At 40.0% G+C, this 144,179-nt stretch overlaps 1 protein-coding gene, 1 long non-coding RNA gene and 1 pseudogene across 3 annotated transcripts; 2 read left to right on the forward strand and 1 right to left on the reverse strand.

Annotated features, from left to right (window-relative positions):
* Positions 1-11,840: 11,840 nt before the first annotated feature.
* AEBP2 (AE binding protein 2) lies at positions 11,841-86,088 on the reverse strand. 2 transcript variants are annotated; one of them, XM_066354902.1, is made up of 10 exons: positions 85,290-86,088; positions 84,948-85,049; positions 60,720-60,927; positions 49,044-49,151; positions 30,056-30,242; positions 26,396-26,520; positions 21,653-21,720; positions 16,412-16,525; positions 13,912-13,938; positions 11,841-13,397 (listed from the first exon to the last, which is right to left on the reverse strand). In XM_066354902.1, the coding sequence occupies exons 1-10, from the start codon at positions 85,964-85,966 to the stop codon at positions 13,352-13,354; spliced, it is 1,662 nt and encodes a 553-aa protein (XP_066210999.1). In that variant the 5' UTR covers positions 85,967-86,088; the 3' UTR covers positions 11,841-13,351. The 2 variants fall into 2 exon arrangements, with proteins under 2 accessions (XP_066210999.1, XP_066210991.1); XM_066354894.1 differs by lacking the exon at positions 84,948-85,049 and having other exon boundaries at positions 85,290-86,080.
* A 21,909-nt stretch (positions 86,089-107,997) lies between these two features.
* Positions 107,998-108,607, forward strand: LOC136389322 (non-histone chromosomal protein HMG-14-like; annotated as a pseudogene).
* Positions 108,608-134,019: 25,412 nt separating this feature from the next.
* LOC136389323 (uncharacterized) lies at positions 134,020-135,851 on the forward strand. The gene is made up of 2 exons (XR_010748296.1): positions 134,020-134,595; positions 134,699-135,851. It is a non-coding gene; the product is annotated as an uncharacterized lncRNA (long non-coding RNA).
* The last annotated feature ends 8,328 nt before the right edge of the window (positions 135,852-144,179 follow it).

Here is a 144,179-nt window from a genome sequence, read left to right on the forward strand (position 1 = left end):
TCCTGAACCAAGTGGCTTCACCAGTGAGTCTTACCAAACATTTAAAGAAGAATTAACACCTATCTTCTCAAACTATTCCAGAAAACTCAAGAGAAGGGAAGAATCCTAGCTCATTTAACGAGGCCAGCATTATCCTAATTCCAAAACCAAATAAAGATACTACAAGGGAAAGAAAATTATAGGCTAATAACCCTAGTGAACATAGATGCTAAAATTCTCAATAACATATTAGAAAATCGGATCTAGCAATACATTAAGAAGGTTATACATCATGATCAAGTGGGTTTTATTCAGGGTATGCAAGGTTGGCACAATATCTGAAAATCAATAAACAAAATGGCTAAAGATCACATAATCATATCAATAGATGCAGCAAAACCATTTGTTAAAATCCAGTACCCACTTATGTGAAAAACTCTCAGTAAAGTGGGAACAGAGGGAACATACTTCAACATAATAAAGGCCATATATGATAAGTCCACAGCCAACACCATACTCACTGGGCAAAAACTACAGGCGTTTCTCTTCAGATCAGGAACAAGACAATCCTGTTTGTTTTCACCACCTCTTCTTTAATATAGCACTGGAAGTCATAGTCACAACAATCAGGCAAGAAAAATAAATAAAAGGCATCCAAAGCCTGACTGGTAGCGGTGCAGTGGACAGTCGACCTGGGATGCTGAGGACCCACATTTGAAACCCCGAGGTCTCTGGCTTGAGTGCAGGCTCAACCAGCTTGAGCATGGGCTCACCAGCTTGAGCACAGGGTCACAGGCTTGACCATGGGATCAACAACATGATCCCATGGTCACTGGTTTGAGTCCAAAATCACTGGCTTAAAGCCCAAGGTCACTGGCTTGAGCAAAGGGTCACTGGCTCGGCTTGAGTCTCCTGATCAAGGCTCATAAGAGGAGAAATAAGTGAACAATTAAAGTGATGCAACTACAACCTGATCCTTCTCATCTCTCTCTTACAAAAAAAAAAAAAAAAAAGCCTGACCTGTGGTGGCGCAGTGGATAAAGCGTCGGCCTGGAAATGCTGAGGCCGCCGGTTCGAAACCCTGGGCTTGCCTGGTCAAGGCACATATGGGAGTTGATGCTTCCTGCTCCTCCCCCCCTTCTCTCTCTCCTCTCTCTCTCTCCCCCTCTCTCTCTCCTTTCTAAAATGAATTAAAAAAAAATTTTTTTTAAAAGCATCCAAATTGGAAAGGAAGCAAAACTGTCATTATTTGCAGATGACGATACTGTTTATAGAGAACCCTAACAATTCAACCCAAAAACTATTAGAACTGATAAATTCAGTCAAGTAGCAAGATACAAAATATCCAGGAATCAGTTGCATTATACACCAATAAATTATCAGAAAGGGAAACCAAGAAAACAATACCATTCACAGTTGCTTCAAAAAGAATCAAATACCTAGGAATAAATTTAACCAAGGATGTAAAAGACATGTACTCAGAAAATGAAAAGATACTGAAGAAACTCAAGAAGATACAAACATGTGGAAGTATATATGGTGTTCACGGACAGAAAGAACTAACATCATTAAAATTTCCATATTACCCAAAGCGATCTAAGTTCAACTCAATTCCTATCAAGATATCAATGGTATATTTCACAGAACTAGAACAAATATTCCAAAAATTTATATGGAACCACAAAAGACCTCAAATAGCCACAGCAATCTTGAGAAATAACAACAAAGTTGGAGGAATACCTGATATCAAGGTACACTGCTAGGCTATATAGTAACCAGAACAGCATGGTACTGGCATAAAAACAGACATATAGACCAATGAAACTAAACAGAGTGCCAAAAATCAACCCATGCCTATGTGGTCAATTAACACTTGACAAAGAAAGCAAAAACATACAATAGGGTATTCAAAAGGTGTTGGGAAAATCAGATACATACAAAAAAATACAGTTAGACCACTTTCTTACACTATACACAAGAATCAACTCAAAATGGATTAAAGACTTAAATATTAAGACACAAAACTAAAAAATCCTAGATGAAAACACAGGCAGTAAAATTTCAGACATTTCTTGTAGCAACACTTTTTCAGACATATCTCCTCGCACAAGGGAAATGAGAGAAAAGATAAACAAATAGGACTACATCAAACTAAAAAAGTTTTTTGATAGCAATGAAACCACCAACAAAATGAAAAGACAACCCACACAATGGGAGAACATATTCAACAATGATACATCTGATAAGGGATTAATATCCAAAATTTAAGAACTTACAAAACTCAACACCAAAAAAAATCCAATTAAAAAATGAGCAAAGGACCTAAATAAACATTTTTCTAAAGAGGATGTATAGATGGACAATAGACATATAAAAAGCTCAATGTCATTAATTACTAGAGAAATGCAAATTAAAACCACAATGAGGCCCTGGTCGGTTGGCTCAGCGGTAGAGCGTCGGCCTGGCGTGCAGGGGGACCCGGGTTCGATTCCCGGCCAGGGCACATAGGAGAAGCGCCCATTTGCTTCTCCACCCCCCCCTTCCTCTCTGTCTCTCTCTTCCCCTCCCGCAGCCAAGGCTCCATTGGAGCAAAGATGGCCCAGGTGCTGGGGATGGCTCCTTGGCCTCTGCCCCAAGCGCTAGAGTGGCTCTCGTTGCAGCAGAGCGACGCCCCGAAGTGGCACAGCATCGCCCCCTGGTGGGCAGAGCGTCACCCCTGGTGGGCATGCCGGGTGGATCCCAGTCAGGCGCATGTGGGAGTCTGTCTGACTGTCTCTCCCCGTTTCCAGCTTCAGAAAAAAAATACAAAAAAAAAAACACCAAAAAAAAAAAAAAACACTGAGCTATCACGTCATACCTGTCACAACAGCTATGATCAATAAATCAACAAAAAAGTGTCGGTGAGGGTGTAGAGAAAATGGAACTCTTGTGCATTGTTGATGGGAATGCAGATTGATACAGTCACTGTAGAAAGCAGTATGAAGTTATCTCAAAAAGTTAAAAATGGAACTTCCTTTTGACCCAGTGATCCCACTTCTGGGAATATATCCTAAACATACTGAAACACTAAGTTGAAAGAATATATTCACCCTTCTGTTCATTACAGTGTTACTTAAAATAGACAAGATCTGGAATCAGCCAAAGTTCTCATCAGCAGGTAAGTAAACTACAGTTATGAAGAGGATAGAAAAGCTGTGGTCTATTTACACAATGAAATACTATGAGGCCATAAAAACGAAGGCAATCTTACCTTTTGCGACAGCATGTATACATAGACCTGGAGATCATTCTTGATCATTCTACGTATAGTTATCTATTTCAGGGGATATTCCCTACGTTGCTAAATTCCTAAGTGATTTGCACAATTTCACAAAATAAGCCACAATGCTGAAGACAAAACAACAACAATAATTTTAGCTCTGTCCCATATTAATGAAGCTGCTTTTTACTATCATTCTGCTGAATCAAAGAGTGTGAGGAAACAACGGGAGGGGACGGTGGCGTTATCTCCCTTGTGTTGCTGATTTCATGGTTATGGGCATGTGTCAAAACTGTTCTAATTATACAATTAAAATAGATTAGTAGATATTTACTAAAATAAGGTGTTAAATTATGTACTTTTGTGACTATACACACTTGGAGAGCTTTTTACTACCCAAGAATAATCAGTAAAACTAAGAAACCTACATGATATTTCTTCCAAAGATGAGACCATATCCAGAGTAGGTTTAAAGAGATCATTAAGTGTAAAGATTAAGATTGTATTCTCCAAATCATGCACATGTCTCATTTTAACCTCATAAACTCTATTTGGTAAGCGATAATAATATGCTGTTTTACAAATAAAAAAAATTGACACTGGGAGTTTGAGTAAAATTTCCCCCAAACTAGTCAGTTTCCAGTTGAACTGAGAATCAGACTCAGGCAATTCATACACTTTACCTACTTTTCCACTTTAACTAAAATTTAAATAATAATACATAAGCATTGGCACAGTGCAAGGAAAAGATTATTCACACTGAGTAGTTTATGTTGGCACAACCTTTTTAGGAAAACATTTTGTCAATACCAAAACTTAGACACAACTCATACATACACTTTTAAATCAACTAATAGTCCCTTCTAGGAAACCATATTATAGAAAACTCCAAGTTTTCAAGGATTCTGTTTTATTAATTATATGACAAAAAAAATGTCAAGAATCTCAATGTCAACCAGTACGTATAGGTAAATGATTTATGGTCTTATCACAGGTGGCCATAAAAGAGAGTTAAGGCCTGACCTGTGGTGGCGCAGCGGATCAAGCATCGACCTGGAACGCTAAGGTCGCTGGTTCAAAACCCTGAGCTTGCCTGGTCAAGGCACATACAAGCAACTACTATGAGTTGATGCTTTCCACTTCCCCCACCCTACTTCTCTCTAAAACCAAGAAATAAAATCCTTAAAAGATTTATTTGAAATATATATTCATTTCAAGACCAGGAAAAGTGTGGCCAGTTGAAAGTGATGACTTTCCCTCTAAACCCTATTCTACACTATTAATTTATTCAGCAATTATAATTTTAATAAGCACTAAAATCTTTTTATTATTATTCTTTTTTCTTCTTTTCTTTTTTTTTGCATTTTTCTGAAGTTGGAAACAGGGAGGCAGTCAGACTCCCGCATGCGCCCGACCGGGATCCACCCGGCACACCCACCAGGGGGCGATGCTCTGCCCATCCGGGGCGTCGCTCTGTCTCAATCAGAGCCATTCTAGCGCCTGAGGCAGAGGCCACAGAGCCATCCTCAGCGCCCGGGCAAACTTTTGCTCCAATGGAGCCTTGGCTGCGGGAGGGGAAGAGACAGAGAGGAAGGAGAGGGGGAGGGATGGAGAAGCAGATGGGCACTTCTCCTGTGTGCCCTGGCCGGGTATCGAACCCAGGACTCCTGCACGCCAGGCCGACGCTCTGCCACTGAGCTAACTGGCCAGGGAAAGAACTAAAATCTTTTTGTAAACACTTGATTTCTGCCTGACCAGGCAGTGGCGCAGTGGACGGAGCGGCGGACTGGGATGTGGAGGACCCAGGTTCGAGACACCAAGGTCGCCAGCTTGAGCGTGGGCTCATCTGGTTTGAGCAAAGCTCACCAACTTGAACCCAAGGACACTGGCTCAAGCAAGGGGTCACTCAGTCTGCTGTAGCCATCCCCCACCCCCGGTCAAGGCACATATGAGAAAGCAATCAACTAACAACTAAGGTGCCGCAACAAGGAATTGATGCTTCTCAACTCTCTCCTTCCTTTCTGTCCCTCTCTCTGACTCTGTCACTGTGACTAAATAAATAAATAAATAAATAAAATTTTAAAAACCCACACACTTGATTTCTTATTATACTACCTACTGGCTAGAAAGACTCTACAAATACTGTTTAAGACAAATTCTGAATGAACTGCTATTATGAATTACATTTTTAAAGAAAAGTAGGTACTTTGGGGGGATTTAGGAGAGAATCTACAAAAAAGAAACAAGCTTACTTCTACAAAAAATAACATTTATTATATTATTTTCAAGGTATTATACAGGTACTAAAAAGATATGCAGGTAAAGAAGATTTATAGGCTTTCTTAATTTATAAAATTCAGACACATGTAAGCTGGAAATCTTCTGACCCACTCTTCTACAAGGCTCAGTGATGTTTATACTAACTTATTTGAACTGGGCTCAGCTATCAAGAGTAAAGGCTCACATTTTACAATTTGTTGTTATTACCTAACTACACACTCTCCCCAAAAACTTTACACCTTGCTAAAAGAAAAGGAAACCTAAGACATGTAATAATCTTAAGCAGGAACTATTGGGGATCAAAATATAAATTATTTTAATAGAAACATAAAAATTCTTGACACTTTTAAGTTTTTAAGATTTATAAAACAAGGCCCTGGCTGGTTGGCTCAGTGGTAGAGCGTCAGCCTGGCGTGCAGGAGTCCCGGGTTCGATTCCCAGCCAGGGCACACAGGAGAAGCGCCCATCTGCTTCTCCACCCCTCCCCCTCTCCTTCCTCTCTGTCTCTCTCTTCCCCTCCCACAGCCAAGGCTCCACTGGAGCAAAGTCGACCCGGGCGCTGAGGATGGCTCTGTGGCCTCTGCCTCAAGCGCGAGAATGGCTCTGGTTGTAACAGAGCGACGCCCCAGATGGGTGGAGCATCGCCCCCTGGTGGGCATGCCGGGTGGCTCCCATTAGGGCACATGCGGGAGTCTGTCTGACTGACTCCCCGTTTCCAACTTCAGAAAAATACAAAAAAAAAAAAAGTTTTATAAAACATAGTTTTTCTTTACCAGAAGCACATAAATATTGAAGAGAAAAAAGGTGTTCCGGGGAAAATGCTCAAGACAAAACAGATAAGGAAATAAATACTGGGCAATTCCTTCAAAATAGTGTTATTATTTTAAAATGTTATTCATATCATAAATACAATTGAGGTATTTTTTTTTGAGGCTCTACAGTAGATAAGCTTAAAGGCATTTTTTACCAAAGTATATAAACTCAAAATGCATTTTTTGTTTGTTTTTAAAGAGAAATAGGAAGGGAGAGAAAGAGATGAGAAGCATCAACTCATCATTGCAGCAATTTTCAGTTGTTCATTGTTTCTTATATGTGTGGGGGTCGGAGTTCCCCAGCCAAGCCAGCGACCATGGGACAGGATCATGTCAATGACCCAGAGCTCAAGCTGGTGAGCTGGCGCTCAAGCCAGACACTTGGGGGTTTCGAACTTGGGACCTCAAGAGACCCAGATCGATGCTCTACCCACTGTACTACCACCGGCCAGGACAAAATGGTTTCATTGCAACTAAGTATATAAAAATATAACATCAATAATACTTTCCACTAAGACTATTTAGACCGGTGTTTCCCAACATGGGGCCCACGCCCCACAGGGGGGCAATTCGATAGTTAAGGGGGGCAATTTGAAAATGGACTCAACACTAACTCTTTCACCCCGGGCCATTTAAATGCAATGCTAGATATCGGTGCCAAATTTAACAAAAAATGCAATTCTTAAATAATTGCAGTAAATAATTATTAAGTATAATTTCGTTTGACGAGACCAAAATATCAACTGGGTGATTGGCGTCGTCAAGTAAACTTCGTCCTGGGTTCACCGCGGAGCGTGCCATCTGCCGCAGGGAACCCTGGACGTTTTAAAAACTCGCTAAACAACGCAGTTATTCTCACCTAATTGGCCCATCGCAACTTCTGTAGTGTTTCACATCATTCAGTTGGTGTTAATTTGAAATAAGTGTCAGTCAGTCAGTCAAAACTGTTGTAAAAGCTCGTTGATTTAATAAATATACATATATATATTGTATAGATATAATTGGTAAGTATTTGATTTGATTATCAATATTAAACTCTTTATTAAGTACTTCTTGCATCGGGGCGAGAAAGCACTAATATTTTATAAATATTATTGGGGCTATCATAGTGCATGCACGACAATTTTAATTTTAGAAGCATAACTTTCCAGAAAATTTTGTCAAGTGGAAAAAATATAGATACCTTTTGATTTGTGGTGGTAGTGTAGTAAATGTTATATTTAAATAAATATGAATTTTAGTATACGTTTACTCTATGTCACATTGAATATATTTTAACACATATTTTAGTTTTTAATTGATCTTATTTTTATTTCTTATAGCCCATAGGAAAATGAGTGGTGCAAGCAAGAAAAAAACTCGTCAATATTCGGAGGAATATTTAAAATTTGGGTTCATACCCGCTGTTCACGATGAGCAGATTCCTTTTTGTCTTTTATGCCAGCAATGCTTGACCAACGAATCAATGAAACGAGGTAGTCTTGAGGCGCATTTGAAGGCGAAACATAGTGCTCATATTAATTCAGATTTGAGTTACTTTAAAACTTTAAAGAAAAATTTTGAAAAAAGAACTTTAAAGTCTCTATTTACTGCTCATACTTCAATAATCGTGTTCTTGAGGCTAGTTATCAAATTTCTTTATTCATCGCTAAAACTGGAGAAAATCACTATAGGAGAGAATTTAATAAAACCGTCAATATCAGCATTTCTTAAAACAGTTCTTGAAAAAGATGACAAAGATGTAAAAGCTATGCCACTCAGTGACAATACTGTTAGCAGAAGAATAGACGAAATGAGTGAGGATATTGAAAAACAACTTATTGAAAAGCTGAAAACAAGAAAATTCTCCTTGCAAGTGGATGAATCAACTTTGAGAGACAGTGAGGCAGTATTGATAACTTACGTAAGATATATTGATAAAGGACATTTTGCTGAAGAAATGTTGTTCTGTAAAAGATGAGAAAGCACCACTACCTCCAAAGATATATATAATAAGCTAAAAAACTACTTAGATGTCAATGATATACCAATGAAAAATATAACATCTTGTGCTGCAGATGGTGCTCCCAATATGATGGGCAAGAAAAATGGCTGCTTAAAATTGATGAAAGATGCGAATCTAGAAATGATTCTTGTGCATTGTGTTATTCATAGGGAAAACTTGGTAGCTAAAAACATCTCGCCTGTTCTGAATGAAGTATTACATACAGTAATAAAGTGTGTTAATGCTATTAAAGCTAGTGCCAAATGTGAGCGTCTTTTCAAGCTATTTTGTGAAGAACAAAATGAAGACCATGTGAGACTTTTACTTCATACTGAAGTCAGATGGCTATCTAAAGGAAACTGTTTGAAAATATTTATGGAACTGTTTGATACTCTTAGTGATTTTTTAAGCGACAAACCTGAAATGAAGTATCTGTTAATAGATGGTAAAGCATTTGTGAGTTATTTAGCCGATATCTTTGAAAAACTAAATATATTAAATAAGCAACTTCAAGGAACAAATAAAACTCTTGTCGATGCAAAAGCAAAGATATTTGGTTTCATTACCAATATTGAGTTATGTCAGAAACATATTAACAACAAAAACTTTAAACAGTTTCATTGGCTCCAAAAATGTGAAGTAACTGATACCGCTTTACTTGTTATTGTCAATCATTTCAATATTCTATCGGCTGATTTAAAAGAAAGATTTTCTGATTTAAAACAAACTGATTTCCCAACATGGATGATGCAGCCAATGTTAGTGGATTTGTCTGATATATCAAATATGCAGTATCAAGAAGAACTCGCAGAATTGCAAAATGATGAGTCAGTTAAAGCTTTATTTAATATCAAAGGAGCGATGGCATGGCTTTGTGAGGAAACAGAAATCAAATACCCAAATTCAACCAAATGTGCAAGAAAACTATTGCTACCGTTTCCATCTTCATTTTTAGCTGAATGTGGATTTAGTGCTGTAAATGATTTACTGGTAAAAAAAAGAAATCGGCTGGATATAACACAATGTGGAGACTTGAGATTAAAGCTAACCAAATTGGAACCTAATATAAAATCTCTGTGCAGCAAGCATCAAGCGCAAGGATCACACTAAATTAAAATAACAAATTAATATAGAAAAATCTGTATTAAAATTATTTGGAATTTAAATTTGTTTTTCATTATATGTTTTGAAATTTTACTTACTGTGTTTTGTTAACAATTTCATAGTGATTTCTTCCTAGAACCTATATCATTTATGTTTTTTAAGTGAACAAATCAATTTTTTAATGTTAAAAATTATGTATGTTACATGGGGGGGGGGCATAAAAATTTTAGAAAGGTTAAGGTGGGGCATGGCACAAAAAAGGTTGGGAAACACTGATTTAGACAAACTTAAGTATAGGTTCATATGAAAAGGTACCCAAAGTTATCATAAGGTGGTTTAACCCAGGTTGTTTCAATCCTACTAGTTTTTTATATGACCATAACTCTCCAAAATCTCTTACTATAACAAGTACTCACCTTTACTCATTCAACAAGTATTTCTGTGACTGGCTAGGGTAGAAACACTGAAAACAACTTTGTCGTGATTTTACAATATTAATATCCTCTCTCACACTCTGAAAGCAGTTTGGCAAAGTGGAAAGAATGCTGATCTAGAAAAAATATGGGTTGCAATTCCTGCTGTAACTACTTACTAGTCCTTTTTATTTTCAGAGTAACAAGTATTATATCATGCAGACCTGAGTCAGGGAATAAGTTGAACTACCTACTTTTTTTTTTAATTTTTAAAAGTTAAAAAGAGTACATCATTTCATTACATTTTAAAGGCTACCAAGGCTCATGACCATTAGAAATGACAAAAATAAATCCATAATTCTGTGGACATTATTTATATTAAAGTTATAGTGTTAGAATTGTAAGACATGCTCCACCATGTCAGATTCTTTTAAGAAATTTTCCAACAAAATTTTACCCTTTTAAGAAATTTTTTTCTACTTTTTAGAAAAATCTTTTTCATATTGAAATCCCCCAAAATGTATTTCTCTTAAAAATAAAATCCAAATATTCAAGTAATGTATAGAATTTAACTCTTTTTAATAAAGATTAAATATGATATCTTCTTGCTGGTGTGCAACCCTAAGCCTTGTTATACAAATAAATATATCAGTTTTTCAATATAAAAATTTGCTTCCATTTGCTTCCATCAGAACACTGCTGAGGTACTTTTTTTAAAAAGTTGTGACTACAGAAAGTCCCAACAAAAAGTTTTAAAGACTTCAACCATAATTTCCCATTTCTATATTTTATTCAAATATCTAACATTTTTGTTAACCATATAGTATTTAAAATTCAAATAGCAAACAATAAAAGATAATTTAAATAATTTTTGCAAATTCTATCCTTTTAAGAGTACTTGAATATTTAAAACATTTTATTAAAGTATGAAATGATGAAAAGTTTTATAGTCAAAGGTTTACTGATAGGTTTTCATTATTTTCAATGAGAATAAATCAAATTTTAAAATATGCATTGAGAGTTAATTACTCCCCATCTTTATCTCCTTTCATCTGAAACTCAGAAGTAATGTGTGCCCACTTTAGGGAAGATTTATTATATAAAAAGTTTATTTAAAAAAAAACTTTAAATTTGACAATATTTTCCACTTCCAAGATAAAGATGTACCTTGTGGTTTAAACATGACCTGGTTTACAAAATCGCATTTAGTCCTATTTAGTATAACAAATACAAAAACACAAATGGTGAAATATCAATAACTATTAGGAAATCCAATATAAAAGAGTAAAAACAAAAACCACTATAAGAAACAGCTTTCACTGAAATTTAACATACTTATTCACTGCCAATATCATTATATTAAAATGTAGGTTGTGTGGTTTAAGTTTATTTTTCCAAAAATTTTATCAACTGTAACAGGAATTGGAAAAGTCTCTCCTTAAAATGTCAGAGTTACTATTTTAGATTTGCAGGCCAAAAGGTCTCACTATATTCAACTCTGCCACTACAGGAAGAAAGCAGTCACAGGCAACACAATGAATGGGTATGCCCGTGGCTGCAATTTGTCCACTGCTGAATTAGATAATGGATTTTGAGTAAGAGGATTAATTGCATTTCAGTTACTATATATTGTTAATACATCAAATATGGAATTAGGAGGAACAATATAGATGGGTAGACATCACTCAATAAACGTTTATAAATTAAAAGATTCATACTCACTTGCCAATCTTGACAGTTGGTTAATGTTTATATAATACTCTTTTGTTTTAATTCCATATTTTTTAGTGTGTTAATAGTATCAGAATCAAAGTCAGATAAGGAGCAAAGTATCAGGAGTGATTGAGTATTCGAAGGCTAATCAATAACCATGAAATTTTGTTCTGACATCTATTTCTACACAATGAAAGAACTCATTTATTTGTTGTTCCCCTAAAGAAAATACTAGATGTGTATTTCAGATGTCGACTTAAAATTTAATTGAATTGTTACAATTTTGAAGCTAAATGTAGTTTGCTTTTGTTTTATTAGAAAAAATACTCAGGCAAGGTCTACAATCATCGGTCAATTAAGAATGACTTACAAGAACATGAGGCAATAAAATAAAAAATACAGGTACAAACTATATATTTGAAACACTCTATTTGGCAATTCTTTAACAACTCAAAATTTAAAAAGAACAAAGAAGATTGCAGATTACTTCGCAAATACAGAATAAAGCAATTAATGAAGTGCTTAGGCAAAGGAAAACAAAAAAGGGTTAAGAAAACACACTGCTTCTCTTTTCTTTTTAAAAATAAAATCACATTTGCTACAGATCATATGGATAATACCCTTATTAAACAACCGTTCCAGAATGTCTTATAGTAGCAGTGCTTTTATTTGCACTTCATTTAATTTTATACGACCCACTTCATGTATATAGCTCTTTACCCCACTGTTAATGAATAAAGTCTCCCATAGTTTTTATTTTTAAATATTTTTTAAAGTAATGAGAAAGGATTTATGTATCATGGAACTTTCCCATTTTAGAACCAAGGGCTTAATTCTATATTTTTGTCTATTCTTTCTTTAAAAAATTTAGTGTAAAAATTGCTGGTTTTTATATCACTGTAGTAAAGTGAAACTCCTCAAATCGGGAGTATTTTCTGCAGTTTGACTGCATATAACCACATACTTTACAATATGTCCTTCCAACAGTAAGGAAGGATTTCACGGTCACTGTCAGAAATGAGTGCCATAATTCTATTATGGGTATAGGTCCTCCCTCAAAGACTTTCTGGAAGGATGTTCAATGTGTTTTGTTCTTAAAGATATTAACAGTAGTATATAGTCCCTTAGTCTGCAAAAGACATTTATTGTTAAAAAAAAAGGTGCTTTATTAACAATTCCTCTGGCAGCACTAGTGAATTACAATATCCTTCAATATTATTTCTACCCATAATATATACATTAAACTTTCATGCCTCTAAAAAAAAATCTACAGTACATTTCATAATATAAAAATATATTACAAATCTGCTGAATTATTTACAAGCAATGTTCTATTATTTCTATGCAACATTTGTTTGATACAATACTAACAAGTTACACATATTTCCATTTCTGTAAGTTAAAAAAAATCCATATGGCTTCTTGCTTAACCAAGCAAGAAAGTGATTTTATTTTCCTTTTCAAAACCAACTTTGGTGCATAAAGAATTCACTTTGAAGATACTTAAAAAAAATACAATTTTTCTTACATTAAGAAAAAACTAATAAACCAAATGCTTTCCTCAGAAAAAAAAATTAGAGGATTATGTAGGTTAAAATGAAAAATATGAAGATTATTCAAATATTTGAAATAAAGGTTTTTCAAAAACCGTTAACAGATTAGTTATATAGGTAAATATTAACATACTGTACTCCATGAGCAAGCCCTAGTCCTGAAAAGGGAGCCATCAGACATACGGCAACACTCTTTAACAGAAATGTTCAGCCCTAATTCGAAAGACGAATATTTAGTTGATTGCAAATGTCGTTCACTGTTTGCTTAAATACAAACTGAACACTTTTCTTATCAGAGTTCTGCAAAAGAACACAAATGGCAACCAATCACATCTATTTATAATTGATAATTGTCATTGTCTAAATATTTCCTAATATGACTTGAAATTAAGAGACACTGTCAAGACAAATATCCTTACAGTGCTTTTGGTCTTTATAAGGGCACATGAAATAGTTTCTTTCCAATATAAACTATTGTAATCACTAAAGGGGGGAAAAAGCAGCTTAAAGCAGCAAGCATGCAAAACCTTTAAGAAGCTGTTCCACTAAGTTGCCAGAAGAGTGTTTGCTCAAGTCTCCCACAGTACCATTCCATAAAAGTGTGGATATACAGTAATATATTAATATATTCCACAGAAGATCCTACTTCATTCACAGAATGTTTACACTAAGCATAAATATTATTCTAAATATTGGATTAAAAAACAGGAAGGGGGTTGACTCTAATGTGCAACTTTTACTAAACCCATTGTCAGTGACTAAGACTGTAGGTGTCCCCGCTTGTTTGCTTTTTATGTATTTATTTATTTTTTACCTCTTCAACCTCTTCTGTGGCATTGTTCTAGAAAGAGAAAAGGAAATATTCTTTTATTCAACTGCATCAAAAACACATTAAGTACTTCAAAAGAGACATTTAAAATATTTATTAAATATAGGCTATGTGATATCATTAATCATCATTAAAATTTATTATCAAAGCATTCACATATAATGGATGCAAGTTTAGTTACATGGAATAGTTTAATTAATCCTTGTTAATGCAGCCTGCTAGTGTATTTCTAAAAAGGAATCTCAAATCTTACACATGCATTTTAACCAACTAGTACTTTAAAAACTAATGTTAAAAAAACTCAAATAAGTAGGTTCCTTTTTGGTCTTTTTAAGATATTTTTAGAAGGTTTGCCATGCTTTCATTTTGAGATGTGCATAAACTGCAAATTATTTCTCTTAAAACAAGGTAGAATAATTGCTTTTTCCCTTTTTACTTAATTTCACAAGTCTTCCCTATCAAAATCCAAAACATTGTTAAGACATTATATCACAGCAAATGTAGGAGCTTCTATTACTCTGCATCACTTTAGGGTAGACTAAATTCTAAATTCCAGAATAGTAGAAACATGAAAGTTTAGACTCAAAATTAAATGTCAAGATTTTTGGAAAGAGGAGTTATAGTTTAAAAAAATTACCTCCACAGAAGTACCTACATGTTTTAAGAATATCTTTACTACCCAAGAATGAAATCAGTAAGTGTACTGTAGAATTACACTGTGAGGACATGAAACTCCTCTGAAAGTTAGTCTTAATTTTAGTATATGTGCTAAAAGCAAGCACTAAAGTTAGTCTTAATCTTATAATTAAGATTCGTGCCCCCTTGTCAACCTCTCTGCCAAAGAGATGTTTACAACCATTTGTAATAGCAGGGCGGCTCCCTCAAAATAGCGCTCATTTTGAGTGCTAATTTTAATTACTCCCTCCAAAGAATAAGCAGAAATAACCCTAAATTAGGTTAGGTACCAGTAAGAGAGGGATAAACAGGGACAGACAGGAACGGAGAGAGATGAGAAGCATCAATCACCAGGTTTTTGTTGTGACACCTTAGTTCATTGATTTGCTTTCTCATACGTGCCTTGACCGTAAACCGAGTAACCCCTTGCTCAAACCAGCGACCTTGGGTCCAAAGCTGGTGAGCTTTGCTCAAACCAGATGAACCTGCGCTCAAGCAGGCGACCCTCGGGGTCTCAAACCTGGGTCCTCCGCATCCCAGCCCAATGCTCTGTCCACTGCACCACTGCCTGGTCAGGCTCAATTATTTCTTAAATAGTAACTTTTCTATATTTTGGGGAGTAAATTTTCCTCAGTCTTCTACATTAAGGCCATTTCATTGTTCTCTGTGCTAGTTAATTTCTTGATAACCTAGCTCATTCCACAAAAAAAAACCAAGATTTTATTGTACTTAGCACTTTCACCAAGAGTTTTTCTTTTAATTCGTTTTTTGGAGTAGGAAAAACTCAATAGTCTCAGTGTTTCCATATGACAAGGCCTATTATGTTAGAATTTCATCCTCAGAAGATACCTCAAATTAAAGAAATACTATTTATTGAATAACATTCCAAAAAGTTGAGTCATGGAATGAACAGAACTTTCCAAGTGTCAACTGGCTCAAAAATTGGTATTGGACAGTCTCTTTATGATAGCTAAAATTCACATTTGGGATTACCTATTATATCCTTTTATGCTTATCTAACCTATTCCTATTGTAAAATACGTATTAAGCTAAAATTACTTTCACCACTTCTGAAATTATCCCAGTGTACGTGATTTGGAAAGAGGCAGTATGGAGTTCAGTAACATACTACTGGTGTAACTTGGGCAAACTATTTAACCTCTTGCCTCAGTTTTCCAATCTAAAACCGAGACAGTAACACCTACTTCACAGGGCTGCTGTGAGGACAAGGTGTATGCAAAGCACCTAGCAAAATGACTCAGCACATAGTCAGAAATGCTGGTCTCTTCTCCCCCCCTTATACCTTCATAAGCACAGCACACTAAAACAAAGGTCAGATTAGAAAAGTATTAGAAATGCAAACACTCTGAGCTACCTCTTAAAGACAAACAGTAATATAGAAACTCCTTCTTTAAAAAATTTGGGAAGAGTTTAAGTTTAAAAAACAATCATTTATGGTATTTAGGGTACATGCAATACATTCCTGGGTCAACAAAAATATATTATAAAAAGCATTACATACTTAAAAGGTACTTATTTTGAAAGTACTATGTATATTACAATTAAGCTACTTAAGATAAATATGGAATTAAAGTGGCACATAATAAATGTTATCAAAATATTAACTTTCTCAATTCTATAATTTATAAATATCTGCGACATAATTGCCATATGAAAAGATCCAGAAAACAAGATTGTGCTTGGTACTGAATTCAGTGCCACAAATTAAATCTTAACTGTATACCCAATATTTAGAGAGATGAAAAGATTACAATTCAGAAAGTAAAACATCAAATCAAGAATAAATTACCTGTATATGTTTGGGTCCAAAAGCAGGGCAGTATCTTTGGGTAGCTTTGATAAATGAACTACTTTAGTTTTTAATTGATGTCGCTCACTTTCATTCACCCACACGTCAGGCAGACTATAAATTAAAAAACAAGTCATACATAAAGTAACATTAATTTTCAATTTACCCCTTTAATACCTTCACATTACCCAGCCTTTTTCTGCTACTTTGACAGGGCCACCTAGGTTAACAAGCCTCTCAGAAACCAAGGAAACTCAGCAATCTAGATAGTGGGACATGGAGAAATAGCAGGGTGGAATTTTGGGCACAAATTTGGGGATACATTAAGAATTTTTGGTGGAAAAGCCGTATCAAACTTAGAAACACATATTAGAACACACTGCCTGTCATTTCACTTGCTGAGTGAAATTCACACTTGAACTTGACTAGATGTAAATTTGACACCAAGTTTCTTCATGAACAAATTAAGAAGTACAAATCCCACCACTTTCAACTTTTTAAGAAATTTATATGTAATAAAAATTCTAAAACCAAAGAAATTTAATCCTATAAGAAAATTCAAATAAACGCATTTTGATATTGGGTAGATTTCCAGAATACTAAGAATATACAAGAATTAAAATATTTTTTAAAAGAAACTAGAAGATAAGCAAAAGTAGTTGTTTGTATGGAAAATAATGCAATAATTAATAAATAAAAATACAAGAATTATGTTTATTATACTACTGTAATCTACTCTTGCCCCACCCTATATGTTTATAATTTTAATATATAAGAATAGCTTTTACAAATCAGTATGAAAGAGGTGAACACTCATTAAGGGAAAAGGGACAGGGTACACAAAGCACACCAACCATCAATTTACCAAAGACACAGTTTAAAATGATCTTACTTGTAATAAAAATAAATAAAAAATATAATAACAGCCAGTGTTGGTAATAAACCAGATAAATAATGTAATAGATGGGATTAGAAATCAGTAAAAACTCAGAAGGACAAAGCATATCAAAAACTGCCACACTGCCTGACCAGGCGGGTGGTGCAGTGGATAGAGCATCGGACTGGGATGCAGAGGACCCAGGTTTGAGACCCCGAGGTCGCCAGCTTGAGCGCGGGCTCATCTGGTTTGAACAAAGCTCACCAGCTTGGACCCAAAGTCGCTGGCTTGAGCAAAGGGTTCCTCAGTCTGCTGAAGGCCCGTGGTCAAGGCACATACGAGAGAGCAATCAATGAACAACTAAGGCGTCACAACAAAAAACTAATGATTGATGCTTCTCATCTCTCGGTTCCTGTCTGTCTGTCCCTATCTATCCCCCCCCCCCAGTAAAAAAATAAAAATAAAAAAATAAAAAACTGCAACATTCAGCACAGTTTATATATTAACAGATTTTAATATCTCTTTTGTTAACAGTAGAAAACAATGGGTAAAGTCACTGTTCAGTTAACTTTTAAACAAATTTTACAGGGCCATTTAAAACTGTCTTGCACCAGTCAGAGGAAAAGAGTACTGTAATATTTCACTCATATTTGGAATATAATAAACAAAATAGAAACAGAATCACAGAGAACAGCCTGACAGCTAAATTTTACAGGGCCATTTAAAACTGTCTTACACCAGTCAGAGGAAAAAAAAGTACCGTAATATTTCACTCATATTTGGAATATAATAAACAAAATAGAAACAGGCTCACAGAGAACAGCCTAACAGCTGGGGGGAGGGGTTGAAGCACAGCTGGATGAAAATGGGAAGGGATTAAGCAAAAAGAAAAACAACTCATAGACCAGGGGTCCCCAAACTACAGGCCCGCGGGCCGCATGCGGCCCCGCACTTCCAGAAGGGGCACCTCTTTCATTGGTGGTCAGTGAGAGGAGCATAGTTTCCATTGAAATACTGGTCAGTTTGTTGATTTAAATTTACTTGTTCTTTATTTTAAATATTGTATTTGTTCCCGTTTTGTTTTTTTACTTTAAAATAAAAGATGTGCAGTGTGCATAGGGATTTATTCATAGTTTTTTTATAGTCCGGCCCTCCAGTGGTCTGAGGGACAGTGAACTGGCCCGCTGTGTAAAAAGTTTGGGGACCCCTGTCATAGACAAACAACAGCATGGTAATTACCAGAGAGGGGAATGGAGGGAGGTGGGGGAGGGCAGAAGAGGATGGGAGGGGGGATAAATGGTGATGGAGGAGACCTGACTTGGGGTGGTAAACACACAATACACTATACAGATGATGTATTACAGGACTGTACACCTAAAACCCATATAATTTTATTAACCAATGTTATCCCAATAAATCCAAATTTTAAAATATATATTAAAATTTTTATTTTAGGTCCTGGCTGGGTAAGCCCAGTTGGTTGAAGTGTCATCCCACTACAACCTTTTGTGGGTTCGATCCCCAGTCATGGCACAGACAAGAATCAACCAGTGAATGCATAAATAAGTGGAACAACAAATCCATGTTTCTCTTTCTCTCCCTGCCTCTCTCTCTTAAATCAAAAAATTAAAATAAATCTTTAATGCAAAAGTTTCTTTTTTAAAGTTCTTTAAGTAGGAGTGGAATTAGTAGAATGATAAATATATGCTTAAATAATTACATATATTTAAATAAAAAATTATTTTTAAAAATGTCTTGCCCTGCTCAAGTAGCTCAGTTAGTTCCAAGCATCATCCTGTACACCAAGGCTGCAGGTTCGATCCCCAGTCAGGGCACATACAAGAATCAAACCATGAATGAATAAATAAATACAGCAAATTGCTGTTTCTCTCTCTCAAATAAATTAAAATAATTAAAATTAAAAAATAAATAATTTTTAAAAGATGTCTTACATTAGTAGTATTTCCACAAAACCTGGAAGAGAGGGAGAAGAAAGTGGTGGAAAATATGTTCTACACTAATAGAAGTTTAATAGTCAAAGATTTTTAAAAGCTAAATTAATTTCTTTATATCAATATGCTAATGTACACTGTAAACTCCCAAGTCTATTTAAGAACTTTTATGGCATATCACATTCATCACCATCTTCTTAAACAGTTTGGGAAACAAAATTGTAAAAAATTATTTAATACTTAAAATAAATGCCATATATTGCTAATTTTTGAAAAATAAGTATACAGTCTGACCAGGCGGTGGCGCAGTGGATAGAGCGTCGGACTGGGATGTGGAAGACCCAGGTTCGAGACCCGGAGGTTGCCAGCTTGAGCGAGGGCTCATCTGGTTTGAGCAAAAGCTCACCAGCTTGAGCCCAAGGTCGCTGGCTCGAGCAAGGGGTTACTCGGTCTGTTGAAAGCCCACGGTCAAGGAATGTATGAGAAAGCAATCAATGAACAACAAAGGTGTTGCAATGCGCAATGAAAAACTAATGATTGATGTTTCTCATCTCTCCGTTCCTGTATGTCTGTCCCTGTCTATCCCTCTCTCTGACTCTGTCTCTGTAAAAAAAAAAAAGAAAAAAAAGAAAAAGAAGTATACACAATTTGAATCTAACTATTTTGAGGTAAGAAGTACTCTAAAAGAATACTAAAACTCAAAGGAGAATACAACAGTACAGAAAAGTTGGCCAATTATTTTTTCTATAAAAAATTGTGTGCTGAACAATATAACTTTTTTAAATAAATGACTCAAACAAAGAGACAATTAAGGCTACTTGCTTACTACTTGAGAGTCATTAAAAATGCTAAGAATAGGCCCTGGCCGGTTGGCTCAATGGTAGAGCGTCGGCCTGGCGTGCGGGAGTCCCGGGTTCGATTCCCGGCCAGGGCACACAGGAGAAGCGCCCATCTGCTTCTCCACCCCTCCCCCTCTCCTTCCTCTCTCTCTCTTCCCCTCCTGCAGCCAAGGCTCCATTGGAGCAAAGTCGGCCCCGGTGCTGAGGATGGCTCCTTGGCCTCTGCCTCAGGCGCTAGAATGGCTCTGATTGTGGCAGAGCGATGCCCCAGATGGGCAGAGCATCGCCTCCTGGTGGGCATGCTGGGTGGATCCCAGTCCAGCGCATGCGGGAGTCTGTCTGACTGCCTCCCTGTTTCCAACCTCAGAAAAATGCAAAAGGAAAAAACAAACAAACAAAAAAGTGCTAAGAATATGCCTGACCAGATGCTGCAGTGGATAGTGTCAACCTGGAGTGCTTAGGTCTCAAATCACTGGCTTATGTGCGAGATCACAGACATGAAGCCTAAAGGTCACTGGCCTGAAGCCCAAGGTTGCTGGCTTGAGCAAGGGGTCAGTGGTTCAGCCTCCCCCGCCCCTGCCCCCTCTCCCACATCAAGGCATATATGAGAAGCAATCAATAAAAAATTAAAGTGCCACAACTCAAGAGTTGATGCTTCTCATCTCTCTATTGCCTGCCTATCTGTCTCTTTCTCCCAGGCCTTTAAAAAAAAAATCCAAAGAATAATCACATTGCATTAAAACTTGCTGCAGCAACATTTATTTGTTTGTTTGTTTATTTTTGAGTGAGAGGAGGGGAGATATTGAGACAGACTCCCACATGCACCCAACCGGGATCCACCTGACAACTCCCTTCTGGGGCCAATGCTCAAATCAATAGAACTTTTTTTAGTGCCTGAGCCTGAAGCTCAGACTAACTGAGTTATTCTCAGCACACAGGGCCAAAGCTCAGACCAATAAGCCACTGGCTGCAGAAGAAAAAGAAGAAGAGAAGGGGGAGAGGAGGGAGAAATAAAAGGAAGAGGGAAGAAGAGATAAGCATATGGTTGCCTCTTTTGTGTCACCTGACCAGAAATTAAACCTAGGATGTCCATACGCTGGGTCAACAATCTATCCACTGAGTCAACTGGCCAGGGAACAGCTTTTATTAAAAAAAATAAAAAGCTAGTTTTAAAGCTTATATCTTGAGCCAGGTACTGTAAGAGCTTTCACAGGTTATATCTTTAATCCTGAGAACCTCAAAATATTTCATAGTTTAATTTCTATGTCTTTTATATTTGATCCAATAACATAAGTAATTTTGAGTAAAATATTTTAATAAAAGACATTAGTCTGCCTGGCCTATGATGGAAAAATGGATACAACATTGACCTGGGACACTGAGATTGCTGGTTTGAAATCCTGAGCTTGCCTAATCAAGGCACATTTGAGAAGCAATCAATGAACAACTAAAGTGAAGCAACTATGAGTTGATACATCTCGTTTCCCTCCACCTCCTCTTCTCTCTGTAAAATCAATAAATAAAATCTTTTTTAAAAAGTCTATTAATTATACATAGTATTCCAAATACTCACATGTCTTCAGGCATCCAATGAAGTAGAAGTTTTATCTTTCCAGAATCCTCTTTCCTCTTAGCTATTACCTAGTAATAAGAAAAAAATCATAAAAATAATTTGTAACACATTATTCTAATATCATTAAAAGGCATTTTTAATCTTAATGAAGAACTTTTAAGTGTTCATAACCTGGATCAGATTATTACCACCACAACATCTTGTTCTGTATTATAGCAATCTTACCTTTGATTATGTATTTTCAGAAAAGAAAGAGGAAAAAAAACCTGAAGGTTTGTATAGCATTCTCAGTTTGAAAATGCTACTGAGTCTTCAGCTTAGCCAGAATGCTAACCAGGTTAACTAGGAGTCCACACTGGCTGAAATATTTTTAAAGAACAAACAGTGAGAAAGGAATTCTGGGAAGGAAAGAGTCTGCAATTTACAACTACATTATTTTTTGTTTGCTTGGGTTTTCTTTGCTTATTGGTTTATTTGTTTTATTTTAAATGAAACATTAGCCAATCAGTGCTTAGGTTGAATTTTAAGGACTCTACCTAAGTTAAAAGGTGGATCAACCTGAACAATAACACTTAGAGAAGTTTAAGAAAAACAACATACTTGTCATTCATTACAAGTTCCTGAAAATTAAGGTAATGCTTAAATAAAAACAGATCAAAACGGTATTTTATAACTCTTCCAACTTCCATATTAACAAAATTACCACTTCAGTGCTTTTATAATGTAAATCACTATTTTTACAAAGTTTAAGGTCCAAACAACCACACAAAATTATGCTATATATAGTCATCCTCAAAACATATTAGTACTAAGTAACAACAGCACTCTATGCAAATATAAAACACTTTCTACATCCATTATTTAAAAACCTATAGTTAAGTACCCTAATTCTAGTTTTGAAAATGGAATTAATTTAAAAACCCAAAGCCAGATATGAAGATGCATATCTTCATAATACCTCTGCAAATAAATAAGATATGAAAACAATGCAAACCAACCAAGCACAGCCAGCCCATTGATGGTAACTAGGAATCTGCTGACCTCTTCTGGAGAAGTCTCGAAAGAAAATGTTTCAATTAAAGACAAATTAGGCAATCTGCACAGCATAGTACCTCACAAACAGGGGTGGGCAACAGCAGGTTTAGAGTTGTGAGCATGCAAAACATCGTTTATTCTTGTATTATTATTAATTATTGTTATTTTCCATAAGGATAACTGTAAACCTACTTTTGCCTCACCCTCTACATATTTTCTGCAAACTCTTTATCAGTATAATTATTTCCTATTAAAATTAATTTGATAACTAGGTAGTTTAATTTTGTAGTTAGTGTTAACAGAAGTGATTCTGTTTAACACATGCTGCCTCCATCAAAACCTTCACAGCCATGGAACTTCAGAAAACTTGCTCACCTCACTCCTTTCCTTTCTACTGTGTCCAACAAAGATCCCTCAGATGTCTCTTCCTTCCACTTTCCCCAGGAAAAAGCATTCTACAAATTACATTTCACCCTTTGTGACTTTCCTCAATCAAGGTTACCTCTGCTCCCCTAGTGTCAATCTTATTCCCGTGTCTTAATTTATAGTACTACAAACATAGCTTTCACGTTGTGAAGTCCTCTCAGATGTTTTCTACAGCTAGAAAACTTATTTTCATCATCAGAGACTATTCTGACTTTCAGTAAATTTTTAAATTTTCTTCCCGAGTCCTTAGATCATCACTACTGTTTTTAGTTTTTAGCTCCCTTCAATTCATTTCCTCCCATGGTAAACCTAATTAAGGGATTTATCACAAGTAACTGATCTAACAAAAACATATGCAAGTCAGGCCTTCAGTTTTTAAAATAAAACCTTCTTTATCACTGTCACCACTCACTACTCCTTAACATGTACAAATACATGCTCATTACTAGACCATTATTTCATCAGATTTATTGCTCATTAAATGTTGATGAGCCCCAAACCTCACTCCTTAAATTTCTTCTCTTTTCTACTTATACTAGTTCCTAGATGATCTTATCCAGTTTTATACATTTAAATCACATTAATATGCTGAGAACTTACAAATTTGACTCTATATCCACACTTACCCTCTGAGCTCAAACTCTTGCATCTATCTCCCTATGTGACACAGGCACTGTATGGCTCTACACAAAGTGCAGAAATAACAGCTCTTAATACAGCCCCTCCTTAACCCAATCTGCTCAACACCACAACTCTATTTTAAATAGCAACTCCATCCTTTTGGCCAGTTGCCCAGGCCAAATATCACTGAAGTCATCCTTTCTTCTCATTATCAAACCTGACACGTGATCCATCCATAATTCTTGTCAGAACTACTTTCAAGAGATACCCAGAATCTAACCTCTTTGGCATCTCCAATAGAGCCACTTCAGTCGCCTTTCACCTGAGATAATGAAAAGACTGATCCTCTTTTCCTTGCACTCTGACCTACAATCTGTTCTCACAACAGAGAAAACAAAAGTGAGCATAAAACCTACATGAGAGGAAAGAAATCAGTGAATTCTCTAGGGCAGGGGATGGAGGCAGAGATGAACTCAAGTTACAATAGACAAAAGTTGAGTAATGGAAATGTTCTGCATTTTTACAGTGGCAGTGGTGGTTTCATAGATGCGCAGAACTTGCAAAACTCACAGAATTGTATACTTTAAGTGGGTGCAGTTTATATTATGCCTCAATAAAAATTATTTTATAAAATCATATCAGGCCAAAAAAACAAGAAAGAAAACATATCGCATCAGGCCATGGCTGCTCAAACTCCTTCAATGGCTTCCCATCTCACCCAAAATAAAAGCCAAGGTCTTAGTCCAACAAGGTTCTCCCTAGTACCTCTTTGACTTAACTCTGGCTTTCTCAGTTTTTCAAAATACTTGGAAATATTCCTGTTTCAAGATTTTGTATTTTATTTTCTCACTGGCTATGATATCATTCCTCTAATAACTCAATGGCTCATACCCTCACTTTCTTTAAGATCTTACTAATTTACCTTGTTTATCACATTTCTTCCACTGGAGTGTGGATATGGTTTACTGTTTTGTTTTAATCTGTTTAGTTCACTCTTACATCAGTAATATGTGGCACACAGTAAGTGCTCAATATTTAAGTGAATTAAATAAATTAGTTCAGTTGCCACACTCTGGGCCGGGGGACCATTTCTTAGTGAACAATTATAGACCTACCAAAATATAAGCCTATGTTATTAAACTGCAAAGGACTTCCAACCAACCCTGCTAAGCAAGCTCCCAATCCTGCTGAATCCCAATAAATTCCCAGTGTACCTATTTTAATTTCATCTTCAAATCCTAATTTTCTTTCCACTCTTCCATTCTTATTTAGATAACTACACTTCTAATGTTCTTTAAAAGAACATAAGTATGGTATGTCTTTCCTTAAACCCAAACTCATATCTCTCATGTGTTTCAATCTCAGAAATATTTCCCTTTGTATCTAATCTTTTAATTTCTTGCCTTTAATTTGAGAATCAAAATCAAAATTGAAACAAAAAAAAACATTTTTTTTTTTTTTTAGTAAGACAGAGAGAGAGAGAGAGAGAAGACAGGGAGAGATGAGAAGCATCAACTCATAACTGTGTCACTTTAGTTGCTCACCGATTGCTTCTCATATGTGCCTTGATCGGGGCTCCAGCTGAGCCAGTGACCTTGGGCTCCAAGCCAGCAATCATGGGATAATGACAATGACCCTGCGCTCACGCTGGTGAGCCCATGCTCAAACTAGTGACCTCGGGGTTTCAAAACTGGGTGCTAAACATCCCAAGTCAACACTCTTACCTACTGCACCACCACCTTGGAAATATACATAGAAGAAAAGGTAAAAATGCCAAGAAAACCTCGCTATTATAAGAGATAAAAAAATACAGATTCAAACCAGTAGGGACACTGATATCAATATTTACCTTTTATATTTAAACTAACATGCATTTTAATTGAACTATAAAAATAGAACCTTTATTTAGTATGTTTTCTATTTCAACAGCCAAACTTAAACAATCTTTTTTTCCAGAGTTTCAAATCACTAAGAGTATGATCTAAGACTTACCTCTACTAACTCACCTTTACCAAACTACAGCAATTTAAAGCTGACTGAATAATAAAATGGATGAGATCACTCTCTATTAACTCCCAGTTAACCAAAAATATACTATGTATTGATATTTCAAGTTTGATACTTTTCTTTTTCTATGTTGAGAAATATAATGATTCAACTAATACAATGTGTGCATACTGTGTGTCAGGGAAAATTCTAGGAACTTGGGATACACTAGAACAAAAGTCCCTCCTTTGCAAAGCTTCAATTTGATGGCCATTACCTTATTTTCTGTTTAACACACACTTTAGATGTGTACATTGGGAGTGAGGGAGGACCTGCAGCACACAGGGATGTGAGCTAGAAGGAGTCTACACTATTCTAATTTTATAAAAAGACATCAACTATGCCTAGTGGCCCAAATGCCAACCTAATATTCCCAAATAGTTCAAAATAAAGGCTAAAATATTCAATGTAGTCATAAAAATGTCAAGTTGTGGGAAATATTTGCTTTATAAACAATAATATAAGTAAGTTTTAAAATAACTGATGAAGAAAAATGTTTTGCGTTTTATTGTTAAAATGTATTTTTTTGTATTTTTGAGCAATTTAGAAATATAAAAGTCAAAGTACACATTCTTGCAAACCTATATATTTGAAAATATAGAATAAAATACTTACAGTACTGTGAAAAACAACACTGTGCCCCTTTCCTAAACTTTCTATGTGAGCGGAGAGGTTAAAGCATATGGCTCGGTGTCGTATCGCATCCAGTGTCTGCGCATCGAAGAAGTCATGTGGGCGTGCTAAAATCAACACAAAATGTTTAAGGATATTTACATACACAGTAATTCTGCCAAACATCATTCAGTTCATTTTCTACAAAAATACGTAATAAATAAGAAAGATTGAAACCACTACAAAGTACCAATCTAGTGTTAAAATCCAAGATTTTCTTTGCTTTCAAAACATACTGTCTAGCTGACAAGATAAAGATGTACATAAACAAAATTCTAATTAACAAGTGAATGTGGGTTAATTCAGCCCCTTGATGTGTGTGAGGTACTAACTTCATACCTCATCATTCCACATTTTATCTACTATCTTTCTCATGTAATTTTATATTTTATTCCAACAAGTCTCCTGAGCACCACTCTGCATGGCCAACAATCTGATGACCATCTCCATCTGTGCACCACATTGCAATCTCATTCACCCATCAAGCATATGGAATGCACGCCATGAACATTCTCTATTATTCCTGTGTAATCAAAAATTTTCCAAATTTGATAAAGGTGATAATACTGTTTGAGGTTTTTGACAAGAATTTTGATTATAAATAACTCTTCTAAAACCAATCTAAGAAAATTTATAAATATATTATTGAATGCCAATGAGGACATAAAATTCTTTCTCAATCAGTTCTTCCAGTTTTCAGCTATGTAATTTTGGGTAAACTGCTTAAATCTACCTTAGACTACTTCTTTATTTGTTAAATGGAGATAAAACATCTATAGATTATGCTTAAATAAAATGCTGATGTAAAAAATCCTTTATTAGGTCATCAGGCAGTTTATATTAACAAGGTTATATTGTTTTGTTAAAAATAATAAGCTCACAAACCTAAGGTAAGCAATCTTTTAGTGTGATCACAACAAAGTTATACATTAAAGATTTACTAACACTGTTAAGAACATTTTTCAAATTTTAATTTTCATCTCACTAATATTTCATAAATCATGGCATTTTTATTAATTAGAACATGGCTCAAAAAAAGAAAAATAAATTTATTATTTTACAACTGTGGTGCTTACTTATACATGCAATTTTATAAGATCTGTAATTAAAAATTACATCTTACTGACAATAGAAGAAATGGATTGATTTCCTGTTATACAATATTCTTGAATTCCATGTAGTTGATTTATCACACTATTCTGATTTGCTACTACATAAGAGTGGATCTTCCTCCACCATTCATGGAGTTATCAGAACACTTATAAATCCACCCAAGCTTTGTGGGGGGATGATTTCACAAACTGGCCTATGCAAAACAACCTAGATATTCTTCTGTTATCACTGGAATTTTTCTCTAGTGAAGGCAATAAGCAAAATATCAACTAGTAATAAACTAGCAGAACCCCTAAGTCAAAGAATGCAATGATAATGGGAAAACAGTAAGAAAAAGTATTTAATATTTATGGAAGAAAAATATTCATGACTTTACCTAATGCTGAGAAACAGATGCCCTTCCTATCAGACCTGTGGCTGCTGGGGAAGGTGTGCTTTCTCCATGCTCTCGAGCACGCTTTCTTCAAGGATCATCACTTCGAGAAAGAATAACTAACCTCTCTAAATCATTCAGCCCTACCACTCCCCATTCACTATTCATACACACGCGCATCACTGGAATTAAATTAACAGTAACGAAAGGAGCACTCAAACTTCAGATTCTATTCTACTCAGATCTTAACCATGTTTGGTCCACTGTTCAAGTATCAAGAATACTAAACTTGAACAATGGTCTCCGAAGCAGGTGAGTGTCATGATCCATTAGAGTAAGAAAAGAAAACCATGTAACTTTTCATCTCGACGTTTTTCAACAGTCCATCTTGGTAACTGTTTTATAATGTACATTAGCAGTATTACCATATATACTGCGTACACATGGCAGAAGTGGGTATGCTAAATGTTTTATAATGTACATTAGCAGTATTACCGTATATACTGCATACACATGGCAGAAGTGGGTATGCTGTTTTATAATGTACATTAGCAGTATTACCGTATATACCGCATACACATGGCAGAAGTGGGTATGCTGTTTTATAATGTACATTAGCAGTATTACTGTATATAATGCGTACACATGGCAGAAGAGGGTATGCTGTTTTATAATGTACATTAGCAGAATTACCATATATAATGCGTACACATGGCAGAAGTGGGTATGCTGTTTTATAATGTACATTAGCAGTATTACCGTATAAACTGCGTACACATGGCAGAAGTGGGTACTCAAGCAGTTTTGTAAGTGATGAGCTTCATAATCAAAAGGTAAATGGATCCACAACCTAAATTCAGCAGCCAACTTTGAAAAATATACTTCATTTCAACAATAAGAAACTTAAGAGTTTAGGAAAGTTTATTTTTCAGGTGGGACTTGTTCACTTGTCCACTGTAGCTGTGTAATAACAAAAAAAAAGTCAATGTTGCAAGAAAGCTGCTGCTGTATAACCTGGCTCAGTGTCTGGAGTCCCTTCTACTCTTTACTCAAACCCCATGAAAAAAGGTAAGGTGCAATCTTTTCTTCTTTCTTCTTCACCCTCGCAATGGCCTCCCTTCACAATGACAGCTCCACTCAATCATACTTTTTTTTATTTTCAACCATATTTCTTCATTCAAGGTATTTTTACTTAGCCAGCTGACACTAAGAACCAGGCACAGTGCTAGGCTCTGGGGAGTCAAAGTCAATTCCTGCTCCCAACATTTACAAGCATTATCATCTAATTGTGCTCTGTCCTAATTATCGTGGATACACCTCATAATCTGGTAATTGAGTAAATAATAATAACTCTGTATATGTGTTCCAAAAGACTGTTAAGTGTTGTCTGACCAGGCGGTGGCACAATGGATAGAGCGTCAGACTGGGATGCGGAGGACCCAGGTTCAAGACCCCGAGGTCGCCAGCTTGAACGCAGGCTCATCTGGTTTGAGCAAAAGCTCACCTGCCTGGACCCAAGGTCACTGGCTCAAGCACGGGGTTACTCAGTCTGCTGAAGGCCCACAGTCAAGGCACATATGAGAAAGTAATCAATGAACAACTAAGGTGTCAAAAAATTAATGATTGATGCTTCTCATCTCTCTCCGTTCCTGTCTGTCTGTCCCTATCTATCCCTCTCTCTCTGTAAAAAAAAAAAAAAAAGTTAAGTGTTGAAACACAGGCTGCAAATATATAGTTTTGGAACAGATAGGTTACTTGGCTTTTACTTGATCTTTACCTTTAATATGTTCAATTTTTCTAAAATACTGTTAGAAACACCCACACTGCCGTGTTTTAAATTCATTAATTTAGAACAGAATTAAAGTAGCCCAAAATCTAATTCTACAGTTTGTATTCTAAGGCCATGAATACTCACACTCCCTTAGATACTAGAGATAAAACTTATGTCATAGAATTCTCACATTGTCCCAGAGGTATCCTGTATGTTTATGACTGTTAACAACAACAACAAATAAAAGGTAAGCAGAGTTGAACAGTAAAAATTTATTCTGCATGAATGCCCAAGATATAAACAGAAGCATTGTTAACGCACACCAATTTTCAGTAAAACAACTTACGTAATGAGCGTCGTCTTTTGTTCTTTAATTTCCTCCTTTTGTTTATTCCAGCTTTAGATGGAGATTCTTCTTTGGCCTTTGGCTGGCTAGAAACTTTTGAGGAGTTCTGCTGACTGAAGTGTGTGGGTACATGACGAGCTAGCCCTCCCTGAGAAGCAAAGCTGGCATTGCAGCCACCAACAACACACTAAATGAAAAGAAAAAGAGATGTGAGGGATGCTGTGCAGGAACAAGCTTAATATGAATGAGTGAATATTTCACACTTTCAGAAGTAAATCAGCAATTCTATAGAACTAATAACTCCTGAAACTAAGAACTCTTTCATTTTATAAGCTGCCTAACATAATATACATTAGGCAGTGGTGGACTGGGAAATGAAACTCAAGTTCTGTGACACCTCAGTTTACTGCTCTTCCCAACTACACAAAAAAGACAAAAACTGAATATTCTTCCCAGAAAAAGTTGTTTTCATCAAAGAATTAGATATCCTGACAATTACCTGGATTCCTGGATTTTAAAATTTGTTTTTACCTTATAATATTATGCTAATTCAAACCTCTAGCAGTTTCCCTGTTATAACAGATAAGATAGAAATAGAGCAATACTAACTTTTAAAATATTAGATCTAGAATCTCAGAAAAGACTTAGGCTCAGAGTTGGACTTATGCAACCTCTTTAAGTTCCACTAAATACTGCCTCTTTAGCCTCTGTACTTGCAAGATTGAGTAAACAAAAAATAAAGTTTAACTACCCATGTCAATCTGGCGGATCTACTTTTCTGACAATGACTGAAGTACGCTTGGACATCACAAAAATTATAGCTACAGTATAAGTGTGCGACTTCTCGTTAGGTCTTAGGAAATAGTATTTTCGGGTCTTCCCACAAATGACTGTTAATTAAAACAAACACTAGCTCCTGTGTCTCGTGCACAGGCACATAGTCATGTTGGGAGGGTGGACGTAGGAGACCCCTCACTCTGACCACTGAATCCATTTCTTCATACCCCTCCTGCCAGGGGCAGCCCCTCCAGGAAGGATGTCCGAAGCTGAGGGGCAGGACACAGCCTCTTCAATTTGGAATCATCTAAGGACAGCCTCTCCACAGCCCAGGGACTGCAGGAGCCAGTCTGAGCCCCACCCTCCTTCATTTCATCAACTACTGCTCCAAAGGTCTGCTGTCAGATAGGATTTGTTTGGTTCTGATTTTGTTTGGAGTGGATGGGTCACCAAAGTCTTAGATTACGTTTCTCTTGCTACCAAACAGTCATGTATTATCTTTCCTCGGATGATAAATTTTACAGTCAATAAATAGAAATACCAAAAATTAAACAACAGCAACAATAAAAACCCACCATTTTCCAAAATAATCCCCAAACAGCAAAATCCACAGCAAGATTAGTCTTTTCTATTAGTAATTGATCCACTTTACTTAGTTTCTGACTTGACAACCAAATTCCAACCATGAAAATTTGTTATGTTTAACAACAATTACATGTCTGCTTATTCCAAGGTGGTTCAATTTATATTACACTTTAACTAGACAATGCCACAAAAGAAAAAATCTACAAGCTTCCAGCATTTTTCTTTCAACAGGCACCTCTACCTCTTTAAAGTTCTAAAAACACAATACAACTATGGTATTACTAGAAAGCCTAAGTTTATTCCTAAATGAAAAGGAGCTTATCCTCCTTTGAGGAGATCCACACTTTCACTGCGTATCTAGATACTTATCCCAACTCATCCTTTCCATGCATTTTGAAGCCAGGAATATATTTTAATATCCAAAAGCATCTTGTAAATCATAAGTGTATTTCTAAATATATCAGCAATCTAAATGTACCGCTTATAGAATCTGATAAAACCAATGCTGGTTGAAATACTTCATAGCAAGTTCTTTATATAATGCCATTAATAATTATTCTTTTTACTTTGATATATAAAAGACAATTTTATGGGCTCTAATGGTACTGCTAAGTGCTAAGTGCCATTAGATAAAAAAATCTTAGCCTATTCTATGGTATACACTAAGTTAAGAGGCAGAGGAATGATTCAAGATATTTTTTTATATTTTATTTATTGATTTTTAGATAGAGGAGAGAGAAAGGGGGTGGGGGGGGCATCAATTCACAGTAGTTGCTTCTCCTTATGTGCCTTGACTGGTCAAGCCTAGGGCCCCGAACCAGTGACCTCAGTGTTCCAAGTCAATGCTTTATACACTGCGGCACCAAAGATCAGGCTCAAGATTTTAGTTCAAATAATTATCTACTCTACGACCAGTACTATGCAATATTTTATAAGTATGCCTGAGACACAGTTCTCACCATGATAGTGCTTGCATGTGGTCAGCAAGACATGTATATATAAACAGACATTCAAAAGGGATAAGGTAAAAAGTGCTAAAGAGGCAAAAAGATCCTCTTTCAAGAGGCAATTAACCATATCTAGTACTTTAAAGTTAATGTTTCACTTACTTCTCACAAGAACCTCATCAATAGTGTGGTCCTCAAATAGCCCGTATCAAGAATATTCAGCTATAGCCTGATCAGGTGGTGGCGCAGTAGACAGAGCATCAATCTGAGAAGCTGAGGACCCAGGTTCAAAATCCCAAAGTCACCAGCTTGAGAATGGACTCATCCAGCATGAGCACGGGGTCACACTTGAGCATGGGATCACAGACATGACCCCATGGTCCCTGGCTTGAGCCCAAAGGTCACTGGCTTGAAACCCAAGATCACTGACTTCAGCAAGGGGTCACTGGCTCAGCTGGAGCCCGCCAGTCAAGGCACGTATGAGAAGCAATCAATGAACTACAGTGACACAACTACAAGTAGATGCTTTTCATCTCTCTCCCTTTCTATTTGTCCCTATCGCTAAAAAAAAAAAAAAAAAAAGTTCAGCTATAGACTCTGACCATGAGAAGTTTAGCATCTAATGGTTACTAAATTCTTAGAATTTAAAAACTAACACACATATTTTGAGTACTAAGAATGAATAATGCATTTTCAAGTTTCCATATTCTATAAGATTACCATATTGCCATTAAGAGAAAATGTCCACTATAGGAGCCAAGAGCCACGTATTGTTACTTAGCACTTTAAGCAAAAGTATTGTAACTACAAAACCAAATTTTTAATGTTACTTAAATTATTATTTATTGAGATGAAATTCATATATCATACTGTGAAAATGGTATTTAGTATATTCACAATGTTGTATAAGCATCAGTTAATTTGTATTTTCTTAATACCCATTTTAATTTTTTTTTTAAAGGGAGCATGGAATGGGAAGTACCAATTCATAGTTGCTTCATGTTAGTTGTTCATTGCTTGCTTGCTATATGTGCCTTGACCAGGGAAGCCCAGGGTTTCGAACCGGCAACCTTGGCATTCCAGGCCGAAGGTTTATCCACTGCACCACCACAGGCCAGGCAACCATTTTAATTTTTAATGCAATACTTAACTACTGAAAAACTTTTAAGTATGTTTGGAACTTTGCTATGTCAATCTACTTCTGAAATTTCAAATGTTATAAAATCTAAACACAGCCCTGGCCGTTTGGCTAGTGGTAGACCACTGGCCAGCATGTGGATGTTTCCAGGTTCGATTCCTGGTCAAGTCACAGAGAAGCAAGCATCTGTTTATCTACCTTACCCACCCTCCCTTCTAACTCTCTTTCTTCCTCTCCTGCAGCCATGGCTCAATTAATTCGAGCACATCCGCCCCAGGCATTGAAGTCCCAGGCCTCTCCATCTCAGGTGCAAAAAATAGCTTGGTTGCAAGCATGGCCGCAGATGGGTAGAGCACAGACCCTCCACCCAGTCAGTGTGCATGTGGGAGTCTATCTCCCCTCCTCTCACTTGGAAAAGAAAAAAAAAAGAAAAAAACACATTTCAAATTTTAGAACAGCTACCTGACTATAATTAAAAGGCAGAGATGACAATAACAATTTAGATCAGATTTGAATTCAGAGGGATCATGTAGTATAATTCTACCAACGTTATCATAACTGTAAGTGTATCAACAGGTTGGGTGGATTCATTTTCTTCTGAGATCCTTCAAGACTACAAAGAATATGCCCAGGTAGCAGCTAAAACTGAGAGTAAATATTACAAGTTTATATTAATGACTAAATCAATGACTCAATGCTCTGAAAATAAAATCAATAATGAGAATTCTAATAGAAAATTGTTTTGATTTTGATCATTCAATTAAGACTCATAAATCTAGAAACAGAAATATATAATATAAATGTATAGTGAGAAAAGGTACTTTTATTAAAAATAAATAGAATCACAATCACACATATTTCACTTAAATACAAATCCTTTTACCCTACAGGAAAAAAGAATTTTAAGTATCATCTAATCAATATTCTACTCATTAGTGTGTACCACAGAAAAGAGGTCCTCTTGGTGGCCTTAGTATCTTCATTCCTATTAACATGAGTATTTCATGGTACTGAGCATAATTTTAGTGTCCAAATATTCATGTTTTCACCCACACATACAACAATGACCCTGAACATAAGCGACCTCACATGGTATTCTAATAAATAAGCACTGTTTTGAAAATTAGGGGGAAAAACCTGGTTTTTGGACACTAACAGTTTTAACTGTTTATCTCCAAAATCCCCTGAAACACTCTATATTGTCTATCATTATGGTGAAGTAGCTGCTCTAAAACCTGAAACACAGAATTACTAGGTTTTCTCCCCAAACAGATTTATACAAATGAAGCAACACTGAGACTGTGTTTGCTAGTATGATAGTAAGACTGAGGAGTGCTACAAAAATCTACAAGGGCTATGGAAACATAAAGCAGAAAAAGTTTCATAGCATATACAGTAGTATTTATTAACGGGTTCTCTGAAGGAAAATGAGAATTTCAGGTAAAAATGTTGGTTTCTCAGTTTTGACAAATGCATTACAGAAACATCAGATGATAACATCAAGGGAAAGACACTGGCTGAAGGTACAGGAGGACTCTCGGTGCTAGCTCTGCAACTTATCCATAAACCTAAAGTTTCCAAAATAAAAAGCTTTTGAAGTCTAGGCGGAAAGCACAGCCTATACAAAACCACAATGAGGGTAAACTGTGATCCATCTGAGAACCACCAGGGGTATAGTATGACTAGAAGACAATTTCCTATGAAGGCATAGTAAGGCACCAAATGAGAGAACAAGTCAGTCTTAAGGATTTAACTATGCATCATGATAAGAAATGTGGCCAGTTGGCTCAGTGGTAGAGCGTCAGCCCAGAATGTGGAAGTCCCGAGTTTGATTCTAGGTCAGGGCACACAGGAAAAGCAACCATCTGCTTCTCTACTCCTCCCCCCTGTCTCTCTACTTCTCTCTTCTCCCACAGCCATGGCTTGAATGGCTTGAGGAAGTTGGCCCTGGGCACTGAAGATGGCACCAAACTAGCTGGTTGCCCTGTACGGCAGTGACTGCCAACTCCCGGGCCGTGAACTGGTAATGGTCCGCAGAGAAAGAATAAATAACTTACATTATTTCTGTTTTATTTATATTTAAGTCTGAACGATGTTTTATTTTTAAAAAATGACCAGATTCTCTGTTACATCCAAGACTCACTCCTGACGCTTGTCTCAGTCACGTGATACGTTGCCGCTAAAATTAAACCCATAAACTAGCCAAATGAGTGAAAAAATTCCATCGAAAGTTTTTTTGCAAAATGGAAAAGGGCCAGTGAGGAGACAGAAGAAGAATCTACGACCTCAAAGAAAAAGAAGGCTTCATTTAACAGACAATACCAAGAGTCCTACTTGAAGTATAGATTTATCACAACTGGTGATTCTTGCACACCAAGGCCGCTCTGCATAATATGTGGCAACCAACTAAGTAATGAGGCAATGAAGCCTTCAAAACTGCTTCGCCACTTGGAGACCAAGCCCCCTACTTTAAAAGACAAGCCTTCTGAGTATTTCGAAAGAAAAAAGCATGAACAAGAAGGACAGAAACAATTACTGGTGGCCACTACATCAATAAATGCGAGTGCACTGAGAACATCATACTTGGTGGCTAATCGTATTGCTAAGGCTAAGAAGCCATTCACCATTGGTGAAGAATTGATCCTTCCAGCTACTAAAGACATTTGTCGTGAACTTCTAGGAGAGGCTACAGTTAAAAAGATAGCACAGATACCTCTTTCAGCTCACACCGTCACACTGCGCATTGAGGAAATAGCAGAGGACATCGAATCACAATTGTTAGAAAGAATTAATAAATCACCATGGTACACTCTCCAGGTTGACGAATCTATAGATATTGACAACAAGGCAATGCTACTTGTTTTCGTGCGTTATCTCTATCAAGAGGATGTGCATGAGGATATGTTATGTGCACTACATTGCCAACCAAAACCACAGCCGCAGAACTATTTAAATCGCTAGATGACTATATATCAGGAAAACTGAAATGGTCTTTTTGTGTCGGCATATGCACAGATGGAGCTGCTGCCATGACCGGAAGGATGTCTGGTTTAACTACTCAGATTAAGGAGGTTGCACCTGAATGCGAGTCTACGCATTGTGTCATTCACAGGAAAATGCTGGCTAGCCGAAATATACCACTGGAACTCAACAGCGTATTGAATGATGTCATTAAAGTTATTAACCACATCAATGCAAACGTCCTTCCCTCGCGCCTGTTCAAGCAGCTTTGTGAGGAAATGAACGCAGAGCACAGACGCCTCCTCTTATACACAGAAATAAGATGGTTATCCCGAGGAAGGTCCCTGGCCAGTGTTTGAATTACGAGAGCCGCTGCAGAGATTTCTCTCAGAAAAAAAGTCACCGCTAGCAGCACATTTCAGTGACAAGGAATGGGTCACAAAACTCGCTTACTTGTGCGACATATTTAACCTCCTCAGTGAACTCAATCGGTCACTTCAGGGGAAAATGACAGCTGTCTTCAAGTTGGCAGATAAAAGTAGCTGCATTTAAAGCCAAACTGGATTTGTGGGGACGACGCGTGAACAGGGGTGTATTTGACATGTTTCAAACATTCACAGAAATTTTGGAAGAGACTGAGCCCAAGCCTTCATTGTCCCAGCTGGTGCACGAGAACCTATATTTGCTTTTAAAAGAGTCTGAACGCTACTTCTCAACCAAAAAGACTCACAAATTGCCAAGGAATGGATCTGCAATTCATTTATCAACAAACCAGGTGAATCCAGCGTGTCTATGCAAGAAGAGGATCAACTACTGGAGATCACAAATGACGGAGGCCTTAAAAATATGTTCGAGACTACAACTCCACTGGGGTTCTGGATTAAAGTCATGGCAGAATACCCCGAGATTGCCACAAAAGCACTAAAAACCCTGTTGCCATTTCCTACATCCTATTTGTGCGAAGCGGGATTCTCTACAGTGACAGCAACCAAAACAAAATTACGGAATAGACTGGACATAAGCAACACTCTTCTGGTGTCATTGTCTCCTATTACCCCTAGATGGGACCGTCTCGTTGCAGAGAAACAAGCTCAGGGCTCCCACTGATTTAGCGTTATGGTTGTTTAGAGATAGGCTACTATCTCTCATTCTATATAAATATTATAATAAATAACCCTTAACTTACAATAGTCATAACAATGGTGAGTTGTATTTTTCACACACTTTATATTTGTTTTTGTGTTGTATCTTATTTTTAAGGCATGTTTAAACGTTACCATAGCGACTGGAAAGTGGAGGCAGAGAGGATGTTACTCATGTTATGTTTTTGGTGCGATGTTAAGAGGACGCTTCTAATTAAGTTGCATACAAGTATACAGTGGATTCATGTTTATTTTTATTGCTGTAGGTTCATGATTGGTAGCGAGCCTGAACCTATCATATTACATATTGATGTCAGACATGAAATGTCAGAATAACAAATTTAAATACAGCCTGAATAATGAGGACATGCTCGTTCCTCCTTTAACTTAGCCCAATAAATATCGTAAGTTCAACAATTATATTTAAAAATACCAGTTTTTACGCTGATTGCACAATTTTATTTTGTGCATTTATCCGTCCCACCCTAAAGGCAGGTCCGTGAAAATATTTTCTGACATTAAACCAGTCCGTGGCCCAAAAAAGGTTGGGGACCGCTGCTGTACGGGACATGCCGGGTGGATCTTAGGGTGCATGCAAAAGTCTGTCTCTCTGCCTCCCCACCTCTCAATAAAATAAAAATATTTTAAAATGTTTAATTTGGAGAGAGGAGTTACCAAAAATTTCAAACAGTAGTGACATAACCACCACAGAAAATGAGTAGAGTGATAAGTAGCAGTCATATTCAAAATATACTGCAGGTCAAGTTGACATGCACTTAGGGGGAGTATAGGAGTTAAGAAAGGAATCTAGGGCCCTGTCCCGACGTACAGACATCACAGGTTCAATCCCCAGTCAGGGCACACATGAGAAGCAACCATCTGCTTCTCCACCCTTCCCACCTCCTCTTTCTCTCTCTCTTCTCCTCCCACAGTGGCTCAGTTGGTTTGAATGTTGGTCCTGGGTGCTGAGGATGACTCAGTTGATTTGAGCATCTGCCCCAGACGGGGTTTGTCAGGTGGATCCCAGTTAGGGCACATGAGAGAATCTATCTCCCCTCTTCTCACTTAAAAAAAAGAAATCAAGAATAATGCAAGGCTCTGAAAACCAGAGTAAAATACTTACTATTTACTGAATCTCAGGAACCATGTTTGAAATAAAAACCTCAAGTTTTTGTAGATGTTACATTCAAAAGGCTCTATTATACCTTCAAGGTGACTATTCTATTCTAGAATGCAAGAAGGAAAGTTAGGGCTAAAAATAAACATCTAAGAGTAATCAGAATATATATAATTAGTATTTAAAATCAAAGAAATAGATGAGAACACCTAGGATGAGAACTTTCTAAGGACTGTTCTCCTACATTTATAAGTTGTGTAGAACAGAGGCCAGCAATGCAAACTAGAAGCAGCAGCCAATGAGTTTGTGGAGGGTGTAGGGGTGGACATGAAAAATAACAGGCAAGTGTGGTATCAAGGAAGCCTAGAGAAGGTGTTAGTAAAAATCCCACCTGCTCATGCACACAGTAAATATAGCACAGACCTTTATTTCTCTATCCTTTTCTCCCTCTCAAAAAAACACCACATCAGAAACCACATTTACCAGAAAAATGTTTATTAGCAGCTATTATACGACTAGGTGAACTAACAAAGTTAGTTCAGGAAGTTAAAATAGTTAAAGGAAGTACCTCTTTGATTCTTACTGGTTTTCTGAATAATGAGATCCCTAACATACTCCCACAGTGACCAATTAGTTTTTCTTTTGGGGGGCCGGTATTATTTATTGTTTTTCAGTATCACGATGATCGTTGCAGCTTTTACTCTTATTTATATCCTCAACTTGTATCATCTGTGGCGAGTGGAAGCCTCCTAAAAATTGGCTGTCAAGTCTAGGCAACATGGAAGCTTCAAACACAAATACAGACATACAAAATAACAAACAAGAATTAAAGATAACAAAATAGGTGTTTAAAGCTTTGTATTATTATACAGAATGTCTGATAAAAATCAAAAGATTATCACTAGAATGTGTGTGTGTTGTGTGTGTAAGGTGATTAGGTGTTAAATTAAAACACAATGTACTTTAAGTGTCTTATAATTTTGTCAGTTATGCCTCAATAAAGCAGAAAAAAGTAAAAGATTTTAAAATTAGCAGTATCAACTACATTATGAAACAGATCATAAAGGAACTGAAAAAATTATTTCATTTCATCACCCATCAGAGTGACTGATGTAATAATATCAGCATCACACACCATGTCCTATAACAAACTATCAGAATTTGCCTATATGCACAACCATAATCCACCTTTTTAGTGAAGAGACAATAGCTTAAGTCGAGTTTGATAAAACTTCTTTTCTCTTTATCAACCTTTTGGGCTAGGTTCTCAGTTCCAAAATACCTAAAAAGATCAGCTGTTTCACTTGCAAAAAACTCTGGGTAGCTCATTTGTTAGAGCATCATTCCAATACAACAAGGCTATGGGTTTGATCCCCAGTCAGGGCACATACAAAACTCAACCAGAAAATGCATGTTTCTTTCTCTCTCTCCCTATTCTTCAAAAAATCAATATAAAAATATTGTTTTAAAGTCTGAGGTTTTCAAGCACTAATCTACACAATGAAAAGTTATTCAGCCCTGGCCAGTTATCTCAGCAGTAGAGCGTCGGCCCGAAGTATGGCAGTCCCGGGTTCGATTCCCAGCCAGGGCACACAGAAGAAGCACCCATCTGCTTCTCCACCCCTCCCCCTCTCCTTCCTCTCTGTCTCTCTCTTCCCCTCCCGCAGCCATGGCTCCATTGGAGGACGGTTGGCCCAGTGGCACGGGATGCTCCATGGCCTCCGCCTCAGGCGCTAGAATGGCTCCAGTTGCAAAAGAGCAATGCCCCAGATGGGCAGAGCATCGCCCCCTGGTGGACATGTCGGGTGTATCCCGGTCAGGCACATGCGGGAGTCTGTCTGACTGCTTCTCCACTTCTAACTTTGGAAAAATATCCAAAAAAAAGGAAGTTATTCAAATATATATTATAAAAGGAACACACCATACTGGGCTATAGAAGACTAGTTGCTGAGGAAAAGTTATAATAAATTAACCCAAGATAACCAAATAATTATAAATAAAATGTTCAAATAAACAGAAATATCAGAACAGAGGGGAAACCTGTGGGAAAAGAGTGAGCTTATCTGAAAAATATAGCCACACAATTTCAAACATATACATACAAACTTATCCAAACTGCCACATTGGAAATAAAGAAAAAGAAAATCAAAACAATCATACATGTTGCATATTTATTTTTTTTCAGTGAAGTAAAATACTTGTGAGCAATGCTGGGTTGAAACAATTTAGCCATGATAAAGCTTAGTATCAGACGACTAACAAGAAGCAAAATCACAGTTACAAAAAGAAAAAAACCAAGAGAATAGTTTAAAGAATCCCCAAATCCTAGTACTATAAACACATGTAATGTTTTCCAAACATTTAATAATTAAAATGTTTTACTATGTTTATCAAAGTAACAGCAACGCTCTCCCTCAAACTCTAAATGCACACACAGAGCAGAGGTGCAGGCACATGACAAAATGAGCACTGGGTGGGGGCAGGGGGCTGTTATCTACAAATAATCTGTGCACTTTAATTGTCGAGATAAATAGTACAAAACCTTTGGCAAATAAAAAATTATTTGCATTTTAAGAGTATTGTTCAATTTTAGAAAACTAAAATTTCATAATGAGCGAACTTGATCAGTTATTTTCATGACACTACTTATCATCTTATCATCAAGCATAAGACAAATAAATTTAGGGACCATAAAGCTAGGCTTATACCTAAATCATTCATCCACGGCTTTCATTTCCCATATTAAGTTAAACAGGACTTACTGACTTCCAGTTTCTAGCCTTTGTTATTATCAACACTCTAATAGAAACCCTCACCATTCAAATCTTTAAACAGTTGTCATAGAAGCCACATGAGCAAAAAGTTGATAAATATGTAAAAATCTGTATTATGTAAGCATCAAAAATAATGATATTGATGGATTATAAGCCAAAGAGTTGATAGAACAAAGAATAGAAAGCTCTTTAAATAGAATGTCAACTAATAAATTTAGACAGACAGAAAAATACACATTTGTAATCAAAATAGTAGTAATTAATCCAGGCAAGAATCATCAATGAAGACTAAAACTACAGTGTGTCCGTAAAGTCATGGTGCACTTTTGACCGGTCACAGGAAAGCAACAAAAGACGATAGAAATGTGAAATCCGCACCAAATAAAAAGAAAACTCTCCCAGTTTCATACCTATTCAGTGCAGTTCGATGTGGGCTCACGCACAGATTTTTTAGGGCTCCTTAGGTAGCTATCTCGTATAGCCTCTACAGACTCGTCACTGACTGATGGCCTACCAGAACGAGGTTTCTCCACCAAACTGCCAGTTTCCTTCAACTGCTTATCCCACCGAGTAATGTTATTCCTATGTGGTGGTACTTCATTATAAACGCGGCGATATTCACGAAGCACTTTGGTCATGGATTTGAATTTAGTGAGCCACAGAACATACTGAACTTTCCTCTGTACCATCCACATCTCGACTGGCATGGCCGTGGGCTGCTCCGCTGTATACACGGGGTTACGTCATCATCTGCGCATGCGCACATGCTGCCATATCATCCTACAGAAACTGGGAGAGTTTTCCTTTTATTTGGTGCAGATTTCACATTTCTATTGTCTTTTGTTGCTTTCCTGTGACCGGTCAAAAGTGCACCATGACTTTACGGACACTGTAGTTCTAATGGGAAACACATATTTATCTAAGTTCATAGTTATCCTCTCCAAAAATTGTAAAGAAAAAAATAAGTTTACAGTAGAGAACCCAGCAAATTCCACCTCAACCAAGTGATGCTAAGTAACTTCATACGATGAAACAAATTGTCACCAAGTGTCCCCTAAGAAATTCAATGAAAAATTTGTTCTATTATCTGTAAATAATGCATAAACTAAATCTGATCAGTACAAAAATAATGCACACCTGACATGTGGTGGTGCAGTGGATATAGCACTGACGTGAAATGTTGAGGTTGCTGGTTCAAAACCCCACTCCTGTCCAGTCAAGGTACATACAGGAAGCAGCTACAAGTTGATGATTCCTGCCCTCCCTTCTCCGCCTTCTCTCTCTCTCTGCTCTCTAAAATCAATAAATAAAATCTTAAAAATAAATAAGTGCAATGTATGATCCTCAACTGGAATCTAAAGAGGGGGGAGAAACCTGCTTTATAAAGGGCATTATTGGAATAATTTGTAAAATTTAAATAGGTAACAGCATCAATATTAAATTTCTGGATGTTGACAATTGTACTAAGGTTTATGTAAAAGAATGTCCTTGTTCTTAGGAAATACATGCTCAATTTAGTATTTAGGGTCACTGCTCCGCCTAAGGGCTCTGTGGCTGTGTGTGCACATGCATGTGTGTGTACAGGTGGGTAAAGAGAAAGGTGGAGAGACGGGACAATAAATAGAGGAAGACAAAGAGATGTATGATAAATGGATAGACAGATAGAACAAACATGGCAATACTGGTGACTCTAAGTTAAGAGTGTATGGCAGTTCTTTATACCTACATGTGAGAGAGAAAATATAGAAAAATTCTTGCATCTTTAATGCAAGCTGAAATTATTTCAAAATTAAAGTTAAAAAAATCTACATTTCAGAAAACACCACCATAAAATGTCAAGGAAATTGTCCGTTCAGTAAAATCAACTATCACAGCACAGAAATGATGTAATTTCTACTTTATAAAATGAATACATTCAAAAAAATTTATTCTAAAAGTACAAAATTAATATAGGAAAAAATGTATTTATATTGTATGTGGCTATATAGTATATATATAGAAATGTATGCTAATGTCAATATACAGAAACTTCTAGATTACAGAACAAAAGCTTTAAAAAATTGATAAGCCAGCCAACGTATCTATTATATTTAGCAAATGTTACATTTAATATCATTTTTATAAATCCAAAAGAAAAAAATAGAAAAAGAGGCAAATGAATAAGCAATTTAGAGAAAAACACAAATAGGCAAAATATGTCACGACATTCACATCTCGCCAGACCAGGTGGTGGCGCAGTGGATAAAGCATCGAACTGGGATTGGGAAGATCCAGGTTCGAAACCCAAGGTCACCAGCTTGAGCCCAAAGTCGCTGGCTCGAGCAAGGAGTCACTCGGTCTACTGTAGATCCTCCCCATCAAGGCACATATGAGAAATCAACCAATAAACAACTAAGGAGCCGCAACGAAGAACTGATGTTTCTCATCCCTCTCCCTTCCTGTGTCTGTCCCTCTCTGTCCCTCTCTATCTCTGCCACAAAAAAAAAAAGATATTCACATCTTGATAGTAATTTTTTTAATTATCTAGGAGATTGGCAAAGATAAAACAAATTAATGCCATGCTTCAGGAAGGTTGTGGAAAAACGAGCACTACATTATACACTACTGGTTAGACTATAAACTGGTATGTTTTTCTCAAAGGAGAATTTAACACACCTATCAAAAGCAAGCTTACACTCACACACACTTTGACCTAGCAAAATAGCTCCTAGGAAGTTATATTAGCTCACGAAAGAAGTTTATAAAGTGTGTCCAGGCCCTGGCCGTGGCTAAGTGAATAGAGTATCGGCCCAGCATATGGCCGTCCAGAGTTTAATTCCCAGTCAGGGCACACACTAAAAGTGACCAGCTGCTTCTCTCCCCTTCTCTCTCTCCTCCCTTCCCATTACCAGTGGCTCTATTGGTTTGAGCGTTGGCCCCAGGCACCGAGGACAGGTAGATTGGTCTGAGCATTGGCTCCAGACAAGGTTGCCAGGTGGATCCTGGTCGGGGAAAATGGGGGACTGGGACTATCTTTCCTCTTAAAAAAGAAAAAAAAGTGTGTTCATTGATTATATTGTTCTTAATTACACTGAGGAAAATTGGACACAAAATAAATCTATCAAGAAAGTACCGGCCTGACAGGTGGTGACAACAGTAGAAAAGTTGACCCATATCACTGAGGTCCCTGGTTCGAAACCCCGTGATCACTGGCTTGAGTGCTGGCTCTTCAGTTTGAGTGTGAGATCATCAACATGATCCCAAGGTCGCTAACTTGAAGCCCAAGATCACTGGCTTGAGCCCCCCAGTTGAACTGTTAAACTCTTAAGTGTACTTTAGACATTCTGTTATATATTATGTAACAACTAAAAATTTTTTTCAAAAAAATAAGAGACTTGCCTCAAACATTATAACCTTATCTATCACCTCCTGTCTCAACTTCTATTATTCTTTCCCAGCTTGTTTGATATTTTAAAGTGACCCTTGAACAACGGCTTGAACTGGGGGGTCCACTTACACAATTTTTTTCAATAAATATAGTTGGCCCATTGTATCTGTGTGTTTTGCATCCATGGATTCAACCAACTGCAGATCAAAAGCAGTATTTTGGGTCTGCAGCTGGAAATCTACAAATGTTGATGCGGATGCAAAGGTGGATGCAGAGGGGCCAGGCTAACTGTAAGCACTGTCCTACGTCAACTTATTTATATAAGGAACTGGGGCATCCGCGGGCTCTGGTAGCCTTGGGGGTTCTGGAACCAATTCCCCAGGGAAAGCGAAGACTGAATGTATTAATAGTTAAGTTTTGAGGGAGTTGACCGTTTACAGACTTTGCAACTGCACAAGGGTATCAACCCCTGTGTTTTTCAAAGGCCAACTGTACATTTAATTGATCTCTAATCCACATTTCCAGAGATCACTTCATAGCTCACTATTAAAATACTTCATTACTTGAATCTACTCTTAGATTTCTATAAACCTAAAGAATATAGTTCCCGGCCCTGGCCGGTTGGCACAGCGGTAGAGCGTCGGCCTGGCGTGCGGGGGACCCGGGTTCGATTCCCGGCCAGGGCACATAGGAGAAGTGCCCATTTGCTTCTCCACCCCCACCCCTTCTTCCTCTCTGTCTCTCTCTTCCCCTCCCGCAGCCAAGGCTCCATTGGAGCAAAGATGGCCCGGGCACTGGGGATGGCTCCTTGGCCTCTGCCCCAGGCGCTAGAGTGGCTCTGGTCGCGGCAGAGCATCGCCCCCTGGTGGGCAGAGCTTCGCCCCTGGTGGGCGTGCCAGGTGGATCCCGGTCGGGCGCATGCGGGAGTCTGTCTGACTGTCTCTCCCCGTTTCCAGCTTCAGAAAAATACAAAAAAAAAAAAAAAAGAATATAGTTCCCTGAAGAGCACAGGCCTGCCTTTCTTACACACCTTGCTTCCAAAATGCCTAGCACATTGCCACGTACTGAAGATATCAATAAGTGTTTTCTTGATTAAAATGATTCCTATGACTTACAGAGTAATGCCTTGCTACATCACACCCTTTAATTTTTGTCTTTTAAAAACAATTTCTTTCCCCCTCTCCAGTGGGAATAATCTACAGTTTCTAAAAAGAGGATCTGAGGGGAAACCTAGTTTATGGGCTTTGAAATTAACCTGCACATAATAGTAATATTCAACCAACAAAATTGCTGCCTTAAAGAAAAATATATAAAAATACATATGATCAGAAAGTAAATGATTCTTTCATTTCAACAATAACCTCTTACATTATTGGATACATACAGCAGAACTCTATGAGGTAACTTTTATTTGAGAGAGACAGGAAGGGCGAGAAAGACAGTGATGAGAGAGATAAGCATCAACTAGTAGTTGCATCACTTCAATTGTTCATTGTTTCTCATTGTCTTTTTAAAAAAAAAAAAAAATACATGGTCTCATTGAGCTCTGTTGGCACATGGGTCCTATCATTTTAACACCCTAGTTCTTCCTATATTTATACTATATATGCTGGCTCTGTATTTACTAGCAGTGTGTGACCTGGGACAGGTTTTCTAAATTTATGTCTAATGTGTGGCTGGTAATAATTTGGTAGTTACCTCAGCCTGACTGGTGATGGTGCAGTGGACAGAGCATCAACCTGGGATGCTGCAGTCCTAGGTTCAAATCTGCAGTTACCGGCTTGAGCTAAGTCTCAACAGCTTGAGCATGGGTTCACCAACATGATCCCAGGGTCGCTGGCTTGAAGCCCAAGGTCTCTGGCTTGAACAAGTGCTCACTGGCTCGGCTGGAGCCCCCTGGTCAAGGAACATATGCGAAGCAATCAATGAACAACTAAGGTGCCACAACTACAACGTGATGTGTCTCATCTCTCTCCCATCCTGTCTCTCAAAAAAGAAAGACAGGGAGAGAGGCAGAGAGAAAGAAAGAAATCCAAATGGTTAAACATATGCAAAGATGCAAAACATCACTCACAATCAAAGAAAAGCAAATTAAAACTACCCCAGGAAGGAATTTCTCATCTATTAGATTGACAAAAATACAAAAGTTTGACAGCACCCTGTCAGGAAGGCTGTGGAGAAGGCAGCCGTTTTAACAAAGCTGATGAGGGCAAAGGCCCTGGGACAGCAATATGGCAATATTTATCAAAATTAGCAATGCTGATACAGCCTTTGATTCAAGCAATCATATAATTTTGGAAAATTTTTCATTTATATATATATAAATATACATGTATAAAATGACATGTCTGAAGATTCATCACTGTAGCACTATTTGTAGTAGCAAAGACTAGAAACAATCCAGTGTCGATACAATTTTCATTAAACTGTTGCAGCCACCCAAAGAAATACTATGAAGCTATTAAAAAAAAGAAAAAGAGAATCTTCTCTATAAATGAATATGGAACGATCACTAATATAAAGTATATTTTTTTAAAAGTAAGGTATACATACACACAATAAAGATGCTAAAAATGGGGAAAACTTGGCATAGGGTATATGAAAACTATAATCTTTTTAATACTTCCATAAATTTTAAACTGTTTTAAAATAAAGGACTTATTTTAAAAAGTAAAGTACAAACAGTATATAGTTTACTAGTTCTGTGTCAGAACAAAAGAAGAGTAAGATTACATATTTACCTGCTTGTAGTTTCATTAAGAAATACTAAAGAATTCACTAGAAACAAATAAGTTATTTGGGAGAGAGGGAGTAAGAAAAGAGGGAGCAAGATTTTCAACGTAAATTATTTCTTTATACATTTTTTAAAACTTATTAAAGACCATCTTCAAAAAATAACAAGGTGATTTTTTTTTAAATAACTCCACAAGAATTATTTCCTTCCTAATAAAAACTAAGGGAAGTTTCTCACACAGAATTTACATACCAGTAAATATTATGGGTTTAACAACTATTAAACTTCTTTAAACACAAACTTTTATAGTTTCTATGGCATATGCTTTCCATAGTTACAAACCAAAATATTTTGTTCAGTTTTTAATGAAGATAAATAGCCTGACTAGGCGGTGGCACAGTGGATAGAGCATCGGACTGGGATCCCGAGGACCCAGGTTCGAGACCCTGAGGTCACCAGCTTGAGCGTGGGCTCATCTGGTTTCAGCAAAAGCTCACCAGCTTGGACCCAAGGTCACTGGCTCGAGCAAAGGGGTTACTCAGTCTGCTGAAGGCCCGCGGTCAAGGCACATACGAGAAAGCAATCAATGAACAACTAAGGTGTCAAAACGAAAAACTGATGATTGATGCTTCTCATCTCTCTCGGTCCTGTCTGTCTATCCCTGTCTATCCCTCTCACTGACTCTATCTCTGTCCCTGTATAAAAAAAATAAAAAATAAAAAATACTTAAAAAAAAAAAAAGATAAATACTAAAAACATTTTTAAAAAACTTGCTCTTTATACAGATTTTCCTAACTGCATCTCTTGGACACAGTAGTTACAACTAATCTTAATATAAGACCTCAAAATTGAGTGAAAGGAGTCAAGTCCCTTCGTGTTCTGCAATTACATTTTACATGTAATAAGCACTGTTTGCTAACAAAAAGGTGAAACCTATCATAGTTAGAAAACAAATCATAGCACAAGATATTAACAACCAACCAACTTTAAAGACATGTATTCAGCCCTGGCCAGATAGCTCATTTGATTAGAGCATTATCTCCAGTTCAGTCCCCAGTCAGGGCACATACAGAAACAGACTGATGTTCCTGTCTCTCTCTCCTCTCTCTTTCCCTCTCTCTCTCCCTCTCTCCTCTCCCCTTCCTCTTTGACTAAAACCAAAAAATAAAAAAAATTTAATTAAAAAAAAAACATGCATTCAAGTCACAAAAATAATTTGTTCATTATTTTCAAATCTGTACACTCAGATACTTTTTTTCTGGCCTCCAAATTTTAATATTGGATTAAATCATCTTTCCTCCATCTATTTTTAAAAATTCCACACATCTACTAAAATGTTAAAACAAATGGTTTTTAAACTTTTTTAGAAGGGCAAAAGCTGCCCAGTTAAGAATTCTGTCAACTTACGCTAAAATTAAAACACAAAGTTAGATACATTTAACTTACCTTGAAAGGTTTATCTCCACTGTGTGTCAGCATATGCCTCTGTAACCAACTCTGACTGGTTGACGGAGTGTTATATACTTTACAACCTTTCCATAAGCAAACAAATACCTGTTAAAAGAGCCATAATAATTTTCATTACTTATTTCAACAAAGCTTTATTCCCTGTATGCTCAATTGAGCATATTGCAAGCCTTCAATTGACACAAAGAGGCAATTAAATGCTTAATGTTAAATTTCCAGTATAAGAGGCACAGTTTTAATCCTTCCCCTTTAAGGTTTCTGTCCATTTCCTCAATAAGTAACTAATACATCAATGCCAAAGTGCCATTCAGAGGGAAATATACAAAATATTAACAAAACATCCATAGAAACTAGGACTGTAAACCATTATTTACATTTTTGTATTTACTGTATGAGCAAACAGGCATGCATTAATTGTAATTATTAAAAAACAAAAAGGTATAAACTACAAAAATAAATCAAAATAGTTAAATTAGTGGATATTGAGTTTCATCTACAAATAATAAGTAATATCAAATTACAATTTCCCTGCTCCTGAATTCCTATTCTCTCATGCACACTACTTATTCTTACAATGTTCTATTCACTAAGAATGATTTTCAATTATCTTGACTAGGAAGCAAAATCTAATACAAATGTCAAACTAATATAGTTGTGAAAGAGCTCTGGAAGGTTGGCTCAGTGGCAGAGTTTTGGTTCAGCATGTGGATGTCCTAGATTTAATTCCCAGTCAGGGCACACAGGAGAAGTGACCATCTGCTTCTCTAATCCTCCCCTTCCCCTTTCTTTCCCCCTTCTCTATCCCTCCCACAACCATGACTAGATTGGTTCAAGCAAGCTGGCCCAGGGCACTGAGGATGGCTTCAAGGAGCCTCAGCCTCAGGCATTATAAATGGTTGCTGAGCAATAGCCCTACATAGGCAGAGCATCGCCAATAGGGGGCTTGCCAGGTAGATCCAGGTATAGGCACATGTGAGAGTCTGTCTATCTCCCCTCCTCTCATATTAAAAAAAAAAAAACTATTATCTATTTATATATGTGTGTATATACATATATAGTTGCAAAAGCAATGGGCATGAACTACTCTATCATCATAATAGACATACATTCTTGGATTCAGACAGCTATGACTGGGTTTGGAAAAGCATAAATCTGTCAACTAAATGGTTATCTCATCTTTCCCATTTTCCAACTAGTGAGATAACAGTTTCCTAATTGATTATATTTTCATCCTATACATTTCCAAACTAAACATTAAAATGGATCCCTAACATCGGCAAAAAAACCCCACATAAACTTACCATAATCATTACACTTCAAAGTACCATTTCTACGTTCTGTTATTTTCTGTGGTAAGAACAGTTATATATAGAACCCTACTTTGAAGACTATAATGTACTACATACAGAACAGAAAGAAGAAACACACAGAACTGAGTCAATAATCACAAATTCAGTCTAAAAAAAATTAAGACTAGAAAAAGACTATTTAAAATAACAGATCAATTTTTACTCAAAATCAAGCCATTTTACATCAGATAGTCTAATCAGGCAACCCTATATGTGACTGTTTAGAGAAAGTTATCACATATCCTTAATTTTACAACATTTGCTAGTTTATCTTTAATTAAGAAGATATTTGGCCCTGGCCGGTTGGCTCAGCGGTAGAGCGTCGGCCTGGCATGCAGGGGACCCGGTTCGATTCCCGGCCAGGGCACATAGGAGAAGCGCCCATTTGCTTCTCCACACCCCCCCCCCCCCCCCGTCCTTCCTCTCTGTCTCTCTCTTCCCCTCCCGCAGCCAAGGCTCCATTGGAGCAAAGATGGCCGGGGCGCTGGGGATGGCTCCTTGGCCTCTACCCCAGGCGCTAGAGTGGCTCTGGTGGCAGCAGAGCGACGCCCCGGTGGGGCAGAGCATCACCCCCTGGTGGGCATGCCAGGTGGATCCCAGTCAGGCGCATGCGGGAGTCTGACTGTCTCTCCCTGTTTCCAGCTTCAGAAAAATACAAAAAAAAAAAAAAAGAAGATATTAAAGTCATTAATATTTCCTCTTTCATATTTAAAATTCTTGACTTAGTACACATTTATTAAAAGCTATTTTTTAAACAAACTCAAAAAAAAGAAATTGTAAAGCTATACCTGTATGTTATGAAAATGAGTATTTGATCACCACATGCAGATTAAGTGCTATCTATCAATTTCCTGACTCAACACTTTACTAGACTCTGAAAATCTGAAATTTTCAATCCAAGTAATAAATAGGGCCTGACCAGGCAGTGGCACAGTGGAGTGCACATCAGATTGGGACGCAGAGGACTCAGGTTCAAAACCCCAATATCACCAGCTTGAGTACGGGCTCATCGAGCTTGAGTGCGGGCTCACCAGCTGGAGCATGGGGTCGCCAGCTTGAGCATGGGATCACAGACATGACCCCATGGTCACTGGCTTGAGCCCAAAGGTCACTGGCTTGAAGCCCAGGGTCGCTGGCTTGAGCAAGGAGGCACACGCTCTGCTATAACCCCCTGGTCAAGGCACATATGAAAAGCAATTAATGAACAACGAAGGAGCTGCAACTCATCTCTCTCCCTTCTTGTCTGTCTGTCCCTATCTGTCCCTCTCTCTCTGTCTCTGTCACAAAAAAAAAAAAAGTAATAAATAGGAATCATAGCTTGGTTTAAAATTCTCACAAGTTATACACTATGGGGGAGAAATTAACATAATTTACATAATAACGTTTATAAGAGAGAAGAATTCTGTTGATGTAACTCTTAAGTGTCCCCTGTGCTGAATACTCACAAAAAGACTTAAAAAAAAAAAAAAACCCAAAAAATATTCAAACACTGCTCTAGCCTAACATTACCCAACCACCACATCTGAGGGAAACCACAAATCTCGAAGCTCTTTCTTCCTATGAATAAACAAATATGGAGGCAATGACAGGTCCCATAATTCCATCGAAAAATAGCCATAACTGTGAGTGGGTACGGTCTAGACAGGTTCAAAAAAAACCATAATCTTCAACATAGTCAATAATTTAGGAAATACAATAAGTATAATGAGAAAAGCTATCTATGTTTGGCCATATTTGGGTAAAATAGTTGTGAAATGTTTGAAAAATAATTAGAGAGGAAGGAAAAGAAAGCAACAAACTTACACAAGGATAGTTTTGATACACAAAATGGCACTAAATGTCCACAACAAGGATTCACAAAAACAGCTAAATTTTCTTTCCTAATGTACATTTAGAAAAATACCCTTTGATAAAACAGTCCAAAATCTAACTAAAGTATCTTTCTTCAAACTTCAATCTTTTTTGATGCCAGGATGTGAAAAGCATTTTTATATCCTACTTTGAGAAACTTCATTATAAAATTTAACCCTGAAAAACAAACATCACTCTGGCCAGATAGCTCGGCTGGTTAGAGCATCATCCTGAAGTGCAGAGGCTGCTTGTTTGATCCCTGGTCAGGGCATATAAAGGAACAACAGCTCTACATTCCTGTCTCTCTCCCTCTCTCTCCCCCCACCTTCCTCTTTCGCTGAAAATAATAAAAAAAAAAATTTTTAATCCTCTCGCTGAAATCAATACATAAAAATTTTTTAAAAAACAGAAATTACAGACTGACCAGGCGGTGGCGCAGTGGATAGAGCGTCAGACTGGGATGCAGAGGACCCAGGTTCGAGACCCCAACGTCACCAGTTTGAGCGCAGGCTCATCTGGTTTGAACAAAATCCCACCAGCTTGAGCCCAAGGTCACTGGCTCCAGCAAGGGTTTACTTGGTCTGCTGAAGGCCCTCGATCAAGGCACATATGAGAAAGCAATCAATAAACTAAGGTGTTGCAACGCGCAATGAAAAACTAATGATTGATGCTTCTCATCTCTCTCCGTTCCTGTCTGTCTGTCCCTGTCTATCCCTCTCTCTGACTCATTCTCTGTCTCTGTAAAAAATAAATTAAAAAAAAAGTTTAAAAAAAAAAAAAAGAAATTACACTGTAGTATGAAAGGAATTACTCAAAAATAAGTACTCTCACAGTTCTTCTATACTATCTTAAAATGAATTAAGATTTAGGTATATTGCCCTAGGCCAGTGGTCAGCAAACTCATTAGTCAACAGAGCCAAATATCAACAGTACAACAATTGAAATTTTGGGGGGGAGCCAAATTTTTTAAACTTAAACTATATAGGTAGGTACATTTCTTATCGAGGTTGCACCTGCACGTGGTTATTTTGTGGAAGAGCCACACTCGAGGGGCCAAAGAGCCGCATGTGGGTCACGAGCCGCAGTTTGCCAAACAGGGCACTAGCCGGTCAGCTCAGTTGGTTAGAACATCATCCCAATATGCCAAGATTGTGGTTTCTTTGTTTGTTTGTTTGTTTTTAACGAGAGGCAGGCAGGGACAGGCAGGCAGAGAGAGAGATGAGAAGCATTAACTTGTTGCGACACTTTAGTTGTTCATTGATTGCTTTCTCCTGTGTACCTTGACCTGGGGAATCCAGCTGAGCCAGTGACCCCTTGCTTATGCCAGCGACCATGGGGGTCATGTCTATGATCCTACACTCAAGCTGGAAACCGTGCACTCAAGATAGCACCTCAGGGTTCCAAACCAGGGTCCTCGGCATTCTGGGTCAACACTCTATCCACTGCACCACCACCTGGTCAGGCCCAAGGCTGTGGGTTTGTTCCCCATCAGGGGGCATAGAAGAATCAAACAATTAATACATAAGTGGAACAACAAATCAATGTTTTTCTCTATTCCTCACTCTCTAAAATCAGTAAGAATAATTTTTAAAAACGTTTTAGCTATATTAACTAGAATAGAGACACAGAGGTTCATTGTCCAGGCTCTCATGATAGATTTAAGTTATATTAGGCTGTATTAGATATAATAGAAATAGAACAAAAGTAAATGACTAAATTCTATCCAGCTTTCATACTTCTTTGCTATGTAATCTTGGGAGAATCACTTATCTAAGTCTATTTCTTTTTCATAAAATAGACACAATTAACACATATTTAATAACTCTAAAACACAATAAAAATGTAAGATATATATTCTCTAAGAGGATGGTTTACAGAAAAATTGTGTTTATATTAGACATTGGAGGCCCCTTCTCTGGTGAGAGGAGCAAAGAGGGACAAATATACAATGACCCTTCAGAGGTCCCCTCTCAAAATAACTGTCACCATATTTTTCTGCCACTGTCCAAAAAAAACCAAAAAACTACACAGCCATTCAAAGAATATTTTGGCCTGACCAGGCAGTGGCGCAGTGGATAGAGCATCGGACTGGGATGCGGAAGGACCCAGGTTCGAGACCCCAAGGTCGCCAGCTTGAGTACGGGCTCATCTGGTTTGAGCAAGGCTCACCAGCTTGGACCCTAGGTCGCTGGCTCCAGCAAAGGGTTGCTCAGCCTGCTGAAGGCCGGCGGTCAGGGCACATGTGAGAAAGCAATCAATGAACAACTAAGGTGTTGCAACGCACAATGAAAAACTAATGATTGATGCTTCTCATCTCTCTCCATTCCTGTCTGTCTGTCCCTGTCTATCCCTCTCTCTGACTCACTCTCTGTCTCTGTAAAAAATAAAATTTAAAAAAAAAAAAAAAATTTTGAGACTACCAAAAAAATCTTCACATTTACAATGACCAAACTTTTGAGACACACAGGTCAACAATTTCAATGTTGTTTCAGGGTGGTCTTCTGTGAGAACTTCTCTAGAAAACCTTCCTCACTACTGTCAGAACAGGTCAGCTGTACCTTCTAAAAAGAGTACAATGCAACCTGACCTAGTATGCATAAGAATTTAGTGATTGGCCCTGGCCGGTTGGCTCAGTGGTAGAGCATCGGCCTGGCGTGCGGGGGACCCGGTTCAATTCCCGGCCAGGGCACATAAGGAGAAGCGCCCATTTGCTTCTCCACCCCCACCCCCCTCCTTCCTCTCTGTCTCTCTCTTCCCCTCCCACAGCCAAGGCTCCATTGGAGCAAAGATGGCCCGGGCGCTGGGGATGGCTCCTTGGCCTCTGCCCCAGGCGCTAGAGTGGCTCTGGTCACGGCAGAGCGACCCCCCCGGAGGGGCAGAGCATCGCCCCCTGGTGGGCAGAGCATCACCCCTGGTGGGCGTGCCGGGTTGGATCCCGGTCAGGCACATGCGGGAGTCTGTCTGACTGTCTCTCCCCGTTTCCAGCTTCAGAAAAATACAAAAAAAAAAAAAAAAAAGAATTTAGTGATTATTAGTAAAGTAAATTAAAATCAGGCAAATCGGCCCTGGCCAGTTGGCTTAGTGGTGGAGCGTCGGACTGGCGTGTGGGAGTCCCGGGTTCAATTCCCGGCCAGGGCACACAGGAGAAGCGCCCATCTGTTTCTCCACCCCTCCCCCTCTCCTTCCTCCCTGTCTCTCTCTTCCCTTCCCGCAGCCAGGGCTCCACTGGAGCAAAGTTGGCCCAGGCACTGAGGACGGCTTCATGGCCTCTGCCTCAAGTGCTAGAATGGCTCTGGTTGCAGCAGAGCGACGCCCTAGATGGGCAGAGCATTGCCCCCTGGTGGGCATGCCGGGTGGATCCCGGTTGGGCGCATGTGGCAGTCTCTCTGACTGCCTCCCCATTTCCAACTTTGGAGGAATAAAAAATAAATAAAAATAAAATAAAATCAGGCAAATCTATTCTAAATATAGAGCCAGCAAGCAGCATTAATTTACATGCTCAAAGGGGCAGGGAGCTAAGTTTATTAAGGAATTAGATTCCTTTACCAGTCAAATATGATACAAAATGATTTCATATACACCAAGAGGTACACCACCCTAAAATCAGGAAGGAATGAATGAACAACTTTATGATTCCTTTAAGCTCTAATATTTGTCAGAAAAAAATTCATTATTTTACAAAATGTGAACATACAAAAGAGAAGCAAAATATTTTTTTAATCCATTTTGTCTCAAATCAGTTTGTTCTTTCAAGGTGTGTCTAAAATGACAGCTATAATTTTAATCTTTTTTTACCCACATTAAATGTATTATTTTAAATTTTCTGTTAAAAGATATGGAATAAAACAGGACAAAAATATTTCATTTCAAATTACAGCAATAAAATATTTTTCATGTATTGCAAGAGAGCTGACAAATTGCATGTTGTGTTCAGGAGATACCAGATTGGCAATTAAAATGCAAAGTGACCTCCTAAGATTGATTTCACTTCCTAACAGCGATGTGATTTTACCCTGAAAGTCTACAAAAGTCACTTTATATAACATAAAGGTAACTGGCCTCATCGAGTCTTTGAATAATATTTTATCTCCTCTCACCCCCAATCTTCCCCTGTGCCTCTCCCCACAAACACACCAAAACACATACACTAAAGTAAACTTGATAAAATGGCACATGTAAAATAACTCCTGCATCAAGAAACATGAACATATTTTTTTCTGGCAATTGTTTATAAAGTAAGAAATAGTTAAAACAGAAAGAAAAGAAGACAACTAGCTCTTACTACACCACTAAAATCTACAAAATGAAGTGCCCCACCTACCCAAACTCAGGTATATATTAAGAAGACACTGGGATTTGAAATTTGATTAATAAAATAGGTCAATCTAGTTTTGAAAATCCAATCATGGATTTCATATGAAAGTGTGGACACAAGAATACAATTCTATTATACTTAACAGAAAAGATTAGTTTTTCGTGCCTGTTTTTATTTTTTAAAGAGGAGAAAACCCTCTCATGATTCATTTTTAAAAAGGTATATTCATAATTTGGCATTTAAGTAAATAGTGTAACTTTTAATGTAGAGTTAACTATCCAACCACTTTGATACATGAAAAGGTCAGGAAAACCTAACTCCATCTGGCTTCAGCCAACAAATATAAAGTCCACACGACATAACAGCATAGTTTAAAAGGAAAAAAAGTTTTTAAGCTGTTACATGATGGTTTTGTTTTTTTTCCAGGGTGAAGTTCAAAATGAGATAAGAAAGAAGAAATGGAATATAGTATTTAAATCTTACTAACTTACTGGCTCCAGTAAAATTGGTTTCTTTTTCTTTCTTTCTTTCTAGCAAGAGAGAGATAGAGAGGGACAGACAGACAGGAAGTAGAGAAATGAGAAGCATCAATTCTTCATTGCTGTACTGTAGTTGTTCATTGATTGCTTTCTTATATGTGCCTTGATGTGGGGGGCCCCCCGCGGGGGGGGGGGAGAGGGGGGGCCTTGCAGCCAAGCCAGCGACCTCGGGATTTCAAACCTGGTCCTGTGTGTTCCAGGCCAACACTATCCACTGCGCAACTCTCTGGTCAGGCTAAAATTGTTATATTTCAGTAACTAGAAGCACAAAGTCCTCTGGGGTTACCAATTTTCCCCTCATTTGTATCTAGTCCATTATGATAATTTAACACTTAGGGTAGAAAAGAAATTAAAAACCTAAAAAAAACTTGTTATCAAAATCTACTGTTTTCCACTTCTATGAGGTATCTAGAATAGAGTCTTATACACAGAAAGCAGAAGAGCAGTTACCAGGGGCTGAGGAAAGGGAAAATAAGGAAGTTACTGTTTAATGGGTACAGATTTCAGTTTTAAATAATGAAAAGGTCTGGAGATGGATAGTGGTTATGGTTACATAACAATGTAAATGTACAAATACTACTAAACTGTATACATAAAAAAGGTTAAAATAATATATTTTTTTAAGTTCCAAACTTCAAATTTAAAATTTTTTTTAAAAGCCCTGGCTGATGGCAAAGTGGATACAGCATTGTCCCAGACCACTGAGGTCACCAGCTTGATCCCAGGGTCACTGGCTCAAGCCCCAGTCAAGGCACATATGAGAAGCAATCAATGGGTGCACAACTAAGTGGAACAATGAGTTGATGCTTCTCTCTCCCTCACCCCTTTCTTTCCTCTCTCTCTCTCCCCCCACCCGTCTCTCAAAAAAAAAAAAAAAATTTACTTTCCAATCCACAACTACTCTATTTTAAGAGCACAAACTAGATCACCCTGGCCGGATAGCTCAGTTGGTTAGAGAATCCGTCCCGAAGCGCAGAGGGTGCCAGTTCAATCCTTAGTCAGGGCACACACAGGAACAGATCAATGTTTCTGTCTCTCTCCTTCCCTTTCTTGCTAAAATCAATCAATCAATCAATAAAATAAAGCACAAAACCATATCAAGATTTTTCTATCCTATATTAATACCAGGTTTTCAAATCCTCATTCAAACTTTCATTCTGAAAGCTTAGTTGCCTGGTCTGTGATGGCACACTGGATAGTACTGACCCACATAGAATGCTGAGGTCGCTAGTTTGAAATCCTGGGCTTGCCAATTCAAGGAACATATAACAAGAAACCAATGAACAACTAAAGCAGGGGTCCCCAAACTTTTTACAGAGGGGGCCAGTTCACTGTCCCTCAGACCGTTTTTTATAGTCCCTCGGACTATAAAAAAAACTATGAACAAATCCCTATGCACACTGCACATATCTTATTTTAAAGTACAAAAACAAAACGGGAACAAATACAATATTTAAAATAAAGAACAAGTAAATTTAAATCAACAAACTGACCAGTATTTCAATGGGAACTATGCTCCTCTCACTGACCACCAATGAAAGAGGTGCCCCTTCCAGAAGTGCGGTGGGGGCCGGATAAATGGCCTCAGGGGGCCGCATGCAACCCACGGGCCGTAGTTTGGGGACCCCTGAACTAAAGTGAAGCAATTATGAGTTGATACATCTGGCTCTTCCCCACCAACTCTCTTTGTAAAATCAATAAATAAAACCTTGGGTGAAGGGTGGTAAAAAGAAAAGCTTAGTCTATATACCAATGATTGGTATGTAGAAATAATTGAGATGTATTTCCTGCAGTTCCAATACATTTGTTCATTAGCAGTAACATCCTTCAAAAATAAAGACTTCTTTCTGCAGTCAAAATAGCATTATTGTTAAAATTAGCCAGAGAATCTTATTATTTGTACTAAATTAATTTTATAAATACGGGTTTAAGAAATAACAAAGGGGTTTTCATTTCAACAAGTTTATACTTATTGTATAAATTATGAAGACTTCAAGTCTAGCTCTATAATATTAACGTACATGTAGTTGCAGTGATTACTTGATGTATTCAGTCTATATCCAGTTTTTTCGACAAATCTGCAAAGAGCTGAAAACGTTCTTTTACAGGTGTGTGCCAACTCAACTTGTAGAATCGAAGACTTAGAAATGTTACATTCTCTCTAGCCTGCTAAGAGAATCCCAGGAATCTTCTACATAGTTCATGCTACTATATTGAGCTACTAAATCAGCATCCTGCCATGACTCAAAAGACTACCACAGTGCCCTGGCCAAAAAGCTCAGTTCCTTAGAGCATCATCTCAATACACCAAGGTCGCAGGTTCAATCCCGGTCAGGGCACATGCAAAAAATCAACCAATGAATACATAAACAAGTGGATCAACAAATCAATATCAATGTTTCTCACTCTCTCCCCAACTCCCTCCCCCCCAAAATCAATAAATTAAAACAAAATGTCTGCCATACTGATATATACCAAGTGACATCAAGCACTGGCTCACAAAAGGCAACTCAAGAATGACCAGGACACCAACTTGGTTAAGAGAGTTCATACCAAAAACCTGATTCCGGTGAAGGGCATAGTTACCAAAGCTGCCTTATACAGTGAAAAGCCATATGACGGACACAATTCACCGGTGCACCATTTGGTGTCTACCTACACACCATATATGTTAAATCTAACAATAAGACAAATGTTTTATTTATCAAGCTTGAGTAATCAAAAGACTGCTGACACATTACATCATATTGCAACAACAGCTAATACTTCTTAAAAGAAATTTTAAATGCAATACCATGGGTTAAAATGTTAGGGGTGCTTATTTGACCTCATTTTTAAAAAAAAATCAGTATGATCTAATTATCAGTACAGCATTGAAAGCAGTTACCTATTCACTTAAACCCTGATGACTTTAACCATTTTAGTATCAGTATATCTATCTCAACAGAGATGGAAGAGTTGGGAAATGTGTGGCCTAATAAATTATCTGTATTTACAATGTAACATTAATTTCTGGAAAACATGCTAAACATGGCAACTATTTAAGACAAATCTAGATAAAACTGAAAAAATTAAAATTATAAATATTATAAATATTTTGGTACATTACACTTTGACTCACTGAATTTGCTCAATTCTTCATTCACTATCCAATAGTGGAGTCCTGAAAGCGTACAGGTCAATACTGACTGATCAGAACTTTTTTAGCTAAGTCACCTCTGACAAGATCTGGGAAAGATGATCAATTTTCACTCACAAATGAGTGAGTGCAGACTATCATTTAATACAATTGTATACACTTATCCTGGTACCAATAGTCTCTCCAGTTAATTTCAGCATCAGGGATAATTTAGGACCACCATAACAGAAATCATAAACAGTGCCAATTCTTAAATGCCCTCAACTCAAACATCAGAACTTTGGAATACACTGTTGTATTTATTTATAACATTCCCACTGTATTTTAGAAAGTCTATGTTCCTCAGAGAAATATACCTAAGAGCAAATTACTTTGAGGGAAAGAAAAAAGCCTAACTAGCAATTATAAATTAATAAAACTAATGAAAACAGGGAGTAAAAAAAAAGAAATGGCAAAACCAACCCCTCCTCGCTGACCATCTACATGTATGGAACGGATGTGATCTGCCAGATCTGGACTAGAGTTGAAGCAAGCCTGGCACTGGTCCCAACAACAATTATAGGCAATATTTTTGCTTGAAGAAGTAGTGCTTCCTTGTCCGTTCATCATTGCTGGAGTTGAACGCCCACTGGAAATTGTGCTGTCTACATCCATTATAGTACTGCTTATGCTACAAAAGAAGAAAAAAGGCTGTGTTATTCCTAGCAATTCACTAAAATGAATATGATCTTATAAATATTTAATTAAGATTATCACTTCATGTTCTGCTCTACACAAAGCATACTACCTGTATTTTCCTTTAAAAAATAACACTGCTTTGAAATTATTTACTTGGCAATAAACTGCAAATCAATGCAAAAACAAAAACAAAAAAAACACTACTACCTCAAAACCAGGTATGTGTGGGATAATTTAAGCAACTTTTGGCAGACACAAACTCCCCAATACTATATCCTACAGAAAACAAACCACACACACACACACACACACACACACATTTCATCACATTTCATCCTTTCCATAATTCAAACACAATAAAGTAATAAATAATTTCCAGCTATAAATAATTCAGAATCAAAAGATTACCTTTACAATTCTATAAATCACTAGTTGACCTGACATCTTGTAGTCTATTCACTAATCTGAGAATACAACTGCCCTCACATCCTATCTCTTTCCATTTCAAATAAGGTGGGAAATTTTACTGTATTCTCCCTTCTAAATACAAAAGCAGAAGAGAGAAAACCGGATGTCATAAAGTTAGCCTTGTTTTTACCACAATCCAAATAAAATGTTTTTAAACTAAATGCTACCCCACAAAAGACTGAAAATGACAATCCCTTTTCCTTTTTATTTACTAAAAAAATATTACATATTAGTAACCTTTCTATTTACCAAAAATTACATTAATGGAATAAAAGTTTAATTTTGAATGTTCTAATTTGTGTCTTAATAAATACTTTTGCATTCATTTTAGTAAAATATATATAATATACATACTATATAATATATAATACATATGTATTATAAATATATATTATACATATATTTATATATCTTTCCACAGAGGAACTACATGGAAGTAGCTTCAATTACAGAATGGTCAACAGGAAAGATATTTTCAGAGTAAAATCATCAAAAGCTATCTAGCTAGCCCCGGCCGGCCGAGTAGCTCAGTTAGAACATTGTCCTGAAACACAAAGGTTATGGGTTTGATTTCTGGTCAGGGCAAATACAAAAATCAACCAATGAATCATAAATAAGTGAAACAAATTGTTGGGGTTGTTTTTTTTTTACTTTCTCTTTCCTTCTCTAAAATCAATAAAAAGATTGTAAAAAGAAAAAATACTTTACAAAATGTATACTATTATCAGTTTGCAATTTAAGTGCTCACAAATTATACATTATATTATACTAAGGGGTCCACTTCCCTATCCCAAGTGTTTATTACAGAAAATTTCAGAAACAAGAAAGTGTATCTAAATCTAAACTCAACAAAGAAATGAACATTTTGTCCTGACTATATTATTTTTCTCAATTATCTGCAAGTTATAAACATACTTCAACCATAATTATTTTAGCACATGCCTCCTAAAACTAAGAACATTCAAAAGAGAACATTCACTTATACCATTTCAATCTTATTTGTTCATACCTAAGAATTAAACTGAATTTGAACCTATTAATAAGTAACTTTCACTGGGGAACATTTTTTTTTATCATTTTCTGTTGCATGAGGTTTTAGAAATTTTTCTATATATTTCTGCATCGCTGATTCCAAATCTGAAATTCGTTTTTTGGTGCATGCTCTAGTTTTTATGCAATTTTAATTTTTTTTTTGTTACAGTTAATGGCATGCATTGATTTTTAAATTGGAGTTAAAGGGCAACGACTCATGGATTGAACATAACCACAAGGCAATTAATGTTTTACAAACATCACTTTAACATAATTGTAGTTGCTTTTAAATGTAAAAACAGCATAATAAAAAATGATGACATTGGATCATTTACTACAACATGGATGGACCTTGATAACATTATACTGAGTGAAATAAGTAAATCAGAAAAAACTAAGAACTATATGATTCCATACATGGATGAGACATAAAAATGAGACTCAGAGACATGGACAAGAGTGTGGTGGTTACGAGTGGGGCGGGCGCAAGGGGAGGGGAGCTAAGGGGCACAAAGAAAACCAGATAGAAGGTGATGAAAGACAATTTGACTTTGGGTGATGGGTATGCAACATAATTAAATGTCAAAATAACCTGGAGATGTTTTCTCTGAACATATGTACCCTGATTTATCAATGTCACCCCATTAATTAATTAATTAATTATTTTAAAAAGCGGCATATGATTGCATATCCTAATATTCCTTCAGCAATACAAACTATCCCACACTCTGAGACACTCCCGGTTCCAGTTTTCAATGGTTTTATTTCTTCTAAGGTCGAAGGAAGTGAACATGGTGATCAAGTGTATTTTGATAAGATGCATGAGGAAATGGCTGTAGAATCTGAAGGGTCTTCTTCTGATGTCAAGCAGTCATTAACCCCTCAGCAGTTTAGCCAACCCAAATTGAATGACTTAGTAAGAGATTTAGGCCTATCAAAGAAAGCAGCTGAGTTATTAGCCTCCAGGCTTCAAGTAAAGAATGTACTTCACGGGTCACGCTTCCCATTTCAGGAAACGTGAACAAATTTTTGTGGACTTTTTTTCCAAAGACAAACACTTTGTTTACTATCATGATATCAGTAGTCTTCTCAGCCAGCTAGGTGTTACCACTTACAGTCCAACAGAATAGTGGCTATTTCTTGACAGTTATAAACGGAGTCTAAAATGTGTTCTCCTACACAACGGTAATTAATGGTTATGCAGCGGTTCCAATTGGTTATTCAACTCATCTGTGAGAGAATTGTAATGACATAAAAATTGTCCTCGACTTTATGAAGTATGAGGAGCATAACTGGATCATTTTTGTGTATCTTAAAATGGTAAATTTCCTGCTAGGACAACAGAGAGGTTTCACGAAGTATCCTTGCTTTCTATATTTGTGGGACAGCCAAGCTCGGGAGAAACACTGGACACAGAAGGAGTGGCCGAAACGTGAAGCTCTGGAAGTAGGGATGCAATATATTGTGAAGGAACCTGTAGTTAATCGAGACAGGATCATTTTTCCCCCACTTCACATCAAACTTGGCTTAATTAAAGCAGTTTGTTCAGGCTTTGACTAGAGAAAATGAATGCTTTCAACATATTATTTCTGCTTTTCCTGCCTTGTCTTGCGAGAAGAGAAAAGCAGGTGTATTTGATGGACCTCAAATTTGAACCCTCATACATGATGAAGAATTTGCCAGGAAGATGAATAAAGAGGAGGAAGCAGCATGGCAGTCTTTTGTGGCAGTTACAAAGAACTTCCCTTGGCAACAAAAAAGAAAACTATGAATTTCTGGTTCAAAGGATGCTGTTCGCTTTCCGCGACATTGGATATAACATGAGCGTTAAGATTCACTTCCTTAACAGTCACCTTGATAAGTTTCCTGAAAATCTTGGAGCTGTTAGTGATGAGCAGACTACTGCTGGAGCATAAAACGAGATTGTCTTCAACAAGTACACAAATGCAAGAGCTACAAACGCAAATTTTTGCCTGAATAGAATTTAAATAAGGTTTACGCAAATTTTATGATTAAAATAAGTTTTAATATGTTCTGTTTTGAAATTGTAGACAAATTATGATGCAATCATATCTTTTAGTGTATTAGTATATTTATTCATTATATAAATTATTATATTTTCACAAAAATGATGCCCAAGAAGACATTCTACTTCTAAATGTAAAAAATTTAACAATAAGATGAAAACCTAAAATCTTGAATTGCAAAAAAACTGTAGCTTACAGAGAAAAACTAATGTCAGATTTGAGATCAGCACACTGGAATTAGGTAAGAACAGGTGTTTTTGTGGGCGCAACAAAAATTTTGTTCCCCAGTGTAATCTGTGTAACATTAAGTGCACCCAAAAAGCTAGCAAAAATGTTCTTGCAGGATGCTTGACACAAAAAAGCCCCAGATTTTTCCTTAAAAGATATTCACAAATTTAAGTTCAAATAGCTATCTACCTACCAGTCAATACAGAGTCTAAATATTAACTCTGAAACCGTCTAAATCTTTGTAATCGCTATAAAACTCTTAAATATGAATTAGCTCTTGAATATCTGAATATTTATTTATATTGTTTTTGTGTGTATGGTATAGTTTTCCTATACTAAAATACAAATTTTTATTTAAGCCCTAGAAATGTCAAGTTTCATGATCCCCTTAACTATGAATGTTTACTCATTTTCGTTATTGCTTGCTTCATATATTTTAAAACATTTTAGCTGTTAAGCTCATATTTTTGTAAGCCATACTAATTAACTCTAAAGGTAATAAAATATTAACAGCTTTAAGTTAACAACCAATCTCACTCAATTTACAGAGACCAATCTCAGGAAAAGAGAGAAATATTAATGACTTATTATGGTACAATCTCAAAGGTACAGTTAAAAAAAATAGCCATGTAGAAGTACAGTGTAATAAGATTCCAATTTACATACCTAGGTGGAGAAAGGAGATAGATTTAGATACAACTATCTTCTAAAGGCAAGATCTCTTTTAAAGGAGACACACAAAAAAATTATGTTGGGGGTAGGATGTGACTAACATAGGTGTGAATCTTTCACCATATATATATAATATGATATATATGCACCTTTTGTATCATTTTAAATCACAAAATTGTATTGTACTACCTGTATTTAAAAGTCCAAAATTAATTAAAAATGAAACCAAATCAAATTTCCTTAAATTTGACAAAGTAGACCCTGGCCAATTAGCCTGGTCAATTAAGAGCATCGTCAAGCGTCATCTCAAAACAACAAGGTTGTGGGTTCAATCTCCAGTCAGGGCACACTTGGGAAACAAAGAATAAACTGAGCAGAACAACAAATGAATGCTTCACTTCTCCCTCCCCTCTCTCTGTCTCTCTAAAAATCAATAAAAATTAAGCCCTGGCCATATAGTTTCGGTTGGCTGGAGCATCATCCCAAGCTTGGAAATTGCCGGTTCAATTCCCTGGTCAGGGCACATACAGGAGCAGCTCAAGTGTCCCTGTATCTCTCTCCCTGCCTCTCCCAAAAATTTAAAAAAAAAATTTTTTTTTGACAAAGTAACATTAGTTCAAGAGACTTGTGATAGCCTGACCAGGCAGTGGCGCAGTGGATAGAGCACTGGACTGGGATGCAGAGGACCCAGGTTCAAGACCCTGAGGTCGCCATCTTTAGCGCTGGCTCATCTGGCTTGAGCAAAACTCATCAGCTTGGACCCAAGGTCGCCGCCTTGAGCAAAGGGTCACTCAGTCTGCTGTAGCCCCATGGTCAAGGCACATATGAGAAAGCAATCAATGAACTAAGGTGCCACAAAAAACTGGTAATTGACGCTTCTCATCTCTCTCCGTTCCTGTCTGTCTCTATCTATCCCTCTGTCTCTGTAAAAAAAAAGAGAGAGAGAGAGAGAGAGAGAGAGAGAGAGAGAGACTTGTGATAACTCCAACTAGCAATACAGAGTCTATCTACAGGATGCTTAACATATTTTGTTTATTAAGTTTACCACTGAAGGGGAACATTAAAATCCAAATATCGATGAAAACTAAAGCAGTTTAATCAGTCTATGTGCTGTTATCATTCACCTAAGAAACAGTACTTCATGTGGCTACAGATCCTCATAAAAGAATCCTCATAGTGCAGGTGTTGAGTATTTACTCCCAAAGAAAAAAGAGAAAATGAAAAAAAGAGCATAAACTCTGTCAACCACTGGCAACTATGCTGAGAATACAATGACAGAGGTAAGGGGCAAGTCCTGTGTCCTGGAAGTCTTAATAAACATTCATACATGTACAGTTTCCCCTCTTTGCTCCCCAACTTCCAAGAAGTGTCCGATCCTAAACCTGAAGGCTTCCTCTTAGCCCCAAATCCATACTGGAATCAGTGGTTTCTCCATTCTGAAGACTAACAAAGGCAACAGTCCTGATACAGGTAAGCTATAGGAGTCAAGTTACAGGTAATTTCTAATTTTGACAGGATCCTGAGCTAGACAGCTATCTCACAGAAAGCAGTGTCCTTCTTCCTACAATAGTAAGATAAGATGATCAGAACTAGAACATAACATTCCACCTGACCTTATATTTCTAGGATCATACATATATTAAAATTATACACTCAGCTCTCCTTTCCAGTAAGCACTTACTTATCCTTTAAAATGTGAACAAAAGCAGTATGGTATTTGGAAAAACCTAAGCCAAAACAGCACTCACACTCTTCAGATAAATTCCAATAATCTAAAGCAGTGCTTTTCAAACTAATATGCATATATGAATCACCTGGAATCTTATTAATTGCAGATATATTCATTGGTTTGGGGACAGAACCTGAGATACTATCATTTTACCAAGCATCTACTTGATGCTGCTGCTACATTTTAAGTAGCGAACTCTAAAAGATCTCTTTCACTGGCCCTGGCCGGTTGGCTCAGTGGTAGAGCGTCGGCCTGGCGTGCAGAGGTCCCGGGTTCGATTCCCGGCCAGGGCACACAGGAGAAGCGCCCATCTGCTTCTCCACCCCTCGCCCTCTCCTTCCTCTCTGTCTCTTAATATCCAACTGAGACAAACCAAACTAAGAAAGTGTCCACAATTGTAGAATGATAAACTAAAGCATTCGCATACTCACACACACCATGACAACAGAAAATCTCTTAAATTTAACAAACACACGCAGACTCCAATGAAATATTTAGGAAAGGACATGAGATATTTTCAACCTAACAACATTCCCTTTCACTTCTTTTCTATAGACCTTGTTAAGAAACTGTCTTGGCAGGCCAGTTTTCTACCCCAACATCTAAAATAACTTAACTACGTGGATTTTACAAAAATGGTTTCCTTTGGGAAACCTACTCAGGGCCAATTCACTCATAAATATAAGAACAGTCCCTTCTTTGAGAACTCAAATTACGTCCAAGCAAAACATCTGCTTGGTGGACTGACCACAGCTGACAGGGATGGCAACAGTAAAGATCCACTTGCTAAACAACAAGATACAGGAGCAGAGGAAGCAATACATGAATGCTATGTTATCACGATGGAGAAGAACAAGACCATGGTCTCAGTGTAACAGTATAAGAAAGTTCATTGGTACGATTTCAGATTCCACACTGCAAATAATCTTGTAAAAATATCACTTTTCAAGTTTTGGCTTATCATCAAATAATTAAATAGCCACAAAATTATCTAAAATGGCTTATTAAGATGCTCCTTCCTTTCCCACTAAATATTTGTATGACGCCAGATTTTCTTCACATAGTTCAACCGAACTAATTCATTGTAAGACTGATGCAGAAGCACATGAGAAATCAGCTCTTAAGCCAAACATTAAAGACATTAGATATAAAACAAAGTCACTTCAATTTCTGGAATTAACTAAAAATGTTATTGCATGCTCTCTTCTCCTAGAGCTGGTTCCAAAATAAAGAGCTAACATGAAACAATATTAAGTTTTACAGCGTAAATAGTCACTTTTGTATTTGTGATAAGAAGATAACTAAGAAATGGTGTCTTTCAAACAAAATTTCAATACTAGAAATCCTCTTTTACAGCTCTCTATCAGTAGAACTAAAGTGTATGTGGGGTCTGAAAGACAAGCTGACCATATCTGCAAGTCGTTTTCAAGACCGAAAAGCCAAAACAAAAGAAATTAAATTGAATGCTAAAACTGACAAACTTGTATCATCCACAAACCCTACTTCAAATTTATATTCATCTGAAAGCTTTACTGTTATGATTGACTTTATAAATTAGTGTTAAATTTTTTTAATTTGTAAAATAAATACTAATAAAATACCATTTTAATATGTCTTACGCATTGGCATTCGACATGAAATTTCATTTGGGGAAAAAACTTCATCTATTACTCAAAGTCTATAAATTGTTTTTAGATTATTTTTCTCAACAAGAGACCTTAAAATTGTCAAACTACAAACTATGATATGGATAATACTTTCACATTAAAGCATTAGAAACTACTGCACTACCTTATATACAGAGTGACAGAGTAAAATATACCATAAATAATGTAGTAGAAAAACAGGATGAGCAAGGTATCTAACCACTTTCTTCAGGATCTGGAAGTTACTGATTAAAATTCCACAAGAGAACCGCACTAATCTTCACGGATCAGGCTGTTTATTTTCAGTCTCTCAATGAAAGGCGCTGGACAGTTTAGCTCTGTTGGTTAAAACATCATCCTGATATGACAAGGTTATAGGTACAATCCCTGGTCAAGGTACACACAAGAATCCACCAATGAATGCATAAATAAGTGAAACAACAAATCGATGTATCTCTCTCTGTCCCTCTCTCTCTAAATTCGGTTAAGTAAAAGAATAAATTTTTAATAAATAAGTTTAAAAAAAGAAAAATATAATCTTGGAAGTCTTCAGTTCATAACTTGTATCTTAAGTATTATAAAATAATTTATAATAAATTGTTTTAATAACATTTTAATACTTAAATATTTAATAGTAAATATTCTATAATTCTAATGTTTTTAAAACGGTACAAGGTTTTCCACAAAAAATGCAGAAAAGTGACATGAGATAAGGGGACAGTAATTCTATTCATCTAAGGAATATTTGACAGGGGCAGAGTAAGTGTAATAAATTTAGTTTACCTTTGTACCTAACTGGTAATGAGCTTTGGACAGAATATACTATATAGTTTTCAATGTATTTGTCAAATTATAAGTAAACAACATAACCACACACAGGGGAGCCCTAATTGTTCTACTGGCTTTGTGTCAAACTATTTTCCAAAGATGGCCACACCAATATCCTCTTCTTAATCATTTAAACTGTTTTTCGACTAATAGGCAATGTTTCTTTCATCTATTAAAAAACTACCGCTTACTACTCAAAAGATTACTCTATGTCCCTCCCACACTTATAATCAAAATTACTAAAGGTTAAAATTCAAAACATTGCAAAGCATTTAAGAGGGTTTCATACTTTTTAAAAGTCTGAAGTTGTATACCAGTATACAGCTTTAAAAGTAAAACTTTACTGGACTTGTCCATACCACTCCTCTTTGCTCCTTATTCTAGTCATTGACAAAGAGTAAAAGCTAAAACTGAACTATTACAATAAAAGAAACAGGTACTTCAAGAGAACTATAAACTACCTGCTACATTTTATGACTTTCTCTTAAGGACAAAGGGAGCTTATATAACTTACATCATCAACATTTTGATTGATAAAAACAAGACTATTTAAATCTGAGTTCCTGTTATTTATCATAAGAGCCTAATATTTGCTGTATGTATAGTACATTGTTCTACATGCTTTATGTCAGACAATTTTCCAAAGATGACCACACCAATATCCTCTTCTTACACATCCTCTTCTTATAATGTGGCATCAAGAGGCGGGAGGTCTATTATTACCTCCCCTTGAATCACAGCAGAAACTATTGCAGATGTTACGATACTACCAGACATCTAAGGCTAAGTCATGAAGGCAATACAGCTTCAACCTGGCTCTCTCTTAAAACACAAGACTTGGGAGCCCTGAACTACTATGTAAAGAGATCTGACTCCTTTAGAAGCCATCATGCAGAAAAGATCCCGTGAAGCAAGTACACAGAGCTTAAACAAGAAACAGGGAAGCCCAGGTGTTCTAGTGCCCAGCTGTTTGCATCTTCTCAGCCCAGGCAACACATATATGACAGATAAGGTAATGAGTTTTCTGGTGATTGCAGTCTCCAGCCTTTACACTGCTCCAAGCTTATACCAAGTGGAACAGCAACAATATAACCAGGCCAAATCCTGCTCAGACTGTAAATTCATAAACAAAATCATTGTTTTTAAACCATTCAGTATTAGAGAGTTGATTGTCATGCATATATAGGAACTGGAACAATGCTTTACATATATTAACATTTAATGTTTATAATAATCATATAAGGTAAATACTATCAGTATCCTCACCTTACAGATTAGAGAGATTGAGACAATTATGTGACTTGCCCAAACAACTAACTAGCTCTGGCCAGGTGGTTCACTGGATAAAGTGTCTACCCAGGGAGCCAGAAGTTGCAGGTTCAATCCCTAGTCAAGGAATGTATGAGAAGCAATTAATGAGTACACAGCTAAATGGAAGTGAAACAAATTGATGCTTCTCTCTCTCTCTCTCTCTCTCTCTCTCTCTCTCTCTCTCTCCCTCCCCATCCGCCTGACACTCAATTCAATGGAAAAAAAATTTTTTTTAAACTCACTAATGCCAAAAAATATAATTGCTACATTTTTTAATTTGGGTAATTACTGATTTAAGAAAGTCTGAAGCAGAGCCCTGGCTGGTGGCGTAGTGTTTGGAATGCCATCCCAGAGTGCTGAGTTTGCCAGCTCAAGCAGAGAGTCACCAGCTCACCCACCACCGTCACTGGTTCAAGCTCCGGCCAGGGCACAGATGACAGGCCATCAATGGCACAACTAGGTCAAACAATAACTTGATACTTCTCTCTCCCTTCCTCTCTCTCTCTCTCTCTCTCTCTCTCTCTCTCACACACACACACACACACACACACACAAAAGGAAAACAAAATAAAAATTAAAAAAGATAAAAGAAACAAAGACTGAAGTAGGGCCAATATTATATATCAAAATAATTGTTGATCATTTTCATCTGGTATACATATACAAGAAGTTGTTTCTTTGCAATCTGTAAATCTATGGTGTGTGCAAATACAGATTCACAAGATATTTAGCACTTACATATAATTTTACCTATCTGGGCAGTTTTACTACCAAAATCAACCATTAAATATGATTCCAACTCATTTAGCTTCATAAAAAATTAATTCAAGGTCAGTCATAGAAAGCAATACTATTTGACTTGGGGTGGTGAACACAATACAGTACAATGATGATGTATTATAGAATTATACACCTGAAATCTATATAATTTTATTAACAAATGTGGCCCTGATAAATTCAATAAAAAAGGTAAAATAAGTAAAAAAAAAAAGCAACACTACCCTGAAATAGAATTTGTCTCCAATTCACAACTGAAACAGAGCTGACCCTAACAATATCAACATAAAATTCAACTCCAAATACTCATTTCAGAGACAAAAGGACAGTCACTTTAGTTTTTATGTATCAAGATTAAAATAACTCATGAAATTGGTTGTAAATGAGATTAAGGAATTTAGACCACATCAGATTTCTGTAAGGTTGACTCATTTTGCCTTCCAAACTGCTTTAGCATTGTAGGCTTTTAGGTTTTTAAACTGGAAAAGAATCAGAAAAAATGGTAGAGAGAAGTGCCTGTTTTATTACATGTGTTACAGATACACAAGTCAAATTTCCCCGGGGCCCTTCCTAGTCACCTACAGTTAAAGGAATTCTGCTTCCTTATGATCTGGTTGATCTGCACATGAATTACCTACAATATCTCAGAGTAAACTAAACCTGGCTAGTGTCCTACATATAAAAGATGTGCAAATAGTATTTAGTGACAAATTTAAGTAGGGTTTTTAAAGCAAGTAAAATATGTGGCTTTGTCACATGAGATAATCAAAATTAACTGGAGATACACTAAAAATCATTAGTCAAAAACAAAATATTATTATTAATTACTATTACTGTAATTACAAGCTATTATCACTGTAATTTAAAAAGATAAAATGGATTTTTCTAATCAAGAAAAAGACTACTCTCTATCCCCACAATTATTTCTGTGAATAAAGACAAAAGATTTTTCCACATGACCCAACAAACTCACTAAATTGGCCAAAAGGGACTTTATGCAACAATGATGAAATATAGCCAACAGAAAACAAGTAGGTTGCATTCTTTTACCACTGCTATCACTGTGCACATTATTTTAATTTGTTTCTCATCTTCTAGTCTATTGCTCTTTAAGATTACTCCACCCACATTTTTCATCCAGCTTCAGAGGTCAGCAAGCAATTACCTTCAAAAAGACTAATAGAAACATTTTACTTCAATACAATTACATTATAAGGAGTTGTGTTTTACCTTTTTAAAAAGATTTGCAGAAAATGCCTGTATATGCAAAGATGATATGCTAAAAAGGTATGCTATGAGGAACAACACCCATTTTATAAAGAAACAATCACATATTTACTGAGTGGTTTTTTAAAGTTAATGTTAAATCATAAAAAATATTTCTGGGCCTGACCAGGCAGTGGCGCAGTGGATAGAGTGTCAGACTGGGATGCAGAGGACCCAGGTTCAAAACCCCAAGGTCTCCGGCTTGAGCGTGGGCTCATCAGCTTGAGCAGAGGGTTGCTGGCTTGTGCATGGAAATCACAGACATCACCCCATGGTCACTGGATTAAGCCCAAGGTTGCTGGCTTGAGAAAGGGGTCACTCACTCTGCTGTAGCCCCCTGGGCAAGGCACATATGAGAGAGCAATCAATGAACAACTAATGTACCACAACAAAGAATTGATGCTTCTCATCTCCCTCCCTTCCTCCCTGTCCCTCTCTCTGTCTCTCGCTAAAAAAAAAAAAAAAAAAAATTCGGGGAAGACATAAAGCATAGAATGGTTTTCCTTGTTTCGTGCAGCCACACTGATAACAGTGAGAAAGATGATATATGTATCAGATACAACCATATTCTGTTGAATTCAACCAACTACGGAGTTACTGAATATACGCAGTGTAATAGATGTGTAAGTAGGTTCTGTGCTGGAAGTATAAGGATACACAAGACCTGATTTTAATCTTGAAAGTGTTATAGCCCAGAGAAAGAAACAGAAATGGATATTTCAATACAACACCATAAAAATAAATTGGAATTCCAGTGATATTCGAACTCAGAAGAACCAATTTACAGTACCTTTGAGACATCTTAGATACAGCAAAGCCACACCTGTAATATTCTGGGTCTGTAGGACAGCTCTACATGTTTAGTCAAAAACCCTCATTTTTACGAAAAAAAATCTGAAGTTCAGAGAAATAGAATAATCTACCAAATTTCCTGCCCAGAGTATCTATCTAGTAACCAGTACTACAATATTGATTACTTACTGCCACTAGAGTATTCTTTCCATATCTCTATGCATGAGAAATAGGAAAATAAATGACTATGAATTAAATCCAGTCCTAGACCCTTTCACATATTCCACCTCACTTAGTTAAAATAACACTAAGATGTTTCTCCTAGTTTACAGATAAGGAAACAACTTCTGAGGAGTTAAATTAAAATAAGCCAAGTCTTCCTCATTTAAGGTCCATGTTCTTTTACTACCCAATATTCCATAGGTTATTTCAGTAATGTGTCTGGGATAAAAAGGATAAGCCACGGTTATAATTAAATCTCCTCCCAAAAAAATTTTTACTCAGAAATAGTAACAAAATATTTGTCCTAGAGACAACTCAGGAAATTAGCTTTTCTTTCCTTTGATTCAGTTTCCCAGACATGACTTTTCCCCCAATTTCTACCCTAGCTCATCTCCTTTTCACGCCTGTAATATTTCTCTAACCTCCTAATTGGTCTCCCAGCTCCAAACCATTCTTCTCTACCTTTGCCACACATAATTAATTTCCTGTTTCACTAGTTTCATCACTCATCCAAAATATACTTAATACCTAAAAATAAGTGTCAAGCACTGTGCCAAGTGCTGCAGAGAGAGCAATGATCAAAACAAACATGGTTCCTATTCTCAGGGAGCACCCGGTCTACCAAAGATAGACAGACTGTAAATAATTACTCAAACTGTGATAAGGACAATGAAGAACTTGGAGTGCTAGCAATTCATCTAATAAAGAATCAGGAATAGGTTGCCTGAGTTTTGTTCAAGGTAAGATCTAAACATTATCACCAGTTACAAAGACAGAAGCAACAGAGGAAAAGACTGTGATTCCCAAACCCACACTGAGAAAGTTATGTATTGTTATGTAAGGTCCTACTTTAGGCATTTTTCTTTTAAACATCAATTTGTTGTTGGATTCATCCATGCATTCATTGGTTGACCCTTATATGTGCCTTGACCAGGAATCGAGCCCATAGCCTTGGGGCATCAGAACAACACTTCAACCAACTGAGCTACCATGCCAGGGCAACCATTAATTCTTATTTCCCAGTTCCAATGTGCATTGTCTGATTTAGGCATAAAGTCCCCAGAATATGCTATGCTATGTCTTTGCTATGTTTCATTCGAGCTTTCTAGAAATTTCTCTTATCATTCACCTAAGTATAAAATCCAGTTCCACACTCCCACCAAAATTTTAGTCATTAATTACAATAGTCTCCAATTTTCATTTACTGTACTGTGTCACACTTTACAGATGAACTAGAAAATAATGGAATCATCTTTTTAGTTTTGTTAAAAACTTAACATTTGGAGAGGTACCATAACATTTCTTTCTTATCACTGAACAGGGCACAATGGTAACCATGATTTCTCTCTCTCTCACTGAACAGGGCACAATGGTAACCATGATTTCTCTCTCTCTCTCTGAGTGTGTGACAGAGAGAGAGTCAGAGAGGGACAGACAGGAACAGACAAGACAGGAAGGAAGAGAAATGAGAAGCATCAATTCTTCGTTGCGACACTTCAGTTGTTCATTGATTGATTTCTCATATGTGTCTTGACCAGGGGGCTGTTGAGTGACTCATTGCTCAAGCCAGCAGCCTTAGGCTCAAGCTTGTGAGCCTTGCTCAAATCTGATGAGCCCGCAATCAAGCTGGTGACCTCGGGGTCTCAAACCTGGGTCCTCCATGTCCCACTCTGACGCTCTATCCACTTTGCTACTGCCTGGTCAGGCATGATTTCTTTTTTAAAGATTTTATTTATTCATTTTAGAGAGGGGAGAGACAGAGGGAAAGAGAAAAAGAAGAAGAGCGAGAGATAAAAGAGGGAGGAGCAGGAAGCATCAACTCTCATATGTGCCTTGACCGGGCAAGCTCAGGGTTTTCAAATCAGCAACCTCGGCATTCCAGGTTGACGCTTTATCCACTGTGCCACCACAAGTCAGGCAATGGTAACCATGATGTAAATGATTTTTAAACATCCAAATATCCAACCCAGGCCAGTTAGCTCAGTCAGAGCATCATCCCAAAATGACAAGGTTGTGGGTTCCAGCCCAGGTCATGGCACATACAGGAGGCAACCAATGAGTGCACAGCTAAGTGGAACAACAAATGAATGCTTCTCTCTCTCTCTCCCCCTTCCTCTCTGCCTCTCTAAAAGCAACTAATAAAAAATTTAAAAAATTTAAAAATAAACAGCCAAGTATCCACAAGTATCCATTTCACTTCCTATCCATGCCCAAAACTGTCCATTTATTTCTAAGGTCAATATAAATATTATTTTCATAAATGCAAACAATTAATCATAAAAATGAACTCAACATGTATATAGTTAAATCATTGCAAATCCATTACCATGAAGATACACCTCAAAGCTTTTTATTAATAGATCAGCAACTTCACAGACATATTAAAAACTATTAAAAACAAAAGGTATTATGAGGCCTTTTAGTTCAACTACAGAAGAGATATACAAGGTGTGGCAAAAGGAGGTTTAAGTTGTTCATGGAAAATAATACAAGAATAAACTTGCTTGACCTGAGGTGGCACAATGGATAAAGCATCAATCTGCAATAACAAGGTTGCTGGTTTGAAAACTCAGGCTTGCCTGGTCAAGGTATTGATACATGTGGGAGTTGATGCTTCCTGCTCCTCCCCCCTTCTCTCTCTATGTGTGTGTCTCTCTCCCCTCCCCCTCACTCTATCCCCTCTCTAAAATGAATAAAAATAATTTTTTTTAAAAAAAGCAACTACTAAGAGGTGATGCTTCTCACTCCTCTCCACACCCTTTCTTTCTTCTCTCTCTCTCTACCTCCCTCTCAAATCAATGAAATAATTAAAAATAAATACTGTTTCAAATACTCATAACTATAAACTTATTTTTGTTCCACCCTGTATATGATAAAGATAATTGATTTAAATACAGATTCTGCATGAACTATTCTGGTCAAGCATATCCTTCTGTAAGTTTCTGTAGCATTCATTCACAGATACATAGCACTTTTTGCAGTTCAGATCTTATACTGTTTTATAACAGATCATTACTAGCTATTATCAGTTCATTCGTGCAATCTGTCTCCCCCACCAGGGGGTCAGAAACTCTGTTCTACTTATTGCTGTATACCCAGAACCTAGAATAGTACCTGGCACATAATGGAGGTTTTATGTCCATCTGTGAGATAAATATCCATAAAACAATAAACGCTTAAATAAACTGCATGCCAAATACTTTACATGTAATCTCCACAACAATTTTACAGTAGAGCAGGGGTCGGGAACCTATGGCTCATGAGCCAGATGTGGCTCTTCTGATGGCTGCATCTGGCTCGCAGACAAATCTTTAAAAAAAATAGTAACATTAAAAATATAAAACATTCTCAGGTATTACAATCCATTAATTTCCTACCGCTCATGTTCATGGTTGCAGGTGGCTGGAGCCAATCACAGCTGTCTTCCAGGACAATACCAAATTTTTATTGGATAATGCATAATGTACACAGGTCGTTGTATGGCTCTCACGGAATTACATTTTAAAATATGTGGGGTTCATGGCTCTCTCAGCCAAAAAGATTCCCGACCCCTGCAGTAGAGGAACTACTATTGTTCCCCCTTTGGAGATGAGAAACCTGAAATATACTGCTCACAACCAAGTCAAAGAAAGTTGTTCAATTGTGCAAATGAGATGCAAAACCAACTTTTATTTCATTGGTGAAAATGCACTATACAAAAGGCTGAAACTACTAGAGTATCTAAATGTTCCCTGATCCCCTGACCTGATTCCCTAATATTTGTTTTTTCAAATCAACCATGTTTTTTTATTAGATCCAGACTAGTTTTTATAGTTTCTCTTTGATTTTTCTTTTTCTCAGGCAAAACCATGGCATTAAATAACTTAAATAACTCTCTCACGGTCACCCCACTTAAGTGAATTCCAAACTCAAACATTCTGACTCATAGCTCATTAACTACTATCCTCCCTATACTACTTCACCCTTCTTAACTTCAGAATTTCCATTTAACTGATGAAATGTTTAATACTTTTATAGAGTAAATGCTTCCAACAATGGTTTTAAAAACCCTGTGGTGACTATCCTTTTCCGGTATCCATATTCATTTATTTAAACATACTTTTACAGAAATTTTCAACTTCAGAGTTTTCTTAACTTTTAACATTGATTATGCACCTCTGGGTCTCCTCTAAATACACAGTTCTTACACCAACCCTTTCCCAAATCTGATAAAAGTTGCTGACATCTTCTCAGAGAACTACCCACATAAAATTCTGCATACAATCTCACAGGCAAAGCTGTCCTTAAACTCATCAACATCAAATATTACAATTCCTGGCCCTCTGTTTAGTCTATTTTATTCATATAAATCCTCTTGTTCATATTTCAATTTAATTCTAATTACTGGGTACTCATCATATCGAAGGACTTGGTTAAATACTACAAAGTTCTAAACTAGCTAAACTGTACCTGCTCTCAAAAATATACCATTCTATGGCCTGACCTGTGGTGGCGCAGTGGATAAAGCCTCGCTCGACCTGGAATGCTGAGGTCTCTGGTTCAAAACCCTGGGCTTGCCTCGTCAAAGCTCATATGGGAGTTGATGCTTCCTGCTCCTCCCCCCTTCCCTCTCTCTCTCTCTCTCTCTCTTTTCTCTAAAATTGAATAAATAAAAAGAAATAAAAAACCTAGCTTTTAGAAAAGAATTTTTAAGAATATACCATTCTAGCCCTGACTAGGTAGTTCAGTTGGTTACGGTGTCCTTCTGATAGGCCAAGGTTGCAGATTCAGGGGTCAGAACACATACAAGAATCACTCAATGAGGGACAAATATGCAGAAAATGACTTGACTTTGAGTAATGGGCACACAACACAATCAACAGTTCAAATGCTATAGAACTGTTTACCTGAAAAGTTACGTACTCTTATTGATCAGTGTTACCCCATTAAATTTAATTTCTAAATAAAAAAAGAACCAATTAATGCATAGTGGAACAACAAATTGATGTGATGCTTCTTTCTCCCTCTCCCTTTCAAATCAATCTGTGTGTGTGTGTGTGTGTGTGTGTATGCTCACAAAAATTAGGATAGTTCAAAATGAATATGAAGCTACAGACTATCCCTTAATTTTTGTGAGCTATATAGATATAGACACAGATATAAATGTAGATATAGATGCAGATTTATAGAGAGATAGATATAGATATATTCACACAGATACACATTCTAAAGCAAAAAGGATAAAGAAAGCATTCAAATAACAGATTCTTCAGAACAGTTTCCAGGTGTAGCCAACAGAACTCCATTTGGACCTTAGAACACCTCCATGGTAAACCTAACCCTGTTTTGCACTTGAGGAACTAAAGGTCAAAGATAGTACTTAAAATCATATTATAGGCAAGACTAAAAACTGAACAATACCCTTAGACTCCAGATTACAGGCTCTTTATATTCTACATTCCTCCAGAGCCACAAAAGGAGAGGGGGGAAAAAGTTGAGAATACAAATTAAAAAGAAAAAGAAATAAAAGCTAAGTTTTAAAAGACTAGGAAAGGATTTATTGTGGCATTTTGATGGATTCTGAAAGATTGTCTCAGTCATCAAAAACCTGAACTGCCTTGGCTAGGTAGCTCGGTTGGTTAGAGCAGTGGTCCCCAACCTTTTTTGGATCATGGACAGGTTTCAAGTCAGAAAATATTTTCACGGACCGGCCTTTAGGATGGGACGAATAAATGTATCACGTGACCAAGACAAGTGTCAGGAGTGAGTCTTAGACGGATATAACAGAGGAAATCTGGTCATTTTTTAAAAATAAAACATCGTTGCCTGACCTGTGGTGATACAGTGGATAAAGCATCGACCTGGAAATGCTGAGGTCGCCGGTTCAAAACCCTGGGCTTGCCAGGTCAAGGTACATATGGGAGTTGATGCATCCAGCTCCTCCCCCCCCCCCCCCCCCGTCTCTTTCTCCTCTCTCTCTGTCTCTCTCTCTCTGTCTCTCCTCTCTAAAATGAATCAATAAAATAAAAAATTAAAAAAAAATTTATCGTTCAGACTTAAATATAAATAAAACGGAAATAATGTAAGTTATTTATTCTTTCTCTGCGGACCAGTACCAAATGGCCCACGGACCAGTACTGGTCCACGGCCCGGGAGTTGGGGACCACTGGGTTAGAGCACCATCCTGAAGCACAGAGGTTGCCAGTTCTACTACTGGTAAGGGCACATACCGAACAGGTTGATTGGGTCTCTCCCCTCTTCTTTCTAAAAATAATAAAAATAATTTTTTAATTTGAAGCAACTGTTGTCTATCGGAGTATGAATGAAAAGAAAAATAAGAAAAACTTATCTGCTTAACCAAGATGCATGGAGAAAATGAGAGCTGGAACATTTAGATCATAAAAAGGCATGTGATTTCTGCCTTGCTCTCTCTGAGCTCTGGGGGAAACTGGTCACTATGTCATGAGGACACTCAAAGAGCCCTAAGGAGATACTGATGTGAGTTAACTGAGACCTCCTGCCAAGAGCTAATAAGTGAGCCATCTTGGCAAAGGATTCCTAGCCCCAGTCAAGCCTTCAGATGACTGCAATGCTAGCCAACATTTTCAATGCAACCTCATGAGACACCTTGTTAAGGCTCTCTATTCTGTGTGTGTGTGTGTGTGTGTGTGTGTGTGTGTGTGTGTGTGTGTGTGTGTGTGTCAGAGAGGGACAGACAGGGACAGACAGGAAGAGAGAGAGATGAGAAGCATCAATTCTTCGTTGCAGCTCCTTAGTTGTTCAATGATTGCTTTCTCATATGTGCCTTGACCAGGAGGCTACAGCAGAGTGACTGACCCCTTCCTCAAGCCACACTTGCACTCAAGCCCAAAACCTTGGGCCTCAAGCCAGCAACCTTTGGGCTCAAGCCAGCGACCCATGGGTCATGTCTATGATCCCACGCTCAAGCCACAGAACCCACGCTCAAGCTGGTGAGTCCGCGCGCACTCAAGCAGGCAACCTCGGGGTTTTGAATGCAGGTCCTCCGTGTCCCAGTCCAAGACTCGATCCACTGCGCCACTTCCTGGTCAGGCTAGGCTCCCTATCCTTGACGCTCCAAAACTACATGTGATAACAAATGTTTGCTCTTTTAATTTGTTAAATTTTAGGAAATGTGCTACACAATAATAAGATGTGAAATCTCTGTTTACATTAGATCAACGATGCTTTGTGTTAGAAGCTACAGCAAAATCTAAACCTTAGAATTCAATCTCAGAGCAATATGCAAGACAGATGAAGAGAAAATCATTGTCTTCCTATCTCCCACATTATCCAGTAAAACATTCTGCACAGGACTCCTTAACTGACCCAATAAAGCAGTCCTTATGCTTTGTGTTTTTTTTAAGATATTTATTTATTCATTTGGGGGGGGGGTTGGGGGCAAATGAGGGAAGAGCAGGAAGCATCAACTCCCATATGTGCCTTAACCAGGCAAGCCCAGGGTTCTGAACCAGTGACCTCAGCGTTCCAGGTTGACGCCTTATCCACTGTGCCACCAAAGGTCAGGCCTAATGTTTCTTAAAAGTAAAATGTCATTACCCCTTAGAATCTCTCTATAGACATTCAAACCTGAGATCTGTAGGTTTTCCTGCTGCCATACCTTCCTTAACTGAGCTTTATAATGTTATCAATGAAAATTTGAGACCTATTAGAATTTACCTAAATTTAATCAAAATAAAAAGGTAGCTAAAAACAGGAATTCTAAAGGCTATGAAGAGCTGACTGCCTCAGAGATAAAAGGTGTAAATAGTGAAAAGAGTTTTATTAGGAAGTATGAGCAAAACAGTACTTTACATAAAAGTATTTTATTGCCTCAAATGTACAGATCCTTAATAAATCTTGACCATAACCTCAACATGCAACCTTCTAGTATTAATCTGACTTAAAAGTTTAGCTTCTATACTAGAAAAAAATCTTTCTAACCATAATGTAGGGAAATTGGTTAGAAGTCTGCTTTACCAGTTTCAAAGCAATCTTAATTATACCTCAGAGTATGCAACCCAATAAGCTAGAAGTACAAATTTTGATCCACAAAATGATAAGGGCCTATGGCCTTTGCTGAACATTTATACTAAGTTTCATACATGTCCTTCCCTATCATCCAATCCACTCACATACACTTTTCACTTGACACCTAGATTTATCCCCAAAGGCTGATAAAAGTGTCTGAAAGAGATCTTAGCTTTTCTCAAAATAAGGCATGGCTTATATTCTAGTTGGGGGTTGGGGGTAATATAAAAAAGAGACAAATAACCACAAAATGGAGGTTTTCAACTCACTTCCATAGGTGAGAAACTAAAATTACTTTCATGTAAGTATAATCTGATTCAATAACTAGAACTAATTTGTAAACTAAAAAAATTTGAGGCATTTTAAATTCTAAAATTGTGTGTAACTCAGCCTCTGAAATTAACTTAAAAAGTGGTTACATTTTTTAAAATATTTAAGCTTAGATTCAAAGTAAAAAACACACACACACACACACACAAAAACTAGTTTTAGTGTTCTTACACAGGTAAATATCCATTCCCCAAAGAAAATTCTATTGTCTCTATAACCAAAGTAAAAGTAAATTACCTATCAACTTTAAGGTTTTCTAATTTTACCAAAATAAACACACTAATCCACTTATACTGGTTTTGAACAAGAATAACTCCTGGGAAAAAGAAGCAATGATTTTTGTACCAAGTGTTTTTTAATCATTTTATAAATTAGTCACTTTTCATCACACAACATTTCCAATACATGATTATAAAATGACACCTTGGATCACAAGCTTTAAGATCTAAGTCTTTACACTTAATTCTTTCTTAAAATCAAGCTCTTAGAGATAGAGATACTTAAGATCTTTCAACATATTCCAAAGTACGTTAAACTCAAAGATATGTATACAATCTAATTTCAAAGTGACAGAAAAAACTAAACAGGCATCCTAACAGAAAGAGTAAATTCTAATGATAAAATCATTGCGATAGGATTGCCTCAAGTTTTTTAAAAGCACCACTTTAAAACCACAATATCCTTTCATCTGTAACAAAAATAAAGACTTCCCACCATGAAATCAATCTATAAAAGCCACATAGATTGGTGCAATCTGCAGGCCAGTTTATAAGAATTATGAATCCTTTCCAAATTTAAAATAACTTTTAAAAAAAAAATTCAAAGGCAAAAGGGGCATTTCAAAATTAAGATGATCAAGACCACAACCAGTTTCACTACTTGTAAGGCTTTTTCATAGAAGTGATAAATCCATTACCTTGAAATAGTAAAATGACTACAATAATTTGTAGTCTCTAACACTTAGGCATTAAGAAGTATGCTTAGTTGTCAAGTTTTAACCTTATTTGGACTTGTGGAACCAATTTCTTATTCCTTACTCTGAAGTATGATGTAGAAATTAGATAATAATAAATATGAAATGAAGCCAAAACTCCACTTCCTGAAATATTGTTTGACCAATAATTCATTGTCTCCTAATAACAGGATGCACTGGACAGATATTAACTGAAAATAAACAATAAAACTGACATGTACACCTTGTTATTTTAGGTGAGTTATTCCTAGTCGTGAAGTAGAAATAGCATGAGACTCAAGAACCTTTGTTCTGCTCCACTACTAACCATTCTACTACTTGCTTCTTTATCTGTCAAATGGAAGTCAAAAATACCTATCTGTACCAGAGTTGAGAATGAAATGGCTATGACACTTAAACTGTGCAGTGCTAAACAAATGTGTGTACACACTAAATAGAAGATCAGTGGAAACTATATCAACTTACAAATACCTATGGGTACCAATGAAGGATATAATGAAATGATAAATAGCACAAGCTTCACTGTGCAATTCACATCAATTTTTAATTTTCTTGAAGACATTCATTCTCCTTCCTGCCGTGCTTTCATAGTTCAATACAATTTTTCTAAGGTTTGTACAGTCTTTTTTACCTCATCCAAGATGTTTTATCATATTAAAGTGTAAGATTCTAATACTATTATTTCCAAAATTTTTAGGGCCTTGCACTCCTTATTATAGTCACTAAAAATCAAAGTTTCATTTTTATCCATTAACAATCAGAATTCTTAGAACTTTAGAATACTTAAGCCTTTTATTCTTTTTAATTAATCTATTTGAGAGAGAGAGATATGGATTTGTTGTTCCACCCATTTATGCATTCATTGACTGTTTCTTGCATGTGCCCTGACTATGATCGAACCTACCAACTGAATTACCCAGCCAGGTCTAGAATACTTAAAACTTTTAAATCTAAGTCAGTATGGATTGTTAAAAATCCTACTGCTCATCAAAACATTAACAGATGGTCAAAATATATGCTAATATAGTTTAGAAGCAGTATAATATGCATGAGGTAGTTTTCAAACAGAACATTAAAAACCAATTAGTTAAAGCATGGAAGTTTTCCAAAGAGATCAAAAGGAATACTGACCACTGAAACATACTGTTGCAATTGTTATGACCTTAAAATATGAAGCGCATTTTTGTCCGTCTCCACATTACTTCTAACAAACTTTAGAAAAATGCTAATTCCTTCAGAGATCTCTCCAATACATGACTTTAAATACTATTATCAAAAATCATAACTCTCATGTTGAAGCATTACTATACAGATATTAAATACCGCATACTATCAAGGCTGTATTTTGTTCTGATTGCAACTTTTTGATTCCACAAAATTACTTTAAAAGTCGTAAGTTCATTTTTCTTTTCTACAACGGTTTATTCGTTTTAAACTTTCTCCTAGATTTTATCACAAAACAAATCACTTTGGAGACCATACTAACAACTACACAGGAGGACTTGTGGAAGCACTCACTAAATATAAAACAGTACTTTCTTTTTCAAGGAGAGAAGAGTGATAGTTGGGGTCTTCTCCCTGAACAAGGAAGTTCTGCTAAATCCAGGCGAGACCAGCCATGTTGGAAACCACTTGTCAATTACAGTTCTGACAAGTGTGCTCGCGAACGCGGGAGACGCTAACCTTGTGTAGTGAGGTGGGTACATCGAGAAGAGCCTCTTCAGCTCCGACAGAGGATCTGGGCCTACTTTGGGGGTTGTTTCCGAGTTAGAGCTGTCCTTAGGTCTGTACGGAGTGCAGAGCCAAGGGGAAAGAGGGCGCGGAAAGGAGAGTTGGGGGGAAAATGGTTTGCGAGTTTGAAGCCGCAATCCGCAGCGAGAGGGGCGGGGCGGCCAGGAGAGATTTCCGAGTTGAGAGCCTGGGGGAGGGGCCGAGGGATCGGGGAGCAGGGGGCTCTCAGCAAAAAGTCCCCCCGGCCCAAGAGTGCGAGGAAGGAGGGAAAGGGAGACGCTTCAGTGCACTCACCTGTCCTCCGAGTCCATGCGGCTCAAGGGCTCCCCATCCGACGACATCTCCAAGCTGCCCCGCCGGCCCCCGGAGGTCGCGCTGCTTCCGCCTCCCCCGGTCCCATAGCCCTCGTCGCCGCCGCTGGAGACGACGCTGCTGCTGCTGCTGCCGCCGCCGCCCTGGCCGCCCCGCGGTCCCTTGGGCTCCTCCAGAACCTCCTTGCCATCCCCTTCCCCGCTGCTGCTGCTGGCGGCGCCGGGGCTCAGCGAGCGCGTCTCGTCGCCGCTGCTGCCGCCGCTGCTGCTGCCCACCAGGCTCTCGGCGCTGCTCTCCTCCTCCCCGCCGCCGCTGCTGCTGCTCGCGTCCTCCTCCTCATCCTCCTCCTCGTCCTCCTCCTCCTCCTCCTCGTCCTCGTCCTCCCCGGCCTGGCTGGCGCTCTCGGGGCTCGGCTCCGACATCGTCTCCGCCTCGCCGCCCCCCACTCCACCGCCGCCTCCACCGCCCCCGCCGCCGCCGTTCAGCAACAGCGCCGCCACCGCCTCGGCCTCCGCCTCCTCTTCCTCCTCCTCTTCTTCCTCCCCCTCCTCGGGGGGCTCAGCCCGACCCCGCGCCGCCGAGCCAGGGCTGCCGGGGGGCAGAGGGCTCAGGCGGGAGAGCTCCTCCAGGTCGGCCATGTCGGTGAGAGCGGCGGCCATGGCGGCGCCTGCTCCTCCTCCTCCTCCCCGCCGCCTCCCTCTCTCCACTCGCGCTCCCTCGCCCCCGCCCGAACGCCCAAAACTCCGCCGCTGCCGCCGCAGAGCAAGAGGAGGGCCCGCGAGCTGCGTCAGCCAGCACACGCGCTACGGAGCCCGCGCGGGGACAGCGCTCACGCGGAGAGAGCAGCGCGCCTGCGCGGCGGCGCGAGGTGGCCCCTCCCCTAGCCGCGGGTTCCGTGCCCGGGCCCCCCTCCGGCCCCCCCCCCCCCCCCCCCCCCCCCCCCCCCCCCCCCGCCGCCCTGCCCAGCGTCCCCGCCCGGCCCCTCCCGCCCCTGCCCGCCAGCCGAGTGCTCAGAGTTTCCTTCGGGCCTTCCCACGCCTTCCCCGGCTTCGCAGCGGGCGGGACACGCAGAACGGAAACCTGAGTGCTAGCCGGGGATTTTAACAGCCTTCTGAGTTCTCACGATAAAGTCATTCATTCCGGGGCTCTTTGGGGAGTGTACCCCATGCACAGGCTCTGAACAAGTCCTTGGTGTTCTGAGAGCAGTTAAAATGAATAAGAATAAATAATACAGTGCAAAGTACTACATCTATATGTGCAACATTGAGCCACAGGCTTTACTCTAACCTGCGTTTGAATCCCTCAAGGAATAGTTAACTGTCTCAGAGTAAGCACATCTTTAATGTTCAAATCTTCAACGTTATTGACTCATGAGTTCTTTTTTTTTTTTTTTTTTTTTATATATATATATATATATATATATATACAGAGACCAGAGAGATAGTCAGAGAGAGGGACAGATAGGGACAAACAGGAACGGAGAGAGATGAGAAGTATCATCATCAGTTTTTCATTGAGACCTTAGTTGTTCATTGATTGCTCTCTCATATGTGCCTTGTCCGTGGGCCTCCAGCAGACAAGTAACCCCTTGCTCTAGCCAGAGACCCTGGGTCCAAGCTGGTGAGCTCGGGGTCTCGAACCTGGGTCCTCCGCATCCCAGTTTGACGCTCTATTCACTACGCCACCGCCTGATCAGGCTGACCATGAGTTCTTTAAAACAATTTTGACCCTGGCCGGGTGGGCAAATGGATAGAGCATAGTCCTGGCACCCCCAGGTAGTTGGTTCCATCCTGGTCAGGGCACAGAGGAAAAGCAACCAATGAGTACATAACTAAATGGAACAACTCAGTGGAAAAGAGCTGAAGCTTTTCTTTTTCTTTCTCTTTCTCTCTCCTTCCCTACCTCTCCCATCTTCTCTCTCTTTCATTCCCTCTCAAGTCAACAGAAAAAAAATAAACAACTAAGGTGTCGCAAAGAAAAACTAATGATTGATGCTTCTCATCTCTCCGTTTCTGTCTGTCCCTATCTATCCCTCTTTCTGACTCTCTCTTTCTCTCTGTCTCTGTAAAAAAATAAAATAAAGTTAAAGAGTAGTTTTTAAATTTCCTGTGATCATAAAACTCTAAGTCTTACTATTTCAACTGATAAAACAACTATGGCAAATATTTATAAATAAATATTAAATGTAAAATTAAAATTTTGTTGGAAATGCATCTTACAGAGATGGAATTGGATGAATCCTTTTTCAACTGGCTTATTTATCAGTGGATGAATATACTGCTAGAATGAGAATGAGTTCAGCATGAATTCTATTCCATCCAGTTTCCGATTCCATGGAGCTAAGCATTGAGAAAACTTGTCCACGTAAATAAGTAAATGACAATGGAGTTTTCTTATGGTAATGCTATTTTTTTAAGTCCTTCCAAATTATATGTCAGAAAAATCACATTAAGATCTAACAAAGAAAATACTAATTAATGATCTATCAACAGACAATTCTGATTAGGTTCTCTTTCAACATTTTTGAAATAAGTAACTGAAAATCATCTGACTAATAAAAGGATATGTTAGCCCTTCTCTTTCCCTGGTTCTCCTGAAAGTTTTACATCTCCATCCCCCTAACCACCCCCCCATAACACTTTAGTAAGACTTGGGCTGGGGAAAAATTTTGCCTTTCTTTTGTAAAGTAGGGGAGGGACAATTGGAATAATGGGATGCTGGAAAGAAGGGTACCATACCCTCTGACCCCGGGCACATTTTCAGGCAGATCAGTTTTAGCAATGGCTACTACATAAGGGAAGTGAGAGAATCAGAGAACTGACTGCTTTAAAACAAGTTCTCCATACTCATACATATCTTGGAAAGTCTTCAAATAGCATGAGTACCCCAGTGTTATGTCTGCTGCCTTAGGCCTTAGGTCAGCTATTATATGTTCCATATGTTGCCTCAAGCAAAAGCAGAAATAAAAATAATAAACAATAGCATGGGGCATTATGGTTTTACAGATACCTTCAGACACATACAATACAAAAAAAATACTAACCTCAAACATTTTAATCTCAAAACCACTCTTTGAGATAGACAAGGAATGTATTATCATCTTGTATTAAATTGAACAACTATTAGCCTGGCCTGTGGTGATGCAGTGGATAAAGCATCAGTCTGGAACCTGAGGTTGCTGGTTCGAAACTCTGGGCTTACCCGGTCAAGGCGCATGAGAAGCAACCAATGAACAGCTAGAGTGAAGCAACCACTTCTTGTTCCCTGCACCCCTTCTCCATAAAATCAATAAATAAAACCCTAAAAAAGATTTAAGAACTAGTAGAGCAAGCTATTTTCAACTTTTTTTTATCTAATGGCACATATAAACTAATTACTAAAATTCTATGGCTCACCAAAATATATTTGTTGTCGATATGACAAAAACCATAGGTATATAATTTTGATTCATTCACACTGTACAGCTCTGGTTGTGTTGCCTGTTGTTTTTATTTGACCATCTAGGAAAAAGAGGTCAGGGCCCTGGCTAGTTAGCTAAAGTTGTTCAGGTAGAGCATTGGTTCCCAAAACGCCAAGGTTGAGTTCAGTCCCTGGCCACAACACAAACAGGAAGCAACCAATGAATGCACAACCAAGTGGAACAACAAAATAAATGCTTCTCTCTTTCTCTCTCTCTCCTCATTCTTCTCTCTGTCTCTCTAAAACCAACCCCTCAATCCAAAAGAGAAAAGAGGTCAGTGCACCTGACTAAATAGTCAAGTATTGCATATTTTAAAAATTCCTACAGCACACCAGTTGAAAAATCACTGTATTAGAGAGTTTAACTGAAAAGTGTATGGGGCATTAGTGTATATGCCAAGCACTGGAGTAAGCCCTGGAGATTAGGGTTAAAGTTTGACTGAGTTAATCATGAAAATGTCATAAAGAATGTAGGATCTGAACAAGTATGTATAGTAAGATATAGAACTATATCTAAGTTGAATTAATTTGAGCTTGATCTTGAAGAGTGTGTAAAATGGAATTCTGTGTGAGGGTAAATTCTAGAACTGAGAAGCAATAACATGGAAAAGCATAATAATGTTTCATGATAGCGTTTAATTAACCAAGAGAAAGCAAAAGTAGAAAGCTAAAACAAAAAAGTTAAAGATAAGATTGCATAAAATCTTGAGTAAAAAGTTTGACTTTCAAAGACAACAGGTATATACTGAGATATTTTTTAAAAGGTATGATGAGCCTGACCGGTGGTGGCACAGTGGATAGAGCATTGACCTGGGATGCTGAAGACCCTGGTTTGAGACCCCAAGGTCACTGGCTTGAGCAAGGGGTCACTAGCTCGGCTTGAGCCCCCTGATCAAGGTATATATGAGAAGCAATCAATGAACAACTAAAGTGACACAACTACAAGTTGATGCTTCTCATCTCTCTCTCCCTTCCTCCCTCTCTCTCTTTCCCCCTCTCACAAGAAAAACAAATCCAAATAAAAGGTGTGATATCATTAAATTTATGTTGTAAATGTCTCTAATGTACAGGAGATATGCTGAAAAGAGTGAAAAAAGAATGGAGCTTAGACATGGTAATGGCAGGTAGCAAAGCCACAAATGCATGCTCAAGATACGGTATAGATACTGAAAAGTAAAATGAGCCATCTTAGAACTGGCTTTTTGGATAAAAAAAGTGTTTCCTCCATCACTGAAAAGTGATTTTTGGAGGAGAGGAGGGGTCTTTTATAGATTTATTGATTTTCCTTCTCATTCTTTGTTCAACTGTAGACATCAGTCCTCTACACATCAGTTTAGAACAGTGGTAGTCAACCTAGTCTCTACCGCCCACTTGTAGGTGTGTTCCAGCTACACACCACCAGCTACCTCATGGTGGGAGGTAGTAGAGCAACCAAAGTATAAATAAAAAGATAGATTTAACTATAGTAAGTTTCTTGTGGTTTTTTTGTTTGTTTGTTTTTTTACAGAGAAAGAGAGAGGGATAGATAGGGACAGACAGACAGGAATGGAGAGAGATGAGAAACATCAATCATCAGTTTTTGGTTGTGACACCTTAGTTATTCATTGATTGCTTTCTCATATGTGCCTTGACCGTGGGCCTTCAGCAGACTGAGTAACCCCTTGCTCAAATCAGCGACCTTGGGTCCAAGCTGGCGAGCTTTGCTCAAACCAGATGAACCCGCGCTCAAGCTGGCGACCTCAGGGTCTCGAACCTGGGTCTTCAACATCACATTCCGACACTTTATCCACTGTGCCACCGCCTGGTCAGGCTATAGTAAGTTGTTTTATAAAGATTTATTCTGCCAAACTTAGCAAAAATCCAACAAAAAGTACTTGGTAAGTAATTATTATTATATGCTTTAACTTGCTTTAACTCTGCTTTATAAATTTTATAAAGTAAAGTTACTTCCCTACTTTATAAATCACCATTACTGTGGAACCAGTGGGCGGTTAAAAAATTTTACTACTAACAGAGATACAGAAATGGGCGGTAGGTATAAAAAGGTTGACTACCCCTGGTTTAGAACAAGAGCACTCTCTTACATGTCTACAATGTCACAGTGTCCTTATCCCAATCACTAATGTGACTAGAGGCAGGACCAACAGGTGATAGATTTCCTTCAGGTGGCATTAGGTAAGAAGTCATAATACTGCAGGAAGCATGGTCTACAGACCAGTGCCCATCCACAAACTCTTCATTACCAGCCTGCTATTTGATAAGTACTGAAAACTTTAATCACAACTTGACGGAGTAATTTTATGTCCGTTGAATCTAATAATAAAATATCAGGGCTTATTTTTTTTCCACTGATTTTTGAGAGAGAAGGGAGAAAGTAGGGGGGGGGGAGTAGAAGGGAGAAAGAGAAGCATCAACTCATTGTTCCACTTAGTTGTGCACCCATTGATTGCTTCTTATATGTGCCCTGCCTGGGGCTCAAACCAGTGACCTCAGGATGGAGCTGGCACCCCCAAGGATCAAACCAGCACCCCCCTCAGGGTTCAAACTGACAACATTGGCATTCCAGAATGATGCTCAATCCACTGCACTACCAACCAGGGCTATTTTTTGTTTTATCAGTTCATTTTATTATTCTGGTAACTCACTTTTATGTATTTTGCAAAAATTTCAATCCACTGGAAATATCTTTTTAAGATTTTGTTGACTTTACAGAGAAGGGCGTTGGAACAGATGTATCACCTTGTAGTTGCTACACTTTAGTTGTTCACTGGTTACTTGTTGTATGTGCCCTGACCTATCAAGTCTAGAGTTTCAAACCAGTGACCTCAGTGTTCCAGGTCCATGAACTATCCACTACACCACCACAGGCCAGGCTGGAAATTTTTTTAAAAACTGGTCCTTGCCTGACCAGGCAGTGGCGCAGTGGATAGAGCGTCGGACTGGGATGCGGAGGACCAAGGTTCGAGACCCCGAGGTCATCAGCTTGAGCGTGGGCTCATCTGGTTTAAGCAAAAGCCCACCAGCTTGAACCCAAGGTTGCTGGGTCCAGCAAGGGGTTACTCGGTCTGCTGAAGGCCCACGGTCAAGGCACATATAAGAAAGCAATCAATGAACAACTAAGATGTTGCAATGCGCAATGAAAATTAATGATTGATGCTTCTCATCTCTCTCCATTCCTGTCTGTCTGTCCCTGTCTATCCCTCTCTCTGACTCACTCTGTTTCTGTAATAAAAAAATAAATAAATAAAAATTAAAAAAAAAAATTCTAAAAACTGGTCCTTCACAGCCAGCCCAGGTGGTATTGCATTGGATAGACCATTAACCTGGGGTGCTGAGAACCCAGGTTCAAAACCCTGAGGTCACTGGCTTGAGCTGAGCTCACCAACTTAAGCATGAGGTTACTGGCTTGAGTGTGGGATCATACACATGATGCCGTAGTCGCTGGCTTGAGTCCAAGGTCACTGGCTTAAGCAAGGGGTCACTGGCTTAGCTAGAGCCCCCTCCACCTTGTCAAGGCACATATGAGAAAGCAATCAATGAACAACTAAAGTACTGCAACAACTAGTTGATGATTCTAATCTCTCTTTCTTCCTGTCTGTCTTTCTCACACACACACACACAAAACAACAAAAAAACACCCTGGTTCTTCATAGATTGAGAATCACAATCTTTTTTTTATGTGTGTGACAGAGACAGAGAGAGAGGAATAAACAGACTGGAAGGGAGAGAGATGAGAAGCATCTTTGTTGTAGCACCTTAGTTGTTCATTGATTGCTTTCTCATATGTGCCTTCATGGTGGGGGAGAGCTACAGCAGACTGAGTGACCCCTTGCTCAAGCCAGTGGGTTCAAGCTGATGAGCTGTGCTCAAACCAAATGAGCCCATGCTCAACCTGGCAACCTTGGGGTTTCAAACCTGGGTCCTCTGCGTCCCAGTCCAATGCTCTATCCACTGCACCACCGCTTGGTCAGGCAAGAATCACTATTCTTTCTTTGTTGTTGTATTTTTCTGAAGTGAGAAGTGAGGAGGCAGAAAGACAGACTCCTGCATCACCCCATAGGAATCCACTGGCATGCCCACCAGGGGGTGATGCTCCGCCCATCTAGGGCATTCCTCTGTTGCAACCAAAGCCATTCTAGTGCCTGAGATGGAGGTCATGGAGCTGTCGTCAGCGCCCGGGGCCAACTTTACTCCAATAGAGCCTTGGCTGCGGGAGGGGGAGAGATAGAAAGAAAGGAGAGGAGGAAGGGTGGAGAAGCAGATGGGCACTTCTCCAGTGTGCCCTGGCTGGGAATCGAACCCAAGACTTCCACATGCTGGGCCGACGCTCTACCACTGAGCTAACTGGTGAAGGCCAAGAATTCCTATATAGTTCCTTCCTTTTTGCTTAGAAAGCATAATTATATGCATAATTATTGTATGCATAATTATATATTACCCAATAACACACCATTGCTTACAAGCTATTTGATTAGGAATAGCATTCAGACTCGTTGACTACAGCACTAATGGGTCAGATATAGCAAAAAATATCTTGAATTTCACTGGCTTTTATAACCTACCCAGTCTACTAACATAGTGAGGACACCTCCAGCTTTCTGGAAGCCCCTGGCGGGAGGATAGGATATCTCGTATGGTCACACACTTCTCTCTCCCAGTGCCCCCTTGTCCTACTCTGCTTTTCTAGGTACTGCAGGCTCCTACCAAGATCTGTATTACAAAACAGCCAAAGCCATGGTGTAGCCTGAAGAAATGGAAATGATTGTGTTGGCCTCTTTTAGGGGAACCCCAAAGCAGACTGCTTGTGCCCAACATCATACAGTTTTCAGTGAAACAGCTCTTTATGCTTTTACTCAGAGCTCTGTTTCACTTAAGGATCCAGACATGCTTTCATGGGCCTAGATTGGTGACAGATTTGAGTAACAGCTACCCCAAGCTGTATTTATTACTCCCCACTCAATGACTAAGTCTTTCTTATAGGGCTTCTGTCTAATTCTCTCTACCACTAAAATGAGTTCTGTTCTAGGAAGTAGTCCCAGCCCCCATGTCAGCAGGTTCCCTTCAGTCCTGACTCACTCGTTTGCCAGACATGCCCAGACGTGCTTGAATCCCAGCAACAGACCCAGTTTAGATACAAGCTGAGATTCCTGTCGCAGGTGAGATATCTCATCACATGAGATACTTCTGAAAAATTCTCTAAAATATGCAACTATAGCACATTTTACACCTTTATTTCAGGTTGGTCATTCTGCGTTTTGATATGGCCATATTGAGAGAATTAATCGAAGCATAATGACCTCATTCTGTGATTGACTTGTAGTCTAAAGAAAGTATCTATAAAAAGAGCACCATACAGGAAGATGAAATGGTAGAATCTTAAAACTGAAGCTGCAAACTAGAAATTCAATGAAAGTTCACTAGTTGGTAAATTGCAAAATCAACCAAAACACAGCCAGATAATGATTCTAACTTTTGAATTAACAATATTCCTGTTAATACAACCATTTTGAGACATAACTGCTTTGGCTGGCAACTTTCCACTGTAAGTGGATGATATGTATGCATGTATGTCTGGTATTTTGAGTAGTTTCTTATTTTGAATTTAGTTAATGGTTTTCTTATAAGCAATCAATAAAATGTGTAGGTAAAATGTGAAAAGTGAATAACATGCACAATACATTTTTTTATCCTTTCATGTATTTTATGTATTGCTAACCACACAACTTTTTTCAGTGTTAAAACTCGCTATTAGGAAAACTGAATTTGATGGATTAGTTGTTGTAGTATACAAATTACAATATCAGTTAATATTTTACCCATCAAATCTCTAAAGAGTCAGGGAAGAATCTAAACATAATACATACTGCTCACAAAAATTAAGGGATCAGCCTGACCAGGCAGTGGCGCAGTGGATAGAGCATCAAACTGGGATGCGGAAGGACCCAGGTTCGAGACTCCGAGGTTGTCAACTTGAGCGAGGGCTCATCTGGTGTGAGCAAAGTTCACAGCTTGGACCCAAGGTGACTAGCTCGAGCAAGGGGTTACTCGGTCTGCTGTGGCCCCATGGTCAAGGCACATATGAGAAAGCAATCAATGAACAACTAAGGTGTTGCAACGAAAAACCAATGATTGATGCTTCTCATCTTTCTCCGTTCCTGTCTGTCTGTCCCTGTCTATCCCTCTGACTCCCTTTCTGTCTCTGTAAAAAAAAAAAAAAAAAAAAAATTAAGGGATCAAGAAACATGTAAATACTTCAGTACTTTCAGCCTTTTGTGTAGTGCATTTTTACCAGTAAAATAAAGGTTGGTTTTGCATCTTATTTGCGTAATCGAACAACTTTCTTTGACTTGTCATTTGCTTTTCTTTTTTTTTTTTTCATTTTTCTGAAGCTGGAAACAGGGAGAGACAGTCAGACAGACTCCCGCATGCGCCCGACCGGGATCCACCCGGCACGCCCACCATGGGGCGACGCTCTGCCCACCAGGGGGCGATGCTCTGCCCATCCTGGGCGTAGCCATATTGCGACCAGAGCCACTCTAGCGCCTGGGGCAGAGGCCAAGGAGCCATCCCCAGCGCCCGGGCCATCTTTGCTCCAATGGAGCCTTGGCTGCGGGAGGGGAAGAGAGAGACAGAGAGGAAAGCGCGGCGGAGGGGTGGAGAAGCAAATGGGCGCTTCTCCTGTGTGCCCTGGCCGGGAATCAAACCCAGGTCCTCCGCACGCTAGGCCGACACTCTACCGCTGAGCCAACCGGCCAGGGCCTCATTTGCTTTTCTAATGTTCTTGTTCAATAAAAAAAAATACTTCTTTTTTTATTGCTTCATATTCATTTTGAAATATCCCCAAATTTTTGTGAGTGGTATATTTAATGGATGAGATCTTTTAAAAAGCAGCATATCAGCAATTTGGATGAATTACCTTCACTTCAAGCCAAAAACAGAAAAAAAGCCACCTACACCCCTTCTTTTATTGAAGTATAGATGGCATCTATTTTAACTTCTAATCTTACTATATCCTTTTCTTCTCTCCTCTTGCCTTTCTCCTTTATTTTATTTTATTTTATTTATTTATTTATTTATTTATTTTTGTGGGAGAGACAGAGAGAGTCAAAGAGAGGGATAGATAGGGACAGACAGACAGGAAGGGAGAGAGATGAGAAACATCAATTCTTCGTTGCGGTTTCTTAGTTGTTCATTGATTGATTTCTCATATGTGCCTTGACCAGGGTCTATAGCAGACCAAGTGACCCCTTGCTCGAGCCAGCAACCTTGTATTCAAGCTGGTGAGCCTTGCTCAAACCAGATGAGCCGGCACTCAAGCTGGCGACCTTGGAGTCTCGAACCTGGGTCCTGCACATCTCAGTTCGACGCTCTATCCACTGCACCACTGCCTGGTCAGGCTCTCCTTTATTTTATGACTTGCTTTCATAAACTTTGTAATCCTTTACACATCTTGGTAAATTACCTTAAGTTATTTTTTAGAGTGAGCTTTGATAGATTATTTTGTTTTTGGTTTGTATTTTTTAAAGACTTTATTTATTCCTTTTAAAGAGGAGAGAGAGAGAAAGGTGGGGAGGAACAGGAGGCATCAACTCCCATATGTGCCTTGACCAGGCAAGCCCAGGGCTTTGAACCTGTGACCTCAGCGTTCCAGGTCAATGCTTTATCCACTGCGCCACCACAGGTCAGGTTTGGTTTTGGGTTTTGTAGAACCTGCTTATCTTCCACCCTCCTCACTCCCACGCCTATATCTACTGGGCATATGACCCTCAGCATCCTTTATAGCTAGGTTTTGTCATATGACTAAATTCTAATCATTGTGCTTTGAGCAGAAGGGATTAGATCCTGCTAAAGAAGCTACTTGCTGTCTTTTCTCTCACTCTTCCTGTGCCCTGTTCATGGGCTGCAAAACAGACAAGATGGTCAAAGTGAACCAGCTTCAATCCTGCATACCAGGAGCACATCATAGGATGACAGAGCCACAAAGCAGAAGGAGCTTGGGTCTTCAGATGACCTCACTTTGCAATGCCACTAACCCCCTGGTCTAACAACTCAGGCTTTTTGTGAGAAAAAAAATCTTTTACCTAGTTTGTCTCTCCTAAACCAGCCAAATCAATGTCCTAGGTAATGCAAGTAAAATAAATCAACAGACAAAGATGGTTTCTTATTTCTCAAAAATCTGAGGCCCACAGGAATTAAATTCTTCAATTTCCTGCCCCATCTATAAACTTATCTATATCCTCACTTATTTTTCCTTCCCCATGCAAGCTAAGTTTTCTACTATGTCAGATTCTTAGGCGTCCTTAAAAAAAAACAAAAAACCAGCCTGACTGGTGGTGGCACAGAGAATAGAGCATCAGCCTGAGATGCTGAGGTCCCAGGTTCAAAACTCTGAGGACACTGGCTTAAGCGTGGGGTTGCCAGCTTGAGCATGGGATCATCAACATAACCCCATGGTCACTGACTTGAAGCCCAAGGTCACTGGCTTAAGCAAGGGGTCAGTGACTCAACTGGACTCCCCTGATAATCAATCAATGAACTAAAGTAGTGCAACTATGAGTTGAGGCTTCTCATCTCTCTCCCTTCCTGACTCTCTCTCTCTCTCTCTCTCTGTCTCTCACTCAAAAAATAAAAGGGGAAAAAAGACCATATATGTATTTTTTTTCCTCTTCTTGTTGGTCAGTTGGCTGCCTAGCTGGAGACTACATTTCTCAGCCTCTTTTATGCTCCCTTACACCCAGTTAATTAACCTAAGCATATTTGTTCAATCCAAGCGTTGAATTCGTTTGAGAAGAGAATAGTATCTACAAGAAAGTGTAAATATAACCAGTTCTGTAAGCTGCGTGAAATCCCAGCTTTGTCTGTGCGTTCAGGTCCTCTGGTGAATGAAAGATGTCCTGGGACAGGTAAACATGTACATACTTCAAAGGCAGAAGTCTGCGCCCTCTAGTAACCATGGGGAATCATAAATCCCAGTACCTTAATAGAGGACAGCTTAGGAATCGAGCATCAGGAGCATCCCCAAGTATCAGATAACAAAACTTATTGTTTATGCAAACATAAAGAAAGTTTCCTAATATTATAGACAATCCTCATAACTTGAGTAACTTTAATTTCACTATTTCTAACATTTATCACACTATTTAACAAATCATTAGCTTCCTGAATACAAAACACATTTTTACATTCAGTACACCAACTAGCAAGGCTTTAGGGCAGGGGTCAGAAAACTTTTTGGCTGAGAGAGCCATGAACACCACATATTTTAAAATGTAATTCCGTGAGAGCCATACAACGACCCGTTTACATTATGCATTATCCAATAAAAATTTGGTGTTGTCCTGGAGGACAGCTGTGATTGGCTCCAGCCACCCACAACCATGAACATGAGCGGTAGGAAATGAACGGATTGTAATACATGAGAATGTTTTATATTTTTAACATTATTTTTTTGTGTGTTTTTTTTTACAGAGATGGAGAGAGAGTCAGAGAGAGGGATAGACAGGGACAGACAGACAGGAACGAAGAGATGAGAAGCATCAATCATTAGTTTTTCGTTGTGCTTTGGGACACCTTAGTTGTTCATTGATTGCTCTCATATGTGCCTTGACTGCAGGACTTCAGCAGACCGAGTAACCCCTTGCTCGAGCTAGCAACCTTGGGTCCAAGCTGGTGAGCTTTTTTTTTTTTATCAAACCAGATGAGCCCGCGCTCAAGCTGGCGACCTCAGGGTCTCGAACCTGGGTCCTTCTGCATCCTAGTCCGACTCTCTATCCACTACGCCACCGCCTGGTCAGGCAAAAAAACTGATGATTGATGCTTCTCATCTCTCTCCATTCCTGTCTTTCTGTCCCTATCTATCCCTCTCTCTGACTCTCTCTCTCTTTCTCTCTCTGTCCCTGTAAAAAAAAAAAGGTTAAAAAAAAAAAAAAGCCACATCTGACTCGCAAGCCATAGGTTCCTGACCCCTGCTTTAGGGAGATACAGGTATCTATAATAGAAGATTGTGTTAGCAGCAAACTCAGGAATATGTCCCTTCTGCTCTAATGCTAGCTGAAGACAGCTGAACTTAGCTTTTTTTAATATGTTAGTTGAATTAACGCTTACATTGTTGATATATACATAATACCACACTAACTATAGTGAAGTACAGTATTTTAAACTGAATTACAGAAATTTTAACACATAACAGTTGTTCCATGGCTAAATTCTCACAAACAAAATGTGAGCAGTGCCTCACATGTGGTGCCATAGTGGATAGGGCATTGATCTGGAGTGCTGAGGTCACAGGTTCAAAACTTGGGCTTACCTGGTCAAGGTACATAAAAGAAGCAGCCACTATGAATTTATGCTTCTTATTCCTTCCCTCACCGCCTCTCTCCTCTTTCTAAAAAACAACAACAAAAAAAAATATGAGTAGTTGATTAGAGCATCATCCTGATACAAGGTTATGGGTTTGATTCCCTACCAGGGCACATACAGGAATCAACCAATATATAAATGGGTAGAACAACAAGTCAATTTCTCTCTCTCTCTCTCTCTCTCTCTCTCTCTCTCTCTCTCTCTCTCTCCCTTCTTCTATCTCTAAAATCAATACAGGCCTGACCTGTGGTGGCGCAGTGGATAAAGTGTCGACCTGGAATGCTGAGGTCACCTGTTCAAAACCCTGGGCTTGCCTGGTCAAGGCACATATGGGAGTTGATGTTTCCTGCTCCTCCCTCCCCCTTCTCTCTCTCTCTCTCTCTCTATCTATCTATCTCTCTCTCTCATTCTCTCTCCTCTCTAAAAATTAATTTTAAAAGTAAAAAAAAAATCAATACACAGCTTTGGCTCAGTGTATGTAGCTAGCATCATCCTGGTGCACCAAAATCACAGGTTTGATCCTTGGTCAGGAGAAGCAATCAATGAGTTCACAACTAAGTGGAACAGGAAGTTGATGTTTCTCTCTCTCTCTCCCAGCCTATCTCTCAAATCAATGGAAAAACAAAACAAACAAAACACTTAGCCTGACCAGGCGGTGGCGCAGTGGATAGAGTGTCGGACTGGGATGCGGAGGACCCAGGCTCGAGACCCCGAGGTCGCCAGCTTGAGCGCGGACTCATCTGGTTTGAGCAAAGCTCACCAGCTTGGACCCAAGGTCGCTGGCTTGAGCAAGGGGTCACTCGTACTGCTGTGGCCCCTTGGTCAAGGCACATATGAGAAAGCAATCAATGAACAACTAAGGTGTCGCAACAAAAAACTAATAATTGATGCTTCTCATTTCTCTTCGTTCCTGTCTGTCTGTCCCTACCTATCCCTCTCTCTGTCTCTGTAAACAAACAAACAAACAAAAAAAAACAAAACACCTAGAGCCTTGGCTAATTAGTTCAGTCTATTAGGTCATCCCAAAACATCAAGGTGGCAGATTCAATCCCAGGTCAGGGCACACACAGGAAGTGACCAATGAATGCACAACTAAGTAGAACAACAAATAATGCTTCTCTCTCTCTCTCTCTCTCTCTCTCTCTCTCTCTCTTCCTTCCTTTCTGTCTCTAAAATCAATCAATTAAAAAATTAACCTGGCCTGCGGTGGCACCGTGGATAGAGCACTGATCTGGAATGCTGATGTTTCCAGTTTGAAGCCCTGGTTTTGCTTAGTCAGGACACAAACAACAACCAACGAACAGCTAGAGTGAAGCCACTACTCCCCATCACCACCCCATCTCTGTAAAATCAACAAATAAAATATTTTAAAAGAATTTTTTAAAAATAAAGAATGTGCCTAACCAAGCGGTGGTGCAGTGGGCTAGAGCATCAGCCTGGGGCACAAAGGACCCAGGTTCAAAACCACAAGGTCGCCAGCTTGAGTATGGGCTCACCAGCTTGAGCGTGTTGTCACTAGCTTAAGTGTGAGATCATAGACATGACCCACTGTTCACTGGCTTGAAGTGCAAGGTCACTGGCTTGAGCAAGGGGTCACTGGCTCAGCTGGAGTCCCCCGGTCAAGGCTCATCTGAGAAAGCAATCACAGAACAACTAAGGAGCTACAACGAAGAACTGATGCTTCTATTCTCTCTTCCTTTCCTATCTGTCTGTCCCTATCAGTCCCTTTCTCTGTCTCTCACTAAAACAAAACAAAACAAAACAAAACAAAAAAACAAAGAGTATGAGCAGAAGTAATTTGTCCTTGGCTCACTTTCCCATGTACTACAGCAGAGCTATGCCATTGACCTACCTTCACCATGTAGCTACGGTAAAGCAACAATATGCAAGGAACACAGGTACCTGAGAGACTTTGTGATTGACCAGACTGCTACATGGCTGAGAAATAAAATTCTATCTTATTTAAGCTACTATTTTTTAAGGACAACTTAGCCTTTACTCAAATAACAAAGCTTTATATCTTAATTAAAATCCATTAACTTACAGGTCCTCTTCTGTGCCTGCATTCCATCCTGTATAAAGGCTCTCTTTTTTTTAGTTCATGAACATAACCAAGTCTTTCTATCCTCATAAAATTAATTCCTCCAAACTGCTAAGAATATGAACTATACTTGTTTTTCTAAATTTTCACTTTCCATACAGTCTTTCTACTACAAAATTATATCCTTCTCTCCTACATTTTTTATTCATTTTTATTAGAGAGGAGAGAGAGAGAACAGTGGGGAGGAGCAGGAAGCATCCACTCCCATATGTGCTTTGACCGGGCAAGCCCGGGGTTTCGAACTGTCGACCTCAGCATTCCAGGTTAAGGATTTATCCACTGCGCCACCACAGGACAGGCCCTCATACATTTCTTTTAGTAAAATCATTCATTGCCAAATCTAGAAGATACTTAGTTCTTATTCTACAAACTTGCTATCACATGACAGTGAAAATAAGTCTGAGACCAAATTCTACATTGCATGCTTGGCTGCATTTTTCCTCTCCTCTCTTATTTCTTGATGCCACACTCATCTGGATTGCTTACATCTTTCATGTTTCTTCTTGATAGCTCTGTTTTTTAAAATGTTCATTTTTGAATTCCAGCCAAAATGGCAGCATAGGTAAATGTGGTACCTGCCTCCTCCCACAACCACATCAAATTTTTTTTAAAAAACTACAGAAAATCATCATTCAGAACCACCTGAAATCCGGCTGAATGGAAGACCTACAACTACGGAATTTAAAAAGAAGCCACATTGAGACTGGTAGAAGCAAAGAGGAGGAAAAAGTTGGTCCCACACTCACACGTGGCAGATAAAAATCAGGAGTGATAGCTCAGCTACATAGGACCCCCGAGGAGCAAGGGGTCCCCGTCCCACACCAGGCTCTCCAGCCCAGGGTTCCAGTGCCAGGAAGAGAAGTCTCCATAACTTCTGGCTATAAAAACCAGCAGGGGTTGAGGCTGAGGGAGACAAAGGGCTGCTGGAGTCCCAGGCAGTTCCTCTTAAAGGGCCTACACGTGGACTTACCGTACTCTGACTCACTCCTTCTGAGTTCCAGCACTGCAGTGTTAGCTTGAAAGGCACCGGGGACAAATAAGGAGGAACTGAATTGCTCAAATCTGGATGAGAGCTGGGAGGAGGAGCTTGCTCCTAGACAGAAGAGCCGGCAGAGGTCACTGGTCCTTTTCTGAGCCCTCCTCCCCCAGAGCCGGAAGGCAGGTATCATATCTTAATCTCCATCAACCTGGCTAACGCTGTAGGCCCCGCCCTGGTGATTCCTTCAGACCAGCTCCACCCAACTTTCTGACCCACCCAATCTGTTTCCAGTGGCTTTTCCATAGGAATGGCCTGTCTTGAGTCAGGCTTCATATTTTCCTAAAATCTTTCAAACAAGCATCATCTGTCCTCAGCACCCAAGTACCTCTCGCTAAGTGGCCCCAGGACCGGCATTAGTAGCAGCCAACGTTGGTTTACAGTGTGGCCTCACCTGGGCACCTCCAAGCCCCAGCACAAGTAGCAGCCATCTGCAGTTCACTTTGTAGATTATGCCGGTGGCGCTAGGCAGAACATAGGCGGCGGCTGACCTTGGCCTACACCTCCGAGGAACCCCAGAGCCAGCATACCCACTAGACAACTTCTGACCACATTGAAGCATTACCACCTAACCACTAACATAAGTGACATTTTCAAGGAGCAGACTCAGTAGGCACCAGCTTGGACCCAAGGTTGCTGGCTTGAGCAAGGGGTTACTCGGTCTGCTGAAGGCCCACAGTCAAGGCACATACAAGAAAGCAATCAAAGAACTTAGGTGTCACAACGAAAAACTGATGATTGATGCTTCTCATCTCTCTCCATTCCTGTCTGTCTGTCCCTATCTATCCCTCTCTCTGACTCTCTCTCTGTCTGTTAAAAAAATAAATACACACACACACACACACACAGCCTACAGAGAGGAAAGCTATGCCACTGAATCCTACAGAACACCTACTACATTAGGCCACTCCATTAAGCCTAGGAGACAGCAGCTGTACCTAATACATAGAAACAAACACAGGGAGGCTGCCAAAATTAGAAGACAAGGAAACATGTTCCAAATGAAAAAACAGAACAAAACTCCAAAAAAAGAACTAAACAAAATGGAGACAAGAAATATACTAGATGCAGAGTTCAAAACACTAGTTATAAAAAATGAACAAACAGCCTGACCAGGTGGTGGCACAGTAGATAGAGCATCAGCCTAGGACAATGAGGACACAGGTTTGAAACTCCAAGGTCACTAGCTAGAACGCGAGCTCATCTGGCGTGAGCGTGGGATCACAGACGACCCCATGGTTGCTGGCTTGAGCCCAAAGTCACTGGCTTGGCTGGAGCCACCTCCCCCACCCCCAGTCAAGGCATATAAGAGAAAGCAATCAATGAACAACTAAGGTGCCATAACTATAACTTGATGCTTCTCATCTCTCTCCCTTCCTGTCTGTCCCTGTCTGTGTCTCTCTCGCTAAAAACAAAAAAACTTCACTAATTTTAAGGATGCTCAATAAACTTTGTGGAAACCACAACAGCATAAAAAGGACCGAACAGAAATAAAGAAAATACTCTGGCCAGGTGGCTCAGTCAGAGCATTGTCCTGAAAGGCCAAATTTACGGGTTCAATCACTGGTCACAGCACATACAAGAATCAACAAATGAATGCATAAATGAGTGGAACAATAAATCAATGTCTCTCTCTCTCTCTCTCTTTCTATCTCTCTCCTTTCCCTCTTTTTCTAAAATCAACCAATCAAAAATATTTTTTAAAAAATAATAAAGGATATGCTAACTGTTGGTCAAATAAATTTGTAAATATGATATATATGTTTACTTGCTTATAGCTTGCATTGGGTGTGGAAGACAGGCTGTAAGCAGCAGGGTCCTTATAGCCTAAGGCTTAGTTTTAAGACTAAGTCTTTCTTGTCCTTTTAATACTAAGATCTTTCAAACCTAAGCTTCTCCCCACACCCTTGACTGTTGCATAATGTGGGGTGATGCACTCTTATGAGGAATCCCATTTGTGCCTCACATAAGTGACTTTGTATCAGAGACTTCCTTATTTGTATACTGGTTTAAAGGTTTTGATTTCTGCACTATAAAATGGGGCAGACCAGGAGCTCTCTCTCGTGGTTCCTGAAATTAGCATTATATAGGAGAGGCAGCCAAGATGGCAGAGCGCTGAAGGAGAAGCCAGTTTGTGCAGAGTTTGAGCAGAGAGAAGGAGATGAGGAACAGAGGTGAATAAGGCTGGTGAGGTAGAAACCTTTGATTCTAGGAAACTCGGATAAGTCAGTGGCTTGGGGAGCCCTGAATGAAAAGGGAAGTGTTTTCCCTCTGTGTATGTTTCTTGCCCGCTGAGTGCAAGATAGGATAAAGATGATGGCCGACCAGGTCTTGGCTCCGTTGTTTCATTACTGTCTGTCCGAAATCAAATGCAAACCTGCATGGGCCAGGTGGCTGTGATGGTGGCTGCAGCTACTGGCTTTATACTAACTGAAATGAAGAATAATTTAAGGGGAATCTATAGTAGAATAGATGAAGGTGAGAATCAAATCAGCAGTTTGGAATATAAGGAAGCAAGAAATAACCAATCAGAACAGCAAAATGAAAAAAGAACACCCCAAATACTGTAAGGAGCCTCTTGGACAACTTCAGGCATATCAATAGTTGCATCATGGGGATGCCAGAAGAAGAGATAGAGCAAGAAATTGAAAACCTACAGAAAAAAATAATAACAGAAAACTTCCCTGCCTGACTTGTGGTGGCGCAGTGGATAAAGCGTCGACCTGGAAATGCTGAGGTCGCCGGTTCGAAACCCTGGGCTTGCCTGGTCAAGGCACATATGGGAGTTGATGCTTCCAGCTCCTCCCCTGTCTCTCTCTCCTCTCTCTCTCTGTCTCTCTCTCTTCTCTCTAAAATGAATAAGTAAAATAAAATAAAAAAATTATAAAAACAAAAACAAACAAACAAAAAAAAACTTCCCTAAATGGTGAAGGAAATAGAAATACAACTTTAGGAAGCACAGAGAATGCCAAACAAGATGAATCCAAATAGATTCAAACCAAGACATGTCATAATTAAAATACAAAAGGTTAATGACAAAGAGAGAATCTTAAAAAATGAGAGAGAAAAGCAGATAGTTACCTACAAGAGAGCTTCCCCAAGACTGTCAGCTGATTTCTCAACAGAAACTTTGTGGGCCAGAAGGGAGTGGCAAGAAATATTCAAAGTGATATAAAGCAAGGACCTCCAATCAACATTACTCTCCCTAGCAAAGCTATCATTTAGAATCCAAGAAAAGATAGAGCTGCCCAGAAAAGAAAAAGCTAAAGGAGTACATCACTACCAAACCAGTATTACAAGAAATGTTAAAGGTTTTCCAGAAAAAGAAGAAGAGGAGGAAGGAAGAAGGGATTAAAATACTAAAAAATGACAATGAATATATATCTATCAACAATTGAATCTAAAAGGACAAAATAAATGAACAAACAGAACAGAAATAGACTCATGGGCCAGACCTGTGGTGGTGGAACACTGAGGTCACTGGTTCGAAACCCTGGGCTTGCCCCATTAAGGTCAATACTAGAAGCAATCAGTGAACAACTAAAATGAAGCAACTACGACCTTGCTCCCTGTAAAGCCAGTAGCCATGGCCACCATCATAGCCACCAGGCCCATGCAAGTTTGCATTAGATTCGGACAGACGGTAATGAAACAATGGAGCCAAGAACTGGTGGGCCATTACCTTTAACCCTAGCTTGCACCCGGTGGGCAAGTAAAAACACACACTGAGCTCCTAAACCCACTCATTCAGTGCTCACAAAGCTACTGACTTATCTGAGTTTCCTAGAATCAAAGGTTTCTACCTCACCAGCCTTATTCACCTCTGTTCCCCATCTCCTTCTCTCTGCACAAACTCTGCATGAACTGGCTTCTCCTTCAACACTCCACCATCTTGGCTGCTTCTCCTGGCCTCCTCCATGTGGCCTTTCTCTACTCTCCTCTCTGGTCTCTCCTCTAATGCTAATCTCAGGAACCGAGAGAGCAAGCTCCCGGTCTGCCCCACATTATAGTGCAGAAATCAAATCCTTTAATCCAATATACAAAATAAGGAAATCTCTAATACAAAGTCACTTATCTGAGGCATGATAGGATTGCACCACCCCACATCAAAAGGGTGGGAAACCAAGCCCCAGGCTACAAGAATCCTGCCTGCCCATAGCCCGCCCCCAACACACATTAATATAATTACACTTATTCCAAGCATAAGGGCAACCAATACCATCACCTGGCCGACGGGCTTCCAAGTGGGCAGTGCCATCTTTAACAAAGTGAGCATAATATATTTTATCTGCCCAACACTCCCTCTCTCTCTCTCTCCCTCTCTCTCTAAAATTAATAAATAAGATCTTTAAAAAAGAAAGAAACAGATACATAGATACAGAGAACATTTTGACAGTTGCCAAACGGAAGAGGGGTTGGGGGGATGGGTGAAAAGGTGAAGGCATTGTAAAGTGGGTTGTGGGTTTATGTAGAGACACCAAGGTAGGATACAGAAGAAATTTTTTTTTTTGTATTTTTCCGAAGTTGGAACCAGGGAGGCAGTCGGGGAGGCAATCAGAGAGACTCCCTCATGCGCCCGACTGGGATCCACCCAGCATGCCCACCAGGGGGCGATGCTCTGCCCATCTTGGGGTATAGCTCTGCCGCTTTCAGAGCCATTCTAGCGCCTGAGGCAGAGGCCACAGAGCCATCCTCAGTGCCTGGGCCAACTTTGCTCCAGTGGAGCCTTGGCTGCGGGAGGGGAAGAGAGAGACAGAGAGGAAGGTGAGGGGGAGGGGTGGAGAAGCAGATGGGTGCTTCTCCTGTGTGCCCTGGCCGGGAATCAAACCCGGGCCTCCTGCACGCCAGGCCAATGCTCTACCACTGAGCAAACCGGCCAGGGCCCAGAAGAATTTTTAAGAGGAGATTTATTGATTAAGCCAGCTGCATATGACGTACACGGGGTATAGCTGACCCAAATTGTGCAGTGTCAAATATAGCTCTGAGGCTGGTTATATACCCTTAACCACATACAGGTTGAGGGAAAAGAAGGGAGAGCATGACACAATCATTAACAAGCTTATAACATTTGTCTAGAGGATCTATAAAAAACAATAAACTTTCAAGGTAACACAATACTGATGTTGTTTTACATATCAAAGACACTCACAAATCTTTTAGTGTCTATCTCCCCTCCCTTTGCCTAGAGGTATATGTTACTCTCAGGACTCCAGGAAGGGAGGGAGAGTTAAAATCAGTGTAGGATATGTAAATACTGTCTCTTATTGAAAGGGAAAGGAAGTTCTTCAGATAACCTTTATTCTATAGTTAAACTAAATGACCCAGTCATCCTTGCAAGCCAGAAAGCTTCTGCATTCTTCTCCTTCCATTCTCTAAAGAAAGGACAGGACAAGAAGCCTGAATTTTCCTCCAAAAATTAATATTAATATTAATTTTTGCAATTCTTTGGTACCTTACCACAAAGGCATTAAAAAGTACAAATTGGTTGTTATAATACAGTCATGGGGATATAAAGTACAGCATAGGGAATACAGTCAATTATATTCTAATAACTGTATGGTATTATGTAATGTCTAATCATTGGGGTGCACACCTAAAACTAATATCATAATGTATACTTTAATTGTAAAATAAAGCCTGAGGGGTCCAAGCAGTTTGGGTGGCAGGAGAAGCGGCAGTGGCCAGGCAGCCCAGGTTCATGAAGACACACAGCACGCCCCTCCACCCCCGCCTCCATGATGCCTAAAAGGAAGGTCAGCTCTGCTGAAGGGTCGGCGAAGTAGGAGCCCACGAGGAGATCAGTGAGGTTGTCAGCTAAACCAGCTTCTACAAAAGTGGAAACAAAACACAAAAAGGCAGCCAGAAAGGACAAATCAGTGACCAAAAAATGCAGTGACAAGAGGGAAAAGGGGAGCAAAGGGAAAACAGGCCGAAGTGGCTAACCAGGAACCTAAGGATCTGCCTGCGTGCCTGACCAGGAGGTGGCGCAGTGGATAGAGCATCGGACTGGGATGCGGAGGACCCAGGTTCAAGACCCTGAGGTTGCCAAGCTCACCAGCTTAGACCCAAGGTTGCTGGCTTCAGCAAGGGGTTACTCGGTCTGCTGAAGGCCCGCAGTCAAGGCACATATGAGAAAGCAGTCAATGAACAACTAAGGTGTTGCAACAAAAAACTGATGATTGATGCTTCTCATCTCTCTCCATCCCTGTCTATCCCTCTCTCTGACTCTCTGTCTCTGTAAAAAAAAAAAAAAAAAAAAAAAGGCCTGTGGAAAACAGAGGAACTAAACACGAGGAGAGCCCAGTCTCAGAGGAAACAGGAGAAAAAGAAGCCAAGTCTGATTAATGTCACACACCATTTCATATTTTCATATCAGCGGTCCCTGTCTCTCTTCTGGTACAATCCAGAGGAATATTTTAATCAACTACTTTGTAAATGCAAGTTTTTTAGTAGCTCTAGAAACATTTTTTTTTTTCAGGGACAGAGAGAGAGTCAGAGAGAGGGATAGATAGGGACAGACAGTCAGGAATGGAGAAGAGAGATGAGAAGCATCAATCATCAGTTTTTCGTTGCAACACCTTAGTTGTTCATTGATTGCTTTCTCGTATGTGCCTTGACCGTGGGCCTTCAGCAGACCAAGTAACCCCTTGATTCAGCCCTCAACTTTGGGTCCAAGCTGGTGAGCTTTTGCTCAAACCAGATGAACCCGCGCTCAAGCTGGCGACCTCGGAGTCTCGAACCTGGGTTCTTTGCATCCCAGTCCGACGCTCTATCCACTGCGCCACCGCCTGGTCAGGCTAGAAACATTTTTAAGAAGGAGGGAATTCCACCTCATCTCATTGTTTTAAGTACAAATGCTTTTTTTTAAGAGATGAAATCATTTTCTGGTTGTTTATTTTTTGGCACAACCAAAAAATAGTGAGATATGACTTTGGAAGGCTTTGATTGTCTTGGATGTCAGCTTAACATTCCGTAGATGGGGGTCATTTTTATATCCTATAACACAAAGCATACTAAATGGCAATTTGGAGTCAGTTGTGCATTTAATGTCTTGAACATTTGAAATTACTTCTATTTCCATGGTTTTGGTAGAATTGTTTCCTAAAGGAAACCACTCCTTGATCTTTGCTCTCCCTGTCAGAAGTTTGTGCGCTCTGTAACATCTCTGGTGTGGTAGTCCAGTGTTCCTAGTAACTGTTAATGTGCTGTGAAAGATTAAGAATTTGATTATGTAGTACATATGATATTAAATTGTGACTTAGTGGGACTGATGTGACAGTGTGTCAACATCTGAAGATACTGGTACTTGATAGTCTATCAAGGAAAATTAGCCCCAAATTTTAAGCTGGAAAGTCATTGTAATAACTGTTTAGAAAAGAATTTAAAAAAAAGAATCACAACTACATGATTTTACACTTTTGTTACGTATGTTAAGAATTGTGTACAAATTGAAATGTCTGTGTATTTATCCTCAAAACAGCCAATAAAATCTCAATTATGAAAGAAAATTTAAAAAAAAAGAAAATAGCCTGACCAGGTGCTTGCACAGTGCACAGAGCACCGAACTGGGATGCCGAGGACCCAGGTTCGAGATCCCGAGGTTGCCAGCTTGAGCGCGGACTCATCTGGTTTAGCAAAGCTCACCAGCTTGGACCCAAGGTCACTGGCTTAAGCAAGGAGTTACTCGGTCTGCTGTAGCCCCACGGTCAAGGCACATATGAGAAAGAAATCAATGAACAATTAAGGTGTCGCAATGAAAAACTGATGATTGATGCTTCTCATCTCTCTCCGTTCCTGTCTGTCTGTCCTTATCTATTCCTCTCTCTATATCTGTAAAAAAAAATAAAAATAAAAATAAAGAAGAAAGAAAAATAAAGCCTGACCTGTGGTGTTGCAATGGATAAAGCGTCAACCTGGAACGCTGAGGTCACCGGTTCAAACCCTGAGCTTGCCTGGTCAAGGCACATATGGAAGTTGATGCTTTCTGTTCCTCCCCACTCTCTCTAAAATAAATAAATTAATTAATTAATTAATTAAAAAAATTTTAAATGATTTATTTTTCATTTTAGAGATGAGAGAGAGAGAAAAGAGGGGGAGGAGCAGGAAGCATCAACTCCCATATGTGCCTTGACCAGGCAAGCCCAGGGTTTTGTTTTTTTTTACAGGGACAGAGAGAGAGCCAGATAGAGGGATAGATAGGGACAGATAGACAGGAACGGAGAGAGATGAGAAGCATCAATCATCAGTTTTTCATTGCGACACCTTAGTTGTTCATTGATTGCTTTCTCATATGTACCATGACTGTGGGCCTTCAGCAGACTGAGTAACCCCTTGCTCGAGCCAGTGACCTTGGGTCCAAGCTGGTGAGCTTTTTGCTCAAGCCAGAGGAGCCCGTGCTCAAGCTGGCAACCTCGGGGTCTCGAACCTGGGTCCTGCCGCATCCTAGTCCGACACTCTATCCACTGCGCCACCGTCTGGTCAGGCTTTTTAAATGATTTAAAAGAAATAAAAAACAGGTTCTGTGTACAAAATAAGTAAATAAAAATCAATGCTGGTTTATAAGTCTATATTCTTCTTGTTCTACAATGTCTTGCTGGTAAAAAGAAAGCATCCATTCTGCTGATTCGTACCTCTGCTGAGAGCCTCTTGTACTCTCTTCCACGCTGCCAGACAAAACCAACGCCTCCTTGATTTACAGAACCTTTAACTTATACCAGCACCAATATGCAAAGTTGTATGTATTCCTGTCTCACAGTTTTTCCCACATATTACAAATTGACTTCAGTCTGTTTGGCGTGTCGGCAACTGATACTTTTTTTAGTAAATGGCAACAGCATCATTGATTGGACTAGGTGAAAACTAAGCCCGCTGTCCCCCTAACATTGATATCCAGTGGTAGATCACAAGGAAAGTAAGACTTAATACATATTCTTTCAAATATATAAAGTATTTTTAGCAAGTGGCAGAAAGAGTCACGTTAGTTTAAGGAAGTTCTCACTGTCCTCAAGCATGCCTTCAAGAATCTTGTATGAGAGGTCCACTCTAAGGCGGCTGCAGCCCTGTCCAGAGTGCAGAATGAGCCAAGCTTCTGTTCAGGTCTGTCAGTAGATGCTTCCAAGAATTGAATAGAAGGCAATGGAAAGAGTTGGACAGCACAGAATCAAATCAAACAGACCAGGAATGTATATGTTAGGGTCTACTATGTGTCAGGACCTGTCCTGGGTCTATAGCTATGAGGAAAGCCAATAAAATCCCTGCTCCAATGGAATATACACTCTGGCCAAGTGTTCTTGTACTTCATTCACACAAGAGTGATGGGGCTGTGAGTCTTTTTAGCTAGCCATGTATCTGGGACACCATTTTATCTCACTAATGAAAATGTATTTCTAACACCCCTTATGCTAATTAATGAGCCTCCTGGTATAAATTTCAATAAAGACCTTTGAAATGCTTAAGTAGCCACCTGGGGAGTATGGATTTCTGATTAGTACACTTCAGATTATAATGAACCACCCCTACAGTGTGAATTCCTAATAGGTAACTCTAATGATAACTAACCTTCCTTAATTTACACACAAGTACATTACAATGTTTATAAGGAAGTATTTTAAAGTAAATTATAACACATGCAATATAACAACATGGCAGGGAGTATGACTGCCAGAGTTTCCAAGTCTCACATAAAGATTTTAAAATACTGGAAATTACCAGCTCCCTTTATACCCCCTGGTTCTCCCTTGATTCAGCAACTACCAGGACAAAAGGCATACCGGGGGGCCTGTAGGACCCTGGTACTGTGATGTTACAACCATCCTGAATGGCCAGTGCCACATTCCAATCATTAAATATTTTGAATAATACTCTTGCTCAAATTTTTATCTATGAAGAAACTGACTAAAATCTCTGAATATTAATTCCAAAGAACTTGGGGAGAAATTATAACTGTCTCAGCTTAGCCTGGGATTCACACCACAATGAATTGGAACTGTCCGAGCTGCAGGACCTCTACACCCTTGATGAGTGGGACGGTGCAGATGCTTGCAGACCGGCAGCCGGCGTCCAGGACAGGCATGCAGGATTGCTCCAGCAGCACGGTTTTTCCAGGAAGGTAAGTCAAAAGGGCAAAGAACCAAAAGAGCTGAAAATATAAGCAAGAGAGTAACAACAGATTGTAAATTGGATAGAACGGGAAGTAAAAACATGACTTTATTAAATTATTTGTAGTAGAGAATTTTATTTATGTCAAAAAGAATTGTTGCCGGACTTGTGGTGGTGCAGTGATAGAGTGTTGACCTGGAATGGTGAGGCCACCAGTTTGAAACCCCAGGTCTGCCCAGTCAAAGCACATAGGAGAAGCATCTGCTACTACAAGTTGATGCTCCTTTCCCAACCCCCCGCCTACTTTCTCTCTCTATGTTTATGTCTCTCTAAAATCAATAAATAAAATCTAAAAAAAAAAGAACAATCATTGTACACTTGAAATGCTATAGGTGCTGGTTCATCTACATAAATAAATATGTATATATACTTTATCCCATAAATGATCTGATGACTCATAGTTGTGTTAATAACTGCTACTTTAAAGCAATGACATTTTCATATCTTATTGTGTTATGACAGAATAATAAATACATATGTTGGTCTTCATCTCTGGCTCCTGGCCAAAGCTCTTAAAACTTTCGTAATTTGCTAAGCAATAATGGTGCTAGAAGCATCTTTTGTTCTAATATTTGGCCTTTGACCCTGGTTCCTAAGCCACTTGGAATTTTCTGGGTGATAGGAGCACCTTTTGTTCTAATAAAGGGATTCTCTGGGTTGGCTCCCGATAGCTTCAGGATGGGGGCCAGTTACCAGAGAGACCAAGCCATGATTAAAAGCTTGGAATTTTCAGCTCCACCCCCATCCTCTAGGGAAGGGAGAGGGGCCCAACTTTGAGTAAATAATTGGTTAGGCCTATGTGATGAAGCCTCCACAAAACTCTCTTGACAGATTAGTTCACTTGGTTAGAGCATCGTCCCAACATGCCAAGGTTGTGGGTTCAATCCCCAGTGAGGACACATGCAAGAATCAACCAATGGCCTGACCTGTGGTGGCACAGTGGAAAGATCTTCAATCTGGAATGCTGAGGTCACCGGTTCAAAACCCTGGGCTTGCCTGGTCAAGGCACATATAACAAGCAACTAAAGTAAAGCAACTATGAGTTGATACTTCTCATTCCCCCCACCTCTCTCTCTCTCTGTAAAATCAATAAATAAAATCTTTAAAAAAATCAACCAAATAATGCATAAATAATTGGAGCAGCAAATCGATGCCCCCCTCCCTTCCTCTCTCTCTAAAATCAATTTTAAAAAAGTTTGTAGGGCCTGACCAGGAGGTGGCGCAGTGGATAGAACGTCGGACTGGGATGCGGAAGGACCCAGGTTCGAGACCCCGAGGTCGCCAGCTTGAGTGCAGACTCATCTGGTTTGAGCAAAAGTTCACCAGCTTGGACCCAGGGTCGCTGGCTCAAGCAAGGGGTTACTCGGTCTGCTGAAGGCCCGCGGTCAAGGCACATGAGAAAGCAATCAATGAACAACTAAGGTGTTGCAACGTTGGCGCAATGAAAAACTAATGATCGATGCTTCTCATCTCTCTCCATTCCTGTCTGTCTGTCCCTGTCTATCCCTCTCTCTGACTCACTCTCTGTCTTTGTAAAAAATAAAATAAATTAAAAAAAAAAAAAAAAAGTTTGTAGGCCCTGGCCAGTTGGCTCAGTGATAGAGCGTCAGCCTGGTGTGCAGGAGTTCCGGGTTCGATTCCCGTCCAGGGCACACAGGAGAAGCACCCATCTGCTTCTCCACCCCTCCCCCTCTCCTTCCTCTCTGTCTCTCTCTTCCCCTCTCGCAGCCAAGGCTCCATTGGAGCAAAGTTTGCCCGGGCGCTGAGGATAGCTCCATGGCCTCTGCCTCAAGCGCTAGAATGGCTCTGATTGCGGCAGAGCGATGCCCCAAGATGGGCAGAGCACCACCCCCTGGTGGGCATGCTGGGTGGATCCCGGTCGGGCGCATGCGGGAGTCTGTCTGACTGCCTCCCCGTTTCCAACTTCGGAAAAATGCAAAAAAAAAAAAAGTTTGTGAAGTCCCAAAACTATGGACTTTGGAGAGCTTCCAGGTTGGTAAAAACCTTCCTGTGTTGTAGGGAGGGTGATACACTCCCAACAGAAACTTCTGAACTAGGGTCCTTCTGAACCTTATCACATGTATCTCTTCATCTAAACGTTCATTTCTTTATTATATAAAATTATATAATACACCAGTATATATTGTGTTTCTCTCATTTCTGTGAGCTGTTCTAGTAAATTACTGAACCTGAAGAGAAGTTCTGGGAATTCTGATTTAGAGCCCATGAATCAGAAGTACAGGTAACAACCTGAGACTTGTGATTGGCATCCAAAATGGGGAGAGTATTGTGGGACTGAGCCCTTAACTTGTGGGATCTGACTCTAGTTCCAAATAAATAGTGTCAGAACTGAATTGAATTGTAGGACACCCAGCTAGTGTTGGAGAATTGGTTCACACATCCGATGTCATTAGTATTGTGAGTGTGAGATTAAAGGAAAACATGGTGTGATTTTCCTGGACATATATAATAATGAGGAAAATAAAACATGCATCCTTGACAACAATTTCTGAGAATTATGGACAGAAGGGGTCTTCAAGGACATCAGAGTGTTTATTGGTGTTTATGTTATGTCCAACATTTCATTTCAAATAAAAGAAAATTGTATGGGAAGTATTTAGAAGATCTAGCCAATAATTGAATAATCAGTTCAGCTAGAGTATAAGGTAAGTGAAAGAGAGTAGTGGGACATTGCTGTTTTGAAAAGATAGCTAAAGGAGGGTTGAGGAGATAGATGGTGATAAGGGAGACTTGACTTGGGGCGGTGACCACACAGTGCAATATACAGATGACATATCATAGAATTGTACACCTGAAACCAGTATAATTTTATTAACCAATGTCACCTCAATTAATTATATATATATGTAAGTGGGACAGATAAGGACAGACTGACAGAAAGGGAGAGAGATGAAAAGTATCAATTCTTCATTGCGGCAGCTTAGATGTTCATTGATTGCTTTCCCATATGTGACTTGACTGGGGGACTACAGCCAAGCCAATGACCGCTTGCTTGAGCCAGTGCCCTTGGGCTCAAGCCAGCAACCTTGAGCTTCAAGCCAGAGACCTTTGGGTTCAAACCAGTGACCCTGGTTATGTCTGTGATCCCATGCTCAGGCCAGTGACCCTGTGTTGAAGCTGGTGAGCCTGTACTCAAGCTGGCCACCAAGAGTCTTCGAACCTGGGTTCTCAGCAACCCAGGCTGATGCTCTGTCCACTGCACTACTGCCTTGTCAGGTACAATAAAAATTTTTTAAAAAGAAAAGGTGCCTTACCTATGGTGGTGCAGTGGATGAAATGTTGACCTGGAACACTGAGGTCACTGGTTTAAAACCCTGGGCTTGCCTGGTCAAGGCTCATATAAGAAGAAAATACTATGAGTTGATGCTTCCTGCTCCTCTCCCCTCCTCTCTCTTCTCGCTCTAAAATCAATCAATAAAATCTTCTTTTTTTAGTTTACTTATTAATTTTAGCAAGAGAGGAAGGGAAAGAGAGAGAGAAAGAGAGCAAGATAGAGAGAAAGAGAGAGAGAGACAGGAACATCAACCTTTTCTTATATGTCAACCTCTGTGCTTCAGGACAATGCTTTAACCAACCAAGCTATTCAGCCAAGACAAGAAATAAAATATTTTAAAAAATAAAAGAGAGAAAATAAAGAAAGAAAAGATAACTTGACCTGGTGGTAGTGCAGTGGATAAAGCCTTGGCCTGGGATGCAGAGGATCCAGGTTCAAAACCCCAAAGTCACTGGCTCATCAGTCTTGAGCATGGGCTCACCATCTTGAGTGAAGGCTTGATCAGGGATCATAGATATGAAACTATGGTCCCTAGCTTCAGCCCAAAGGTTGCTGGCTTGAAGCCCAAGGTCGCTGGCTCTGCTGTAGCCCCCAGTCAAGGCACACATGAGAAAACAATCAATGAACAACTTAGGTGCAACAACAAAGAATTGATGCTTCTCATCTCTCTCCTTTCCTGTCTATCTCTATCTGTTCCTCTCTCTGTCTCTCTCTCTCTGTGTCTCTCACAAAAAAAAAAAAAAAGAAAAAGAAAGAAAAGATAACTAAAAATACACCATGTATCTCATTATTTACAACAGCAGAAAGTTCAAAACTGAGGAATGGAAGTAATATGTCAATATTGAAAATCTAGTGTGTGCAAGTCCTCTCTTGCAAACTAATGCGAGCCAACCTGGGTTTGTACAACTTTTAGGTTCTTTTTGGTAGACACAAGTAGCTAAAAAAATTTCTCTTCAAGAAAAAGCTGCCTGGCCAGGCAGTGGTGCAGTGGATAGAGCGTCGAACTGGGATGTGGAGGACCCAGGTTCTAGACCCGAGGTCGCCAGCTTGAGCGTGAGCTCATCTGGTTTGAGCAAGGCTCACCAGCTTGAACACAGGTCGCTGGCTTGAGCAAGGGGTCACTCACTCTGCTGTAGCTCCCCGGTCAAGGCACATATGAGAAAGCAATCAATGAAGGAGCCACAACAAAGAATTGATGTTTCTCATCTCTCTCCCTTCCTGTCTGTCTGTCCCTATTTGTCCCTCTCTCTGATGCTATCTGTCTCTGCCACAATAAAATAAAATAAAATAAAATAATAAAATGTTAAAAAAAAAAAAAAGAAAAAGCCAAGATTCTATCTAGAGGGAGAAGTGGGTCAGGCACCCAGGAACCCCCACTGTCCTTGGCCAGAGATGGTAGGGCATCTTTGCTACGGGCCCAGGCCAGAATCCTCTGGGGATTTCTACACTCTACTTATGCAAGGTCAGGGAGAATCTCTAGAATATTTTTAGATAATTACATATCTTGAGTATGTTTCATTTTGTTAGGAAAAAAGCTTATTTCCAACATTCATCATGTTGGTCAACAGGCCACAGTTTTTACCAATAAAACCTGTTTCTCACATTTAGTAAGAAAATTGAAACATCTGACCTGTGGTGGCGCAGTGGATAAAGCCTCGACCTGGAATGCTGAGGTTGCTGGTTCAAAACCCTGGGCTTGCCCGGTCAAGGCACATATGGGAGTTGAAGCTTCCTTCTCCTCCTCCCTTCGCGCTCTTGTGCACTCTCTCTCTCTCCTCTCTCTCTCTCTCTCCTCTAAAATGAATAAATAAATAAAAATAATTAAAAATAATTTTTCTTAAAAAAAAAAGAAAATTGAAACATGTCATTGTTTATCAAGATACTGGTAATAGAAGCATTTGTAAAAGCATCTCTGAATGTCAGAAAACCACTATCCCTGGACTATGCATTCTTTTTTATTTCTTTAGCTTTTCATTCTGAACATTTTTATACATACGAAAGGTAGAATAGCGTAATGAACACCCATCTACTCATCACCAAGACTTAATAAGTCTTAACATTTTATCATATTTGCTCATATATTATATAGTTAATTATAGACATCATGACATTTCACCCTTAATTACTTTAATATGCACTTCTCAACCTAAAGACATTTTCTTATGATCACAATACCATTACACACTTAATAAAATGAACAGTAATTCCCTAATATCCTCTAATGCTCAGTTTGTATTCAAATTTCCACATTTGTCCCCAAAGTGTGGTTTACAGATAATTTTAAAAAACCAGACCAAAAGAGAGTTTTGCCTTGCATTTAGTTGTTACTAGCTTGTACCTACTGGATTAGAATGCTGGCAACATCTGGGTGACAGATTAATCCAACTGGTACACATACAACATCACAACATGTATGCTAAAATATTTTAAAGAAAATTATAGCCTGACCCGGCAGTGGTGCAGTGGATAGAGCATCAAACTGGGACTCAGAGGACCCAGGTTCAAAACCCTGAGGTCACTGGCTTGAGTGCGGGCTCATCAGCTTGAGTGCAGGGTTGCTGGCTTGAGCAAGGGGTCACTCGCTCTGCTGGAGCCCTCAACCCCCAGTCAAGGCACATATGAGAAAGCAGTCAATGAACAACTAAGGTGATGCAACAAAGAATTGATGCTTCTCATCTCTCTCCCTTCCTGTCTGTCTGTCCCTACTTGTCCTTCTTTCTGTCTCTGTCACACACACAAAAAATTACAGATCTTTTTTTTTTTTAATTTTTTCCCCCAAAGACAGAGAGAGAGAGTCAGAGAGAGGGATAGACAGGGACAGACAGACAGGAACGAAGAGATGAGAAGCATCAATCATTAGTTTTTCGTTGCGCGTTGCAACACCTTAGTTGTTCATTGATTGCTTTCTCATATGTGCCTTGTCCATGGGCCTTCAGCAGACCAAGTAACCCCTTGCTCGAGCCAGCAACCTTGGGATCAAGCTGGTGAGCTTTGATCAAACCAGATGAGCCCGCACTCAAGCTGGTGACCTCAGGGTCTCAACCTGGGTCTTCCGCAGCCCAGGTTTGACGCTCTATCCAGTGCACCACTAATGCGCCACTGCCTGGTCAGGCAAAAAATTATAGATCTTACTAGATAATTTCACCATTATCTCATTTATGTCTTTTTTTCCTTTTTTGTATTTTTCTGAAGTGAGAAGCGAGGAGGCACAGAGACAGACTCCCGCATGCCCCTGACCAGGATCCACCTGGCATGCCCACCAAGGGTTGATGCTCTGCCCATCTGGGGCTTTGTTCCGTTGCTACCAGAGCCATTCTAGCACCTGAGGCAGAGGCCATGGAGCCATCCTCAGGCCCAAGGCTAACCTTGCTCCAGTGTAGCCTTGGCTGAGGAAGGAGAAGAGAGAGACAGAAAGGAAGGAGAGGGGGAAGGGTGGAGAAGCAGATGGGTGCTTCTTCTATGTGTCCTGGCTGGGAATTGAACCCAGGACTTCCACACACCAGGCCGAGGCTCTACCACTGAGCCAACTGGCCAGGGCCTCTTTATGTCTTTTTTTTTTTAATTATTATTATTATTTTTTTTACAGGGACAGAGAGAGAGAGTCAGAGAGAGGGACAGATAAGAACAGACAGACAGGAATGGAGAGAGATGAGAAGCATCAATCATCAGTTTCTTGTTGCGACACATTAGTTGTTCATTGATTGCTTTCTCATATGTGCCTTGACCGTGGGCCTTCAGCAGACCGAGTGACCCCTTACTCAGCGACCTTAGGTCTGAGCTGGTGAGCTTCTTTTTTTTTTTGCTCAACCCAGATGAGCCCGTGCTCAAGCTGGCAACCTCGGGGTCTTGAACCTGGGTCTTTCACATCCCAGTCCAACGCTCTATCCACTACGCCACCGCCTAATCAGGCTGTCTTTTTTTGAAGAAGAAGATTTCCAAAGGACTCAGCCAGGCTAACATGTATTCAATATAGAAAAGTCCGCCTGATCAGGCAATGGCGCAGTGGAAAGAGCATCGGACTGGGATGCAGAAAGACCCAAGTTTGAGACCCCAAGGTCTCCAGTTTGAGCGCGGGCTCATCCGGTTTGAGCAAAAGCTCACCAGCGTGGACCCAAGGTCGCTGGCTCGAGCAAGGGGTTACTCGGTCTGCTGAAGGCCCATGGTCAAGGCACATATGAGAAAGCAATCAATGAACAACTAAGGTGTTGCAATGAAAAACTGATGATTGATGCTTCTTTCTCATCTCTCTCCGTTCCTGTCTATCTATCCCTGTCTATCCCTCTCTCTGACTCTCTCTATCTCTGTAAAAAAAAAAAAAAAGATCAAACACAAAAAAAGGTAAATAAAGAAAACCTCATAAACAAACAAACAAACAAAATATATATATAATATATAGAAAAGACCTTTCTAAACAATTTGGGAATTCTGAAGTTCAAAAAACAAAACAAAACAAAAAAGATGACTCCAACACCACACTTTGAGAAACACTTACCTGTGATGTCACACACAAACTCTTAAGTATGACTCTGAAGGTTCTTGTGGGTTTGGCTTCAAAGTACTTTTCTACTGTCTTTTGTACCCACACATATTTCCCTGAGCTATTCTATGTTTACTGAAGAGCAGGACTAAGATAAGGTGGGAAGCCTGGGATGGAAAATGGAAGGAGGTGCCCTGACCAGACAGCTGGGTTAGTTAAAGTGGCATTCTGAGGTGCAGAAGTTGTAGGTTCAATCCCAGGTCAGGGCACATACAGGAATACATCAATGTGTTTGTTTCTCTCTCTTTCCCTTCCTCTCTCTCTGAAATCAATCAATACATTAAAAAGAAAGAAAGAAGAAAGAAAGAGAAAGAAAGAAAGAAAGAAAGAAAGAAAGAAAGAAAGAAAGAAAGAAAGAAAGAAAGAAAGAAGAAAGAAAGAGAGGAAGGAAGGAAGGAAGGAAGGAAGGAAAGAAGGAAGGAAGGAAGGAAGGAAGGAAGGAAGGAAGGAAGGAAGGAAGGAAGGAAGGAAGGAAGGAAGGAAGGAAGGGAGGAAGGGAGGAAGGAAGAAAAAGAAAGGAAGGGAGGAAGAAAGAAAGAAAGAAAGAAAGAAAGAAAGAAAGAAAGAAAGAAAGAAAGAAAGAAAGAAAGAAAGAAAGAAAGAAAGAAAGAAAGAAAGAAAATGGGAGGAGGCAGCACTCTCAATGCCATGACTGTATTTGCATGAACCAGAGAGTGACATCTTAAATGTTGTGACCTAGGCACTTTTCTCACCTCATCCTAATCTCCACCCTATTCTCTGAAAATCCCAGACATTTCACGTGTATAATTTCAGCATATCTTGAAAAACAACTCAGTTTGAGATTCCCTCTTATAAAAACTTTGGAAATAAAGTCTGACCTGTGGTGGCGTAGTGGATAAAGCGTCAATCTGGAATGCTGAGGTTGCCCGCTCTAAACCCCAAGCTTGCTGGGTCAAGGCACATATAAGAAGCAACTGTTACAAGTTGATGCTTCCCACTCCTGCCCCTTTTCTCTCCCGCCTCTCTCTAAAATCAATAAATAAAATTGTTAAAAAAATAAAAATAAATATAAAAGAAGGCCCTGGTTGGTTGGCTAAGTGGTAGAGCTTCTCCACCATTCCCCCTCTCCTTTCTCTCTGTCTCTCTCTTCTCCTCCCGCAGCCAAAGCTCCATGTAAGCAGGGTTGACCCTGGGCGCTGAGGATGGCCCCATGGCCTCCACCTCAGGCGCTAGAATGGCTCCAGGCACAGCGGAGTGACGCCCTAGATGGGCCGAGCATCGCCCCCTGGTGGGCATGCCAGATGGATCCCAGTCGGCTGCATGCGGGAGTCTGTCTGTCTGCCTCCCCCACCTTGCTTCTCACTTCGAAAACAAAACAAAAAAAAAACTTTGGAGATCACAACATGCACACTATTTTTGTAACTTGCTGATTAATTTGAGAGAGAAAGAAACATCAATTTGTTATTCCACTTATTTATGCATTCATTGGTTGATTCCTGTAGGTGCCCTGACCTGGAATAAAAGTGCAACCTTGGCATATCAGAATGACGCTCTAACCACCTGAGCTACCCAGCCAGGGCCAAAACATGCTATCTTAATGACAGTGTTCAGAAGTGACTTGAATTTGGGCACGAGATACAAGATTCTCAGAATCACGGAGAGTCCATAGAAAACCTGTGTATGACTTCAAAGTATTTTTCTTTTATTTTTTTAAAAGAGGAGAGACAGAGATAGAAGTTGGGGTGGAGGAGGCAGGAAGCATCAACTAGTAGTTGATTCTCATATGTACCTTGACTGGGCAAGCGAGGGTTTTAAATAGGTGACCTTAATATTCCAGGTTGAGGCCCTGGCCGGTTGGCTCAGCAGTAGAGCTTCGGCCTGGCGTGCGGGGGACCCGAGTTCGATTCCCGGCCAGGGCACATAGGAGAAGCGCCCATTTGCTTCTCCACCCCCCTTCCCTCCTCTCTGTCTCTCTCTTCCCCTCCTGCAGCCAAGGCTCCATTGGAGCAAAGATGGCTCGGGCGCTGGGGATGGCTCTGTGGCCTCTGCCCCAGGCGCTAGAGTGGCTCTGGTTGTGGCAGAGCGATGCCCCGGAGGGGCAGAGCATCGCCTCCTGGTGGGCAGAGAGTCGCCCCTGGTGGGCGTGCCGGGTGGATTCCGGTCGGGCGCATGCGGGAGTCTGTCTGACTGTCTCTCCCCGTTTCCAGCTTCGGAAAAATACAAAAAAAAAAAAAAAAAAAAAAAAATTCCAGGTTGAACCTTTATTCACTGTGCCACCACAGGTCAGGCAACCTGTGTATGACTTCAAAATGCGCTACCTGAGGACGGAGACAACCCTGTTGAGGCAGTGTCCTGGGAACACACGGAGTGTGCACCACCGCATGGCAGGGAGTTACAATTTCTCACACAAGGGTGATGTGAAGTGAGTATGGGACTTAGAATCAGGTGGACTTTTTCAAACCCAAGCCAGTCATTTGCCATGAAACTTTGGGCTTCACTTTCCTTGACCTTGTGAAGCCTGTTTCCCCATCTCAAAGAGGTAGGTAATAATGGTGACTTCGGTAGAGTTATTAGGAGTAAAAGAGTAGGTACATGTAAAAGTGCTTTCTGCCTGTAGCAGAGTTGATGCTCATCAAATGCCAGTTTCCTTAGAAGAGCTTAATAGAAATTTAATGAATATGTTTTCTTCAGGAGACGTTCCAGCGGTGCTGGAGGTCTCAGAGCTGCCAGGAACCGAGATGATGATGAGTAATAATCATAATAAGTATTTATTCAGTTTTTACTTCTGTCAGGCCTTGCTCTAAGAACTTTACATGAATTAATTCATTTAATCTTCTAACCATACCTGGAGTTTGAGCGCTTGGCAAGGTAAGAAATGTTCAAACCTGTAGGGAATTTTTATAAGTGTTTATTTGAGCCAAAAATGACAACGTATGCAGGGAGAAAATCTCAAATGCTCCCCTGAATATGAGTTTTGTAGTTTCTTTTCATTTCTTTTTTTCTACACTGTACAACCCTCTTCAGAGCTGATAGCTCACAGCTAAGGAAGCTGGGTGTAAAACCAGTATCCACAGTGTAAAGCCAGTATCCATGGTGTAAAGCCAATAGCCACAGCCACCATCACAGCCACCTGGCCCATGCAGGTTCACATTAGATTCGGACAGAGGGTAATGAAACAACGGAGCCACGAACTGGTGGGCCATCATTTTTAATCCTAGCTTGTACCCGGCAGGCAAGTTAAAACACACAGTGGGTGAACCCACCCATTCAGTGCTCACAAAGCTACTGATTTATCCGAGTTTCCTAGAATCGAAGATTTCTAGTTCACCAGACTTACTCACCTCTGTTCCCCATCTCCTTCTCTCTGCACAAACTGGTTTCTCCTTTTCCATTCTGCCATTTTGGCTGCTTCCCCTGGGCTCCTCCACGAGGCCCTTCTCTGCTCTCCTCTCTAATGCTAATCTCAGGAACCAAGAGAGAGCAAGCTCCCAGTCTACCCTACTTTATAGTGTAGAAATCAAAACCTTTAATCTAATATACAAACAAGGAAGTCTCTGATACAAAGTTACTTATCTGAGGCATGATGGGATTCCTTATGAGAATGAACCACCCTACATCAAAAAGGGTGGGAAAGCCTGACCAGGCGGTGGTGCAGTGGATAGAGTCTCGGACTGGGATGCGGAGGACCCAGGTTCGAGACCCCGAGGTCACCAGCTTGAGCGCGGGCTCATCTGGTTTGAGCAAAAGCTCACCAACTTGGACCCAAGGTCGCCGGCTTGAGCAAGGGGTTACTCGGTCTGCTGAAGGCCCATGGTCAAGGCACAGATGAGAAAGCAATCAATGAACAACTAAGGTGTCACAATGAAAAACTGATGATTGATGCTTCTCTGCTTCTCATCTCTCTCCGTTCCTGTCTGTCTATCCCTCTCTCTGACTCTCTGTTTCTGTAAAAAAAAAAAAAAACAACAAAAAAAAAAACCCAAAAGGGTGGGAAAGGTTTAGACTTAAAACCAAGCCCCAAGCTACAAGGATCCTGCCTGCCCACAGCCCGCCCCCAACACACATTAATATAATCACACCCATCCCAAGCAAGAAGGGCAACCAATACCATCACCTGGGCGACGGACTTCTACATGGGCAGTGCCATCTTTTTTTTTTTAAACATTCTTTATTATTTTTTATTTACAGAGACAGAGAGAGTAAGAGAGAGGGATAGATAGGGACAGACAGGAAGAAACGGAGAGAGATCATTAGTTTTTCGTTGCCACGCCTTAGATGTTCATTGATTGCTTTCTCATATGTGCCTTGACTGTAGAGCTACAGCAGACCGAGTAACCCCTTACTTGAGCCAGCGACCTTGGGTCCAAGCTGGTGAGCTCTGCTCAAACTAGATGAGCCCGCGCTCAAGCTGGCAACCTCGAGGTCCCAAACCTGGGTCCTCCACATTCCAGTCCAACGCTCTATTCACTGCGTCACTGCCTGGTCAGGCACAAGTGCCATCTTTAACCAAGTGAGCATAATATATTTTATCTGCCTAACACACGGTCACCATCACAGATGCCTGGCCCATGCAGGTTTGCATTAGATTTAGACCAGGGGTCTCAAACTCAATTCAGCATGTGGGCCGCAGAGCAAGATCACAGCCATTCGGCGGGCCGCACTAGGTCTACAAAAGGCAACTGTTACGCAACACTTTTCTCACTGCAGTTGAAAACAAAAAAAAATCAACTCTTGGCAAGAATCCCTAAAAGTGTCAAAAAAATAGAGGACTGGATGAAGAAGATGGGGCACATATACACCATGGTATACTATTTAGCTAGGAGAAATGATGACATCGGATCACTTGCAGTGGAATGGTGGAGTCTTGGTAGCATTGTGTGGGGTGAAATGGGCGAATCAGAAAAAAACAGGAACTGCAGGATTCCATACATTGGTGGGACATAGAAGCGAGACTAAGAGGCATGGACGGGAGTGTGGTGGTTATGGGGGGTGGGGGGAGGGAAGGAGGGAGAGGGAGAAGGGGAGGGGTACAGAGAGAACTGGATGGAGGGTGGCGGAGGACGATCTCTCTTCGGGTGATGGGTATGCAAAAGAACTAAATGACAAGATAACCTGGAAATGTTTTCTTTGAATGTATGTACCCTGATTTATTGATGTCACCCCACTAAAATAAAAATTTATTAAAAAAAAAAATCAGTACAACAAGCACAATCGTACATGCAGTTTACTCAGTGTCACAAAACGACCAGAAACTGTAGTTCGCATCACAACTGCTGTTAACTAAGCTAATATCTAGCTAGGATGCTAGAGAAATGAAAAATACAAGTAGGCCCCTAGGCTTACTTAATTTTATCCAAAATATTTTGAACTTCGTGGATTAGTCTGCGGGCCGCACAAAATTGTTTGGCGGGCTGCATGCAGCCTGTGGGCCGCGAATTTGAGACCCCTGATTTAGACAGACGGTAATGAAACAATGGAGCCAAGAACTGGTGGGCCACTAGCTTTAATTGTAGCTTGCATCCATGGGCAAGAAATACACACAGTGGGAAAACACTTCCCTTTTCATTCAGGGCTCCTGAAGCTACTGACTTATCTGAGTTTCCTGGAATCAAAGGTTTCTAACCTCACCAGTCTCATTCACCTGTTCCCCATCTCCCTCTCTCTGCACAAACTCTGCACAAACAGGCTTCTCCTTCAGCACTCCACCATCTTGGCTGCTTCACCTCTCCCACGTGGCCTTTCTCTGCTCTCCTCTCTAATGCTAATCTCAGGAACCGAGAGAGAGCAAGCTCCCAGTCTGCCCCATTTTATAGTGTAGAAATCAAAGCCTTTAATCCAATATACAAACAAGGAAGTCTCTGATACAAAGTCCCTTATCTGAGGCATAATGGGATTCCTCATGAGAATGCACCACCCCACATCATGCAATCAGCCAAGGGTGTGGGGGAAAGTTTAGTCTTAAAACTAAGCCTTAGGCTATAACAACCCTGCCTGCTTACAGCCTGTCCCCCACACCCAATACAAACTATAAGTGAACAAACATATACATCATATTTACAAACTTATTTGACTAACACTGGGCAATGGTTGGAGGCTGCAATAACTCCTGCATGGGGACACTATGAAAATCCCCCCCAAAAGGGCTACTGTATATCCATTATCACACACTGCTGTTTTGTTCCTTTCTTTTCTTTTTTGCAGTTTCTTTTATGAAGTTAAAATTAAGGAGGGAAAAAAGGAAGATTCCATGAAGGTGGGAGAAAATAAGGCAGGGATTGGATTACAGGGTAGTTAACACGATCATGTGCTCCCTTGAGGGTGACTACCTCTTAGAAGGAGGGGGTCTGGTCTGACCTGTGGTGGCGCAGTCGATAACATGTCGACCTGTAATGCTGAGGTCACTGGTTCAAAACCCCATGTTTGCCTGGTCAAGGCACATACAAGAAGCAAGTACTACAACTTGATGCTTCCCCCCAAAGAAGAAGTGATCTGAAAAGAGGCATTTCAAAGGGGTATTAAAAAAATAAATAGCCTGACCAGGTGGTGGCGCAGTGGATAGAGCGTTGGACTGGGATGTGGAAGACCCAGGTTTGAGACCCCGAGGTCGCCAGCTTGATTGTGGGCTTATCTGGTTTGAGCAAAAATTCAACAGCTTGGACCCAAGGTCGCTGGCTCAAGCAAGGGGTTACTTGGTCTGCTGAAGGCCCACAGTCAAGGCACATATGAGAAAGCAATCAATGAACAACTAAGGTGTCACAATGCACAACGAAAAACTAATGATTGATGCTTCTCATCTCTCCATTCCTGTCTGTCTGTCCCTGTCTATCCCTCACTCTGACTCTCTCTCTGTTGCTGTAAAAAAATAAATAGAATAAATAGAATAAATAAAAAAGAAAAAAAGAAGACAAAGGTGCACTAACCTTCCACAAGGATGAAAAGTACAGCCCAGGAAATATAGTCCATAATATGGTAATAACTATGTTGGTCAAATAAGTTTGTAAGTGATATATATGTTTGCTCGCTTATAGTTTGCATTGGGTCTGGGGACAGGCTGTAAGCAGGCAGGGTCCTTATAGCCTAAGGCTTAGTTTTAAGACTAAGCTTTTCCACACACCCTTGACTGTTGCATGATATGGGGTGGTGCACTCTTATGAGGAATCCCATTTATGCCTCAGATAAGTGACTTTGTATCAGAAACTTCATTGTTTGTATATTGGATTAAAGGTTTTAATTTCTACACTATAAAATGGGGCAGACTGGGAGCTTGCTCTCTCTCGGTTCCTGAGATTAGCATTAGAGGAGAGAGCAGAGAAAGGAGGGCAGAGAAAGACCATGTGGAGGAGAGGAGAAGCAGCCAAGATGGTGGAGTGCTGAAGGAGAAGCCAGTTTGTGCAGTTTGTGCAGAGAGAAGGAGATGAGGAACAGAGGTGAATAAGGCTGGTAAGGTAGAAAACTTTGATTCTAGGAAACTCAGATAAGTTAGTGCCTTTGGGAGCCCTGAATGGAAAGGGAAATGTTTTCCCACTGTGTGTATTTCTTTCCCACCGGGTGCAAGATAGGATAAAGATGATGGCTCACCAGTTCTTGGCTCCATTGTTTCATTACCTTCTGTCCGAATCAAATGCAAACCTGCATAGGCCAGGTGGCTGTGATGGTGGCCATGGCTACTGGCCTTACAAACTATTTATGGAACCAGGTGGGTACTAGAATTATTGGATCACTTGCTAAGCTATATAATAGTCGACCACTATACTGTGTACCTGAAACTAATACAAAGTAATAATGGCGCTTTTGTTTCTTTTTTCTTTTGTATTTTTTTAAGTAAAATAATATTGAATAGCAACTATAGTTGAAAAATAAAATAACACTCTGATATTGAAAAAAAAATAGTGTGTTAACCTAGATGCACAGAAATAGTGAACAGGGCTTGCTTAAAGCAAAGATAAACTTTTTTTAAAATAATTAATTTTATTTTGTGACACACAGAGAGAGAGAAAGGGACAGATAGAGACAGACAGACAGGAAGGGAGAGAGATGAGAAGCATCAATTATTTTTTTAAAAATATTTATTTATTTATTTTTTCAGAGACAGAGTGAGAGTCAGAGAGAGGGATAGATAGGGACAGACAGACAGGAACCCAGAGAAGTGAGAAGTATCAATCATCAGTTTTTCGTTGGGACTCCTTAGTTGTTCATTGATTCCTTTCTCATATGTGCCTTGACTGTGGGCCTTCTGCAGACCAAGTAACCCCTTGCTCAAGCCAGTGACCTTGGATCCAGGCTGGTGAGTTTTTTTGCTCACACCAGATGAGCCTGCGCTCAAGCTGAAGACCTCGGGGTTTCGAACCTGAGTCTTCCGCATCCCATTCCGATGCTCTATCCACTGTGCCACTGCCTGGTCAGGCGCATCAATTTTTCTTGCAGCTCCTTCATCTTCTTAATTGTTCATTGCTTACTTTCTCATATGTGCCTTGACCAGGGGCTGCAGCAGAGCGAGTGACTCCTTGCTCAAGCCAGCAACCTTGGGGTTGGTCAAATAAGTTTTTTGTTTTTTTTTGTTGTTTTTTTTTTTTTCATTTTTCTGAAGCTGGAAGCAGGGAGAGACAGTCAGACAGACAAATAAGTTTTTAAATATGATATGTATGTTTGCTCACTTATAGTTTGTATTGGGTGTGGGGAACAGGCTGTAAGCAGGCAGGGTCGTTATAGCATAAGGCTTAGTTTTAAGACTAAGCTTTTCCCCACACCCTTGACTGATTGCATGATGTGGGGTGGTGCATTCTCATGAGGAATCCTATCATGCCTCAGATAAGTGACTTTGTATTAGAGACTTCCTTGTTTGAATATTGGATAAAGGTTTTGATTTCTACACTATAAAATGGGTCAGACCAGGAACTTGCTCTCTCTCGGTTCCTGAGATTAGCATTAGAGGAGAGAGCAGGGGGGAGAGCAGATAAAGGCCATGTAGAAGAGAAGAGAAGCAGCCAAGATGGCAGAATGCTGAAGGAGAAGCCAGTTTGTGCAGAGAGAAGAAGATGAGGAATAGAGGTGAATAAGGCTGGTTAGCTAGAAACCTTTGATTCTAGGAAACTCGGATATGTCAGTAGCTTTGTGAGCACTGAATAAGTGTGTTTTGGAGCCCAGTGTGTGTTTTAACTTGCCTGCCAGGTGCAAGCTAGGATTAAAGATGATGGGCCACCAGGTACTGGCTCTATTGTTTCATTACCGTCTGTTCAAATCTAATTCGAACCTGCATGGGCCAGGCAGCTGTGATGGTGACCGTGGCTACTGGCTTTAATTTGGGCTCAGGCCAGCGACCCCACACTCAAGCCAGATGAGCCTGCACTTAAGCCAGCGAACTCGGGGTTTCCAACCTGGTCCTTGATAGATACATGAATTCCAAACTGTCCTTTTGATGTTCTACTTATCTGTCAGACCTCACCCTTACTGTGCTACCACCCCTGAGACAGAGGAATTCCAAGAAGCTGGTCGACCTGCCCCAAGAAGGAGCATTCCAGAAAGCTGAAATCCTCAAACCGTAAAAGGGAACATACCAGGACTTTTGCCTCAGTATCCCCTCAAGCTCTCCCAAACACTATATAACTCACCCCTAGTCTGTAACCTGCACTCTTCTCCCCTGAGAAGTGCCCAGCAGGGTTCCTCTCTTCCTTTCAATAAAGCCTGTTACTCTGGTCTTTCGGACTCCCATGGATTCCAACATTTGGTGCCGAAACTCAGGACAGGGTACCAACTGCCTGGATGATCCCTCTTTGCCGTCCAAACTTACAACCAGAGAAGCAGTGGGCAGTGGCAGCTCATCCCGGGCTTACTCCCTGATTCTGTTTAGACATGTAATTGTAGGTCAATTGGCCGGCAGTCTAACCCTGTCCTGAACCCCTGCTGGACCAGAAAGGTAAGGAGTTTCTCCCTCCCCTTCCCCGGTTGGCCTCCAAATTTCTCTCTAAAAACACCCCTTCTTGGTTGGATGGTTTTGACTTTGGACCCCATATCTACGGGTGGTCTGCCTCTACTCCTTTATGGACTTCTACGAAAGTCTAGGCGTGCCTAGCCAGGCCACTCTCTTACGTCCCGAGATCTCAGCCTTGGGGTGACGACCTCTTGTCTGAGACTCTCTTTCTATGGAGATTTTCTCCTCTCAGAACTGTGACTGAAGGCGGGGATGCCCCCTTCTCTCACCAGTCTCCTCTACTGTGGGCTCTTCCCAGTCCAAACCGTCCAGCCAGGCTCCCCTTGGAACATGGGCTCCTCCGAATCTCAGGCCTTAGAGACAACTCCTCTACTCCTTCAGGACTCCTCTACTCCTTCGGGACTCACCCTACTCTCTGAGGTTCACAGTTTGGGTTGTTTCTACTCCGAGCGGCTAGCTTCTACGGACTTTCTCAAAAGTCTAGGCACCCAGCCAGGTTGCTTTCTACTACCATTACAATATCCTAAGAGATCTTGACAACTTTTGCCACCGGACGGGGAGGGCATCAGAAATTCCTTACGTGCAGGCTTTTCTTCTCCCTTCTCTCCTGTCCTTAATTTCTGTGCCTTCTGTTCTACACACAGGCCGTTTTGGCCAAAGAAACCTCACCTAAAACCTCCGCTCCTAATCTTTCCTTGTCTGCGGACTCCCAACCCTCTCCTTCTCCTGCCTGACCCCTGAGGGCACCCCTCTCTCGGGACCCCTCTCTGGTCCCTCTGAAAATCTTTTCCACTCAAGTTTCTTCATTCCAAAAGCCCCCTCCCTTCTCCACTGTGTTTTCCATCCCCTTCCCCCTCCTTAGAAGCTGTGGCTCTGGCTGCCATGACTGTTTCTTCTCCGATCCCTCCTCCCTCCTTACAAACTGTGACTGTGCCTCTTTCCTCCTTGCCTCCTCCCCTCTCCTCAGAGCTTTAAATCTTTTTTGACTCCTCTGACCATGTGGTGCCACACCAGTACTTTACCCTCCTTCTCCTCCTCCTCCTGTAGATTCTGAACCCCCTTCTTTTTCACCCAGCTGCTCACACTGTCCATCTGTCTGCTTTCTCTCTTCCTCCCCTCTGCTGACAACTCCCTGCCATCTCAAAAAACTTAAAAACCAGAATTGTATATAAAGCTATATAAGTAAGTAATCCGTCTTGTCTCTTTGTCAGAAAATATCGCTAGTATAATTTGAATTGAAACAAGGAAAGCACACTCATTTAAATTTCTTAATTCATAATACGTAAAGTCTTTGTTTAATGTGTAACTGTGTCTGTTTCTAAGGTCTTAAACCAATAATTACCCACCTCTTAAACCAGGCTTACTCATCCCCCACGGACTCTCCCTGCAGTACCCCCATCCTTCCTGTTTGAAAACCTTCAGGGGCTTATCACCTCATACAAGTCTTATACCTAATCAATGAGGCAGTAATTCCCCTTCATCCAGTAGTCCCTAATCTCTACAAGTTACTTTTTTTTTTTTTTTTTTTTTTGACAGGGACAGAGTCAGACAGAGGGATAGATAGGGACAAACAGACAGGGAAAAGAGAGAGACGAAAAGCATCAATTCTTTGTTGCATCACTTTAGTTGTTCATTGATTGCTTTCTCATATGTGCCTTGACCTGGGGGCTACAGCTGTGTGAGTGACTCCTAGCTCAAGCCACAGACCTTGGGCCCAAGATGGAGAGCCTTGCTCAAACCAGATGAACCTGTGGTCAAGCTGGGGACCTCGAGGTTTTGAACCTGGGTCCTCTGCGTTTCAGTCCGAGGCTTCATCCACTGCACCACTGCCTGGTCAGGCTCAAGAATGCCTTCTTTACCATTCCTCTACACCCTGACTTTTACTTTCTGTTTGCAGTCACCTGGACTAACCCGGACACTAATACAGACCAGCAACTTACATAGACTGTCTTACCCCAGGGGACCAAAAACAGCCCACACCTGTTTCGGCAGGCACTAGCTCAGTGTTTAGCAGCATGCAATCTCAAAACTAGTACTCTCTTACAATATGTAGATAACCTACTCCTCTACAGCCCCTCCCTGCCTGCTTCAAGGAGACACACTACCACCCTTCTTAACTTCCTCACTGTAAAGGGATATTGCGTCTTTTCTGCTAAGGCTCAACTTCATTCTCAGTCCATAGTCTATCTGGGCATCACCTTAACCACCACTACCTGAGGTCTCACCCTAAATCACACTCAGACCCTCCACAGTCTCCAACTGTTAGATTCAGAGAGTACTGACATGCTGGGGCTGCCAAGAGTGTACAAGGTCCCTGTGACACTGAGAACAAAGAGTTCAGCAACATCCTGCATTGAGTTAGAGACCCTTATCAGAAGTTTATGTTTGAAATTCTCCACTGAGTAATACCCCCCCCCGTAACTGCGCACGACCTCCCTAGCCAATGACTAACAGCCACATCAGCTTCTGTATGATGCTTGCTCATCCTAGATAGCCACCCTATAAAAAGGAGCCATTTTAGAAGCTCGGAGCTGCAGTCCCTGTGCAGGTTTGGGGGGCTGCAGTCCCTGTGCAGGTTTGGGGGGCTGCAGTCCCTGCACAGTTTGTTGGCTGCGCAGGTTTGGTTGGCTGCAGTGCTCCAGTCTCTTTGGAGGCGTGGGTTGCCTGCAGTCCCTGCGCAGGTTTGGGGGGCTGCAGTGCTCCCTTGCATGGGTTGCCTGCAGTCCCTGTGCAGGTCTGCAATAAAACGTATAAAATTTACTTTGCGTCTGCTGTGGCCTGTCTCCTAGGATGTAACAGATGGAGGCCCCAGCGAGATAGACCGTGTAAGACCCCTCCTCACGGAGTGGGCTGCAGCAGACATTGGTAGCTGGCCAGCCTCCGGCAGTTGCCGTTTGGAAACTGAATTTGGCTGATTTGAAACATTTGGAGTCTTGAGACTGTTTGGTAAGAAAGCTTCCTCTTTGAATATTTGGAAACAGAGCTCTGGTTAGAAAAGGGTGTAGTGGAGCAGGCGGGATGCCACCTGATCAGTCTGGGAACGCAGGATGCTGCCTTCTCCCTTTGGTTTTGGTTTAGAAGTTTTGTTTGTTTTGTGTGCATATTTGGTTTGTTTGTCTGCTACTGGAATGGCCAAGTTAAGAGCAGACTGGCCAAACCAAGGATTGCTAGACCCATAGAAAGCATAGAGAGTCTAGCATACTATCACCAGCACCCACCTGCAGGCAGGTGACACAGTCAGTATGCAGCCCAGTATAGCAGCAGAGGTAGAGAAAGAAAAGGCAGCCAGGCTGCAGCTGGCTGCAGGAGAAGCGGCAGGCTACCCTCACAGTTTCAGGCACTTGCCCCTCCTCCTTGGGCACCGGCTCAAGGGCTGAGCCACTGCTTAGTCAGGCAAAAGATAACAGTGCAGTAAGCTAGAGGTTATCTGTTGTTGTATTCCCAATTTTGCTCTCTTAGTCAAGCCCCTCAGTGAGATCTTCTGAGCATGGCTTTTAAGGTCTATAATGACCAAGGAAGTAACAGAAAAGGCAAATAAGGCCCAAAAGAAGTCAGGAAATACCAACTTTTGGCTCCAGTGCCCTAAAGGGCTTGCTTCATAGCATTTCATGAAGGCCCTGCTCCAGAGTGGAAAGAAAGGTCATTGAACTGAAGCCTGCCAGGCTTCCCGGCCCCATCAAAGGACATGTCTGTGCTGTGGAAAGAGGGACATGAGAAGGTGAGCTGCCCCTTGCTCCATGGAGGGAGGGTTCAGTGTCTTCTAGCCCTGCTCCAGCTACCTGTGACCTGACCTTGCCCAGCATGCTGGGAATTGCCACTGAAGGCCTAAGGACATCGTTCAGGAGCTTAAGGTATTTCTTCCAAGTAGACACAAGGGCCATCTACTATGCCTTGCTTGAATATTTAAGTTTTATTTATCCCTCAAAGATCTCTACTGTGGGTATTGACAGACTGGTTTTATTGCTTTATGTTTAGTGTCTCCTTTGTTCCTCCTATCTCAATGCCCCATGCCTATTATAGGCTGGGACCTGCTGCTAATTCCAGCTAGAAGCAGTAGTCACTAGGACTTAAACTCTAACTGCAAAGTATAGAAATGTAACACCCTTTCCCTAAGTACTTACAGGTTTTATAGGTTACTCAGCAAACTGTTCAAAGACTGTCCAAGAGGCACTTCTAGCAGTACACCACCCAAGGACTGACTCCCACGTAGACGGGTCCAGACACCATGATCCTGACCACTCCTACTACTGCCAAGGTAGAAGTCATACCCGCCTGGGTCCACTGCAGCCAGCTGAAGCTTGCAGTCCCAGCAGAGACACCTTTGTGGACAGCGAAGACTGACCCTGCCAACCCTTGTAAGCTGACCCTGAGAAGGACAGCATGCCCTGCTTCAGCCACAAACCAGAAGTTAACTGGTCCACGTATGGAGACTTTGGGGAGGGAGGGAAACTAAGGTAAAGGAAAGCCAAGTAAGTCATCTTAAGGTTTGATGCATGCACTGCTATGAGTCATACAGAAAGGGAGTGTAAGTCCCTTGGCTGAGAGAGAAGCTACAAGGTAAATGAAAGTTATGTATGTGCTCATAGCTACCACTATAGAATAATCTGTGAATATTGGTCATGTGTCCAATAGGCTACTTATGAAAAGGACACCTCCAAAAAGCAATCTTTAAAAGAGGATTACTTAGTACTAACTTAGTCTTTGCTGAAGGTTAAGGTTTTTAGGAATTAAGAATTCTGATAAATTAGAAAGGAATTGTATGGTTTTGATAATAGAAGGTATAAGGTGTAGAGGTACTTTTGAAAAGGAAAGGAAAAAGTAAGTTGTTATGAAGGCCAATTATTCCTGGATAAGAAAGTGCATAAAAGTTGAAGGTTTATGTAAGTTGCAGAAGGTTTGTGTAAGTTGCAGGTTTGTGCAAGTTGTAAGAAGTTAGTACAGAGAAGAAAAATGCAAGGCAGAAAGAAATTAGTCCGTAAAGCTTGTAGTACTAAGGGCACACTATCAGCGTGCCAGCACATACTAGGGAGGACCCCTGACCTAATTAGCTTATAGCTACAGCTAAAGTAGAAAATTCTCATGAGCCCCAGCCTTATACCATTCTCCCCACTGATGAAGAATCAAGGATTTGATTTATGCCCAGAAGAGATGGGAGAATGTTAGATTCAGGGAGTACTGACATGCTGGGGCTGCCAAGAGTGTACAAGGTCCCTGTGACGCTGAGAACAAAGAGTTCAGCAACATCCTGCATTGAGTTAGAGACCCTTATCAGAAGTTTATGTTTGAAATTCTCCACTGAGTAATACCCCCCCCCGTAACTGCGCACGACCTCCCTAGCCAATGACTAACAGCCACATCAGCTTCTGTATGATGCTTGCTCATCCTAGATAGCCACCCTATAAAAAGGAGCCATTTTAGAAGCTCGGAGCTGCAGTCCCTGTGCAGGTTTGGGGGGCTGCAGTCCCTGTGCAGGTTTGGGGGGCTGCAGTCCCTGCGCAATTTGTTGGCTGCGCAGGTTTGGTTGGCTGCAGTGCTCCAGTCTCTTTGGAGGCGTGGGTTGCCTGCAGTCCCTGCGCAGGTTTGGGGGGCTGCAGTGTTCCCCTGTGTGGGTTACCTGCATCCCCTGCGCAGGTTTGGGGGGCTGCAGTGCTCCCTTGCATGGGTTGCCTGCAGTCCCTGTGCAGGTCTGCAATAAAACGTATAAAATTTACTTTGCATCTGCTGTGGCCTGTCTCCTAGGATGTAACACAACCACCTACCACCACATATTAAATTCTTTCTTTCCTTGGTCTAATAGGCTTCTTTAGACACTGGATTCCCAACTTTGCTCTCTTAGTCAAGCCCATCAGTGAGATCTTCTGAGCATGGCTTTAATTTTTTAATTTTTTAATTTTTTTATTTGTTCATTTTAGAGAGGAGAGGGAGAGACAGAGAGAGAGAAAGAGAGAGGAGAGACAGAGAGAGAGAGAAGGGGGGAGGAGCTGGATGCATCAACTCCTATATGTGCCTTGACGAGGCAAGCCCAGGGTTTCAAACCGGCAACCTCAGCATTTCCAGGTCGATGCTTTATCCACTGCGCCACCACAGGTCAGGCTGAGCATGGCTTTTAAGGTCTATAATAACCAAGGAAGTAACAGAAAAGGCAAATAAGGCCCAAAAGAGGTCAGAAAATACCAACTTTTGGCATACGCTCTTTTTTTTTTTTTTTTTTTTTGTATTTTTCTGAAGCTGGAAACGGGGAGAGGCAGTCAGACAGACTCCCGCATGCACCCGACCGGGATCCACCCGGCACGCCCACCAGGGCCCCTCCGGGGTGTCACTCTGCCGCGACCAGAGCCACTCTAGCACCTGGGGCAGAGGCCAAGGAGCCATCCCCAGCGCCCGGGCCATCTTTGCTCCAATGGAGCCTTGGCTGCGGGAGGGGAAGAGAGAGACAGAGAGGAAGGAGGGGGGGTGGAGAAGCAGATAGGTGCTTCTCCTATGTGCCCTGGCCGGGAATCGAACCTGGGTCCCCCGCACGTCAGGCCGACGCTCTACCACTGAGCCAACCAGCCAGGGCCTCTTTTTTTTTAATAAATAAATTTTTATTAATTTTAATGGGGTGACATCAATAAATCAGGGTACATATATTCAAAGAAAACATGTCCAGATTATCTTGTTATTCAATTATGTTGCATACCCATCACCCAAAGTCAGATTGTCCTCCGTCACCTTCTATCTAGTTTTCTTTGTGCCCTTCCTCCTCCCCCTCCCCAGCATAAGCTCTTAAAGGCTCCAGCACCCTAAAGAGCTTTATAGGATTCCATCAGGGTCCTGCTTAAGAGTGGAAAGAAAAGTCATTGAACTGAAGCCTGCTAAGCTTCCCAGCCCCATCAAGGGACACATCATTGCTGTGGAAAGAGGGACATGAGAAGGTAAGCTGCCCCCTTGCTCCATGGAGGGAGGGTTCAGTCTCTTCTAGCCCTGCTCCAGCTATTTGTGACCTGACCTTGCCCAGCATGCTGGGAATTGCCACTGAAGGCCCGAGGACATCGTTCACGAACCTAAGGTATTTCTTCCAAGTAGCAGATAAACTGATCTCGTTTCTTGTAAACACAAGGGCCTCTACTATGCCTTGCTTGAATATTTGAGTTTTATTTATCCCTCGAAGATCTCTACTGTGGATATTGACAATTTGATTTTGTTACTTTATTTAATGGATAGTATCTTTTTTATTCCTCCTCTCAATACCCCATGCCTATTGTAGGTTGGGACCTGCTGCTAATTCCAGCTTGAAGCAGTAATCACTAGGACTTAAGCTCTAACTGCAAAGTGTAAAAATGTAACCAGCTTTTTCCTAAGTACTTGCAGGATTTACAGGTTACTCAGCAAACTGTTCAAAGACTGTCCAAGAGGCGCTTCAGTAGTACATCACCCAGGGACTGACTTTCTTGTGGACAGGTCCACACACTGTAATCCTGACAACTCCCACTGCACCTCTCAACCTACCTCACCCAATCAGGGACTTTCTACTCGTGTGGGACCAACACGTATCTGTGTCTCCCTACTAATTAGACAAAAACCTGTAACCTAATCTATCTTACCCCAAATATCAACCTAATCCCACCCCATGAGCCTCTTCCAGTTTTTAGTACACTAGTCAATCTAAGGACCAAAGAAGCTATACAGGTAAATCCTCTCCTGTTGCTTTAAAATTTTCTATAAAAGTAGGTCTACAGGTGGGGGACTGGCCACTTCCCTGTCTTATTCCTATTTGCTCTCTCTTTCTCTCTCTTTCTCTCTCTCTGAAGCCCAGCAAATTCATATACATGGAATCAGTGGTTTCAAACAAACTGGGTGTCTGGACTATTGCCTTTCATTGGTCCACTCACTCTCCTATTTATTTTTCTAACTTTTGAACCCTGCCTCTTACGTTTGTTCACTAGTTTCTTACAGAACCACGTGCAAACCTTTGCCAATCAGAAAATTGGAAAAATGTACCTAACCCCATACACCAACCCTGAAACCTGCCCTTGCGAAACAGAAAAATCTGAAACCCTATATCAGCAAACCTCCTAAATCCTATATTTCAACCCCTACAGGTCCCCTAACCCTAAAGCTCTCCCATATCCCTGAAGAACTAGGAGAATGAATAGCATTCACCTCTTAACACTTCTCAGTCTTTTTACCCTTCACATAGTAAGGGGACAAGATCACTGGGTCTTCTTGGCTGAAGAAGAGCCTTCAAATGGACATGAAATATTTCTTTTAGCTCAAGCTAACTCTCTCTCCAGGGCTGCCAGGAAAGAATATCTCTAACTTTACCATGGAAGAACTTTCACCACCCGCTATACAACCCTCCTTATCCAAACACTTATCAAGTTCCTACAGGCCCGGATAAGAGAAATCTCTAGGATTACCTACAATCAAATGCTCCTACACTCCTATTCTCCAATACCCCAAGGAGAATGTCATAAGGGAAATATCAAATAGGTAGGGATGACAGCAGGAAGAAGCCACCCCTCAGCCCAAGAAGTTCCCTTCTCAATGTTCTCCAAACCCCCCATCCTTTTAAACCACACATATTCAGTCCTTCTAAAAACTTACACCAACAGGTTCCCTGTCTCTAAAACCTTCCACATGTCTTCTCATTCGAGAGGAACCAGACAAGCACGTCTCATGAGGCTCATCCAGGAGACCATGTATCACCATGTCACTCTGTCCACTCGGCACTCGCAGCAAGCAACAATTATTACCTCGCAAAATTTTTTTTACTTCCTCACTCAGGTTTTTGAGGACATCACCTGGTTCCGACCTCACAGCATGGAAATTGACGACCTCCTTAACTGGACGGGGGACTTGGTTTGGCAAGGTTCTTTTCTTTTTTTTATTTTATTTTATTTTATTTATTTATTTATTTATTTATTCATTTTAGGGGGGAGAGAGAGAGAAAGAGAGAGAGAGAGAGAGAAGGGGGAGGAGGAGGAAGCATCAACTCCCATATGTGCCTTGACCAGGCAAGCCAGGGTTTTGAACCAGCAACCTCAGTGTTTCCAGGTTGACGCTTTATCCACTGTGCCACCACAGGTCAAGCAAGGTTCTTTTCTTGAGTTCTCTCCAGAAGAAGCAATAATTTTCCAATTTTTTCTCTTTCTCCTTGTCACCCCTCACTGTATATTATAAAATTAATAACAGCCTTTCTTTTATATGTAACCACAGAGTTGAGAAATGATAGATACGTGAATTCCAAACTGCCCTTTTGATGTTCCACTTATCTGTCAGACCTCACCCTTACTGTGCTATCGCCCCTGGGAGAGGAATTCCAAGAAGCTGGTCAACCTGCCCCAAGAAGGAGCATTCCAGAAAGCTGAAATCCTCAAACCGTAAAAGGGAACATACCAGGACTTTTGCCTCAGTATCCCCTCAGGCTCTCCCAAACACTATATAACTCAACCCTAGTCTGTAACCTGCACTCTTCTCCCCTGAGAAGTGCCCAGCAGGGTTCCTCTCTTCCTTTCAATGAAGGCTGTTACTCTGGTCTTTCGGACTCCCATGGATTCTAACAGTCCTCCGAGTCCCTATCCGATGCTCTAACCACTGCACCAGCTCCTAGTCAGGCGCAAAGATAAACTTTTTCAAAAAGGTTAAATGCCTGGCGTATGACTACCCACCATGATCTGCCCTGTTAGGAATTAAAAAAAAAAAATTATTGATTGATTTTAGAGAGAAGGAAGAGAAAGAGACAGTAACAGTGATCAGTCCCTGTATGCACCCTGACTGGGGATCAAACACACAAACTTTGTGTATGGGGACAATGTTCTAACCCAGTGGTTTCCAACCTTTTTTGGGCCACGGACTGGTTTAATGTCAGAAAATATTTTCACGGACCGGCCTTTAGGGTGGGATGGATAAATGTATCACGTGACTGAGACAAGCGTCAAGAGTGAGTCTTAGATGTAACAGAGGGAATCTGGTCATTTTTTTTTTTTACAGGGACAGAAAGAAGGATAGATAGGGACAGACAGACAGGAACGGAGAGAGATGAGAAGCATCAATCATCAGTTTTTCGTTGAGACACCTTAGTTGTTCATTGATTGCATTCTCATATGTGCCTTGACCCGGGGGCTTCAGCAGACCGAGTAACTCCTTGCTCGAGCCAGCGACCTTGGGTCCAAGCTGGTGAGCTTTTTTTTTTTTTTTTTTTTTTTAATTTTTTTATTTATTCATTTTAGAGAGGAGAGAGAGAGAAAGGGGGAGGAGCAGGAAGCATCAACTTCCATATGTGCCTTGACCAGTGTTGGGCAGATAAAATGTATTATGCTCACTTTGTTAAAGATAACACGAGGAGGCCGTCACCCAGGTGATATTAATGTGTGTTGGGGATCGTTGTAACCTGGGGCTTGGTTTTGGGATTAAGCCTTTCCCACCCTTTTTGATGTGGGGCGGTACAATCCAATCATGCCTCAGAAAGTGACTTTGTATTAGAGACTTCCCTATTTTGTATATTGGATTAAGGGTTTTGAATCTACACTATAAAATAGGGGTAGAACGGAAGCTTGGGCTCTTGGTTCCTGAGATTTTCAGCAGAGGAGAGAGTAGAGCCAGCAGCGGGAGGAGGCCACGTGGAGGAGGCCAGGAAAAGCAGCCAAGATGGCGGAGTGCTGAGTGAGATGTCAGTTTGTGCAGTTTGTATCTGGGATAAGGAAGGAGATGGGGAACTGAGGAGAATAAGGCTGGTGAGCTAGAAACCTTTGATTCTAGGAAACTCGGATAAATCAGTAGCTTTGTGAGCACTGAATGTGGTTGGGTTTTGGAGTCCAGTGTGTATTTTTACTTGCCTGCTGGGTGCAAGCTAGGATTAAAGGCTATGGCCCACCAGTTTTTGGCTCCGTTGTTTCTTTACCGACTGTCCGAATCTAATGCGAACCTGCATGGGCCAGGCGGCTGTGATAGTGGCCCTGGCCCTGCCGGCTGACTTTACAACCAGGCAAGCCCAGGGTTTCGAACTGGCAACCTCAGTGTTTCCAGGTCAACGCTTTATCCACTGCGCCACCACAGGTCAGGCGAGCTTTGCTTTTTTTTTTTTTTTTTTTTTTTGCTTTGCTCAAGCCAGATGAGCTCGAGCTCAAGCTGGCCTCGGGGTCTCGAACCTGGGTCCTCTGCATCCCAATCCGACGCTCTATCCACTGCGCCACCGCCTGGTCAGGCGGAATCTGGTCATTTTTAAAAAATAAAACATTGTTCAGACTTAAATATAAATAAAACAAAAATAATGTAAGTTATTTATTCTTTCTCTGCGGACTGGTACCAAATGGCCCACGGACCGGTACTGGTCCATGGCCTGGGGGGTTGGGGACCACTGTTCTAACCAACCAAACTATCTGGTTTATGACTTGTTATATAGTACTACTTTTTCATCCATAGGGTCCTCTGGTTCTATAAGAGCAGAAGAATAAATTCTCTCATTGAAATTCTTTTTTTAAAGATTTTTATTGATTTTAAAAAAAAATTTTTTTTTAGATAAGGGAGAGAGGGAAGGGAAAGGCAGGTGGCTGGGGATGGGGGAGGTAGGGAGAGAAGGAGAGAAAGCATCAATTCATAGTTGCTTGTATGGCCAGGGGTCACCATCGTGGCCATTCACATGCAAGTTCTCATTGAATTTGGGCAGACGGTAAAGAAACAGTGGAGCCTGACCAGGCGGTGGCGCAGTGGATAGAGCGTTGGACTTTGATTCAGAGGAACCAGGCTCAAGACCCTGAAGTCGCCAGCTTGAGCGCGGGCTCATCTGGTTTGAGCAAAAGAAACAGTGGAGTCAGAGGATGGTGGGCCATTCTGTTTATTGGTGTCTCACCAAGACAGGCAAGCCACAAGGAAAGCCAAGGGAAAAACAGAAAACCTTTTTTTCCCATAAAGGGCAAGGGATCAGGGAGGCCTCTGCAATGCTGAGAGCGAGAGCCTCTGGTCTGCTTCATTTTATAGTGTAGAAAATTAAAGCCTTTAAGCCAATATACAAATAAGGAAGTCTCTGATACAAAGCCACTTATCTTAGGCATAAATGGGATTCCTTATGAGAGTGCACCACCCACATCCTGCAACAGTCAATGGTGTGGGAAAAAGCTTAGTTTTGAGAAGATCTTAGTAATAGAGGGGAGGGAAAGGCTTAGTCTTAAAACTAAGCCCTAGTCTATAAGGACTTTGCCAGCCTACAGCCTGTCTCCAAAACCCAAAGCGAGCAAACATATACATCATATTTACAAACTTATTTTGTTGTAAGGTACCAAAAAGCTGCAAATTAATATTGATATTCTAGGAAGAAAAGGTCAGGCTTTCCTGTCCTTTTCTTGGAAAATGGAGGAAAAGGAATGTAGAAGTCTCCTGACTTACAAGGATGACTAGGGTCATTTGGTTTTAAGTTCCCTGAAAGGATTAAGCTTAATTAAGAAACTTCTTCGCCTGACCTGTGGTGGCGCAGTGGGATAAAGCATCAACCTGGAACACTGAGGTTGCCGGTTCGAAACCCTGGGCTTGCCTGGTCAAGGCACATATGGGAGTTGATGCTTCCTGCTCCTCCCCCTTCTCTCTCTCTCTCCCCTCTCTCTAAAAATCAATTAAAAAATCAATAAATAAAAAAAATATTAAAAAAAAAAAGTTTCCAAAAAAAAAAAAAAAAGAAACTTCTTCCCTTTCAATAGTAGGCAGAATTTACATAACACCTTGCATTGATTGTAGTTCCTCCCTTTCCTGGAATCTTGAGAGTAAAATACCTCTAGGCTAGTGAGGGAAGAGGAACCCTGAAAGATTTGTAAGTATCTTTGATTGTGTTACCCTGAGAGTCTTAATGTTTCTGTGTATCCCCTAGACCAGTGGTAGTCAACCTGGTCCCTACAGCCCACTAGTGGGCATTCCAGCTTTCATGGTTGTTGGGCGGATAAAATGTATTATGCTCACTTTGTTAAAGATGCCGTCGCCCAGGTGATATTAATGTGTGTTGGGGGCAGGCAGGATCATTGTAGCCTGGGGCTTGGTTTTGGGATTAAGCCTTTCCCACCCTTTTTGATGTGGGGTGGTACAATCCAATCATGCCTCAGAGAAGTGACTTTGTATTAGAGACTTCCCTATTTTGTATATTGGATTAGAGGTTGTGAAGCTACACTATAAAATAGGGGTAGAACGGGAACTTGCTCTTGGTTCCTGGGATGGTTAGTGGAGAGAGCAGAGCAGAGAGCAGAAGGAGGCCACGTGGAGTAGGCCAGGAGAAGCAGCCAAGATGGCGGAGTGCTGAGTGAGATGCCAGTTTGTGTAGAGTTTGTATCGGGGATGAGGAAGGAGATGGGGAACTGAGGAGAATAAGGCTGGTGAGCTAGAAACCTTTGATTCTAGGAAACTCGGATAAATCAGTAGCTTTGTGAGCACTGAATGTGATTGGGTTTTGGAGCCCAGTGAGTGTTTTTACTTGCCCGCCGGGTGCAAGCTAGGATTAAAGATGAAGGCCCATCAGTTCTTGGCTCCGTTGTTTCTTTAGCGACTGTCCGAATCCAATGCGAACCTGCATGGGCCAGAAGGCTGCTGTGTTGGTGGCCCTGGCCTCGGCTGCTGGCTTTACAATGGTGGGCGGTCAACCAAAGTATAAATAAAAAGATAGATTTGGGAGGGGGAGGGGGAGGGACACTGTTGGGCAGATAAAATGTATTATGCTCACTTTGTTAAAGATAACATGAGGAGGCCGTCGCCCAGGTGATATTAATGTGTGTTGGGGTGGGCTAAAGGCAGGCAGAATCCTTGTAGCCTGGGGCTTGGTTTGGGGATTAAGCCTTTCCTACCCTTTTTGATGTAGGGTGGTACAATCCAATCATGCCTCAGAGAAGTGACTGTATTAGAGACTACCCTATTTTGTATATTGGATTAAAGGTTGTGAAGCTACACTATAAAATGGGGATGGAACGAGACTTTGCTCTCTTGGTTCCTGAGGTTAGCATGAGAGAGCGGAGAGAGTAGTGCCAGCAGCTAAAGGAGGCCACGTGGAGGAGGCCACGAGAAGCAGCCAAGATGGCAGAGTGCT

Source organism: Saccopteryx leptura, chromosome 1, assembly GCF_036850995.1.
Source record: "Saccopteryx leptura isolate mSacLep1 chromosome 1, mSacLep1_pri_phased_curated, whole genome shotgun sequence".
NCBI lineage: Eukaryota > Metazoa > Chordata > Mammalia > Chiroptera > Emballonuridae > Saccopteryx > Saccopteryx leptura.

Coding starts and splice junctions, on each gene's coding strand:
- AEBP2 (XM_066354902.1), bottom strand. CDS start 85,966: ATGGCCGCCGCTCTCACCGACATGGCCGACCTGGAGGAGCTCTCCCGC. Junction 26,521..30,055: donor CAAAAGACGACGCTCATTAC/GTAAGTTGTTTT, acceptor TGTTGATTTTAG/CACGCCCACATGACTTCTTC. Junction 21,721..26,395: donor GTGTTGTTTTTCACAGTACT/GTAAGTATTTTA, acceptor TCTTATTACTAG/GTAATAGCTAAGAGGAAAGA.